This window comes from Cygnus olor, chromosome 17 (genome assembly GCF_009769625.2).
Source record: "Cygnus olor isolate bCygOlo1 chromosome 17, bCygOlo1.pri.v2, whole genome shotgun sequence".
NCBI classification, from domain to species: domain Eukaryota; kingdom Metazoa; phylum Chordata; class Aves; order Anseriformes; family Anatidae; genus Cygnus; species Cygnus olor.
The window spans coordinates 13,604,326-13,738,985 of record NC_049185.1 but is presented as its reverse complement, the minus strand read 5'-3'; the positions used below and the strand labels follow the sequence as shown (position 1 = coordinate 13,738,985).

Below are 134,660 nucleotides of genomic sequence, written 5' to 3'. Positions count from 1 at the left end.
GTGCGTGTGGTGGGTGTTTATACTGTTTAGAGATCAAAACTGAAGCTATTTTGTATAAATCTCCAATTTTGAACAATCAGATCGGTTCCCCCTGCAGTGTGGCCGAGGCTGCTGCTGAGCTCCCTCAGAGGTTCCGTACGAGCTGACTTTCCTGCCTTCCTGATGTGTTCTGATGACCGCTGTCTAACGGTTTTAAAAAATATATATATATAGTGCTGAATGAAGTGATTCATGCCACAGACTGCCTCTTCTCCTTCTTACTCCCTGCAGAACTTTTAAATGAGCATCACCTCCCCCTCTTAAAATAACGCCGTGTTTTGGATTACTCCAGCCCTGTCCGAGTGGGCACGTTTCAGTTGCTGGTTTTGGTTTTAAGGCAGAAGTTATTCCCTGCAGGAACTGAGTTACATTTATCCCTGGAGCGTAAAGTTCAAGGTGTGCAAAAGGCACGCACGAGGCTGCGAGCAGGGGGCTGCTCCCCTCTGACCAGGTGCTCCCTCGTGTCCGTTGCGGCTGTATGCATCGCTGTACATACTTGGGGCTGCACCACAGCCGCCATCAGCCTCTGGGGCTTATTTGCTTTCAGAAGCTTTTAAAATCCTTTGAGCTTGCACTTCTTTGGCCTTTGACTTTAGAACTGATGTTAGAAATTTCGACTCTGCTTCCAAAGCACCCTTAGAAGTAGCTAGGGGACTAGCATCAGGGATCTCCAGAAACAAAATGTTTCCGATTTTTTTTTTTTTTTTTTTTTACCTCCCTGCCTCATCACCCCACCTTGCCTTAAAACTTCGCAGGAAAGGGTTTGTTCCCAGGTGAGCTCGGTGACCCTCGCCCCCTGCAGTCCCAGCCCTTGGGAGGGGAAGGGGCTGGGGCAGGTTCTGCCCCCAGCTTGGGGAGGTGCTGCTCTCCCCTGGTCCTTCAAGGTCCTCACCCCAGAGCCCCTGGGGGTGTGTGGGACTCACAGAGCTCATCTCGGGATCTCTTCCTCTCCACCTCTGCTCGTGTGGGGTCTGCGCTGCCAAAGGGGGTGCTGGGGCTGGGGCAGGAGCATTCCCTGCTGGCCCTACGTGTGAACATAGGTGCGATGGGACCTGGGCTGCAAAGCAAGCTCGGGCTTTACTCATTTGCTGCGTGCACCAGGACAGCCCCGCCAGCAGCGCCCGGGAGGTGCCGGCACCCCTTGTTAAATCCAGATGTGGATAAAACTATCGGGGGGGGGGGGGTCCGAACGATGTCCAGGAGTTAGCTGGCAGCTGCTGAGCCCCAAATACCCTTCCCAGCTGGGCTCTGGTCCTTGGCCCAGCTCCCTGCAACCGTGGTGTGCGTGCACGTGTGTGTGCTTGGAGCCGACACGCAGGGCAGGGTGCGTCCCTTCGTCCCGCCCGAAGCCATCGTTTCTCCGTTAGGCTGGCTACAAGTCCGCAAATTCCCCGTTTTTTTGGTTTTTTTTTTCTTTATTCTTCAGTGTTTGCATGTTCACAACTTACAGGTCGAGGATCGTCTGCCCTGGAGGGCTGTCGGTGCTGCTGGGCGTGCGGCCGCGCAGCTGGGCGAAGTAGCTGGAGAGGCACGAGGAGGGGGTGCGAAGGACAGAGAAGGTGTTACAGTTCATAGCATGAAAGCTTCCTAAAAGTGGGTTTTCTTCGTTTTAAGTGGTGAGCATCGCAGACGGGGCACGTTTTCCCCGCCTGGGTGCTGGTGGGGGGGGAGATGAGCACTGGTGCTGGGTTCCCAGCCCAGCCGCGGGTTGTTTGAATGTTTGGTGCTGGTTTTGTATTGCAGTAAATGGCTGAGATTATCTGTAATAATTTTTATTTTTTATTTTTGGAAAACAAAACCAAGCGTACTGCTCCCCCGAAACGGTGATCTCTGTGTTGATTTTGTACGTGTGACTTCAGGGTTGTGTGCCTGGGGACCTTGCGGGTTTTTTTTTTTTATTTTCTAATTGGAGGGAACAAAGTTTCTGAACTGCTGGATCGAGATGCCCAGATGAGATTGGTGTGGTGGACGGTTTGAGGAGGGCGGAGGAAGCGCCGCCGTGGTTTGGAGTTTATAGCTTGTATTTTATTTAAATGAACTGATGATGCCTAGCCAGGCTCAGCCCGAGTCAGTGCCTGAAGCTTTTTGTAGCCGTGATATCCCAGAAGAGAACCAGCGACGTCCTGAAAGATGCGCTCTTATAGAGCGGCCATAGTATCTGTCCAAATATTTGCTTCCATTTTCAAGAGATAAAAGTCATTGATTACAAACTTCCTCTGTTTGCTTGTTCTTTGGCTCCGGTCGGCGCTGCCTGGGGCGGCTGGCGGGGGGCACGGCTGCTGCTCGCCCCTTCTCGGGGCCGGGAGCTGCGGCAGCAGCTGCTCAGGAAGGCGTAGGAGTGGGGACACGTCACGGCCTGAACGTGCGCCCAGGTCCCCTCCTGGAGCCCGGCCCGGGCAGATGGAGGGGCCACGGGGGTTGATGCTGCTCCGCTCCACTGCGAGCCCTGCGGCCGGGCACGGGGACAGGGACGGGGACAGGGACGGGGACAAGCTGTGCCCTGGCTGCCCAGGACACCCGTCATTGCTCTGGGCTCTGTGTGGGGTAGGTGAGCCTCGTTAGCGCCCGCAATTTAGGTTTCATGGCCAGCCAGTGTCATAAATGACACCAGCAAGCGCGGCGATGGGAACCCGAGCGTGTCAGACTGTGGCCGAGCAGCACAGCCCCCGCGGCAACTCCCTTCTGCTCCTCCGGCCCAGCAGGTTGGAGGTTTCCTAGCGAGTGAACCCCGGGCTTGTCCAGGTGTGGTGGGGGTCCCTGAGGAAGCCAAGGTAGGGACAGGACGGGGATGCTCTTGAGGAGCTGCTCCCTTGCTGCTCGTGCACGCCCTGGACCTGTCCCAGCGAGGCTCATCCGCAGCCCAACGGGATTTTTCCGTGCGTGATTTTTTCCCCCGAGTGATCTGCAGGGGACCAGGACCATCCTCCAGTCCCCAGTCCCCTGGGCTCTGGGGGGATTCCGGAGGGGCTGAACGCAGCCGAACATCCCCGCGGTGCTCAGGGCTGTGCCGGGGGCAGAGGGATGCGGTGGGGTTGTTTACGGCCCCGGGCGGCAGCCGCAGAGCGCTCGCTGCGGATGTGATCTTGCAGCACCCTTCCTGCGGCTGCAGCTCCTGCCTGCTGCTGCGCCGGTGCCTGCGGTCAGGGCGGGTTCCTTCCGAGCTGCTGCACCCCTGGGTGCCCAGGGAACGCCCGTGGCCCCGTGCCCCAGCTGCCGCGGTGCCCCACAGCTGCTCCATGGGGGGCCAGGAGACGCGCCTGGGCACAAGGGCCCTGCAAACGCCTCGAGCCAAGCCCTCGCGCTCCCACTCTTCTTCCTCACCACATGCGAAGGCTGCTTCCCATGTTGGGGTCCTCCTACGGGGTCACCTCTTTTGGGGGGGGCTGTGTCTTGCCCCCGTTCGGCCATGCCCATGCTGTGCCAAGGTTGCTGCCACCCCCGGGGCCGCCTTTGCCTCCACTTCTGCTTTCGGGGCAGCGTCAGCCCCGGCACACAGACCTGGAGGAGCAGGACAGGGGCACCCAGGGGACCCCCCCCCCCACCGTCACCTCAGGGGGGATAGGAGTTAGGGGTGCACCCCGACGGGTGCATGAAGCCCCCAGCCCTCAGCTGCCCCCGCTGGCAGCGTGACATCCTTCCCCCGCAGGGCTCTCTGAAACCGCAGCCGTGTTTCCTGCCCGCCCCGGCGGGGAGGTGCAGGCGGGGCGCAGCCCGCGACGCCCCTTCGGTTTCGCCCGGTACCGGGGCTGCCGGGCCCTCGGCGGTGACGGCCACCGGTGCTGCAGCTCGGGGTCCCACAGCGTGCCCTGGCAGAGGTGAGCACCCGGGGGGGGGGGGGGTGCCAGATCTGGTCCCGGCACCCCTGGGGCTCGGCCCCGGGGATGGAGTGGGTGCCGAGGGGATGCTCGGGGGTGCGTTGGGTGCACACGGGTCCCCAGGGGGTGCCACTCTCTGCTCTGTGCTGGTCCCCAGGGGGGGGGGGTTAGGATGGTGGGTGTGGGAGCCCCCGTGCTGGGTGGCATCGGTCGGTTTTTGGGGCTGGGTGCGGGGCCCTCCCTGGCCTCCAACTGCCGGGGCTGTGTACGAGCGACAGGCAGCCCGTGGGGAGGTTTGGGGCGGCTTCGCCTCTGCTCTGAGCGAATGGCCCAGCTTTTGGGGCATCCACTGGCAGCATGGTGGCCCGCTGCCACCCGCAGAGGGGAGGACGGGCACCCCGGGGTGGGGTCGAGCCGAAGCGTGCGCGACATCCCCGCGCTTTCATTTCCACGCGGGGCGTCATCCTGCAACCGCCCGTCTTGCAGCAGCCGTCTCCACCACGGCTCGTTTCCCATTTCCAGGCTCTAAACTTCCTTTTGCAAATTTGCTTTTCAAAGCGGAACCGCGCGGGCAGAGCCTCCCGCAGGTGGAGGGGCCCCCATTTCACCTACCCTCTGTCTTTCCCCCCCGCCCAGGTCCCATGGCGCCGGGCTGGGCCGTGCTGGTGGTGCTGGTGCTGAGCACCCTGCGGGCATGCGGGGCCCGGCCCCCGGAGCAGAAGGGTCTGCAGTGGGTCTGGGGGGCGGTAGAGCAGGCTCCAGCCGAGCCCCTGCTGCCCTCCCGCAGGCGAAGGGCCGACAACGGGCAGCCCCCCCCCGGCACCGCCGCAATGCTGGGGCACGGCCACGCCACCACCGCGATGCCCGACAGCAACGAGACCGAATCCCTCGAGCCCGACTTGCTGCTGGGCTCCACGCTGCCACCGGGGCTCAGCACCAACAGCAGCCTGCCCCAGGAGCTCACCACACTGCACACGGACCTGGGTGAGACCGATTCCCCCAAGCCCGACTCGCTGCTGCCGGGCACGGAGCCGCCGCTGGAAGCGGGCACCAACGCCAGCCTGCACCGGGAGATGGTGCTGACCACCGCGGATCCGCAGGATGAGACCGACTCCCCCGAGCCCGACTTGCTGCTGAGCTCTGCGCCCAGCACAGAGGCAGCACCCCAAAATAACAGCACCGCCATCCCCGGCTGGCCCATGTCATCCGCGGGGCCTGGCACGGAGGGGACCGTGGCTGGTGGCACTGATGACATCTCCTCCACGGGGACCACGGCCAGCAGCATGGATGACATCCCTACAGGGAGCATGGCTGGTGGCATGGATGACATCTCCTCCACGGAGCCACACTCAGCTCTCCCCACCACCACTGCTCCCACCAACATCATTTACAAAAAGGCCGGGGACCCCCCGGTGCTGAATCACCCGGGAGAGGCGACCACGGCTCCTTCGGACTCAAAACCCGGAGGGAACACGGTGGAGGAGGCCCCCGCCATCCCCTGGGACGACAGCGCGCTGATGAACAAGTGCCTGCTGGCCATCCTGCTGCTGGCGCTGGTGGCCGCCGCCTTCATGGTGTGCACGGGGGTGCTGGCCGCCCTGCTCTGCCGGCGGGCGCGCACGGCTCGCCACCAGCTCACCCCCACCGAAATGGTTTGCATCTCCTCCCTGCTGCCCGACGGTGAGCCCGCTGCCGCCAACGGCCCCCGGCTGGGCCCCCACCGGCACCGCAAGCTGCTGGCCGATGGCAGTTCCGAAGCCGATGGCGACAACCTGACGCTCAGCAGCTTCCTGCCGGAGCACTCCTGAGCCGTGGGCTTCGTGACCCCACACAGCAGAACCACCTGGAACGGACTCAGCCACCCCATTAAAGTGCCTCTCCTACCCGGATGTGGTGGTCTCTTGGCTCCTGCCCACATCCCCCTCCCGAAATTTCAGTTCTCCATCCTCTTCTGGCGGCAGCAGAAACGAAACCCCCCTTCCCTGGGTGCTGAGCAGCTGGGGGCGGTGGCTTTGGGTCCCCAGCCTCACGGCAGGAGTGGAAAGGGTGGTGGGGCCGTGGCAGAAACACCGGTGGGGCTGGGGTGGGCACGTTCGTGGTGTAATTGGCCCGATTGCGATCTCACACAGAGGGCTGAGGGGATGCCACCAGGACCTGCCCCGGGGAGCAGGAACGGCCCAGGGCTGTCCCTGCCCTGCCAGCTCTGCATCCCCATGTCCCCATCCCTGTCCCCCCAGGCTCGCTGTCCCTGTGTCCCCACCCCATCCCAGCTGTCCCCATGTCCCCACGTCCCCACCCCGCCCCACCATCCTGCTTACACCACCCTTGTGGTTCACAACCCACACTCGGGCACCGAAGCGTTTCGGCACGTGCTGGTGGCCCCACGGTGCTGTCCCCGAGCTGCACCGTGGCGCATCACAGCGCCCGTGCCTCGAGAGCAGCCCTGGCCGTGTCCCCGGCCCCGCGTGTTTACATTTACGCTCCGCTTCAAATATTTTCCATCCGGGCCCGGGCCCCCGGTGAATGTAAATGTTTACGGCGAACCCGTGCGGCCGGCCCCGCAGCCGCTCAGAGGGACCCCGCCATGCTGGGGGGACGCTGCTCGTGTCCTGTGCTAGTGACACCCCGCAGGACTCGGTGTCGCATTTTGATCCACGCTTGGGGACTGGTGACCGTCACCTGTGCGGTCCTTTACACCAGGGTGGCACCGCAGGGTGGGCATCGCCCCTGCCACCCCCGACACCTCCACAGAGCCGAAATCCCCCCCCGTGCCAAAACCCATCACAGGAGGTCACGTCCCGGCTGGGACAGCTCTCCTGCTTGCACAGAGGTTTGTGTGTCCCCGAGACAGCAAGGACACATGTGGGGACCGTGAGGACCTGTCACCCCAGCCCTCTCCCAGAAGAGGAGGGCGGTGCGGGGGTCCTGCGGGGCCCTGATGCCCCCCCAGTGAGCTCCTCTGCGTGCCTCGCTCTGGGCGAGGAGCCTTTCCTCCCGAGTGGGATTAGGATTGGGATTGGGATCGGGACCGGCTGCCAGCAGCCGGGGATCGCCCTATTTGGCGTCGGCAGCAGGGCCTGTCGGGCTGCCACGGCCCAGCTCACGGCCCAGGAATCTGCAGGAAGCCGGCACGCGCGGCCCTGCTCGCTCTGGGCTGCCCCAAGAGGGTGGCAGGTGGGGAACGGAGCCCTGTGGGGTACGGGGCCGTGCGTGGGGACGGGGCCCCGCAGGGTACGGGGCCGTGTGGGGAATGGGGCCGTGCTGTGCCACACACGACGCTGAGCACGCTGAGGTGCAGCCCTGCAGGATAAGGCCCTCCTCCCCCCAAACCCCGGCATTTTGCTGCCCCAGCAAAGCAAATTACAGGCAGAGTGAGGCCGAAATTTCCCAAATTGCCGGTTTGGGTTGGAGGCTGGCTGTGCCACGCGCCCCGCAGAGCCGAGCCCTGTGGGCCCCCCCCGCCCCTTTCATCTGCCCTAAATTACAAAGCGGGGCCCGGGCGGCGCGGCCCTGCCCAGCGCCGAGGGGCTGAGGCGTCCCTCCCCGGTGGCAAAAACGGCTCCGTAATGGCTGGTGGGCGCTGGCACCCGCTGCTGGGCAGGGACAGGGACAGGGACAGGGACAGGGACAGGGACAGGGACAGGGACAGGGACAGGGACCCGGACCCGGACCCGGACCCGGACCCAGACCTAGACACAGACCCGGACCCAGACAAGGAGCTGAGGGGACCAGGACCATAAGGGCCACGTATCCCCAGCATCAAGACATCACACGAGGGGCAGTGGCCCTGCCACCCGTTCCTGGAGGGTCTCCCACAGCTGGGGAAGGTGTTTTGGTGCTCCATGGGTGCCATTACCCCCCAAAAAGTTGTTACTCCCCCCCTGGGCACCGTTACCCCCCCTGTCATGGTGGCGAGGCCGGGCTGGATGCCGCTGGCGCTCCTCCAAGCTGCTCGGAGGGGCCCCGGCTCCGTTCCCCCCGCTCCTCTCCCCGCTTTCCTCTAAGCTTTTAAGATAATTTAAGGCCAGGAAAAGCCATCCCGGCAGCTGCAAGCAGCTGGCCGGCTGCAGACAGACGGACGGACGCGTTATTTCTGGGAGCGAGGGGTCTGGCTGCGCTGGGTGACGCCGGGTGAAACACGAAACGGGGACGGGGATGGGGATGGGGACAGGGACGCCCGCCCTCACCCCCAGCCCGCTCTCCCCAAGCCCTGGCTTTTTAGGGGGGATTCTGGCAGGGTCCCCGGGGAGGCGCGGAGCCGAATAGCAAGGGGATGAGGTCACTGCGGCCGCCAGCGTCTTGAGCAATTTCAGCCCAGACAGCGCGGGCGGCGGGGGGAGAGCAGCCAGGGCTGGGGGACGGGGTGATGCCCCCCCCCCCCCCTCCCTGAGCCCGTGCCCCCATATGGGGATCCACATGGGTGATTTTCCCCACCGCTGCCTGCACCCCAAGAATGAGTTCCTTGTGCAGGAGCTTTTCCAGCCCATGGGTTTAGGAAACGGGCTCCTAAAACCAAGGGGGTTGGTCCCAAGCCCTGTTTGCCCCCATGCCACATCGTGAGCCCTTAAAGTGCTGGGGAACCAAGCCCCAAACCTTCCCCATCCCTGACCTCATCCCTGTCCCTGTCCCCATCCTCATCCCTGTCCCTACCTCTAGGGCTCTGGGGTGGGTGGGTGGATGGGGAAATGGATGGATGGATGATGGATGGATGGATGGATGGATGGATGGATGGATGGATGGATGGATCGATCGATCGATCTATCAATCGATGGATCAATGGATCAATAATGGATCGATGGGGCATATGGGCAGAGCCCCCACGTGGGTTTTGGGTCCCTTTTGCTCCCGGGGCAGATGCGTGACCCTGCCTTGCAGGACGGGGTGGCTGTGCCCCACCAGCCCGCACTGCGGCAGGGTTTGGGTTTGCAGAGCTGGGCACAGGGACAGGATCTGGCCCCAGGCTGGGGTGCTGGGGCCCAGGAGCTGGGGCTGGGCCTTGCATTGTGGGGCTACACACGGCTCTGCAGGAGCCACGCTTTTACCTCCAGCCCTCGCAACAAAGCCCTCCCCTTGCCCCCTCTATCTGCTCCTGCACCCCAAAAAGGGGTGTGGGGATGCAGGGATGCAGAGGGGCACCCCATAATGCTGAGAGGCCCCCAGCTGTGGGCTGTCCCCCCTTGGAGGGGGCCGTGATGGGTCTGGGGGCCGCCTGCCCCTCGCCGGCCTCCCCTGCTCCCTCCCCAAAGCGGCCCTAATGAGAACAAGCTGGTCCGCGGCGCTCGCAGCCAGTGAGCTCCGGGCTGCGGCGCAGGAGGAGGAGGAGGAGGAGGAGGAGGAGGAGGAGGAGGAGAGAAAGAAGGAGGAGGAGGAGGAGGGAGAGGGACGAGGGCTCCATCCAGGCAGGCAGCAGAAAGGGGCGAGAGGCGAGGCGCGTGGGACAGACCCGTCCTGCTGTCACCCTCCCGGCGAGGTGAGCTCCCCAAGCCCCACTCTTCGCTCCGGGCACGTGGCGTGGGGCCCGCTCTCCCCAAAACTCCCGCTTTCCTGCACTCCATGGCTCTTTTTCCCCCCCTTTTTCTGCTCAAACCCTGACTTTTTGGGGTGGCTCGGGTGCCGCGGTGAGGGCTTGGCGGGACGGGGATGCAGCCACACGCGTGCGTGCACGCTTCGGAGGATGCCGCGCCTGCACAACATCAAACCTGGAATTTCCTGCGTGGAGGAAAGCGGAGCTGGGTTTGCTTGGCCAGGCTAAGCCAGGAATGGGGCCGCATGGCAGGGATGGGGACGGGGGGGACGGGGGGCTGGGGATGGCCGTGGGGATGGCCGTGGGGATGGCCTCGGCATCCATTTGGGCTTTGCTCGTTGCCACCACGGCCGGGGCAGCGGCTGCGCATCGGCTCCGCTCGCTAACGGCGCCTCAACGCCGCCGCCTTCCCCCAGGGGCCCCTCCACGGGGCGAAGGCGGCAGAGGGACGAAGGAGCAAGCCCCAGACCCCAAACCACGTCCCCCAAATCCCCACCGGGGGCCGGGGGGGGGGGGGGGGGGGGCGGCCACGCTGCTCAGCCGGGGCCGGGGGCCGCCTCGCGCCCCGTGCACGCTCTGCCCTAATGCAAACCAGATTTCTGCAGCGGGAGCGCGTCCGCCAGCCAAGTCCTGCGGCTGCGGCACCGCTGGCTTTTTTGGGGGGGGAAAACTGGGGGCTGGTTGGGATTCGGGGGTGTAAGGAGAGGGGGGAAGGTCCAGGGGTCCCCGTGGGGATGCTCCGTGTCCCGGCACTCGTGGTGGCCCCGTGGCGGGCTCCAGCCGCCAGCCTATTTATAGCCAGCTCCAGCTGGGAACGGTTTGCAGCCGGGGCGAGCGTTGGGAAACGCCGCTCGCGCCGGGGGCCGGCCCCTCTGCAGCTCCGTCTTGTGTCAGAGTTTCCACTGGAAACCTCAATTTTCAGGAATTTTCGGATCGGCCAAGCGACCGTTGCTGGAAGCCTGCTCTTGGCTCTTGCCCCGGTCACCTCGCCACGCTCGCAGCGTCCCCAGGACTTGAGCAATCCCAGCCAGCCGGTTTCCAGCTATTTTTACAGCGCGGCGTTGCAAAACAAACACAAACCCCTGCTCGGCCTCGCCGTCAGCGGGGCGAGGAAACCAACGCTGATTTTTGCTTTTCTTAAAGAATTTAACCCGGGTGAATAACCGTGTGTGGGAGCAGCAAGGCACACGCTTGGCCCTCTGCGCTGTGGACGGTGCCGGGTGCCCAGCTCAGGGTGGGCGCATCGGGGGCTTTGCTCGGGGCAGAATTTGGGATTTTTTATTTTTTTTTATTCCTCCGTCAGGCTCTAATTTTTGCCGTTCTCCCCCTGCTTTCTGCAGCACGAGTCCCGGGGCGATGGCGGCGTGGCAGCTCCTGCTGCTGCTGGCGGTGGCCCCGGCGCACGCAGCGGCGCCCCGGCACGCCGCGGTGCTGCCCGACGCCGGCGGCAGCGGGGACGGCGACGAGGTCACGGCCGCGCCGCCCGCCCGCCCCGTGACGCCAGGGCCCGGCCCCACGGTGGGGGACGCGGCGGGGACAGCCGTCACCAACAGCTCGGCGCCGGGCAACGTCCTGGACGGGCTGGTGGACTTCTTCAAGGAGTACATGCTGCTGGTGGTGGTGGTGGGCTCGCTGGCCTTCGTCCTGCTCTTCATCATCTGCGCCGCCATCATCGTGAGGCAGAAGCACAAGGCCTCCGCCTACTACCCCTCGTCCTTCCCCAAAAAGAAGTACGTGGACCAGCGGGACAAGGCGGGGGGGACCCGGGCTTTCAGCGAGGTGCCCGAGAAGGCTCCGGACCCCGGCGCCGAGGAGCCCCTGGACTGCAGCCGGCAGCTGCAGGCTGACATCCTCGCCGCCGCCCAGAGCCTCAAATCCCCCCCCAAAACGCCCCTGGCCAACGGGGCCAGCGCCCGTGGGGAGCACGAGGAGGAGGAGGAGGAAGAGAAGGAGGAGGAAGGAAGCGAGCCGGCAGGCGGCGAGCATCCCGCCGAGCCCCCTCCCCAAAATCAAGATGCCGCAGGAGCGGCCCCGGGTGCGGGGGGCACGGAGGAGGCCCCCGGGGTGCCCCAGGACGGCCCCCCCAGCATCTAATGGGGCCAACGCAGGGAGCTGGCGCCGGAGGAGCCGTGCCCGCGCCGCCGGCTCGCTCGCCATGGACTCAGAGCCGGGCTCCTGCCCGGTCCCGCTCGCCACCCGTACGTGGAGGCTCGCCGAAGCCCCGATGAAGCCCCGCTCCCTCCTCTCCCTCGGGGCCCGCCGGCCCGTGCCTGCACCCGCCAGGATGAGCCACGACCCCAGGCACCCGGTGAAGGGTTTGCTGGTCGCTGGGACCTTCTGCAGGGGTTTGGGGCTGTCCCAGCCCTCGGGACGGGGGACACACACCGCTCCCAGCCGGCTTCGCCCACCGCCTGCGGTGCCTGGTGGTAATTGGAGGGGTGCCGTGCCCCCCGGAGGCGTTTTGGTGAGGTCTCCACCAAGAAAAAGGAGAAGGAAAGCCTAAGCCAACAGTGCCTGGCCAGCAGGAGGGAGGAGGATTTGGTGACAATGACCCCGTCCTTGTTTTTATGCCCTGAATGTCACGGCCCCCTTGCAAAGCACAGGGAACGGAGCTCGGAGCGGAGCTGGAGTTTTGCCTTACTTTCTTAACCCCCTCGGCTATTAATAAAGACATTTCCTACGCACGTTTCCTCTCCTGTGTGTTTCTGAGGCTGGTGGAGCGGGCGAGCCGCGGGCTCGGTGCCATCCTTCCCCGCTCGGGGACTGGCTGGGACGGCAGGACCCGGTCCCCGGGCTGGGACGGGCGGGGAGGCGCCTGCTCCACGGGGAGCCCCCCGCGCCGGAGCGGACGGCGAAGCGTTTTGTTCAGCACCCTACAGAGGAACCCTTCCCGGAGCCTCAGGCCCTGAAGGCGCCTGCGCCCCGTTGGTGACACCCCAGCGGCCAGGGGACGCGGTTATCGCCGGCGAAATCTGCTCGTCGGCGCGCGGCCTTCTCGGAACCCGTTATCTCGCGGCCCGCAGCAGCTCCTGCCCGCGGGGAGGACGCACGCGGGCTCGTGTCCTGGCGTCGCAGCGCCTTGCTCTGAGGCACGCTCGCGTGCCGCAGCCGTGCCGCGCGTCCTGACCCGCGGCGGGACAGGCAGAGCGCGGTGATGCCGCCCCCGCCGCAGCTGGGGCGCCTCTGTCCCTCGCGGCGCCCCGCAAGGTGGAGGCAGACACGAGGGCGAGAGGAAGACGACGCGTCCCCGTTACCCCCCGCGTCCCCGTATCCCTGTAACCCCCAGCTGTGCGCCCCCACATCTGCAGCCCCCCAATCCCTGCACCTCGGTGTCCCTGCAACCGCTCAGTTGCGGGGAACCCGGGGGCTCCCCGAAACAGGGACGCTGGCGGCAGTTTGCTGCGCCTCCCGACCCGCTCCCCGGCTGCTTTCTCCCGGCAGCAACGCAGCGAGGCCGGGGAAGGAAGCCCCGCACGCAGCCCCGCGGCGCGTGGAAGAGCGGGCGGTGCTGAGCCGAGGTGCCACGGAAGCTGCGGCTTTCGCCAGCAGCAGCCCACGGCGGCAAGAACTCACGCCCTGCTCTGCATTTAGGGCGCTAATTAAGTTGCGGACAGAGACCAGAACGAGGCGCTCACTTCCAAAGGCGCTGCTTTTAATGCAGCTGCGCAACTTTCCACGTCCAGACACAGGAAAGCCAGGTGGGGTGCAGGGAGAGGGTGACGAGAATCTACCAGAGCAGGCAAAGCTTTCAGACGCGTTTTCTTTTGGTTTTGGAAAATCCACAGCGACGCTCCCGTGAAAAAATAGCAATCAGCAGAAGGCACGGCGGAGCATGGCGGCCTGGAGGGCAGGGTAACCCACGCCGCGCCACCACAAAACATTTCATTTTCGCATGCTGGCGCGCCCCAAGCTTCCAGGGAGCCAGCTCGGGTGCTTGGTGTGCAAATCCCTGAGGTGAGCATCACCCACGCTCTCCCTGCAACCTCCAGCAAAGCCACCTGAGCAGCGTGGCTGAATGCACAGCGAGGTGCTCGGGAGATGTCTGGCAGGCTGTGGGTTTGAGTTTCCTTCCACGACTGAAGGGCAGCGAGCCCTGCCACCTCAGCAGGCAATTAGCTGCCAAGAAATCACCCCCCAAACCACCTCTTGTAGCGCTTCCGAAGGATCCCCTTCCTCCCTCGACTTGGTGCCAAGAACACCGCTGCCGGCTGCGAAGTGTGGGGCAGAGGGGGAGACGCGGGGGGCACAGACCGAGCCCCAGTCCTCTGGGGAGCTCCCCCTTGGGGCTTCGGCGAACAGCTCCGCTGTTCGCGTCCTGTGTTCAGACCCTCGGGGCGCATTTAATCTCCCTTAAGGGAGCATTTGGCAAATCCGAGGGCTGAACGCTTTTAACAGATGCTCCCAAAATTAACCCCGCTCCTCTGCCGGGAGGGCGCGAGCAGGAAGAAGCCCTGCGAGGGCCGGGTCGGCGCTTCCTGGAGCTCTGCACTCCCCTCCCGCGCCCTCGCAGTCAGTGCCCTCTAGCGCCCGCTGGGGCACCCCAGCGCCGCCCAGAGAGCAGCCCGAAGCAGGGGACAGCGTGCGAGAGGTCACGGCTTGCGAAAGAAAACTCCCGACACAGCTGCAGTCCGCAGACAAACCACCCAAAATTTGTATTCTGCACCGACACGCAAACTGAGCTGCGGTTCTTACAGAAACATTAAGACCGAGGCAACGTTTCCCACTAAACTCCGAAAAACATTAGGCAAAACTATCCATCTTCCCCCAAAGTGCAGCCCTTCCAGTCCTCAACAGCAGGATTTGCTCTTCTCGGAGAAGCCAGAGGAGCTCCCCGCAGCTGAAGAGTCCTTCCCTCTTAACACTTCAGACCAGTCAGGACAGGACACAGGCTGCTGAAATACCCAACTCCAGTCCTTCCAGCACTACGACAGGCTGTACACACAAGAACAGTGACAGGCTGTGCGTAGAGTTGTGCGTATCTTACAGCTTCGTTAGTAGTGCGCGGGATTCTACTAATAGCTAGAGTAATTGCACTGCAAGTTTAACTGGAACGAGGACAACCTCCGCAGTCCCTGCAGGAATCAGTTGGCTTTCTGCTCTGACTCTTCTTTCTTTGGGTGCTGCTTCAACTTGTAGTCGGCCAAGGCAGCCTTGATTGCATCCTCAGCCAGCACTAGAAAAAAAAAACACCACAGATTATTTTTTTATTTTTTACAAATACTTCAAGAAGAACATGCCCTTTACAACAGAAGTGACGTTAAAAGCAGGAGCAGCCAGCAGTAACCACCACTGCAGTTAGCAGCAGAGTTTGGGAGCGTGGTGTCTTACGATGTCAGAATACAAACCTTCTCATTCCTAATTTTCTGACCTAAGTAGACACCAAAAGATGGAATTGATGTGAAAATTCTTAACCAAAGTCTGAACGTAAGCAAGGTTCTCTTGCAGGCCAATCTTAGCTGCTCCAGATGCAGAAACTTTATTCGGAGAACACGCAGAAGCCTCTGCACTACTTCCAGGAGCCTCGCTCTCAAGTATAAATGTTTGAACTTTCCCAGGTCAGCCCTTTACTTACTCGAGCAGTGCAGTTTGACCGGAGGAAGGCAAAGTTCTTTCGCAATATCCGTGTTCTTGATTTTTAATGCTTCGTCAACCTGAAACGTAGTTAACGTGTGGTCAGCAGTCACCTCACGCACGCACACACGCCACAAAGGCGCTCACCACAAGCGTGCTTTAAAGCTCCAGAGCCAACTGAATTGACACGGAAAAATACCTCAAACTGCCAGGGGCAGTAAAAGATGCTGACAGCACGCTAACCTGAGAAAAACCTCTCAACGTCACCTGTTTTCTTCTGTGCCTAACAAGTAACGAATTTAACGACTGTCTCAGACAGAGCAGTGGTGGTAACGAACCAAAGCGTGCCAGTGTCACTGCACGGACTGTTTCCTCCACGGTCCCAACAGTCAGCTTAAATATTTAAATACTTTCCACTGCGCCACTTCCAACCCCGGCCGAGACCCTTACCGTCTTCCCTTTAACCCACTCCGTTGCCAGTGAACTGGAAGCAATCGCTGATCCACAGCCGAAAGTCTTGAAGCGGGCTTCGACAATCCTGCCGTTCTCGTCCACTTCGACCTGGAAGAATATGGGAGGTGCTGCAGGGGAGGGCTCAGCTCCACGAGGCAGAGCCCAGGACAGCAGGGACAAGCCCTGCCCAGGCTCCAGGGGACATTTTAAGATCTGAACGTGCTGACAGGGGGCAAGCCGCGTCACTGCCCCAGATGAGGGGAGGGAGACGGCAGCAGGCGTGGGCCTCGCAGCGTCCCCACGCTCCCCCCGTGCCAGCAGGAGCCCCGAGGTCCCCTCACCTGCAGCTTCATGACGTCGCCGCAGGCCGGGGCGCCCACCAGGCCGGTGCCCACGTTCTTGGCGTTGCGGTCGAGGGAGCCGACGTTGCGGGGGTTCTCATAGTGGTCCACCACCTGGCGGGGCAGAGCAGAGCAGCGCGTCACCAACAGCCACCACGGGCACAGAATCACAAAGGTTGGAAGAAACCTCCAGGACCACCTACCTGGTCCAACTGTCCACCTACCCCCAATGTCACCCACTGAACCGTGTCCCCAAGCACCACGTCCAACCTTTCCTTGAACACCCCCAGGGACGGTGACTCCACCACCTCCCTGGGCAACCCGTCCCAATGCCTGACTGCTCTTTCTGAGAAAAAATGTCTCCTCGTTTCCAACCTGAACCTCCCCTGGCACAACTTGAGGCCGTTCCCTCCAGTCCCATTGCTGGTTACCTGTGAGAAAAGGCTGACCCCCAGCTCCCCACGCCTTCCTTTCAGGTAGCTGTAAAGGGCAATAAGGTCTGCCCTGAGCCTCCTTTTCCCCAGACTAAACACCCCCAGCTCCCTCAGCCGCTCCTCACAGGACTTGTGCTCCAGGCCCTGCACCAGCCCTACTCTGGACACGCTCCAGGGCCTCGACGTCCTTCCGGTAGTAACGGGCCCACAACTAAACGCAGCCCTCGAGGTACAAAACCCTCCCCCCGACCCTCCCCGGCCCCTCACGTTTTTGTGGTAGCCCAGCGCCGGCCCCGCCGTCCCGCGCCCAGTCCGCAGCAGCGCCGCCCCCGCCCTCCCCAGCGCCGCCATCTTGCGTCTGGCGGCGCCGGGCCCAGCCCGCCTCGCAGGACCCCTTTGCTGCGAGGCCCCGAGCTGCCCGCGGCGCCGCCTGCTCCCCGGTCGAGCCGCCGAGGGGCAGAACCCGGCGCCGCTCAACGGACGGCGGCCGCGGAGCGGTGAGAAGCCGGGAGCGGTGCGGGAGGCTGCAAGGCTTTCTCCTCGCGGCGGCTGAGCGGCGGCTGTGCTGTGCTCTGAGGCAGGCGCGGCGCGGCCAGCCCCGGCGGGTGGCGGAGCGCGGCGGGCGGCGAGGGAGCTGCATAAGATGGCGGCGGCGGGAGCCGAGGCGGCGGCAGCAGCGGCTGAGGAGGAGGAGGCGGCGGCGGCGAAACGGCGGCTGCCGCCGCCGCTGCCGGGGACGGACCCGGAGTCGGGCGGCGACTCGGAGGATGAGGGCGACTCGGACTCGTCGGGGGACGGCGAGGATGAGGAGAAGGAGAACGAGGCCGAGATCCAGCGGCTGGAGGAGCAGGTGAGGCGGGGGCGGCCCGGGGCCGGCCGTGAGGTGAGGGGACCTCGGCCGCAGGGACCCGAGAGACCCCCGCCTGGTTGCTGTGGGCTCCTTCGGGGCGTCCCTGGCCTCAGCCGCGCTCTCCCGGCGGGTCCCGGGGGGGTTTCGGGGGTCCCCGGTGTGGTGCGGGGCTGGGGGGGGACGCGGAGCGCTTTTTCCTCAGAGAGCCGCGGGGAGAGCCCCAGCGGGCGGGCGGCGCTCGCTGAGGAGGCTTTGGGACCGGTCTGTTTGTTTTTCGTTGATTTTGGGACGCCCGAAGCACCTCAGGTTCATGACGGGGGGTGATCCTTACTAACTTACAACGCCCGAGTAATTTTCTGCCTTTCTTCCGCGCTCCAGCTTTCAGCACCCGCGCTGCTGAGCAGGCTTTAGAGCTCTAAGTCAGCTTTCCATCAGAGCTTTAAAGCTCAGTTAAGTTTGAAGCGTTTTTTATAAACGTCCGTGGCCTGAAAGCATCCTGTGGGCAGCACCGGAGCCTAGGGTAACTGTGTGCGGGGAGGAGGGTGTTGCACTGGTTGAATGAATTGATGTCCTCATCAGATTCACGTGCCGCAAAAGAGCCTTTGGTGTTCTGCCAAATGTTCTCTGATTTTTGTATGTCTGTTGCTTTATCATGCCTTAAAAAAATCCCTTTTTATTTTCTTTAAAGTTGTCTATCAATGCGTTTGACTATAACTGCCACTTGGACCTGATAAAGCTGCTCCGGCAGGAGGGAGAGCTGGTGAAGCTGCGAAGAGCTCGTCAGAAGATGAGTGAGCTCTTTCCACTGACTGAAGGTATGGAGCATCTTCTCAGCTTGCAGCTGGTGCTGGTCAGGGATCACCGGTGTGAAATGCCCTTGTTTCAGTAGTAAAACATGTTTGTGCTAGCTTTCAAACTCCAGTCTGAGGTCTAGAAGAACAGATCTAAGCTCTGCACACAGCTGGTGTTAATAGCCAGCATTGAACTTTGTCTCTGGGAGGTGTGGAGCAGTAAGTCGCGCAGAAACTCGAGTTTTTGGTGCTTGCAGCTGTCGTGCCCTCTGCCAGAGGCTGCTGCTGTAGGGTGAAACTGGTGGGAGGGGATGTTTTATGTGCCCTGGTGCTCCAGTCCAGAACGGGACTTGCCGTAGCTCGGGGCAGACAGGTTTGCCTGTGCAGCCCTCTGGTGTAGGGCTGGTAACGTGCAGCTGGGGGGTGGCAGCGCAGAAATGGCTCCAGTCGTTTAGTCAGTGAGCGTGACTCAGAGCCCAGGCAAACTGCTGCCAAAAATTAAATTTTACAGGCAAGCAGCAAAAAATACTGTGTTGGCAGAAGTTGTGGGTAGCCCTTAAAGCATGTATTCCTCTTTATTCATAATAAACCCAGAGGCAATGTAAATACCACAGAGGCTGTTCCGCCAGGGTACTTTTAGCCTTGGCAAGGGAAAGTTTCCTTTTATGCGTGTGGAAACTTGCAGCCTCTAGAGCCGTTTACTGTTCCCTGTAAAATGGGAGGGAAGGTGTGCCACTTGATGGCTCTTTGGTTACTGGTGCACACCGGTCCTCCGTGCAAGCTACCAACAAATTGCTGCTTGCAACTTCAGCTTTCTTTAAATAGAAATGTGCTTGTTTAGTACCCAATTGGAGAGGTCTGTGCCAAACTTTTCATTCAAATTAATTGTGGTGGCTAAAGTTGCTTTCTTTTCCCCCATCGTCCCTCTCTGTGTTTTTAAGTCTGCTACTAGAAACTCCAAAAACTTGGCCAAACATTTTAAATCATTTTTTGAGCTCGTGGTGATGGGTTCTAAACTCGTTGGTTTCAGAAATTTGGCTGGACTGGTTGAAGGATGAGATAAAAATGGCTTCTGAAAACTCGGAGCGAGAGAAAGTTTATGAGCTGTTTGAGAGAGCCGTGAAAGACTACATCTGTAAGTTCTTAATACGTGCTATAAAATGTATTGTTCGGATTATGGCTTTCTTTTTCTGGGAAAATATCTGTCGTTCTAATGCCGGAATTGCATCAAAAATGTTAGTGTGGAGTGATCCTTACTTTGTTCTGAGTGTTAGAGTTGTAGGCTGCTTAAAGGCAATGCTTTAAGTACCACTGCGGTCTGAGATAGTCTAAGTTAACATTATAAAAAAATTTAAATGCGTTTTTTGCGCTTTTCTAATATCTATAAGCAGCAAGTATTGTGCTTGGTTAAGGAATGCTTTCTGTGTTACCCACGATACGTTCTTCAGCTCTTCTTTGAGGAGAAAGAACGCTGTTGAGATGCTCGCTTCTGCTCTTACCTCCTGTGTTGGTTAGCGCTGTCTTTGTTGTCATTTCCGTTACGTGACAGCTCTTAAAACAGCTCGTAGTTGCTGTCTTGGAGGTAGCATTCCTGAAATGCTTTGACGTGGCAGAACCTCGCCGTGCTGCAGTAGCAAGCTCCGATCGCCCTTGTTAAAGCGAGGGAAGCCCGTGGTGGCTTGTCTCTGTTTGTCAGGAGCTGCCTGCAGCCGTAGGGCAACTCAGAGCACTGGGTCACCGCGTGCTCCTTGGGTGTTGTGGCAAGGTGCTGAAAACATGACGTTGGAAAGAACAGAGAAGGACTGGTATCCTCAGAGGGGAATCTATTCCAGAAAATTCATGTAAAATGTCCCAGCCCTAGCATAGCTGGCACTGCCGGGTGTTGGTTCAGGAAGGAGGAGTAGGAAGGTGAAGAACTGAGAGGAGGTGCCCTCTGGATCTGCTGTCAGTAAGGACCACGGGAGTGACTTCTTTCAGAAGACAAACTGTAGCTGTTGGTATCGAACCAAGAGCATAGAATAAAATAATTTTTTCTTTAATGTATCGAGTGGTAAAGAAAACTGTTTTGTTCTACTTAATGCTGCGAATGTTAGGTGTTTGGGAAGCAGAGAGACTCCTTTTTGTTTTTAAAGGTCATTAGCTCATCTGTTTCTCCTAACTTTGTTTAGGTCCTGAAATTTGGCTAGAGTATGCTCAGTACTCAATCGGCGGCATCGGGCAGGAAGGAGGAATCGAGAAGGTTCGCTCAATATTTGAGAGAGCGTTAACCGCGGTTGGGCTGCACGTGACAAAAGGAACGGCTCTGTGGGAAGCGTACCGCGAGTTTGAGAATGCCATCCTGGAAACAGCACAGGTAAGGCCAGTCCCCTGGGCTACTGCAAGTAAAAAGCTGTGGTGTAGCTTCTGAAGTCATCTCGTGCTGCCCCTTTATCAGCCGCTGAAGGAAGAGGCTGTGGTGTCACTCAGCTGTTACTTCTCACCTGTAGAAACTGGCCCTGTGGTCTGGGAAAGACGTTCTCTGCATGTGTTATTGTAATAATGAGTCTGGGCTTAAATAAGATCATAAAATCTCATATCTGGAAGCAAAATTTCTATGCTTTAGCTTGAACTGACAAGGATAATGTTAAACCAACTAGCTTTATTATTAAGCAGCTTCATTATTAGCATTATTATTCTTTCCAGTGAATACTTTTGCCCATAATCGATCGTGTTTACATATCTAGGCTGTCTTCCACTTCAGCATTGAGCTCATTCATTGTTTCACCCTTTCTGCAACTTATGGATTCTATTGTATTACCCCTGGAACATGCAGGCTTGATGTATGCGAAAGATACCTTTACAAGATGTCCGGAACGTGAACGTTTCCATTTCCTCCCAGCTTACTACATAGGACATGGAAGTTAATCAGTAGTGAAGTGCCTTAACACGGGAGAACACCCTTCCAGTAATAAACAGAAAGGAATCTGGAAGTTTTAAATCATCTGTGGGAGCAGCAGGGATTTATTGAAAACCTCTCTGGCAGCCCAGTGGGCTTGTGAAATGGCATGGGCACACGCTGTTTGTTTCTCTCCAGGTTTTGATTTCCCAATGTTTGTGTCAGCTTTCACTGAGGAACGTTTTTTCCATTCAACCGACTTCAAAGCCCAGCAGTTTCCAAGTTTTAGCTTTCACAGCAGCCACCTGAAATGCAAGTTGGCTACGTCTGTTCTTCAAGGCTCGTGTAGTCATTTGGAGCCCAGATCCCCAGCCCATAAACAATACCCCCTCGTGTTCCTCAGCTCAGGCTTGAGGGAACTGATTAAATTTCAATCCTTTTGTTTGTAGCCAGCTCCTGGCAGCGTTCCGTCGCCCGAGCAGCAGCAGATGCTCTGCAGCCAGCTTGAGAGGATCCACACGCTGTTCAGGCGCCAGCTGGGGATCCCGCTGTTAGGTGAGAGCCTTTGCACTTGGGGAGATGGCATGAATAAACTGTGTTACAGCATGGCCTTAGTTGTGGTTATTCCTCTGGTAGAGCCCCACAAATTGCAGCTGGGATATTTGAACATTCCTTACTCGGTTACATTTGCCTGTCTTTGGGGTCCCTTGGATGATGAGCGTTTCCCTTTTATTCAGAAATATGAATTGAAACTTGGTTTATCTGTTTCCTCAGTGCATAATTTGAGATCGTTTAGGCCATTTAAAGTACAGATAATTAGCATGAAACATGACCATCAGGAGCTAGGAGTTCAGCTGTGAAGCTCCCTGTACAAGAGGCTTGGTTGGTAGGTAAATAATACATGCTGACAGCTGGGTTGCTAGTCCTGCCATATCAGGTTCATGCTTTAAACTCCTTGAGTCCCTTTTCTTGCTTCATTGTCTCCTTATAGGAGAAAGCTAGGCACGGTTCTTTGACTTCCTCGTTTACGTATTGAAAGAATCTGGGTTGGTTTCTGCTTCAAAGACTTGGGAAGATCTTGGGACTCTTGTTTTTCTAAAGCAAAATCATTAGCTTTAAAATAACTTGTCCTGAGTTCGTGTTCAGATTACACTATATAAGATAAAGCATCCGAACGCTTTAAAGGTGTAGTAGTGTAACAGTTAAGATACAAACACAAACAGAAATGCCTGTATTAAAATCAAACATAAGCTGCATACTTATTATTTAGTCCGTTACTGATGGGCTTTTGTGTCTGTTTTAATAGATATGGAGGCCTCATATGCTGAATACGAGGAATGGTCAGAAGAGCCTATACCAGAAACAATAATTAAGAACTACAAAAAAGCTCTACAGCAATTGGAGAAGTGTAAACCATATGAAGAGGCACTGGTAATGCTGTTACTTTCATCTTACCGTAAAAATAAGAATTATTTGGTTCGTGGTGATTTTTTTTCCTCTAGCCTCTGAGATAAGGGAGCTCCCTTGAGCATGGTTAGCTGACCGGCAGCTATGAGCAATACGCAAGGCACTTCATAATCAGATGTACTGGAAACTTTTGAAGCTGTTGATACTTAGAGGCCAAGCTCGTGTTTGAAATTTTGCCTGAGACCTACCCGGAGTGACAGTTGGGCTGTCTGAATCATGCTTTGTTGAGCAGATTTTTATTTTTCCTGTTCCTATTTGTTTTATAGCTGGGTGCTGAGACTCCAAAGCTAGCAGAGTACCAAGCTTACATCGATTTTGAAATGAAAGCAGGTGATCCAGCTCGCATTCAGTTGATCTATGAGAGGGCTTTGGCTGAGAACTGCCTTGTACCAGATCTTTGGGCACGCTACAATCAATATTTGGTAAGGCAAACAGAAAAGCTTTTGGGGTTCTATTTTCCGTTTTTGTTGTTGCTTGTCTTTTTGTTTTAATATCTTAGTGGTTGATAAATAACCGGTAAGTGTTCTCTCAATCCTGTCACCCTGTCTTTAAATTCTCCGGAAGCTGATTTCTGCTTCACCTTTTGTTTTGTCCTGTTTTCAGTGGTGTATTTATTGATCAAGCGAGCGTTCGCTCAGTTTTTCCCCCAGCTGTGTATTTTCTCTGCAGAATTTGTCTTGGGCTCTCTGGCTCCAAGGTACTTAAAACTTGGTATGATTATTTCAGGACCGGCAGCTGAGAGTGAAAGAACTGGTCTTGTCTGCTCACGACCGCGCTGTTAGGAACTGCCCCTGGACGGTTGGGCTCTGGATTCGCTATCTTCTGGCAATGGAGAGGCACGGAGTTGACCACTGCATTATTTCTGGTAGAGAAATACTATCTCAGCAAAACTTCTTTACAGTACAGAACCGCTTCTTGTGGCGCTATGGATGATGTGTGACAAGCGGTGACCTGCAGGATTTGGTGTAACCCTTCTACAACACTCTTAAAGCCGATGAAATTTACAGTAGCGTGCTTCTAGGGCACAGCTGTTAGGGTTGAGCAGCTTCACTTTTGAGCAAGCTCTTTATTTCAACTTTGCTTGAATGTTGCTGAATTAAACGGGCTTTTACACTGAATTCCTTAACCAATTTACTATATTTAGGGCTTCTTGTGTCTTCTTTGTCCTGTATGCTGTAACTTGCTAATTTTGTCAGTAATTGAAAAGCAAATACATATTTCTATGGGTTTTTACCCACTCCTGTTTCTTTCAGAAATGTTTGAAAAGGCTCTGAATGCAGGCTTTATTCAGGCAACAGACTACGTAGAAATCTGGCAGGCATATCTTGATTACCTAAGAAGAAGAGTGGATTTTACACAAGGTACATATGACATGTTTGAATAAATATGTAAATTTTATGTGTATGTCTGAAACAGCAGTATTACTTTAATTAAAAGATAAAATACAATCAACACTAGTTTCATATTCTTCACAACTCTTCTTTACTTTTTATTCTTCTTTGCTTTCTTGCCTGTCGGTGTGTATAAAATAAAAGAACGTACTTGTCTTAGAGTAGCTCTTTGCTGAAAAAAATAGATTGTGCTGTCAAAAACAACCTGTTTTTTATTTTAGGTACTTGGTGGTGGTGGTTGTTTTTGTTTTTGGTATGCATGTAGTGAGTTTTACTGAAGTAGCAAGCTTTATTTCCCCCCAACGTAAAAACATTGGGGGTGTGAGTAAAGAAGCTTTAGTAGATAGAACCACCTTGAAATAATAATTTTTCATTTCCTTTCTCTTTTTTAAAGACTCAAGTAAAGAATTAGAAGAGCTGCGATCTGCATTCGCACGTGCTGTGGAGTATTTGAAACAAGAAGTCGAAGAGCGTAAGTTAAATCGTCCTGTGCATTGCTTTGTCTTGTTCAGAGTGACTTTTTCACAAGAGTAGTTTTCCATATAAAGTTTAACTTCAGGAGTCTCAGACATTTTAGAAAAAGATGAATGCTTCACCTGTGATCTGAAACTTGTTTAATAAACGCCCTATTTCCAAGAGCCATTCACAAATAGTACTTATTTTTATTCCCAGGCTTTAGTGAAAGTGGAGATCCGTCCTGCACCATCATGCAGAACTGGGCAAGAGTTGAGGTGATGTTTCTGTCTGTTGTATTTTAATTGCTAGAGTAGAGGAAATGCCTCTTTAGACATTCCAACCGCACAGGAGGCAGTGCTCTTGTACTTTGGCATTTTGTCTGTAACTTCAAGGAGTAAATCTTTCTTCTTCTGTGTCTGGGCTGGTCAAGCACATGGCATAGCTTCAGGCTTGAAGCAAAACATCTTAGAGACGGCATTCTCTTAGGGAAAGTTGTGGGGACTGTTAGCATGTCTATACTGCTGTGACTGCAGTGTGGTACAGACGTGGGAGTAACTTGGTCAGCTGGCTGGCCACAGTGACATGGAACTGAGTGCTTATGCCTCTAAATTGCTTTGAATTCTACCTAATTTAGTGCTGCCTATACCGACTAGTTTTAAACTAGTACAGGTATCAGCGCGCTGGTGCCGTGATGTTTTCTCAACCCTCCTTTGCCCCAGGCTCGTACGAACCTGGATAAGATTACTTTTGTGCTATAACTTCTCTGGGTATGATGCATGGGATGGCTTGCCAAAGTCTCAAATCGTGTAATTACTCTGACCAAAGTTGGCCCTGAATTTGAATTAATTATTTTTCACTTTCTGTGTGCTCCTGGAGGGAGAAGTAGGCGCTTCAGGTGTGATTCAGCTTATGCTAGAGCAGTTTTAGTAAGTCAGCTGTCTCGTGTACCCACAGACCTCTCTACAGTGAGATCAGGTGAACTTCCCTCAGGTTCTTAATCCACTTTCCCCCTTCTCCACCCTCTACCATTTAGTAACAGAAATGAAGTAATTGTTTTAGGTTGAGAACTGTGTGTTGAACTGCCACGTTAGGTACAATAATGAATAATGACAGAAGGAAAAGTTCAAAAGCAATTGTCTCAAATGCCTTATGACCAAAATGAAGCGTCTGTGGGAGCTAGAAACCAAGATTGATGCAACAGGTGGGCATGGGAGGTGTTACTCAGTGGTAGGAGTACATTAGGTGTTCGCTTCTATCCTCTGGGTTTGCATGCATAAGCTTTGGAGTTGTGTGGGGGAGGGAAGAAGCGGCGGGGATGCCCGGGGATTGTGGTGCTGGAACAAATAATCCTGAACTATACTGAGTGTGCCGAGTGCTGCTCTGCAGGCCCGCTTATGTAACAACATGCAGAAGGCCAGAGAGCTCTGGGACAACATTATGACTAAAGGGAATGCCAAATACGCGAACATGTGGCTGGAGTATTACAACCTGGAAAGGTAAGAGCTTGGCTGGGTGAGAGAGTTAATTTAAGTGTCCTCATCTGTGTGACACAAGGCTGATATGCTCGGTGCTGGTATGCTCCTTAGGAGTTCATAATCTGCTTTTGATGTTCTTAGCGCAGGTCTGTGTAATATTTCAGAAATCTTACAGCAACCAAGCATGGTGGGAGCCAGCTAGGGAGAGAGGAAAATGTTTGCGTAGATTAGTGTTAATCGTACTGCTTTGTAATCATGATGTGGAGGATTGGCTCCTTACTGCTGTGTTTTCCCTGCTGTAGAGCCCATGGTGATACTCAGCACTGCAGGAAGGCCTTGCATCGAGCCGTGCAGTGCACAAGTGACTATCCGGAGCATGTCTGCGAGGTGCTGCTCACGCTGGAGAGGATAGAAGGTAGCAACCTGCAAGTCGTTTCGTTTTACAGTCTAGTTTCATTTCACTGTCGATAATACAGAGTGAGCTTTGATCCAGTATTTTGTCTTCTGGTGAAGGCTCACTTTCTTTTGACTACCGTAGCATATGCAAGCGGATCTTTATTTTCTTTTCTTCACCTTTTCAGGCCTGGTTTAGAGCCTGCTGAAATTTGTTTTTTCCATGCCTTTTGGGGGCATTGTATGGTAAAGAGAGGTTTTTGTTCTGCTTGGATTTTGTTTTCTTTGAAGGCCATTCATTTAATTTATATTAAATGTTCGTGTATAATGGCTAATACTAAGAGTAAGGTCTATGACTTCACTGAGTCTTTTTTTTCCTAGAATTGTATTTCCAAACTATGGGAAGGCTAAATACAAGGCTTTTATTTCTTAATCCTCTAGGAACGTTAGAAGACTGGGATGCAGCTGTGCAAAAAACAGAAAACAGATTAGCACGAGTTAATGAACAAAGAGCAAAGGTCAGAACTTTGTGAACTATAAGCAGTTTATAGGAAATACCTATTTTAAGATCAACCTCGAATGTCAAATTTCTAATGCTGGTTTGTACAGATAAGCCTAAATTGTCTTAAAGCTTCGGAACTATTGATTTTAGTTTAAAAGTATAATTTAATTTCTTTAATGCTTTTTTATGTTTCACCTTTTGACACTTGGATGATACAAGAGTAACAGGAGTGCTCTAGGAAAGCTATAAGAGCAAATAATTGACATGCGCTTTAAATGGTGATTCCATTAGCTTTGTGTTTATATAGCTTAGGAGAAAACCCTCCAGGTTCAGTACTGTAGAAACAGTGCGTGAGAATGCTCTGCAGCATGCAGTCACTTAAATAAGAATCTCGTATTCTTAGGTTGCTGAGAAAGAAGCTGCTCTGGCAAAGCAGGAGGAGGAGAAAGCTGAGCAACGAAAGCAGGCTCGGGCAGAAAAGAAAGCTTCCAAAAAGGCTAAAAAAAATAGAATTGGAGACAAACGCAAAGCAGATGATGATGATGAAGGTGAATGGGGACGAGAAGAAGAAGGTAAAAAAAAAAAAAAGCGTCAGTCCTCTGGCACCAGGGGTTACCGGGTGCTTGCCTGCAGTTAGAGGCAGATGAAGAAGTGCCCTCACTGTCTTCAGAGCTGCTGTTTTTTTCAGGGTCTTTTTCTCCCAAGAGGCCTTCATTGTATTTGCAAAATGAAAGCAAGATGAAGTGGTTTTTTTTTGCTAGCGGAAGTATATGCCTAAAAGAACTTCTAGAGGTTTTTTTGTAGATTTCTCTTATTTCAGAGAAATATTGTGATTTTTTTTCTTTTCAATTAATTTTCCTGACTCATCAAATGATGCTGAAGCATGAGGAATCTAAATTTGGTTATTCAGTATTATAGTAGTCTCTTGGAAGGTGGTGCCAGAAGATTTTAAGATTGTTGCCACTGGGAGTATGGGGAGCTTTTAGTTTTTTTTTATTTTTTAATAAAGATCCTATTAGACAAAGAGAGCATGAGTCAGTAGTTGTAACTGACAAAACCAAATATTGTCAGTGCTTCCATTTTAATCCTTGCTGTCTTGATCAAGTAATCTGTTTCTCGTTATTAAGAACCTGGGGGAAGTTTTTATTGCCTTTAAGCTGTCATTGTGTTTTTCTTTTCATTCGTATTTGCTATTTCATGATTCCATGGTGGTAACGAAGAGCAGTCTAATTTGAGTCGTGAATGAAATGAAATGGTGTAACTCTTCTAGTAAGGCTTTCAATTTCATCACTCAGCAGAGCATCCCAGCAAGAGACATAAGGGAGACGGTGATGGTTTACTTCTAGAAGAAGACATGGAGTTAGAAACTGGGCTCTTTGGAAGAAGTGGACCTGAAAAGCCAGATCGTCCGGCAAACCAAAAGCAAAAGGCATCTACCAGTCGAAAAGACATCCCCAAAGTTTTGCACGACAGCAGTAAAGATAACGTTACCGTCTTTGTCAGCAACCTTTCCTATAACATGGCAGAACCCGAAGTGAAACTGAAAGAGCTTTTTGAGAGCTGCGGGGAGGTAGAGCAGATCCGTCCGGTATTCAGTAACAAGGGGACATTCCGGGGCTACTGCTACGTAGAATTCAAGGATGAGAAATCTGCTCTCCAAGCTCTTGGGTTGGATCGTAAAGTTGTGGAGGGAAGACCGATGTTTGTTTCTCCTTGTGTTGACAAGAACAAGAATCCAGACTTTAAGGTAAACTTTTATTCACTCACGAAGCGGGTTGAAAGTGGGACTGCATTGGAAAGCTAGCAGGACGTGTTGCTTCCTGAGTTCCTGCATCTAACAAATTCATGTTGTATTAGTTTGGCGTAGTTAATGGCCTGTACCTGACACAAGTTCTGTAATCTGTGCTTTTCTACTGTATTGGGTTATATGCAGAAAAACTCCGTATTCAAATAGTGATGCTTGAGCAAGAAGACGGATATATCAATGGTTCTTTTCATTGTAAAACAGAGATAATGTTTAAAAACTTCAGTTCTAAGAATTCCTCGCACATCCTTGGTGGATGACTGTTTATATGCAAATATCTTTCAAGGTATTACTAATGGCTTTTTTATGGTGTGGCTGTTTTTTTGTTAATCTCACCTTCTCACTCAGAAGGTTGAGTACTTTATAATAGGTTGAAATCCTCTTTGTTTCTGACTGGCTTGAGAACTAACAGCCTTTTTTATTTGTTCAGGTGTTCAGGTATAGCACCACACTGGAGAAACACAAACTGTTTATATCTGGCTTGCCGTTTTCCTGCACTAAGGAAGAGCTGGAAGATGTGTGTAAAGCACATGGGAACGTGAAAGACATACGGCTGGTCACCAACCGAGCAGGAAAACCCAAGGTAGGTGTCCTTAATGCACTGTTAATTTCAATGAAATCCTTCAGAAGGAAACTCTTCGTGAGATTTGGATATAAAAAGTAGGTTTTGTAACTTAAAGCAAATGACTTGATTATTGTTGCCAAACTGGCTTTGCATTAAAACTTGTAGAAACGCATGGATTTATGTAACCTGGTGTGTCTTTGTGCCAACAAGTAAGAAATAGGAGGGGAAAGAATTTTTTTCTGAAATACTTATTAAATTACATAAGAAAAACGTGATATAAAAAGGATGGAGGAAAAGATATCTGCAGCATTTTCAGTATAGTAAAGAGAGGCATCAGTAAGTCTGCAAAGAACGCTTGTTTCTAAAATAGCTGACTGGCTGGGGTTCACCTGGTATAACTGATCCCCATCCTCCTTTATCTTCAGTTTCTTCGTGCTATTGTGCTGCAGTAATGGATTTGCCAGTGAGAAATGAGACACCTCTCTGACAGGGTTTGTTACTTCCATTTTGCAATAAATGGGTGCTTCTTAAATAAGAGACTGTCACGCAGAGAAAGAATGACTAAAACTAGGTTACCTCTTCCCTTATTTAGGGCCTGGCCTATGTGGAATATGAAAACGAAGCTCAGGCCTCGCAGGCTGTGCTGAAAATGGATGGCCTGACAATTAAGGATCACGTCATCAAGGTGGCGATCAGTAACCCGCCCCTCCGAAAGCTGCCAGACAAGCCTGAGGCAGGCAGAGCCTCCCAGTTTGCAGCACCACGACAGGTTTATGGAGCGTAAGTATTAGCAAGAGTTTCCCGCTGCTTAAAAAGCAAACACTGGCATTGTTTGTAGGCTACAATGTAGGGAGCATCCTCCAGAAGATGAGGGAAGATCTGAAAGGTACTGAATCAAAAAAATTTGAACTGATGGATTGCTGAGGAAAAGCAGATTTCTCCGTACATTACCGATAGGAACAGGTTGGTAGCGACTGAGTATATACAGTGGTGTTGGACTGAAGCTGTTCTTTTTTCCTTCCAAGTGCTCCTGCTGCTTACAGTTGGCGTTGCATCGTACGTGCTCTGTAGATAAAAACAGAGCTTCAGTTTCTGGGGACTGTTGGGCGGTTGTTTTCTGTCGGGACTCAGGTATGCTGTTTCAAAGGTCGTCTGTCGAAAGCTTCGCACTACTTACTACTGACACAAATGACAAGAATAATATTTAAAGGGGTGTTCCTTTTAGTGAACAAAGCCCTTTTTCTTTTCCAAAGCTAGAACAGTGTGTTCAAAGAGCATTGGGATATTCATAAATGTCACTCTGCCCTCTCCAGGCGAGGGAAGGGAAGGACGCAGCTGTCAATGATGCCTCGTGCGTTGCAGCGCCAGAGTAATCCTGTGGCTAAGGCTGAGAACGGGATGGTCCAGAATTCACCAGCAACTTCATCTGAACCTGCTGAGGAGCCGAAAAAGATGTCCAATGCTGATTTTGCCAAGATGCTACTGAACAAGTGAGCGAGAAGTCTGCAATCAGCTGGTCTGGTAAAATGTGAAATGCCTTTATGGAAGCCATGTTGTGTCCTTATGCTAGCAAGGAGAGAACGCCAGTCACAATCACGTGTAAATACTGTTCTGGACTACTGCATTCATTAAGATCAGTGTAGGATGGTACAAATCCGTTTTCCTCTCTTTTTAAGAGCAAAGAGTTATACTATGTTCTGGTAAAATGGCATTATGTGATTCCTCATATTGAGGGTAATGAGGGGAGAAATAATTCCTGTACAGGTTGGATGCCACGTCATTTTTTTCCCGAATACTTTACAAATATTTCTCTTTCATTAACGAACGAGATGCAATGTGAAAGCCTAGCGATAACCTGGTCGAGCTCCACTGGTCAGAAGTTCAGATTGTGATTGCAGTCATTCTCTCTGACGACAAACCCATGTTCCACCAAAACACTCACACACGCACGGACATCCATCTCCTTCCATTAAGAGTTAAATGGCAAATGCTAGTAACTTCACCACAATGGCCTATTTTAGTATTGGGAGAGTTTCTATACATCTGTGTGTATATGTATATACACAAATATACATATATATGTATTCAGTTGATGTTCTGTTCGAGTTGACCTGTTTTTTATATTGTGTATTTGTAAAAGACGTTGGAATTATTTTTAAGTGTCATGGATAATACTAGCTCTGTTTGTTTTTTCCCCATGAAAGCTGTACATGCTCTTGCTGAGGACCATTTTTGTTTGTTTTTTTGCTAGCTAGCTCATACGTCTTTGGCAGGTGGTTTCTGTATGGTTTTGTACAAATGTGAAGTGCAAGCTGAAGTTCCCTGGTTTATTAAACTCAAGTTCTCAAAGGTTTTCTATAAATACTGTTGCTTTTGTTGAAACGTGGGTGTTGGAATTGCACTTACCCTATGGCAGCTAGGTAATACTGATGTACCTCAGCTCTCAGGTGCACTGAGATAGTGTCGTCATCATCATGTACCTGTAAGTAGTTCATTCCATTTAGGGTCAGTATCTTGAACCACTTCAGTAATCACCTCAGACTGGAGAATAATCTGGTAACGATCGTGGATAGAAATATTACTGCTTACCTAAAACTGCTCCTACCTGGAAGTCAGCACCTGGGGTTGGGATGGGGGGGGGGCAGCAGGACTGAGTTCACTTGTACAACACAAGCACTGCTGCAAATAAACACTATTTTCAGTGCTTACCTTCTGTGCTCCTTTGACTTGGCTCTACTTCAGCTTTACTTTGTCTGCTTCATAGCTTTGAAATCAGGGGCTTTGGGGGTAATATAGCAAGGGCCCAAATTCCCGTTGTGGAGCCTGTGCACAATACAGCTTGCATCCGCTCTGCAACAAGTGTGGGCTAACCCTTCAGCACTGTAATGATGCAACAACAGCGTAGCTCCATCTGCTTAGTCACTCTAATGCCATTTTAAGATGAAGAAGCTTTAATTAGGGGGTGGGGAGGGATGTTTACCTCGCCCTGACATCAGGCAGGCACAATGTATGAGTGATGAATTAAGGTTTTTTTTTTTGGCTGTTAGGGCTGGACTTGCTGCTTCGGAGTCCTCCAGTCCCGCAGTGCATCCGCATGCTGCTGAGGGAGCCAGGATGGGCGCTGCCTAACAGCTCCTGTAACTAACAGCTCCTGTAACTTGCCACTCCAGGAACTGAGCTGTGAGCGCTGCTTATTTTGCTGCCAGCAGCGGAGCGTTGTGACAACAGCCTAGTCCAACCAGACTTTAATATTAAAATACTTTATTAATCTGTTACTAAAATAACATTTTTTTTTCCAGAGCTCTAAAGTGCAGAATATCTTTATACTCACCTTGCGCTACAAAAATAAGCGTGTTTTGTATAAACAGAACAACCTTCCTCCCTTACTGTTTGCTTTTCCTGGCAGCAGTAATCAGTACATAAGCACAGGCAGGTGCTACACCACATAGGTACCTCCCAATCTTGTTCTATTGTCTGTTTTTCGTATAAAACATCGTAACTACGTTGCAGGTAAGAGAGAGTTAGAGGGATGAAATATAAATGGGCCTGGGACAGTACAACAACCCATACTGTTTTGCAAAGGGATTAAGCTTTACAGTACTCATCGGGATTGCTTCCACGTTTTCTGATCCACGTTTTCTGAACTTGGAGGTGTTGGGATCTAAGACACAGGGAATTTGGCTGCTGTGCAACTGGCAGCAGGGTGTAGGCAGCTCCTCCTGTCTGTTAAGCTGCAGAAGATAAGGTACACTTTGAACTGGATGGCAATTCCGGGTACAAAATACTGCCACCGCAGTATGAAGAGGCTTTGTGATTCTTTACACATTTATCACAGCAATAACACGACCTGGTAATTAATAAAGCTATAGTGAGAAGCCCTTCGTGTAGATTAAGGAAACTCAAGCTCTTGGCAAAGGTGCTAAATGAATTCTTACCAAAATGGCACAACTGATAAAGGCAGCCTTCTGGTTCTGCGTAACAACCTTTTCTGCCCGCAGCTTTGCAGGAGCAAGCTCTTCCCAAACCCTGAACGGAAACACACGAAGACAGCTGCAGTTTCCCAGGGAACCTGCTTGGTGACGTGGGATCTGAGGCAGGGCCTCCGGGCACGAACTAGTACTTCTCTTGAAAGCACAGCAAAAGCACCTCGCAGCTCAGTGAAGTAAGTCGGCGTTTCTTGTCTCTTTCCACTCACCTGCTCTGTAATCACAGACGAAACACTTGCCGCTTGTCGCACGCATCTCACCCTAGGAAAGGCAACTGAAATTAATATGCCAAGTGCTGCTGGGAACGGAAAGAGGAGGGCAGAAACGCCGTCGCTGAACTGCAGCAAGCCTCCTTCCTCAGCTGTTCTGGCTGAAGCAAGAGGAGGACAAAACTGTAGGAGTGAAGGGGAGAATCTGACTGGCATTGCTGGGAGTGTGCTATTACTGCAAGGGTTTGGCGGTGGTTTTTTGAACAACGGGGAAGGGGTAACGTGAGAGCAGCAACTCAGTTAAGGCTTTGGCTGGCCTAGCAGCTCCTCGCCCAGGTAAGGCAGGGCTGTTGAGTGATTAGGTGAAGGGCTGTGATGGAAGCAGCTCCTCAAAGCTTAATTTTAAGGAGAAATAAATTATTTCTACTTCAGTTTGTTGAGCCCGTGATACCTCTCCCCACCTTCTTACTGTAGCACACAGGTTATAGCATACGGTCAACATCAACAGTTCACATTTCAGCTTGGCATAACGTACATAAATAAATTATATTAATTTAATCAAACAGAAGAGACTTTAAATAAATGAAATGCTAAAGAGCGACACCTCCTGTCAAGTTCCTTCCCAGCAAGAATACTGGGCGGCACGGCTTTCTGTTCTCCCCCACGTTCCCTGGCTCCTGTGTGCCCACAGCACTCAAGTCTTGACAGGGATGGTTTGTTTGCATCCCGCAGTGCTGCCGTCCGCTTCGGGTAAGCCCACGGAGTATTCCGTGGTGGCGATGATCAGCATGTCCAGCGTGGTCTCGGTACACTGAGCGATGAAGCGTATGAAAGGCCTCACGTCGCCCTCGTTGGCGACTTCCAGGACGTGGTAATACTCCGCCCGCTGCTCCTTGCGGATGGTGATGGGGGGGTAGCCCGCCTGCATCAGGATGAGGTTCATCAGCAGCCGGGAGGTCCTCCCGTTGCCATCCACAAAGGGATGGATGTAAACCAGCTTGTAGTGGGCTAAGGCGGCAAATTCCACGGGGTGCAGACCCATGGCGTCCTCGGAGTTCATCCACTGCACGAACTCCTGCATCTGCTTCCCCACGTCCTGGGGATGGGGCGGTATGTGGTGCCCTACGAACACCTGCGTAGTCCTGAACCGCCCTGCCTCCACGGGGTCGGCGTAGCCCAGCACCCTGCGGTGGATCTCCAGGATGTCGCTGATGGTCACGGAGCCTATCCGCGACACCAGCGTGGTGTTCACGTATTTCAAAGCCGCGTGCATGCCGATCACCTCGTTCTGCTCCACCAAGCTTTTCCCAGGAACGGCGTACCTGGTCTCGATGATGTGTCGTATCTCCGACAGCGTCAGAGTGTTCCCTTCGATAGCAACGGTGTGGTAGATGTGGTGGTAGTAGGACTCCTCCATCACCCGGCGCAGGGCGGAGTTGCCTTTCGGGATCGCCATCACTTTTTTAACCTTGCTGTCAATAATGCTGAAATACCTCTGGTCTATTTCTTCTACTAAAGGCAGCGTCCGGTCCCTGTTGATCAAAGCCTTCTCGTCGCAGGGGGAAATGGTGAGTGCTTTGGAGTACAGGTAGTCGGCTCGAAGAATGTCTTTTTCCTCTTCAGAAAAGATACCAAATTCATTCAGGGCGTCCACGTAATCGGGGTCCATTTTGAGGGCGTATACAAAGAGTTTGTGAGCTTTCTCTCGCTTTCCTTGGCGCTTCATTTCCAGGGCTTGCTTCAAAGCCGCTTTGGCTTCCAACTTCACTTCTGAAACACAACAGGGGGAGCGGTTAGATAACAGGGCAGGGAGTTAAGCCGAAAGCCTGGAGACTACCAGTGTTTGCTGATACAAAAATTAAATAAAGCCGGTCTGCAGGAAGCGCAGCAGAGAACGTGCGTTCCGGCCACAGACACGAGAGCTTTAGGCCACGTTTAGAGGCCGAGCGCGGCCGCGGAGCCGTTCCTGGCAGGACGGGTGGCGAGGCAGGGCCTGTGACCAGGCTGCCCACACAGACCGGGCCGTCGTCCTGGCAGAGCTCGCTGTGGTGACCGGGCTGTGCCGTGTGGGAGGGCACAGAGCTGCGGATACGTTCTGCTGGTGATCGTGCCACTTCCCTCGCTGTAAGCAGAGCCCACGTTACAGCTGCTAATGGCACGGGCGTTTCAGTGCAACACCCAACGTCTTCCCCGAAATCCCAAGCTGCTGATAGCACCGGTGTTTCAGTGGCACACCCAATATTTTCCCCCAAATCCCGAGCTGCTGATGGCACGGGTGTCTCAGTGAAATACCCAACCTCTTCCCCCCAGATCCCAAGGCGCTGACAGCACAGGCGTTTCAGTGAAATACCAAACGCGTTCCCCAAAAATCCCTGAGCTGCTGATAGCACCAGTGTCTCAGTGAAATACCCAACCTCTCCCCCAAATCCCAAGCTCCCAGCGGCAGAGGCGTTTCAGTGGAACACCCAGCCTCTTCCCCACAATCCCAAACTGTTGATAGTACCGGTGTTTCCGCGGAACACCCAACATCTTCCCCCAAATCCCAACCTGCTGATAGCGGAGGTGTCTCAGTGAAATACCCAACATCTTCCCCCAAATCCCAACCTGCTGATAGCGGAGGTGTCTCAGTGAAATACCCAACATCTTCCCCCAAATCCCAACCTGCTGATAGCGGAGGTGTCTCAGTGAAATACCCAACATCTTCCCCCAAATCCCAACCTGCTGATAGTGGAGGTGTCTCAGTGAAATACCCAACATCTTCCCCCAAATCCCAACCTGCTGATAGCGGAGGTGTCTCAGTGAAATACCCAACATCTTCCCCCAAATCCCAACCTGCTGATAGCGGAGGTGTCTCAGTGAAATACCCAACATCTTCCCCCAAATCCCAACCTGCTGATAGCGGAGGTGTCTCAGTAAAATACCCAAAATCTTCCCCCAAATCCCAACCTGCTGATAGTGGAGGTGTCTCAGTGAAATACCCAACATCTTCCCCCAAATCCCCAGCTGCTGATAGCGGAGGTGTCTCACTGAAATACCCAACGCTTTCCCCCAAATCCCCAGCTGCTGACAGCCCAGGTACCTCAGTGTACCCCCAGCCCCCCCCCCCCTCCCCGCGGCTGCACCCCGCCCGTACCGGCCCCCAGCGGGCCGCGCTTACCGGGGGACGCCTCGGCCCTGAGCGGCAGCAGCCTCAGCCCCCGGGGGGCCACGCTGAGGCCGGAGCAGCCCCGCCGCACGAAGGGCAGCGCGGCCAGCACGGCCAGGCCGCCCAGCAGCGCCGCCAGCAGCGCCGCCCGCCCCGCCGGGCCCAACGGGGCCGCCCGCCGCCGGGCCGCGGCCCGGCACATCCCGGGGCGGGGGGGGGGGGGAGGAGGCGGGCGCTAGGACCCTGCGGCGTCCGCGCGTACCCGGCGGCAGCCCGCCCCCCAAGCCCCGCCCCCCCTCGGTTTCAGCTCTGTCATTGGTTGAGCAGCGCCGGTTCTCCCTCCCTATTGGTGCTCGCTGGGGTGTGTCCCGCCCCTTCTCCGCGCTCCGCTTCCTGCGGTGGGTTCCGGGTAGCGCCGCGCCCGCCGGCACGGGAGAGGCTCGTGGAGGGCGGCAATTGGTCAGGGGGAACGTCAATCTTGGGAGGAGTACCCAATGAGAAGGGAGGTTTGGGAGGGGGCGGGCCTGACGAGGCCGCTCTCTGTTGCTAGGCGACGGCTGCGGCCTGGGCCTAGGCCTGGGCCTGTGGAGGCTGCGCCGCGCCTGGGGCCCTGGGGGGGGGGTCCCGGGGGTGTCCTGGGGGGTCCTGGGAAGATCCTGGGAAGATCCTGGGGGGATCCTGGGGAGATTCTGGAGGAGTCCTGGGGGGTCCTGGGGGTCCTGGGGGGCTCCTGGGGAGATCCTGGGGGAGTCCTGGGGGGTCCTGGGGGGGGTCCTGGGGGGGTCTTGGGGGTCCTGTAGGGAACACAGGGCTGCACGGCTCCTCTGCACAAATGGGCAGAAGCGGAGGGAGGTTGGCCAAAAGCTGAAGGAAAAGGGGACGTCCCAGGGGGCTGCAGGGAACTCACCCTGATTTCAGTCCCTAGCAGGACAACAGATGGTGTTTTTTTCCCCAGATACTCACACGACATGTCATCATAAATAAACTGTGGCAATTTAAGCTGTTTTTTCTCTGTGTGGTTGATTTTAGAAAAAAAAAAAAAAAAAAAAAAAGGTTACAGTAAATACAGCTTTCAGGAGTCGGGAGGTTTTGGCGCTCCCCTGCGTGACGTGCACAGAAGAAGATGATACTGGGCCTAAAATAAATATAAAGGAATTGCGGGAGGGTGACAAATCGTGCAGGGTGGTATCTGGGGCTATAAGCACTCGGGAACTGAGCATGTGTTAATGCTGCAGTGCCAGGAGCAAACCTTGCTCGGGGCTGTGGGTGAGTGCGGCGTAAGGTCGGTGTGGTGCTTGGTGCTGCAGGAGAGCTGGGTCCAGCCGTGGGCACGGAGCTGGGCAGGAGGAAGTGTAGGAAATAGCCACAGGGCCAGGAGAGCCACAAAACACAGTTTGGGAGGAGAGCTTGAAGCAAGTCCTGTTTTTTTATGGAAAAGAAGAGAGCAGGGGTGGCTGTAACTGGTACAAAGGGAGAATAATTGTAAGAGTGGCTGAGGGATATTAAACACTGGAACAGTAGGAACTGGACATTTTTCACAACACTAATTAACAAACCCTACTGGGGACAGTACAACTACGCTGTCCCTGATGCCTCTGTCTGTGGCTTCTGTTTGCTCGGTGACTTCCAGGGGTGAAGGCATGCCGCCTTAGTTCCCAGCAGCCAAGGAACATGCTGCTGGTGCTGAAGTAAGAGCACAGGATGGGGCACAGCAGCCTGGTCCACGTTAGCTTCGTGCTGCTCCTGTGCCGAGCAAACAACTCGGAACAGAAGCTGCTGCTGTGTTACACGAAGGTGGCCAGAGAGTCTTCCTTTTCTTGCTTATTTTCAGCGGTGGGGAAGGTAGAAACCACTCTCTCAGTGCCAGAGCTCTTTCAGACATTTATTGATGTTACCAGGATTGACAAAAGCAGCTTGATGAACTTGGTTCAACCAGCATCCCTAAAAAGACACTGACAGCACCTCGGCTCTGAGACCACTCAGCAGCAAATAGAGCCCAAGGCGATTCCTGCAGCACAGTTACCATGTCCTCCAGCCATTTGGAGCCTGACAAAGCCCATTAACGCTGGAGGATAAGTTTGGGGGATAATTAGCATTTGAAGGATGAGCAAATACACCTGCCCTCCGAGAGGAAGCTGCAACAGAAGTGTGTGTTTTCTTCAGTGCCAATGAAGCCTAACTTCAGAATTACAGAGTGATGAGGTACTTTCCTTCTCAAAATGGTGCAAAGCCCGTTTAGAATCTGACAACCGATTAAACCTGATATATCAGGGGAGAACGACCCTGATAGACAAAAAATGCCTGGCACCTCGTCCCGGCTTTCGGCAGCTGGGAGCGCTCCTTCTTTGTGGCTGCTGGGCATCTCCGCCGCACCAATCTGGGCCAGCTTGAGGGCTGCTGTTCCAGCACATCGTGCATTGCAATTATGTATGATTTTGTCAGGGAGAGCAAAGGGAGATCCCAAAGTAGATTGTAGGAAAGAGTAAGGGCTTTGAAAGGATGGAGCTGGGGCCCTGGGGCAGGCTGGCAGCTGCCAGGTGGGTTTGGCTGGCACCCTGGGCCTCTTCCGAAGGTGCCATGGGTTATGCATTGCAGAGGGGCGCTGGGATGTCCTTGTGTCACAGGAGAAGCCACATAAGTGGCCGGTTGTTACTAAAACTTTGAGGCCGAATTGGGTGAACATGGAAGCAGAGGGATCCCTGGAGCCGGTAGGTGGCAGCGACTCATTTCGCTGCTCAGCAGAAGCCTCCCAGCATTGCAGCCTCTCTCCTGGATTGCGATACCTTCAGCTTTTAGAGGCAGTGATCACGCAAAAGATATTTTTAAGGCTGAGTAAGGCTCTGGCTTCCTTTTGGCACTGCTCACCCTGGGGTAAAATTGCCGTGCTGTGCTTTGGGGAGGTTTGGGGGATCTGTCGCTGGTGGCACTGCTGCTGACGGCACGGATCTCATGTCCCTGAAGCGCTCAGCACTGTGTCTGTGGGGACCATGCTGCTGATCCCTGCTGTCCCTGCGCCTCCCCAGTGCCTTCAGGTGACAGGCAGCAGTACTGGTGTGGGCAACACATTAAAAGGAGAAAGCTTGTGTGATGGAGGCCTTCTTTTCCAGCCGGGAGCATGCGGCTGTGGCGTGCCCAAGGGCCATGGCTGCCGGGGTCTCGTTCCCCCTCGGCCTGCCCTTCTCCCTCCTTGGTTCCCCTGCTCCTGGGCAGTGTGGCAGAGCCTGGCCAGCAGCCGGTTCCCCCAGGTTGTGGGGTTAAACCAAGGCACTGAGGACATCATGATCTGCTCCGAGAGCATCCCCGGGACAGGCGCGTTGTCTGCTCGAGGGCTGTGCTGTGGGGAGAAGCCGCTGGCTGCGGAGGCAGAGCTGCATATCGGAGTGTGGGATTTTAATCAATGAACAGATGGGCAAGTAAGAGATCAAATGCCTGGTGGTAAAGCTGTCACCCGGGTCAAAGCAAGGTTGTTTGTGAAAAACGGTTTTGACATTCTCAGCTGCAGCGCTTGCAAGGCAAATGGAAACCATATCCCGGATCCAAGTGCTAGCGAGCAGTGCAAAGACCAAAGGGATTTTTAATTAAAGAGAAGATGGAAGGGTAAGCAAAAAGCAAGAGCAAGATTGCATTGTCTGATTACTTCTAGCTGCAACTAAAGACACTGAGCGAGGGGGTTCAAAGCTAAGTGAACAATTTAAAGCTCTTAGCGTGAGCACTGAGGGAACACAAACACAGCACTGAATAGGCAGCCGAAAACAAAGCTCCGAGAGGGTGCAGAAACAGAGGGCTTTGTTGGCTCTCTTGACAAATAACGAGGAACGAGGTTCTCAGACAGATTGGTTTGCAGCACTGGGAATAAATGGACAAAAGGGAAACTTTCAAAGCGATACTGCAGCTGAGCTGGGTTATTTCGGCTAGGCCGGGCCGGAGCCTTGTGGAGCTGTGTTACCATCAGAGCAGCGTGCTTGGTTCCACCGGCCGGTCCCAAGCAAGCCCACGCAGAACGTCTGGTTCTAATGAGAAACGAAATTTTAGGGGGAGGAGGGGAATAAGGAGTCCCAGCTGCGTGGAGGAAGAGCTTTATGTTATTGCACTTGTGGTCAGCACAGTTCTCCGAGCAGCTGAGCACTGCTGGGCCGAGCGCCTGGCACACCTCCCTCAGTGTCCTACCCACGGAGAACCTCTGGTCCTGGGAGCCATGGAGCGCTGGGAGCAGAGCTGAGCAATCTCGGAAAAAAACCCTACATGTTTTGTGGGAGAGAAGAGTGCTGTTTCTCACGGCGGTGCCTGATCACGGTAGCCACCCCGCCTTTGAGTGAGAAACATCAGGTTTGCAGGAGTCAGTGGGCGTGGAAAGCCGCAGTCGTACGTGTTCCCAAGGCTGAGGATGTCCCTTGGGCCCCCCACTCCGTTTCTGCCACCACCCCTCACCAGGGGCTCCTGCAGCCCCCAAAATCCGTGGGAGCCCTGCCCCGGGGGGGCTGAGCAGAGGCACAGGCGAGTGGCTGCACGCTCGTCTCCAGCCTGTCCTTGAAGCTGATGTGGAAGTGCTGACTCCATAATAAGAGTCACTTTGGACTGACTGCCACATATACTTGACTAATGTGACTCCACGCCAGGCAATCTGGAAATATATTAAACCCGTGAGCTACTGCGGGGATGATTTGCATGTCAATAACAGAGGGGAAATTGCCTCCCACAGTCTCCCCTCTGGGCTTTTATCCTGCCAAGTGCCAGGTATCCCCAGCTCCATCCGTTTAGTTGTCCCAGGAGCCAGCCGAGCCCTCCTGGGATAACGAGGCCTTCTGGGGTGAGATCTCAGCTAATCTCGCCTTTACTTCCCCACTTCTCTGAGCGATGGGGGTGTTTGGCTAAAAACGCGCAGAGGTGATGCTTCTTGAGAGGCATTTAGCTTCAAAACCCTTGCAGGCTCCTGCTCCCACTCCCTCCATCAGCCTCAAAGTGCCAGGGGGTGAAGGAACCCACATAGGACATGGCGCACTGACATGTGGCTGCCCGATATCCAGACGGGGTGAAACCAGCCTCCTGCTCCTCTCCAGGCGCCGTGGTGGAGCAGGGGGGAGAGCCGTGCTATGGAGCCCTCTGCTCCTGGGGGACTCGCCTCAGTCAGCAGCCACGGCTCCGGCATGCTCGCTGCCTCCCGGGCTCGCAATCTAGGACAAGGAGGTCTAAAACAGGCAAGAGGTAGGTGTTTCGTGGGAGCTGATCACAAAAGGAACTGTTTTCCCGTGCGAGGCTCTCAGCTCGCCCCCCTGCGAAGGTGCTGACAGCTGTCAGAGCTCAGCAGGAGGCCCCGCAGAGGCTGGGAGGGCAAGGCAGCGGCTTGCTAGGCTCAGAGGTGGCACTTCTCCTTGCTATCGTGACAGCAGGGAGGACAAGGTGGGTGGCAGCCCCGCGTGTGCCCAGGGAGAGGCTTTCACCATCGGCCGTAGCTGGAGGCAGCGGAAGCCGCCGGCAGCCTCTTCTCGGGGGTGCTCCTCCAGGTTTGGATGCCCCCCGGCTCTTGGACTTGACTTCAAAATAAATAAATAAAATGAAATAAGGTCTCTCATTTGTTTTGCATTTATTTATTTATTTATTTATTTATTTATTTCAGTTGGAGGAGGCTTTTGGCAGCCGGAGGAGGAGGCCAGCAGCATCGTCTGGCTGGAGGCTCTCCCTCGGAGGTAGCTGTCCCCATCCTTCAGCCTGGGGGATCAGGACCTCCTGCTGCCTGCCAGAGCCCTGGGGGCAGGATGAGGCCCACCCTGGGAAGCCTTGGCCGGGGGAGAGGCAGAAGCCACGAGCAGCAGGCCTGGGGGTGGCTGTGTGCTACGAGGTGGTGGCTGCAAGCAGGGGACGTTTTTCCTTAGAGATGCCTGCAGAGATGCTCGGTCTCCGTGGCAACTGCAGCGGGGCGCAGGGATGCCGAGGAGGGATCCTTGACTATTACACAGCCTCCTGTGTGTTCGAGGAGGCTCCTGCCTCCCCTGGCGGAGGCTGGATAAGGGCTGGAGCCTCCTTTGTGCCACCGGCATGTGGGGCACAGCTCAGAGCATGTGTAGTTCATGGCCTTTGGCAGCTTTCGTAAAATGTGTCCTTTGAAATTCTTCCAAATTAAAACCCCAGCTTTCCTCTCCCCCTGCCAGTGATGGTGCAGAGAGCAGCTCCGGTTTATTACCAGCAGCATAACTCCGTCTTTATCAGGTTCCTCCAGCACTCTACAAAAGTCGGGAGTTGTTAAACATTTCGCTTTATGTGGCTGGATTTAATTACTCGGGAGATGGGATGTTAAATCTCCACTGCCTGCCTTTTGCCTCCTCCAGGCTCCGCAGCGCTCACCCGAGCTCCTTGCAGCTAGGAGCTTTGCTCAGAGGTCTGCCCATTCTGGAAGCACTTCTAAGCTTGCCATTTCTCCTGGGTACAACAAATGGTTTCAGGCAAGAGCTAGGAGCTCTGTGGGAGCGCTCCAGTCGAGCTGATGCTGGCCGAGCGTCGCAGTAAACGTCCGGGGCTGGGCCATGACTCAGTGCGGCTCCTCCGGGCTCGGCGCCGGGAGGAAGGCAGGATGATGCTCTCTGCTTGGGTGGGGATCAGCGCTCCGGGCTTTTCTATCCAGAGGGAAACGGGAACATTTCTCCTTGTTCTGCCTTCGTGGGCTCTTGGCTGATGGCATGTCCGTGTCCTACATCCAAGCGACGGATGTGGGCCAGGGAGGTGCCTGCTGACAGCCTGGCCTCTCCTCCGGAGGTCTGGGTCACTCGTTCAGCCCAGCCACCGGATTAGTAAGAGTCGGATCACGCAGAAAGCTGTAATTGTAGCTCGTCTGGGAACCCGTGAATGTCAGGAGTAAGTAGTAGCCTCATCTTTTTCAGTTACTTTCCTTGCAGACATTTATTGAGGCTCCTGCTGACATTTGGGTTACGTGACCGCCAGCCGCGGGCCAGGCAAGCTCCTGGCTTCCCAGAGCACGAGCTGCTAATAAAGGGGCTTCTGCAGGACCCAGTCTTTGCATTTTTGTTCTTGCTTAGTTATTACATCTAGTCTCCAGTGATTACAGAGCTGACAGCTGGCAAAGATTTGCATATGGCATGAAATTAAGCGAGTTCATTTTAATGTCTAATCTGTGCAAAGCACAAATTTGGTTTCTAAAGGCACTGCTTCGCCTTATCGTTGCTGGCACATCTGCTCCATGCGTTAGCCTTTGATTCCTAAAAGTTTATTTTCCCCGTATTTCACCACGATGAGCAATTAGAGCAGATCTTTGCAATCTTTTGCAAGCTCTTTGACACCAGAGCCCGGGATCCCTGGGGCCCTGCAGCGCACCATGGTGCCAGGCCCTGAGCAGCAGCATGGCACCAGCGGCATGGGTTGCTTCTGAGCCTTCTGTCCTCAGGCCACAAAGCCAGCTCCAGAACTGTGCTGCATTGTTCATACTCATTTTTTTATTTCGGTCCTCTCTTCACCTCCCGTGCAAGGCGTTGAGATGGAAGCCGCCCGTGCCCAGAGCGGGTGGTAGCAGGGGAACGCACAGGTGGTTTGGATAATCCCCGACGCAGACGTAGCGCTGGAAAGGAAGTGCTCCGATGTCTGCAGCAGGGAGAGACATGAGAAATGCTTCACATCTCGAGAAGCAAGGAAGGCGTCTGACAGGGCAGAGAACTGCTGGCCCTGCATGCCCGGCTGCCATGGCCCCGTCCCTCCACGTGCGTGGCCTCCGCTTGGAGAGCGGCAGGAGCCAGCAGCCAGGAGTGGATCCAACAAGCGTGGCAGCCTTGGCTCCGTGCAACGCGCTGGAATCTCAGACCTTGTGAGCCTAGCGATGAGAAAAGCGTAGAGCGCGCTGCAGTTGCCTCCATGGGAGGTCTGACCTTTCCGAGCTTGAAATTCAGGACTGAGAAAGCAAAATCCTAGCTTTCTGGCTGCTGGCAGATGATGTGAGTTTTCCTCCAGACCATCTGGGACAGAGATTGGGGTTGGCTTTTTAAATTTTTTTTTTTTTCTTTAAAGTGGCAAGCCATGCAGAGACTGGATAAGGAATCAGGCGGGGGCATGAAGAGCAGCGGGCCTGCAGCTCACACAGCGCTGCTGCGGCTCCCAGAGGCTCTCCTGCCACCGACCGTAGCCAAGAGAGGATCTGAAGGCCCCGTAGTGCTGGGCAGGCTCATCCTTGGACCTGGGGTGCTGGAAGGTGCTGTTGGCAAGGGCCTGGGGGGGCACAGAGGGTGCTAAGTCGTGTCTGGGGAAGAAGAGCGAGTTGTAGCAGCGGTGGGCTGTGCCTTCATCCCTGCAAGGCTCCGGTGGGATCCCACACTCCTCCTCCTCGCTGGCCTTTACTAGAGCTGCCACCTGCAAGACCCAGCCATAAATACGTCTCCTGGCTTGGGCAGCTGCTCGTCTCAAGAAATCAATTCAATTAAAAAGGCTTGGGCAGAGACGCGGTACGGGTGCGGAAGGCTTCAGCAGCAGGCTGTAAATCCTGCTTTCTTGGAGCCAGCCCTGCACTTGCTGCCTTCCCCTTCTCCGAAATCAAACCCCTTTCCCAGCCCCTTCTGCTGTCTTCGCATCTGGTCTCCTCCAGGAGGGGAGGAGGATGTCAGAGCAGCCGTCTTCTGCGGGAGAGCCCCTCGGATCTCATTTTGTTCTGCGTGGGGCCACTGTGAGCTCCAGCCCGGCACCACAAGCCCCAGCCACCCCCCTAGCCCAGGCTGTGCAGATCCCTTTTTGGGACAGCACCGAGCATCGCCTGCCCCAGGACCTGGCACTCCTGAGAGCTCCTCGCGTCGTTACAAAGAAACACTAATTTGCTAAGGGTAATTTATTTTGCAGCATTTTTGCTGCTCGGGGGGAGGTAAAAGCAGACAGGTTGATCTCAGCTGTGCCTGAATGCAGCTTCCCCGCTGGCTCCTGCCTCTGACTGCTCCTGGGTGTGGGTTCCCCGCTCTGCGATGATTGAACAGCAGCACACAAACAGCTCCTGGGTTAATGAGATTAAACGTATCCAGCGGAACATCTCCATTTGTCTGGAGTGTGCTTCTCGTCCAGGCGCTATTTAAATCCAGGTTTGAAGCCGTGAGGCTTTGCAAATCTGCATCTCCGTGGGCAGCATCGCTCGCTTTTGGTCCGCAGTGGGGCTGAAATTTCCCCCTTGGGCTCATCAAAGCCCTCCTGGTGTGGAGCCCCTGGCCGAGGGCTGCCCGCTGCAACACTGCTCGCAGCTGCCAAACGGGAGGCGTGGGGACGTGGAAATCAGCACAGCAAGGAAGAAAAACCCCGTGTTCTAAAGCAAGCAAGCAAAATCTCATTTTCCTCCTTGGATTTCTGAGGGCCGAGCAGCAAACAAACAATTATTTCCCCGCGACTTGGCTGGGTAGCTCTATAACTCCGGAGTGACAGGGGAGCAGCGAGCTGCTGGCTGATGGATAACCAGGGTGATGGCGGGGCCAGCGATCTGCTGGCATGGAGCGCTCCCTCCGCCCGGCACACCATAAATCAGCCCAGCGGGGAGGGAAAGACCTCCCCACGCTGTGGACGGAGGGACACATCCTGCCGAGCCCCAGCACCCCTCGTGGCACCCAAGGCGTGGTGCTTGGAGCAGCGCGGGCAAGGAGCAGGTTCCTTGCCGCGTTTCCACCCGCCGTGGCGCACGGCGTTATGTACTGTAAAATTGGTTGTGTTGTTGTAAATTGCATTTTGGCTGGGGTTTGTACAAGGAGTGCTGCTAAATATAAATAAAAGGCAATTGTGCTTCCTTTCTTTCAAGCATAGCTTTAATTTTTCCCTAATCCCTTGGCACAGAAATTCAAATCCCTTTCTTTTGTGGGGAAAGAAGATGCTGCTCGCCCTGCCTCTCCCAGCAGTCATTTTATAGAATTAGAGATAAGCTGAGCGGTTCCAGTGAGCTTGCTAATGGCGGGCAGGGACTCGGGCTCGGGGCCTGGGGAATTAGATTGTGCTCCCTAAATTCCCTCTGCAGCAGCTGCCTTTATTTGCAGTCCCTCCTGGCACAGCGGTGCCAACCTCCCCAAGCCCGGAGGGCGCTCGCCGGCATCGTTAATGGGCATAGAACCAGTACTGGCAGCTTGGATGCGAGAGGTTGGGGTGGGGGCTCATGGTGGGAGATAGATCGGGGTGGGAGATCGGGTGGGGGCTCAGGGTGGGCACAAGCAGGGCTCTGAGAGCCCCAGGGACGGCCCCAGCCCCCCTGCGTGCCCAGCAGCAGCCTGTTGCAATTGTAATTTCCATGAAAAATCAGGAAAAGCCCTCCCAGCCCAACTGGCTTTTTTCCGCTATTCCAGCAAAGTTCAAGTCAGTCCTGTGCCTGATCACCTTGTAAATATTACTGCAGGTTTGTTGTTTTTTTTTTTCCTTTTGTAGACCGAGCACGCCGCGTTAGCAAGCAGAAGGCGAGGCGCATCGCGGGCATCAGCTCCAGCGAGGAGGCAGGATGGCACCGATTCTGCTTCAGCTCCCTCAGCTCTTAGCTGAGCGCCCTCCTGGTGTTTGCATGGCCAGAGCTGGCGCAGGGCAGAGGTGCTGAGCTCACACGGCCACCAGCACGGTGCAGGGGGCTCGAGGGGGGCTCAGGAGTCCTCCCGTGGCCGTGGGGCTGGCTGGCCGGGAGGGATTTAGCTCCTCACCCAGCAGAAGCTCCCTTCCCATTCCAGTTTTGATTTTCCCAACGAGGCCCTGAGGTTGGGCAGCTCTTGGCTCCTGGAGACCTCGGAGAAGCTGTGCTATTTCTTGTTTTTCAGCTTAAAATAGCCTGGAATCGGCCCTTCGTGTTTCCTGCAGTCTGCTTGGCTTTCCAAACCTAAGCGAGAGCCACAACAATGCGAGCAGGAATTAGAAGCCTTCGCAAGCCCTAGATTGAAGCCGGCGTGTGCTTTATGGTCCTGCGACAGCTAATGCAGGAGTTGTTCCCCCGATAAGTATTATCCTGGCTCACAATAAAAGCCGCATCAGATCGGGGCTTTTGGCAGGACTCGTTTTATAGCGGTTATTAAAGGCTGAAGTGAGCTGCTTGGGGACGGGCCCCCGGGCGCATCAGTAAATGGAGAAGGCAGAGGATCAAATAAAATGAAGCATGTTTGGGGGCTCTGAAAACCATCTTTAGCAAGAGCTCAGCATTATTATTATTTTCAGCCTGATGTTGTTTTCTGCCTAAGTAATGCCGGGGAAGCGTCTTGAATGGCTTCCTAATTTGTGAGGGTCCCAAAGGCACAACGTTCGGAAGGAATTGGATTAACACTTATGAAAAATAAATTACAGGCTGAGTGCTCGTTAGATGATTTTGAATTAATTTATTGATCTGAGGCTGGAATGTTAGAAAATAGAGGGGAAAAACAACCGGCGGCGCTCCGTGCCCAAACACGCGACCCTATTAGAGGCGGTCGAGCGGTGACTTGCGTGGATTCGAGGTGCTCACCGTGCTGCGTGGGATGGCACCGGGGGGGAATAAGCACCACGGGGGCTTCACGGAGCCCAGAGAGCCCCCAGGGGGCTTCCCTGCCCCGGCCCCACCAGGAGCCAACGTTCCCTGGGGTTGAGCTTCTGGGGGGGGCTTGCAGGGCAGATCCGGCACGCTTTGGCCCTGCGTTGAGCTGGGGCGAGTAGGTCCCCAAGGTCCCTTCCAACCACAATTAGCGTGTGGCTGAGAAGAGCTCTGGGAACGTGCTTCTGCCCAGCTCGAGCTCCAGCTTTCCCTTCCTTGTTGACCACAGGAGCTAGCCAGCACGCAGAAGCAAGCGTTGGCTGAGTAACAGAGAGCAAACCACCAAAAGGCATGCGAGCAGGGTTGGCTTGAACTTGGACGTTATTTTTTTTTGCCAAATATTAGTGGAAACTGTAACAGGCGGTTGCCATTTAATGTGATTTTTTGATTTTTTATCCTTGCTTTCTCCGCCCGAACAGGCTGTGCCCTCCCTCGAGGTGCTCTCTGGTTACCGCGGGCCTGATACAGCAAAAGAAGTTTGTGAAAGCTGGAAACTTGGCAAACTTGTGCAGCATAAAGAGAAGCTAGTGTTCCTCTGAAAGGCTGAAAGCAAATACATCCCAGAACTGACAGCCCATTAAAACCAAAGATAACAGCGGCTCTGGGTGCCTCTCTGCTGGCAGCCGCCTGGCTTCCCATACTTACTTGATAACGTGATGGCTGGTGCAGCAGGCACCGACATCTAAAAATAAAAAAGGGAGCTGCTCCTTCGGGCTCTCTGTTAATCAGGTTTGGGGGAAAATGGTACATCCTGCAGTCTCGCTAAATCAGGCTCCTTTTTTGTTAATGTAAAGTGCAATTTGCAGGGCCGTGCTGTATAAAGAGCAGCCGTAGCGAGGTACCTAGCTGGCGGCACACCATGGGTTTCCCCACGTGTCCTGCCGGGGCTCTTACTGGTGTTGCTGGTCCTGCTGGCGGTGAGGTTTTGGTCCCACCACGTTGGTTTGGGTCGCGGCTCGGTGCTTCCCTTGCCGTGGCTGTGCTTGGAGCACCCTTTCCAGGCCAGTGATGTTCACCCAGCAGCACACCGTCTTACTGGTCCAAACTGGGAGCAGGACACAGGCACTGGCACCACGAGGACGCCCCCAGGGTCACCTCTTCCCATGGTGGGCAGCACCTCGGACATGTCACGTTCTGCCCTGACAGCAGCCTTAAATCCTCCTGGAAGAGGGGGAAGGAGAAATAAACTGGTGCTGAGCAGCTGGGGGTAAATCGGGGTGTGAGGAAGGCGAGCGGTGGTGCTGGGACTGTTTTGGGCACAGTTTGAGCCCAGTGGGGTCCAGACACAGCCAGGGACAGGCAGGAGGCACCCCCTGGGCATGCAGGAGAGGGGGGTCCTGAGCAGCTCCGCACATTAAAGGCTGCGCCAACGTCTAATGAAACAAGAGCCTCAAGGCTGCCATTAATTAACAAATTAGCTCATCAAGAGTGTCCCTAATTTGTCAAATACAAAGCTGCCCTATTAATTAAACAAGAGCACGGGTTTTAATTTGCCCGGCAAAATCGGACGTTTAATTGACAAGCGACTCATTTAAAGGGCTGCTTCTGAAACTTCCCCAAACGAGCGCGCTGGGCGCGAGCCCTCCACGTCCCCGAGGGGGGGATTCCCGGGGTGCCCTGCTCTGCCCCGGCCCCTCAGCACCACTCCTGCTGGGGGGGCAAGCCTCCAATTTCCCCCTGCATCTGCGCCCGGGGAGCTCGGGGCTGGATTAATTAAGGTTTGGAGACCGCAGTGAGCTGAGAGTTGCCAGCCTGATGGTAGCTGGGGTGAGGTGTTGTGGCAAAGCCTCCACCGGGACAGGTCTGGGTGGCACCAGCCCTGGCTCTGAGCGTTACCTGCCCGCCCCAACTATTTCCATACACCCCCAAAAGCTGTGCACACATTTTTTTAAATCAGCAAACAATCAGAAAGCCCAACGTGAAACCCTCAAAGGGCCAAAAGGAGAAAAATCCAGCTCTAAATGCACCTCTTCGTAGGCCAGAGCTCACTGATAATTAGCGAGAATTAAAAGGGTTGGGGCAAATTCAGTGCAGGGGTGCGGTAGGACGAGGTCTCCCCGCGCAGCTGGGGCCAGCAGCTGGCAGCCCCACTCTCTCCAGCTTCACCAGCTTTTTTTTATTATTATTATTTTTTTCTCAAAGCGCTGGAGGAGAATAGGAAGCGCGGGGGTTCTCAGGAGCGTAATATATGGAGCAATTTGAATTCGGGAGCAGGCAATTTGAAATCTTATTAAATTTCCTTCTCTTCTTTTATTGCGCGAGCGTGGTCGGGCGGTTTCCGAGGGAGCTGGAGATTAAGGAACGACGTGAGAAAGGCTGAGGCCAGGGCTGCCCCCACCGCTGGATCCCAGCCCCCGGGGGCTGCCCCTGTCCCCCCGTCCCCCTCGTCCCACTCCTGCAGCTCACAGGGTGGAAACCTCTTCCATGCCAGCAGCTCCAGGAGCCCATAAATCTCTGAAATCCACCCAAATGAGAGGCAGCTCCCGCCTGATCATTTTGTTTTCTGTTGCTAGCGAGTGCCGGAATATTAATAATCTTTTGGTGTAAAATTATCACAATTTATAATTTCATTGTGTCTCCGTGTCACGGGACATAAAGCAGAGGCGAGCCTAATTAAATTAGCACCAATTAAACTGCCGGCCCCTCCAGCACAGCCTGGTGGGGATGGGGATGATCTGAATTGCTCAGCTCTGACCTCCTTCCATCAGAAACACAGCTCAGGCGCAGCTCACCTGAGATCCACTCGCCCAGAGGAAATGTTTGAAATGGGCTCGACGCAGGGGTACGGCAGCAGGATTTTGGCAAAGCGGGTGGCGCTGGGTGCCGGGGGAGCTGGGGCTGGGCACTAAAAGCCGGTGATACAGCAATGGGGTGGCGTGCTTGTTGTTTTGCTACGAAATTGCCTGGACAGAAGAATGGGGATGAATTCACTCACGCCAGTCGTTTTTAAGGTCCATAATTAATAGGGAAGACGTCAGCGTGGAGGCAAGCGGTGCCTCCATGAGGCCGGGAGGGTTTCGGTGCTATTTAAAGCGAGGTCCCCAAAGGCACCCGGCTGCAGATATTTCTGTTCGTGCAGGCTTAGCAGAGCTGGTCTCCCCAGTCCCCCGGGAGCACGAGGGACGGTCCCGGCAGCGGTGGCCCCAGCGCTGTCCCCGCCCCGGCTCCTGCCCTGCGGCACCGCTGCTGCCTGCGTCCCTGCACGGGGCCGCTTATTTCGAGACACCTTTGATGCGATCCATTTCTAAAATGCAATTTGCCGTGAGTTTCCTGCAGGATTTGGAGAGGCTGGGAGGGAAAACTTCCCTGTGCTGAGCCGTCGTCACCCACGAGCATGGAAACTCCAGCGGCAAGCAGAGCACCGACGGCAGAAGGAGATGAAGAGCCGCAGCGTGGCCGTGGCACGGAGCTGCTCACTGCTGGCTACAGCCCCAAAACCGCTGCCCGTTAGCTGGTCCTGGGTGCTCGGTGGCTGCTGTGCATGGGGAAAGCCCCACAGGGGGACGTGGAGGTGCTGAGCACTGTGGGCTGGGGGGGGGGGGGGGGCCTTTCCGCCACGCTTCCAGGCAGCCGTGAGCCCCAGCCGTAAATTTATACAGGGGGCTTCCCTTTTCTGCCCCAGCCGACGATGGGAACAGTGCCTGCGGCTCATGTATTTATTATTCACCAGCAGGATTTGACACCTATTATCCCGAGGGCTGAGGTTAGGGCCCTTTCTTCCAAGGTTAAAAAAAAAGAAAAAGAGCAAATGGAAGTAATGTAAATAGGCAGTTTGTGCTCCCAGTGCTCCGGCAGCTATCACCAGCTCGGTTTGGCGGGGTATGCGTTATTTATGAGATCCCATTAATATGCAAATCCGCACCACTTGATTGGCCCCCCCCCGGCACGCTGCCAAGGCCGGCAGGCCTCATCTGGGTGCCCAGCACCCTCATCCTGCCTCGTCCCACCCCTCCCCGGGCGATGGGCCGAGCGTCTCCACTTCTCTCCCCCCTCCTCCATCTCCCCCCCCCATTTCCCTCCCGCGCTCCCCTGATGCTTTTTCGCCCTCTGGTCCCTGGAGACCTCCAAAGGGCCTGACAGCCGGGCCGTGCACCGAGATGTTTCTGTCCTGCAGGCCACGAGAGCAGACCTTGATTCCTCCTGCAGCTGGGACCCGCGCTGCTCGCTCTCCTGAGCTGCATTTTGCAACAGGGGCTGCGATGCACAAACCTCGTTTGTTCCCTAGCAGGAGGAGCTCAGGGCCTGATTAACACCGTGCTCCATCAGCGTGGTCCCTCTTGCCCCCGATTAACGGGGTGGCACTGCCGGCAGGTCCCAGCTGCCATCACAAGAAGAGGCAGGGAGGTTTTCTGTGCTGCTGGGAGTGCATTTCCCAGGAATTCGTCGCCATCGAGTGGACGCCGTGGTTTCCCACCTGGCAGAGGACACCTGAGCTGCAAGGCTCGTAGCGGGGAACCAAGAACAGAAAATAGGAGCAAAAAGCTGTTGGATGTTAGAGCAGGCTCAGAGCAGTCCAGACAGGTGATCCTAGAGCCTCAGGCCAAGCTGGCACCGGGATGCTCCACTCCAGCCACCTCCATTTGCCACTGGTACCCATGCAAAAAGCCAAGGTGGGCGCACATCTCCTCTCCTCGCTCTCCTCGGCGGCACAGGCGTTGTGCTTTGTGCCGGAGCCGCACTGTGCACCTGGGTGCTGCCTGTCCTACACCCTGCTCGCCCCGCAGCAAACAGCTCGCCCTGAAGCCTGTCCTACACCCTGCTCGCCCCGCAGCAAACATCTCGCCCCGCTCCGCGGCTCGGTGCCGCAATCAGGCGGAGATTTACGGCTGCCATCAAGGAAGGCGAGGGGCTGCGCTCCCTCCAAAGTCCCCCATGGGTTAGATTAGGCTGTCTGCGAGAAAACTTAATTGATTCTTTAGGTTAAAGCCTTTTCATCTGCGCAGACAAACCGAGGCATTAATTCTGTATAATGTGACACGGAACATTTGCATGCGGCTCTCCGGCGCAGCTTTTGCTCCCTGTGCTCCCTTTTGGGCTCTGATTTGTTTTCTTTCCAAGGCAAATTCTAGATCTGGCTTCCATCAACAGCACTAATTAATCCCCTTCTAGATACTCCAACATTTATTATTGTTTTTTAAATAATTTTCAGATAATGCATGGATCTAGGAAGCCGGGGCAGCTGTCCAGGGCAGTATTGCACCCCGTGTTCCCACCATGGCCAAGGAGTGGATTTGGGTGGCCAGGACCGCGCTTGGACCTAGCAGAGGAATAATTCCCGGCGCCTGCACTGTATGGGTGGAATTCAGGCTGTCGGCCCTCTTGTCCCTTGCTGTGATCCTGGTGGACAGGATGACGGATGGAGCTGGTGAAATGCCCACAGGAGACCAGGAAAAGCTGCCCATGGTGGCTCGGCAGGGCTGGGAGGTGCTGCGGGATCCCCTGGGGCCCTGCAGGACACAGCAGGAGCAGGGAGCCCCACGGGCACCGGGGAGCAGAGCAGTGGGAAGCCCGGCGATGGGTGCGGGCACCCCGGGCACGGCACTCCAGAAATAGCCCCGTGGCTGGCACAGCCCCAGCAGGAACATTTTTATTATTTTTTTATTTTTATTTTTATCACCCAGGCTGGGGCCAACCCGTGCCCAGGGCTCGGGAAGAAATGAGCCCGAAAATGGCACCGCCGCTGGGAGCTGGCAGCGGGGCCGAGGCTTCCCGAAGCCAAACAGCATCCGTGCCTCTTCCCGGCAGCTGGAGATGGGGAATGTGATGGGGACCTGCTGGTGCTGGACGAGCTCCGAAATGCCCCTGTCTGCAGAGCCCTGCTTGGGGGGGCCCTCGGTGGCGCTCCCCCCTTCGCCTTGCAGCGAGCCCACAACAGAAAGCGGTTGCCCAGAAATTATTGCAAGGAAAACTGGATTTAAAAAAATAAAATTCCTAAAGGAGAAGGTATTATTAACATTATTTGTAAAGTTCAGAGCCCTTTGGTGTTATTCAGATAAATCCAGCTGGCGGCTTAATAATTGGGTTCTTCCCGAGGGTCTTAGGGTATCAGCTGCGTCACATCACTGCTCCTCGCTTTGCTGTGAGATGACCAAAACACATCTATACCTGCCTGAATCCCCTCATTCTATAAACCCAGGTCTTGCATGTTTTTTGTTATTTATTGGTTTGTTTGTTTGTTTTCTGGGATGCACATGGGAAAACTGCCTGGGGAAAACTGTTTGGGGACCGTACAGCCCCTCAGTGAGGGGCCTGGTAACACCTTCGGTCCCCGTGTATGGGAAACAGCCAGGTGGGTTTTATCCCAGATTTGTAGTGATGTTCCGAGGAGAAAAAGTAATTTTATCGTCCCCATTCATCTTGTACAAAGAAACATGTGGGGAGGGTCCCAGGGGAAATTCGGGTGAATTGGTTGAGGCATTGGGAGCTCACCAGTAACCCTCGGAGGGACGCCGCAGTCGGCAGCGGCCTGGATGTGGCATCAGCAACGGTGGCTAAAGGTGGAATTCAGTCCCCAAAAAACCATTCAAACCATTTCCCAAGCCTTGCTTTCCCAGTGCTTCCCAGTCCTCCCCCAGTGCCCGTGTCCATGGCTGGTGCTTCCCGAAACGTCCCGCTGCGACGGCCGCCCCAGCTCGCAGGGAGCTGCCAGCGTCTGCCCGTCCTCCTCCAACCCCTTGGTGCAAAAAGAACCAAGCCTATTTTCCCTTTAATTAACAAAAATCCAACCAGAACTGACCTCGACCCCTGGCACAGGCGCTCGCTTTCTGCTGCAAGCAGTTTTAATCATGCATTCTTTTAATTTTGCTCAGGCTGTAAAATAAATGGGGACTTTGAAGAGTGCGGGCTCGCAGCGCCTGTGCTGGAGGCAGCCCGGGGATGCTGAAACCCCAACCTGGAGGAGAGACCCCCTGAACGTTCCCCTGGGAAGCTGAAACAGAGCGGGGAAGGGGCAAAAGCAGAGCAGGGTGGGTAGAAGACTTCATTAAATGTCAGCTAACGGAGGGCTGGGGCAGTGTACATCTGGAACAGAGGCACGGAGCTGAGTACCGGGGCTCGGGGTGCTTTATCTGCTTCGTGTCTTGGTTGAACTACCCTGTAATTCCCACGGGGGCTTAATGAGCACCCCGAGCCTCTAACGAGGGGCTGATGCAGAGAGCTGCCTCTGTCCATAAATCCCCAGTGGGTGATGTCCTGTCCGTCACCTGCCAGAGGGGCTCCGGGGTGAGGAACGAGGATAATGCAGAAATGGATGTCCTGTGCTGGGGCTTGAAGCCAGAACAAAGTCCCCGTGCCCGGCAATCCCTCATCCCCGTGCCAGGAGCTGTAAATGGCACCTGACAGCCCCCGCACAAAGCACGACCGCCGATAAATCACCCAGCACGGGCACATCCATCACCACCATGCCATCCAGGGGAGCTGCCATCCCACGGCACCCCCAGATAATTGAGCCGTGGGTAAATCCACGGGGATTTGGCCTCCCAGGGGCTCTGCTTGTGCCTGTGATCCTCCTCGCCCTCAGCACGACTCCAGCGCCGGGCAGGGTCCGCCTGGAGCCCTGCTGGGCTTCCCTGCTGCCTTGCTATTTATAAGCCGCGCGTTGCACAAGCCTGGGACTGGTTTTTTTTTCCATGGTTGTAGCAAATCAGCGAAACGGGGAAAGCGAGCAGTCTCTCCGGCATCCTGTATGCGGGCTTTTTTATCTTTGCAACAAGTTTTCGCTTCCACGTGGACGCGGCGGGGATGGGAAGCGTGGCGCGTCACTGCCGCGGGTCCCGGGGCGAGCTCCTCGCAGTTACGCGTGGGAAGTGTGGGGAGAGGTTTTGGGGATCCCCGCAGGGATGTCGGGGGGCTGCCGAGCTGCTGGGGGTCGGCGTGCAGTTGCAGAGGCACCGGCTGAGCCTTGCTGGCTCCGAAGAAGGCTGCAGGAGGGATAAGAGGCTGATTGCTCACGGCGCTTGGAGCAGCTCAGCCCTGGGTGCGTGCTGTGGCTGTTTCCCACCTCTCCTGGTCCAGGCACCCACCACAAGCAGGGATGAGGGGGCTGAGGGCAAAGTTTGGCCCCGGCTTGGAGCTGAGAGCATCGTCAGGGCCAAATGGGAAAAAAACGGGAAATCAGAGGGGGAGCTCTGCGTGGTGCCCCCCCACCTAAAACCAGCCCTGGTGTGGGGGGCTCTGTGCTGCTTTTCTGCCCAGGGCGAGGGACAGTGCTGCTGGATCATGCAGAAAGCCCCCCAGGGGCAGGGGAAGCCTCCTGCTGCTCTCCCACGTCGGTGACAGCAGCTCGGAGGTGACTCAGGCCGGTTCCCACCGTCCGGGCAGCCGGGAGGGTTCCGCGAGGCTGTAAGTCGTGGCAGCTCCCGTAACACCGCGGCGTTTCCGCAGGGTTGCCTGTCCTTCCCCAGCCCCTCGCCGGCTGCGTTTCGCTGAGCAAGCGGCGCTCAGCAGCGCTGCGGTGCTGCGCGCAGGGAAGCCCCAAACCGCAGAGCAAGCACTGGGGGCCTCTACTTTACCCCGTGTCAGCGTGACTTTGCCCCGTGTCAGCGTGGTTTTTACCTTCGCGGTTCTGCTAAGCACGGGGATAACTGCGTGTGAGTGGGATCCCATCCTGCCTCCGCCCTGCCCGTGGGAATTGCAGATGCCTGGGAAAGGACCCGGAGGCAGGGGGATGTGCTGGTCCTGGCGGGGGGGGGGGGGGGGGGGCGCATCGCTGGGGTCCTATCCCAGGGGGAAGGTGTGCACCCCGGGGTGCTGCCCATCACCTTCTGTGCACCCACAGAAGCAGCCTTCATCCTGCCTGCTCCCAGGACACCCCTCAAGTTCAATCTGATGATAAATCCCATTTTTTTTGGGGGGGGGGGGCGTATGGCTGCTTGATGAAGGAACCCACCAGTGGCTAATTCGGAGACGTGAGAGCTGCCGGGGGGCACGAGGAGAGCATCCGCAGGCGTGTCCCTGCCCGGAGGGCTCAGGGCAGGAGGTGACACCACTGATTTGTCCCGGAGTGGCCATTTTTGTAAGCATGGGGCCATCCCTGGCACGCGAAGCGCGGGGCGCCGAGCCCTCCGGAGCGGTGCGGGGGCCGCGGGGAGGAAGGGGGGATCTGCTCGGTGCCACATCAAGAGCGGGGTTATTGGAACCTCCTGTGCCGCGGGGGCGTGCTGCGAGGCTCAGCCTCGCCGAGGCAGGGACAGCCCCGGAAAACCGCGCAGCCTCCGCCCGGCTGGCAGCGGGGCCAGGCTCGCAGGTGAACCCCCCACACCCCCTTCGCCTTGCTATGCAGTGTGCCCCCCCAGGAAAGGCACCAAAGGCCGCCACCGAGGGGCTGCTTGGAAGCGGCTGCTGAGCCCCGGGGGTAATAAAAGCCCTGGGATGAACCAGCCCCAGCAGCAGCGGCGGCGTTTGGGAGCCAGATTTCGCCAGGGGAAGTGACTCAACGTCTTGGAAGGAGTTGGGGGCGGCGGGGAGGGTGGGGGGACCTGGGGTGGGGAGGGGGCAGCTGGCAGCCTCCTGGCCCCGCCGGGGCCCCCCCGGTCCCACCCAGCATCTCCCCGCAGCCCCCGAGCTTCGTTAGGACCACGAGGGCTCGGCCGGGGGGGGGGGGGGGCAGGAAAGGGGTCCCCACGGGAAGCAGCGCGTTGCTTCCGAGCGCTGGCTTACCGCAGGATCCCCGCCAGCTTTCCCACCCTCTCCCAGCTGTTGCTCGCGGAGCAAAGTGCTGCCAGAAACACCCCGAGGATGCTGCTGCGGCTGCTTCCCCCTCCCCTTCCTCTTAAAACCGGGCTGGGAGCGGTACCGTGCCCCGCGACACCCGTGGCCCAGCACCGCCAGCATCCTCTGACCTCCTCTTCCTCGCTCTCACCCGCTGCCTTCATCCTCCCCGGCCCGCAGCAGAGGGAGAGCGCGGCGCCGCTCCAGGTATTGGGAAGAGGGGGAAGAGAGGAGCAGCCCACGCTGAGCCCCCCCTGCCCCGTCCCCTGCGGACCCCTCGGGGCCGGGGGGCTCCTTCCCAACCAAGCCTCCTGGTGCTGTCCCCACGGGCAGGCGGTGGCCGAGCTGGTGTCCCCCTGCGGCGCGAGTGCCGGCACCGTGGGGTGGTGGAGGGGTCGCTGGAGGGGGGCTGCGGTGGGGAATTGGGGTCTTTGGCCATGGGAGAGGTTAGGACAGGTCCTGCTGGCATGGAAATGGGGCTGCGGTGGGGACCGGGACAGCACCAGCCCGTGCGCCCCCCCCCCTGCACCAGGACCAAGTTTCACTTTAGTTATTTATTTTCACTACTTCTGGGTGCGAATTGTGCTTGCTGCTGCTCTGGGCACTGTGCTGCCCAAGCACCTTGGGGTGGCCAAGGGGCTGTGCTCCACTGGGCTCTGCCTCGCCACTGTCACCCCAAGGGTCCTGCCAGCCCCCGGCCGGGGACGGTTCCAGTGCAGCACCAGCGTGATGGCCACAAGCCGCCCACGTTGCCGGATCCCCCCCTGCCCAGGCACTTTGCAGGGGCCTCGCCTCTCTTCTCCTTTCTCCGGCCGGGCGCCGCCGATCCGGGCGCATCAGCAATTTTCCTCCTGATTCAGCCGCGGGGCGGTTTTGTAACCCGGCGTTGTGCAAAGCCGGGATCGCAGCAGGGCCCCAATTCCTCTTTTTAGCCCCTGCCGTGCGACCCCGTCCCGGGCCACTTGGGGTATGGGGCGGGGGGTGGGGGGGGAGTAAATCGCCACCTGCGTGGGACGTCGCGGGGCCCTGACTGCCCCCAGAGGTGTCACTTCTCGTTGGGCACCGCCTGCTGTCCCAGATCACACACTTGCGGTGGCTTTGCAGTTCTGCACCCGTTTCGGGATGGTTTCACGAGCCCCAGTGACCCCCCCCAAAGCCGTGGAGCTGCCGGGGGGGCTGGCAATGGGGAAGCCCCATTTTTCCCAGGCACGGCACCCCCCACACACACACACCTCCTCGCACCTCCGCTCATCCCGGAGCAATTCGGGACGGGCTGATCCGCTCCCGGGAGCGCGCCGCCGGATCCGGCCTCCCCCCTCGGTGCGTGGGTCACAGCTGGACGAGCAGCTGGGGACAGCCAGGACCTGGCCAGCGCGGCGCTGGGGGCGGCGCGGAGCAGCGGGGGGGACGAGTTCCCCTTCCGCCACGCACCCCGGGGGAGTCGGGGGCCAACACGTGCCTGGCTCGGGCTGGCCCCGTGGCTGCAACGCCCTGGGGTGCGCGCGCTCACGTGCCGCGCCGCGGCTCTGCTGCGTGTCCTCGGGGCAGTGCTGGCCTCGGATGTTGCTCTGCGCGGAGCCCAGGGGGTTCTGCTGCTGCAGCGGGAGCCCTTCGGCTTCCTTGCTGGCGGCGTGTCCCCCGTCCACCCTGAGTAACATTTTTGGGCTGTCCCTCTCCTCCATGCCCACTGCTCTGGCGGCGAAGGGGAGCGGCTCAGCAGACAGCCCGGGTGCGGATGCCCCAGCCCAGCCCAGGGGGACCCTTTGGTGCTGCTTGCCGTGAGCACCAAGCCCGCGGCTGTGAGCCACCAAGGGATGCCCAAATCCTGCCCGAGGGGTCCCACGAGGGGCAGCAGCACCCGGGGGTGGGCACGGCACGGGGGGAGCTGGGCTGCGCACGAGAGCCTCTAAATAAGGGTCTGCGTCCCCACATCCTGCCGCGGAGCATCGCTTCCTCCTTCCCAGGCACGGGCCAGCTCCGTGCCAAGGCAACGTCTGTTCTGTTGTGCCACAGGCTGAGGTTTTGCTCATTCTCCCGTCGGCAAGACGTGCGTGTCCTCCTCGGGATGAGAAAGCTCAGCAATATCCACGGCCCCGACCGCTCGCGGTGAAGTGACAAAAGCCCAGGGCTGCTGGCAGGATCCTAACGGGGCTGTAGCAGGGAGATGTAATCCAGCCTCTGCGTGCGCAAAACCCCGGGGACTTAGCGAGCTGGGAGCTTCAGGTAAATACCTCCGGGTTTTTATATTCATCAGGTGGTGCCCATGCTGGGAGCGGAGCAATATTCGGGGTGCGGGGAGGGTTTTGCTGGAGCCAGCAGAAAATCTTTCCTTTCTCAAGGGCAACACAGCCAGCCGAGGCTTTTCTCCTCCCTGTTATTATCAAGTGGGTTTGGGGTTTGGCTTGGCAGAGGGTGGCGGTGACCTCCGGGGTCCCAATGCGTGCCGTGTGTTGGGGTCCTGGAGGTCACTGCCACCCTCATTTTTTGTGCTTTTCCATTAAAAACAAAAACATTAAAAAAAAAAAAAGTTTTTTAGAAAAGAAATCTGCACCCTGCGCATCAGCAAGGAGCGTAGCATGTGGGAAAGCTGCGTGGAGGGGCTCAAGCAAGGGGCTGATGGATGTAATTTGGGGGAGGGGGGATCTTAAAGCGTCCCCTTGGGGGGGACAAGGAGAACGGGGTGCTTCGCTTTGCTGCTGTGCATTGAGGAGGTGCTCCTGTGCGTCGGGGGCTTTCGGGGTGCCCCCCTCCTGCTCCGGGGAGCAAGCAGGGTAAGGGAGCTGCGCTCTGCCTGACCCTGAAAGCCCCCCCAGCCCAGCATGGCCACGTCTGTCTGTCTGGCAGCAGGAGGGACAGACCGTTTCCTTTTCTTGGTTTCCTTCCTCTGTGCGCCCTTGAAATCCCGAGCGGCTGGAAGCAGGGGCGCGAGCAGCTGGGGCAGCTCCGCAGGTGCCGTGCGAGCCTCGGCAGGGTGTCCCCAAGTACATGCTGGCTTTGTCCCCAAACAGCCCTGGTGATGCACGGGGCACCCTGGGCAAGCCCTGCAGCCCTCATGTGGGATGCAAATCCCCCGCCTTTACACCATTTCACGCCCTATTGCCCCCGCGTGGGCTGATGCTGGGACCCTGGGGACGCGGAACCGCGGCCACCGCCACGGCTGTGCCGTGCAGCTGGGCTGCTGGCACCGTGCCGGGGAGCCGGGGAGCTGCGACGTGCGGGGAATGGGGAGATGTGCCCCGAGGGATGGGAGCTGCAGGGAATGGGGAGATGTGCCCCGAGGGATGGGTGCCTCTCACATCGCCCAGCTTGCAGCCCTCGCCCTCTGTCCCACACCCAAGGCCGGGTGCTGCTGCGTCCCGCGGGGCTGGAGGGAGCCGGGGTCCCCGCGGTGCTCTGCCTGCAGAAAAAGGGATTTTTATTGGCCTTTTTACTGCCTGCTAAATGCCAGGAGGGCCTAGAATTAATAGCAGCCTGCATATATAAAAATATATAGATAAAAGAATGAATGGGAGAGGAGAGATCTTTTATTATCTCGGAGGCAGGAGCATAAACTGCCCTTTTTAAAGCAAATCTTTGCCCGTGCCATTGCAAGCTTTCTGGTTTCTCTCTGTAACACTGAGCCCTTCATGAGAACAGCGGGAGGGGGGAGCGATGGGCCAGGGCCGTGCCCCCCCCGGGGCACCTCGCAGCATCCGCAGCGCTTTGTGCAGGGCAGGCTGCCTCTCCTCGCCCGGCTCCTGCAGCACCTTCACCCCGGGGTGAGCATCGTGTTGGGCGGCCAGGCACCCATTTCTGGCCGGAGCGGGGTGCCCTTGCTGTCGGGGTGACCCCGCACGCTGCCCGGGTCCCCGTGCCACAGCCGGGGGCAGCTCACAGAGACCTGACCCGTCCTGTCCCGACCCAGCCCGCGCAGCTCTGCCCAGATAAACACTGACTCATGCTGTTATTCTGTCCCACCCTGGGCACAGCCGGCTTTTTAAGGCTGCCTTTTCCAGTTATTCCTTTTTTTTTTTTTCCCCTGCTCGCACGGCCGGGGAGGGAGCCTCGGCACGGGGCCCTGTGCGGGCAGGGGCCGGGGGTCCCGGTGGAGCGGGGCAAGGGTGCTCGAAGCAGGGATGCACCCGAGCACCGTGGATGCAGGTAGGGCTCGGGCAGGGCTCGGTGCCTCAGTTTCCCCTCTGGGAACTCCCTGTGTCCCCTTCCTTGGCCTCAGGGGCTGCTGCTCCTGCTGATGCCCAGCAGCCGGGGATGGCTGTGCCGTGCTGGGGCTGGGGTGCTCGGGGGGGCGCTGCAGCACGGGGGTCTCCCCCAAGGACCCATGGTGATGCTATGGGGACGGGAGATGATGCTGCGGGGATTTTGTGGGGCTGAGGGTGCCCCGCTGAGACGCCAGGAAGCTTTTCTGCATGCACCTAATCTAAAAATAGGGTTTGAGCTTGTGGTTCCTGGCCGGCTCCTGTGTCACCTCCCTCTGGGGGTTTAGCAGTGGCATGGTCTGAGCTCTCTATTTCTGAGCATTTTGTCGGTGTCCAACTTGCACCCAGGATGAGGAATCCTTCCCGGGGCATCCTCTGGGAGTATTGCACTGGGATGTCATACAATCCCTCTCTGTGCCAGAGCTGTTGCCATGGCAATTGCCAGCTAAAAGAAGCGTGAATTGGAGCTGGGCACCCAGAGATGCTTTCCCTTTCCTTCCCTCGTTCCTCGCTCCCCTGGGCACTGGCAGTGCCCTGCACGGGTCTGGGAGCTGCCGGGAGGAAATGCAGGGCTTCGGGGGGACCGCTGTGGGGCAGGTGCAGGGTGATGTTGGAGCTGCTTCTTCACCACCGACCCACGTTGGGTCCGGCTCCCAGGGGACGCGGGGACGCCCCTTGCAGCTCAGCACCGGTCACCGCGCGGCTGCCTTGGGATGGGGAGCGAGGGCAGCGGGGGGAAAGGCTGATTCCAGGCTGGTTTTCAGCCTGCATCCAGCAGCTGAAAATCATTTGTGAGGATCCCGCGGCGAGAGGCAGCCCCGCGGCGGGATCCGGCCGCGCTCCCCCTTCCCCAGTCACATCCGTCCTCCGCGCGCCCGAGCCGGCCGCGGAAACGCTTTCGCCCAGAAAAACTGGATTTGAACATTTCTGCTGTTCCCTCCGCTTCCTGTTGCCGTCCCAAGAACAACAGCCCTGACCTCATCCTCGCCGTGCGCCCGGGGACGCCGGCGGCCCCTGGGGATCCCAGCCCGGTGCTGAGCTCAGCCCCCGGGGTCCCCGGAGCAGCACAGCTGTGTGGATCACGGGGAGGGCGGCTGCGTGCTGGTGGGCTATTTCGGGTAGATCCTGTGCTGGTTTCTGGTGAGGTAGGAGGACAGAGATGAATAGGGAACAGGGAGTTACATGGTTTTGGCTCAAGCGAGGTATTTGCAGCCCAGAAGGAACATTGAAACGCTCTCATGGTTGCGTGGGGGTTTTTGCTCAGACAGAGTCAGTGGGTTTTCTTGCAGTGAGGCACGAAGACAGTTCACACGGCCACCCCTCGGGCTCTGCCTTTTCGGGGCGGGAGGGCAGGTAGGAATTCGCTGGCCGACTTTTCCGGCTGTGTTGGTCTCCAGCTCCCACCCCCGGCGCACGGAGCCAGCAGCCAGGCTCCCGCTGGCAGAGCGCATTTCTGCGTCGGGGTAACGCTGACGTCGAGAGGGCAGGGGATGACGAGTGTGGGAGGAAGCAGGATTTGTGCAAAATGGAGAAGAAAATGAGCTTTGATGCCTCGGAGGCCAGGCTGGCAGGAGTGGGACTGGGTGACCCTCGCTGACCTGGCACGGGCAGGATGCTCGCCATGCACCCGCTGCCACGGGGACTGTATTCAGGGCACGTTTCCATGCCAGGGCTCTCACTGCTGCACCTGGGGGGGGCTGGGGGGCTTCCTTCCCATCATCGGCCTCGTACCTCTGCCTTAGAAATGTTAAAACCCGGTAAAAGGGAAAGAGGGCGGGGAGGGTCAAAATAAACAGACAATTCAAATAAATAATCCATTAAACACAGCTCTGAAATGTCAAGCTGAATGTCATTGCACTCGCTGGGCTCAGGGACTATAAAATAACAGCGAAGACCAGCTTTTACATTAAAAATGGATGAGTGGGCACAACCGGGGGGCCTGCACTGCCCGGGTCCCCCCAGGGGGAGGAGCGGGGTCATGGCTGGGAGCAGCAGGGGAATTGGGGTCCAGCGGATCCCTGCTGCCGAGGGCAGAGCTGTGCCACCAGCCGGGGACACGTGCCACCCGCCTTTGGGACAGCGCTGCTGTGGGAGCCGCTGGGCCGTGAAGGTGGCGGCTGGCACGGCTCATTACCCGGGAGCGCTACCAGTCAGCGGCACGGCCGCCGGTTCTGCTGATCCTGTTACTTCCCCTGGGTCATCAGCTTTAATTCCTCCTTTCGACCATCAAGGGTTTGCTGGGGCGAGGCTTTTCCAGCTCAAGCTCGAGGGCGAGTTTTGCACTAGAACTGCATTAATTGTTGCTGGGAGCAGCCCCAGCAGCAGCTCCAGCCCAGGCACGGCCCCAGAGCCACTTCCCTGGTCACTGAACCCGCGTTGGATGCAGGACAAGTGATGCCCTTCGGGGTGTGCACCCATGGGCTCTGCACCACTCAGGGAATTGTCCCCTGGCCACCTCTCCGGTGAGCTGGGCACAGGGCGAAGCAAAGGGGTTGAACTGCATCACTCCTGGAAGGGTTTTAGCATCCTCCTGGCCTCAAAATCCATGGCGGGGGGGGGGTGGATGGGACCTCCGAAAACTGCTCCTGCCCTCGGCTCACCCAGGGCTCCTGGGCTCGAGGCCCTGCTCCCCAAACCACCGTGTCCCCAATGGGAGTGGCAGCGAGGGAAGGAAGGGGCAGAGAGCAGCGGGGCCGCACGGGAAGGAACCTCAGGAAAAGCCCAGGGAGAAACAATAGCTTATCGTACAAACACACCGCGGGCTTCAGAGCCGTGCCGTCAGGGAGGATGATGCTCAGTGCGGTGGGGACTTTGAGCTGAAACTCCCTGAAAGCAGCAGCATGCAGCCGGTTTCGACACAGAGCCCTCTTCTGCCCAAAAGGACGAGCTCAGGTATGATGTCTGGGGCTGGGACTTGCCCTGCGCTCGCCCCCCTCGCCAGCTTGGCTTTAACCCACTGCAGGAGCCCAGCTTTTGATTATGGCAAAAGGCACTCTGTGCGCTCACAATCAGTGTTTTAAAACACCCAGGGCACTGGTTTAATCAGAGAAATAACTCTATTTGAGTCCAGCCACCTCATGCATGTTCATGGATTTAATTCTTTAATTCTGCTTCCTCCCCAGCCTCATCCGCCCAAGGGCGAACAGATTTTGTCTGGTCCAAGCCGTGATATTGAAGCTCCGAACAGAAGCAGGTGCAGGTGAGGAGGGAGCTGCTGGTCCTGGCTCCCCGAGCACCCCGCTGTTCCTGGCAGGAGAGGTCTGCGCAGGGACAGCAGCAGGGCCACCTCGGGGCTCCCCTGGCCATGCCATTTGATCTAACCCCATGTGTTTGCTCAGCAGGAACCACCCCAAGAGGCTGGCACTGACCTGGCAGCGATCTGTGCACCGATAATGGCGCTCTCCAATCTGTCCGATTACTCCGACGACCTTGATAACTACAACGACTACCTGGATTACACCTACGATGAGTCGAGCAGCGTGTGGACCAGCCCATCCCACGACCCAAAGGACATCGCCAGGATCCTCTCCGTTGTCATCTACAGCGTGTCCTGCGTGCTGGGCATCCTGGGGAACGGCCTCGTCATTGCCATCATAACCCTGAAGATGAAGAGGTCGGTCAACGCCATCTGGTTCCTCAACCTGGCCGTCGCCGACTTCCTCTTCAACATCTTCCTGCCCATAAACATCGCCTACACGGCCATGCGGTACAACTGGATCTTTGGGACAGTCATGTGCAAGCTGAACTCTTTCCTCCTCATCCTCAACATGTACACCAGCGTCCTCCTGCTCACCACCATCAGCTTCGATCGCTACGTGTCAGTGGTTTTTCCCGTCTGGTCCCAAAACCATCGATCAACCAACCTGGCCTATTTGGTCTGCCTCGTCATCTGGACCGTCGGCATCATTATGAGCTGCCCGTCTCTTGTCTTCCGAGACACGGCACAAGCCCGCAACTCTGTGATTTGTTTTAGCAACTTTTCCCTGTCCAGGAACAAGTCTTACCAAGCCCTGGCACTAATGAGGCACCGGACGGTGAACATCACCAGGTTCCTTGCAGGGTACATCCTTCCCATCACCATCATCACCTTCTGCTACGTCGCCATCGTCTTCAACCTGCGGCGAAACCGCCTTGCCAAGTCCAAAAAGCCCTTCAAGATCATCGTCACCATTATAGTCACCTTCTTCCTCTGCTGGAGTCCCTACCACCTGCTGAACCTCCTGGAGACAGAGCCTGACATGGTCTCACGCTCCGTGTTCGAGATCGGCATCCCCATAACCACGGCGCTGGCGGCCTCCAACAGCTGCATGAACCCCGTCCTCTACGTCTTCATGGGCCAGGACTTCAAGAAGTTTAAGGTGACCATCCTTTCCAGACTGGTGAATGCCCTCAGCGAGGAGACGGGCCACTCCAGCATCGTCCACAGGAGCTTCTCCAAGATGTCTTCGATGACGGAGAAGGAGACGACAGTCCTCTAGGGTGCTTGGGGGAGCGCCGCAGTCCTCCAGCCTTGCCCATGCCCACCACGAGGATGGTGACCACCCTTGCAGCGGCCACTGGTGTGGGATGGGCACGGTCTGGTGTTGTCCTACAACATATTCTTTGACTGGTCCTGCTGCCGGGTGGATGCCAGGCACTGGGGACCCCTGCTTTGCGCTGCCCGATTGCCCCGAACTGTACCAGCTATTTAAAAAAACACTGCAGGACATTTTTATCTATCGTGTCACCGTGTGGCCTGTGACCCCCGGAACAGGGCACCGCTCCATTTTCAGAGGCATTTTCAGCTCAGAGGAGACGTCAGCACTGGGCTGTGCTGGTGCCCATGCGTGGCCAGACCAGAGGCCACGCTTGATGCTTGGGCCCGAGATGCTGAGGGCTGAGTTATGGGTGCTCTTCGAGGAGCCCACGTGCTGGTCAGGCTCGTGACAAAGGGGAAAAAAAAAAGCAAAAAGGGGAAAAATAGCTGGATTCCTTGGTGGGGGACGTGTCTGAGGACTGCCTGGCTGCCCGGAGGGGTGGCTGGGTGGGCACACTGCAGACAACCGGTGGCACTCTTCCCATGCCCCGTGTATGCATATAGCTCCTTATTTTAACGTTTTACGGTGTATTGGTACTAGCACAACTTGTTTTTAACTGTGATGTGAGCACTCTGTACCCGGCAGAGGCACCAGAATAAACACAGTGCCCACTGAGTGTTGTGGGACACCCGCACAGCCCTGGTGAGGAAGGTCTGTCCGTGCCCCAGTCTGCCCAACACAGCGGTGCCACTGGGTTAATGGGATGGGGCTGGAAGTGGTGCAGGGTCCAGGAGGGCGTACATCCCACAGGGCCCTGGGATGTGCCTCCCTAAGAGGGTTTGGCTCTCCCTAACCAGAGGAGCCAGGCAACCAGCATGGCTTTTTGGCCAGGGGCCACCTACCAGGGTGGGGGATTGGCTCGTGCACAGGGTCACCAAATGGGAGAAAATCAGGGGAAAAAAAATCATTTGAAGTTTTCTTTGAAAAAAAGACCCTTTGCCTCAGAGTCCTGTGCCTTTTGCACACTTGGATGCTGGGTCTGTGAGTCCTGGTGGGTCCTTGCAGAGTGCCCCGGTAAAGGATGGCCGAGCAGCACCTCAATCCAATTTCATGCACAGTTAATTTGGGAGATAATTCATGGTCTGGGCTTCTTGACGGTGACAAACGGGTGACACCAGTGTCACTCTTATTTATGGGTTGATTTCTCCATGTCACCCCCATTGCCTGTAACTCCTGGGAGGACGAGGAAGGACCATGTCCCCACTGTGTAGGTGATGGGGGGGGGGGGGGGGGGGGGGGGGGCCGGCTTTGGGCACTCCCCCGTGGCACCGGGGACATTTTGGGTGCCCCTGGGGGTCCCAACCCTCGCGGTGCCCCCAGGAGCTTCCCCACGCATCACCCACTGTGGCCATTGCAAGTCTGCTCACAGGGGCACACAAAGGCTGGGGGATTAATTTTTTTTTTCTTTAAAAATCTAAAGGAAAAAGACCAAACCAGGAGCAGACAAAAAACAATTCGTGAAGCCCAAGCACGGAGCTGCAGCACAGAGCCGTGGGGATGCTCTGAGTGCTCACAGAGGCAGCCAGGTTTTGGGTTATGGGATGGGGTGAAAACCTCACGTATCGAGGGCAGGAGGTGTTTGTAGCAGAGGATTTGTCCTTCAGCTAGCACAGCACACGGCAGCCAGACAGGACAGACAGCGTGCTCAGTGCGTGCAGGACAGGGGGACGCAGCCTGTCCCCGTCCCCGTCCCCACGGGCACAGCTCCTGCCCCAAACAGGGATGCTCCTCGCGGATCTTTGCGGCTGGATTTTGTGAGCCCATCCCATCTGTTATTACAGCAAATAGCTTCCCAAAAAGTGGTGACTCGGTACATAACCTTGGGTTAAACCACCGTTATAATGACAGCTTTGGAAACCTAATATTTGAGCTCGCCTTCCTGGTTGTTTGCCTACTTAATACAAAGCCTGTTTTACATACAAATACCCCCAACACACGCTGAAGCTTGGAGCACGAAGGAGAAGGATCCCAGAGCTTTTCAGGTGCTTCCTAGCATGTATTCCTGCCTGGCTTCAGAACCACTTCAGCAGCAGAACCACTCTGTGCAGGCACTTCCAAACCCCATTTTTTTTCTCCCCTTTTGTCAGAGTTACAAAGAAATGCAGCTAAATATTGCCCTGATATTGCCTAAATATTGCAGTTGAATAGTGCCCCGATATTTTCTGAATATTGCAGGAGCCTCTGTTGAAATGCAGCTGGGTCAATGTGCAAAAGCCAGCCGGGGGCTGCAACCCCTTTTTGGGTAGGACCTGGTGGAATTGGTGACATGGGACTGGGGTGCCCTGGGTATAGCACCTGGGAATGGTGGTGGGATTGGGACCCAGAGCCACCAACACCCCCACACTGTCCTGCAGTTTAGGTTGTGTTTGGGGTCAAGGTTTTAGGGTAATGCAGGGCTGGCTGGGAGAGAAGAGCGGCGGGTCTAGGAGCTGGGACCCCCAGCTCCATTCCCAGACCCCCTCACCCCTCCCCAGGACCCCCATCCCCACCCCAGGACCCCGTTCTCCACCCGCAGCCATCCCAGCTCTCCCCACCCATGGGTGTCCCATGCTCTGTGGGGCTCAGCACCCCCAGCCCGGTGCCGCTGCACCGAGCACCCTCCCAGCGTGCCAAACCCGCCACCCCCCCCCCCCCCCCCCCCCCAAATTCCTGCCTTTTGCCAGTGCCCCGTAACTGCGGGGCTGGGGCTCATTTTGCACAAGTGTTTGGGAAATTACTCCAGAATACACTGAAATCATTTCTGCGGAACACATTACCGTCCTTAATGACTGTTCTTTTTCAATTAGCTGTCACAGCCCTGAAATAAAGCTGTGCTTTACTCCTCCGATAAATCACACCCTTTATTTGGGATTGGATTTAAGGAAAAAAAAGAATAAACATGCTATCATTTCCCTTCCCTCAGTGCCAGGCGGGCTGGAGCCATGTTTAAATTATCTCTGCTGCATTCAGGCAGATTGTCAACCGTAAATTTTACAGAAAATAGTAAAAACGATAAATAAACATGCTTCTTTTGTAGCGGATGAATATTACTGCTGCTCAGATTTATAAGGCTCATCTCCCATACATTTTATAGCTTTTGTAAAAGTGCTGTCGCAGCTTCTGTATTATGCTGCTAAGGTGTGTGGTTGTTCTTTTTTCCGCCCCCTTTCATTTAAACACCAGCATGAGCTTCATGTGCAATTTCGCTTGGGAGGAAGAGGAGCCTGGCTTGGGACCCCCAGTTCATCACCAGGAGATGTCACTGGTGTGGCTGGGAATTGAGCTGCTCCCCATCCCCATCCTCATCCCCATCCCCATCCTCATCCTCATCCTCATCCTCATCCTCATCACATCCTCATCCCCATCTCATCCCTATCTCATCACATCCCCATCCCCTCCCACCGCCCACGAGCAGCCTGCTGAGTGCCAAACCCACGCAGAATTGGGGGAAATGCGGGAGGTTTTGGTGCAGACGCCGTTGCCAGGGCAACTGCTGAGTAACCCATCCAGCCCAGCTGGCGCGGCGCAGGGGATGCAGAGCATCGGGGGTGATGGAGCCTGAAGATACCATTAAAAAAGGGGCTTTTAATGCAGGATGGATGCAAGGGGGCCAGGGACACCCCTCGGCAGCCTCCAGTCCTGCAGCAGGATGCTCGCCGAGGCTGGGATGATTTATTTGCTGCTTTTAAAAACCATCCTGGGAACGCAGGCACGGCTGAGCAGGGTGGTTAGAAAATGTCAAGAGCTTTGTGTGTGCAGATGCTGCAGGAAGGAGCTGGCTCCTCTTTCCAGCAGCAATGCAAACTTTGCTATCGCATGCCAGTCCCAGGGAGCAGGAGCAGTGAGCGCTTGCTGCATGAGATGGAGCCTCTGAATGGTTCTGCCTCATAGATTAATTGCTTGGGGGGGGGGGTTAATTATTTCCGTGGGGTTATGGGAGAGTTGTCCTCTTTGCACACGATGCCCATCAGAGCAAGTGAGGTCCCACACACGCTTTCGTCGCTGCCACTAAAACTAAAGGTATTTCAGAAACTCCAGCCACAAGGGCGGCTGGCCAAGAGAAAAGGAATAAATCCCACCAAGCCCGTTCTTGTTATAAAGCCCCAGGAATGATAAGAAGCGATGGAAATAAAGTTTGCAGTAAATCTATCAGCTCTCACTACGCTGCTGAATAAACCTTCCTTTAAGGATGCTGTAGGGGCAATAAAACTGCCAGGAAGGGGCCGCCCCGGGCGCCTGTCAGTGGTTCGGATGAGGGAACGTCATTAACGCAATTAATGCTGACGAGAGTGGGGCTGGGACCAGGCATCACCCCCGGGGGGGCCCACAAAGACACGGGGAGGCGGGATAGCAACAAAACTCCTTTAATAGCCGGGTTGACCTGAGGATTTGTTCGGACAGAGGTAGGCAGCCCCGCGGCCGCCGCGGACCAAGGAGCGCGAGGTCCGGATGGTGCCCGCTGCCGGGACGGGCGCGCCCGGGCTCCTGGAGACCTCCAGCAAAGGACGAGGTAAAACCAGCACGCTCCTTACAAAATACATTCGTGGGCGAGCGGCTCCCTTTGCCCAGAGACCCAAAAATGTGGAGCCGGGGTGGGGGGGGTCCCCGCAGCCCTGGCACCCCGTCCTGCCCCCTTAGGCGGCGTCAGCTCCGCACGCGCGTTAGAAAAATATAATTTATTGAAATTCTCCTTTTGCCAGCGGAGTTTTCTTCTCTCTCTTTGAATATAGATTGATAGGTGTCTATAGATTTCGGCCTGTGCATGTGTTTCTATCAAGATCAAGAGTTCCAAGCCAATCCTTAAGGACCTAACTGTACAAAAGGCTGCGCACAAGATATGGCTTTTGCACCTACTCCCGGAGGGACTCGGGGCTGGGAGGAGGGCGCCTGTGTGGGGCGAAGCCTGGGCAGGGGCAGGGTCCAGGGCCACATGCAGCCCTGCATGGAGCCAGACTTGCAAATGGCATCTTCCGGGTGTGCACGGAGCTCCTTTGGTTTCCTCCCTTCCCAAGGACAGGAGGGCTCACACCGTGCCCAGCTGGGGCAGGAGCAGAGGCTGCGCTTGCCCCGCGCCCAGCTCCGTGCCACCCGCTCACCTTGGTCTCCATCGTGCCCATGGTCACAGCTTGGACCTGCTCCAGGTCCCACCCAGACCCCCCAGCTCAACATGTTCCCCCCCTGCACCCATCCGCTCACCATCCCCCAGACACCTTCCTGGGGGCTCTTCTGCCTTGGGAGCTTCTGGAATGAGGAAAAGGTGCATGTGTAGGGCCTCACAAGCTCCTCTGTCCTGGGTCAGCGTCCCCATCTCCAGCACCACAGACGTGTGCCCGCAGTCAGGGGGCACCAGGAGGGTCCCTGCAGAGCCCAGGGATGGTGCCCAGCAGGGGACACGGGCACCTCGCCCTGCTGCACCCCACGGTGCCAAGTCCCCTGCCATCAGGACGTTCCTCCTCATTTGGGATCGGCTCCATCCCCACCAGCAGGAGCCTTCCAGGGGTGGCCAGGGAACATGGGGACAGCCCCCAGAGCCAGCACAAACCGCAGGGACACTTTGGGCACTTTGGGTATGGCGCAAGCAGTGCAGGATCCACGTGGTGACCCCCTTCCCCCGGGACATGCGCGAAGAACCGGTTGCATTGCTAAGGGTGCTGCAGCAGCTGATGTGGGAGCAGGACGGATCTGCTCAGCCCCACACTGGCCACGTTTCCCCACTCCTCAGTGTCCTGACCGATGTCTGGCACGGCAGGGGACAAGTGCAGGATGCCTGCATGGCGGGGACGGGGACAAGTTGTGGTGGGGAGGGCACCGTGCAGCCCCTTGGTGCCCAGCTCCGTGGAGGCGTCGGCCAAGCAAGCTCAGCGATGGCTGGGGAGCGTTCGTTTCTCATGCAGGGGGTTGATTAACAGCTAATAGCAGCAGATGGAGAATTAAAAGAAAGCCACCCACTGGGTGGAAGCAGGCAGAGGAAAAGGAGCCTTTCCTCTCCAGGCAGGGACAGGTCCCCCCCCGGTCGGTGCCATCACCTCGGGTAGTAGTCCTCCGGGACCCCCGACAGGTTCCGGAGCTTCAGAGCCGCGTCCACCGTTTTGATGTAGCCGCTGATCATCTTCCTCATCTCGGGCGTGTAGGGGTCGTACTCCAGCTTCCTCAGGCCCGAGCGCTTGAAGTTGCCGTCCTTCTGGCCCTCGACGCAGAGCAGCCGGTCCTCGCAGGCGGCGATGCCCAGCAGCCCCACCATGCGCTTCAGCTGGGCGAAGAGGTCGCGCTTGAGGTCCTCGAAGTGCACCACCAGCACCTTCCTGCCGTAGCGCAGCCAGTCCAGGGTGTGGGTGGCCCACCACGGCGCGTAGTTGGCCACGAACTCCGGCCACTCTGCAAAAGGAGCACGGGGACAGTCAGGGGGTGTCCCCCGTGCCCCCCGTCACAGCAGCCACCTCCTTGCACGGCCGCTGGAGGGGCTTTGCAGAGCCCCTCTCCGATGGCTCAGCCTCTGGGGACATCACAAGCTGTTGTCACCCCCGGGGACGGGGGAGGCAGGTGTGGGCATCGACGGCTGTGAAATCACCGTTACCCCCGGGTCCCTGGCTAATTGATCCTCGCGCAAAAATCGGGGGATAAAAAGGAAAATGAAACAGAGGCAGCGACTCTCCTGGCAGCGTGCTTACGATGCGTAAAAGCTCCGGGTACCTGCCTCTCCGTCTTGTCCTCCCCAAGAAACTGATGCCTGATTAATAGCTTAACTGTATTTAATTCCCTGGAGAATCATTAAACACGGTATCTGTTTCATTAAACAGATACAGGACAATTCACCTTGTGTAATCATATCACATAAAACTTTGCTTTGGAACGGCTCCAGGGACGCCGTAAAATTAATGGCACGGAACAAAACGCGGGGTTCGCCGAGCCTCCAGCCTCTGCCTGCTCGCGGCAGAGCCGCAGCCGGGGGGAGGCAAAACCTGCCCGCGCCCTGCACCCGGCGAGGCAGGAGGGAGGCGCAGCATTTTCCATCATTGAATCGCTCCAAAATTAGGGAGGGAAACGAGCTGGGATCCCGCGGGGCTGAGGCTGGATGCTCCTGCAGGGGCTTTAGGCTCGTGGACCGGTGATGGGAGCAATCGTGGCCATGGAGCTGGCACCCCGCATGTTGTGACAGACCCCACCTTTAATCACCCAGGCTTTTTTTGTTGTTCTTTCGTCCTTGGGATGATTTATTTAACAAAATAACCAAGCACTAACTTCAAACCTGGCACAAGTGGAATGTCCACATGCAGGCTTTTTTTCCGTGCTGGGGGCAGCGAGGTCTCCGGCCCCGCGCTGGTGGCACGCACGTTTCCCAGCGAACCCCAACCCCATAAAGGACCCCAACCGATGGCAAATCTCCATCTTTCCAGGCAAATCGTTCCGATGGTTAATTAACCTGGCAATTAACCCGGTGGCTAATTGCACATTAAAACGTGCATCCCCTTTGGTTTGGGTAAGAGCCAGCAGCAATCCCTGAACCCCACTGCGGCGGGGGCGAAGCCGGCCCCGATGGGAGAGGTGACAGCGGGAGGCAGGAGCGGGTGACAGCTCCTGGGTGGGGATGGGTGCAGGGTCTTTGGGTGCTGAGCTGCTGAGGGGGCTCAGCCCGCAGCCGAAAACGCCTTTGCCAGCAGCGAGCACATGGCAATAACGAAATCCAGGCACATAACCGCAACAACGGAAAAAAAGATCCCCTTAAATAAACTCTGAATTAAGGGTAGCAGATGTTCAATCAAGCTAAATATTTTAACTCTTTCCAATGAAGTCAATTCCACAACAGCAATTTGTAAATTGCTATAATTAACAAGCCTCCACAAGCTGTCTGTGCATGGGGAAGGTGTCTTCCCCCGAGCAGCCGGGCTCGGCCGAAGGGAAGGCGCCGGGGGACGGCGGCAGGTGAGCGCCGCGCAGCACCCGGTGCCCCCATAATTTTGCCTTAATGAGTTACGGGTTTAATTTCGCCCTGCAGATGCCCAGACCTGGACCCCAGGCGGTGGCACCGCTCGGGTTTTCCATGCCAGGACCCGCTGTGGTCCTGCTGGTGCTCATCCCCTACCTTTGCCCTTCCAGTGGGCGTGAGCGGCGAAGCCGATGTGCCCCCCGTACTTGCGGTTGAACTCGGCCATCAGCGCCTTGTAGGGGTTGCGGATGAGCAGGATGGCCGAGTCGAAGGACTCGATCTCCTTCTGGCCGCTCTCGTGGGTTTTGATGCAGATGGTCCTCCCGCTGCGCCAGTGGTCCCGCTCGCCCTTGAACCCTGCCGGGATGGAGGAGACACGCAAGAAGGAATAGCGTGGTGTTATATCCTCGCCCTGGCCACAGCCTTTGAGCTCTCCCAGTAAATTAAGAAGGGAATTAAGGGAATTAAGAAGCCACCCCACAAGGCAGCAGAGGCTCTTCATGTGTGCGCTCACGCTGGCAAATATATGGATAAAACTATAAAATGAGGGAACTGGTGTTTCTCCCTCCTCCCCCCCATTGTAACAGTGTGGGTTATCAGGAGGAGCTGGCTTCTGCCTGAAACAGCTTCGTGCCTGCCTTGGGATTTTTTTTCTTTTGAAATTTATCCTCGGGGCTGGGCCCCATCGTGGGTGCAGCGATGGGAGCAGAAGCGTCCCTAGGAGATGCCACAGGGGCAGAGGACGAATCCCACCCAACCCTCGTGCCCAAGGAGGGAGCTCAGGGTGCTGGTGCCCGACCGAGCACCTCCTGCTCGCTGCGCCCACCCCGAGCCGCAGCACTCGCGTGGGATTAGGGGAACCAAGACCATTTGTTTTCAGACCGACTCCGTCCCTGGCCTTTTCCCGGGCCAGATGCAGATCTAAGGGGTACGTGCATCAACTCGCCACGTGTGAACAATGCTGCAGCTGAGACCAGCTCCCTCCTCCGTCCACCCCTGAGCTCCTCAGCACTTTCTGCACCGCTGACACCCGTGAATATGGATGTCGGTGTTCCTGAGCACCCTGGCACATCACTATTTTTGGCTGCCAGCCGGGATGGCCGGAGCCACGCAGAGCCACCCCCAGGCAGCTACAGGGAAGTGCTTGGGGACAGCCGTGGCATTGCTTTGGATCCCAGCTCGTGCTCCCAGGCGTTTCGGGGTGGCTCCGCTGGGCAGCGGCAGCAGGGCAGCTCCCGGGGTTTTCCTCCCTGCCCGGGGCCCAGCAGGGACGGACGGATGCCACGGCTCCTTCCTCCTCAGGCTGCCTCTGCGTGCTGGTTTATTCCTGGGTTTTCTCTAAGGTGGGAATGGGTCAGGGGGGTTGGAAGAAGGGGACTTTGTAGCTAAGACCAGAACAGTTTTCCCTAGCATTTCCCAGGAAAAACTGCTCAGAACCCAGCCTTTTTCGTGGTAAAAAAGGCCTTGCCTCTTTTGCCACTTTGATTCCTCCTCTAAAAAATTTCAGCACCCACCACGGGTTGAAAAACACTGACACAAGGCAGAAATATCAGTTCTGCCCCAGACTGCTCTCTTTGCAAAGGCTAAAACACAGCACAGGAGGCTATGTCTGCCCAAACCACCGCTCCCCAGGACAGGCACGGGGCAGCACCAGAGGTACCCGGCCCCTTGCTCAGCTCACCCTTGTTGTAGAGCGACCCGTCGAAGTAGTAGCTGCCGGTGTAGAAGCCGGTGGCGAGCTCGATCAGGTGCCGTGCCCACGTGTTGCCGGCCCCGGGGAAGCTGGCCAGGGCCACGAGCTGCTTGGAGCGGGTGGGCAGGAACCTCCTGTCCATGCAGCGGTTGTCTGCAAGGAGAAAACGGGGCGGGGGAGAGTGATGCTGGGGGGGCAGGGCTTGTTTTGGCAGGGCTAATGGGTCACAGCACCGGGCCGCTTGAGGATTTCGGGCAGGGGCTGCTTGCTTGTGCCATGGGGATGTCTCGGATCATTGCAGGTATCCCCAGGAAATGCTAGGGCAGGGTGTGAGGCGGTGATGACGGGGAAAAGTACCCTTGTACCCTGCCCAGGGCACACAGGAGCAGCCCAAAGAGACCTCAGACGAGGAAAGGGGGTGCCGTGCCATCACCAGCTGCGTGCCTATTAATTAGGAGAGTGGGTAATGAGGGCGCGTTATCCACGCAGCGCTGCTGCTTTTGATGTCAGTGACCGCAAAAGTGTTTCCAGCATGGCCACAAAAACAGTAACCATGTCAGGAATGAGAACAAGCCATCCTGAGACAAAACGAGCCGAGTTTTGGACCTTCTTAATTTTATCTCTGATAAAGAAGCCCTCTGGGCAGCCAGAGAAAAGCCCCACGAGAGCCCTCCCCAAGCATCTCCCCCCCCCGTGCCAGCCAACATCACGCTTCCATTTCCATCCCGTGCCCCACCAGCTGTGAGATGCACGGGACAGGAGCCCTCCCGGGGGGTTCTCTGCCTGCTTGTGGCTTTTTTCCCCTTTTTTTCCCCACCCCTTGTGGCTGTGAAGTCCCGGCGGGTTCACCTGCCGGCCGCACGCCGCAGCTCGCGGGCTGCCGCCGGTGCCAAGGAGAAAAAAGCGCGAGCAAGGAGGGATCCTGCTGGAGGCAGATGGCAAACTGCTGTCTCCTGCGTCGGAGTTAAGCAGTAATTAAAGCTGTTTGTTCAGGGGAGGATTTATTTCCCGGGAAATCAAAATAAACGGTGGTTTCTAATGGAAGAAGAGCGACGCAGGCTGCCCGCGGGGCGGCAGGAGCCGGGCGCCCGCGCGGAGGGGCCGGGAAGCAGGGGCTGCCCCGAGCCCCCCGAAACCACCCGAACCCTCACCTTGCACCTGGGTCTGGTAGACCAGCAGGAACTCGGCGGTGCCGCAGCTCTCAAACTCCTCGCCAGGGCACCTCTGGGCGCAGAGCTGCTCGTCCTCGCGCTCGTGCAGGGTGAAGAGCGTGGTGGGGAAGCCGCAGAGGCAGGCGGTGCCGGCCAGCGCCGACAGCGGGTACTCCTGCGGGGATGGACACACGGGCAGAGCCGCCCCTGCCACCTTCCTCCCCCCCGCCCCGTGCACAGCACCGGGGTGCTTTGGGTGCTCCCTGGGTGTTGGCACCCACAGCTGGTTGCATGCACCCAAAGTATCCGGATTTGTCCCCATTCCACGGTGCCGCTCGCGGCGATTTAAGCAGGGACAGTTTATTTCCCTGCTGCAAAGGGAGGTCCTCACCTGTGGGGCTTTCTCATCCTCTGCCTGGATAATTCACCTAATTTTTAATGGATAAATTAAATTCAGCCATGCCCACTCCCAGCCTGGCAGGGCCGGACATCCCACTGCGTGCCTCGGCAGTGCGGTGCCCACGCTGGATGAGCTGCTCCGCGCTGAGACTGTCACTTTGAGCAGATTTGGTGCAAAACGGGGACCAGCCTTCCCCTCCCGCATCCCTGCTGGTCTCAGGCGAAGCATTAGGGTGGGAGGGAAACCTCCTTCCCGCTGCCTTTGGTGAGCCCCGGGAGCGGGGCAGTAAATCCAATCCGTACGCATCCCAATTATACTAAATCAGCCCCAAATGTGCTGGACGCGGGCGCAGCCCCCCCCCCCCCACCCTCCCCCCCAACCCGGTACCTTCTCGGTGCAGAAGTCCACGCACTTGTCCACGGACATGTTGGGCATGGGCTGGCTGGCGGGCAGGGCGATGGAGACGTTGTCCGGCCGGCGGAAGCAGCCCCGAAACACCGCGCTGCCGTCTGCCGGGGGGGGGTGGTGTGTGAGATGGTTTGGGTACAGTTCGTTAGCGTTTTTCTAATTGTTTTTTTTAATAGCTTGCCTCTGGGAGATGTTTGGAGAGGAAAAACAACCAGAACGGCCTGGCCCTACATGGATCTTCCCTGAGGTCGCAATGTGGGCAGCCGCTGCAGCCCTTTGACAATTAAACACCTGCTAATGAGCCCCCCCCCCCCCATCCACCCAACAGCAGGCTGAGAGGCGAAGGGGAGAGGAATGTAGATTTGGGGGGAGATCCACAAACGCCAGAGATCAACCCCTCATCTATTAATATCTAACTGTGCTCCCAAATCCTTACGACCCCCAACGGCATCACTGCTCCAGCGGTGCCACGACCCTGCTGGTGGGGTCGGCGAGGTCCCGAGGGGCCGTGTCCCCATTTTCGGGGACCGCGGACTCACAGCGGCGGGCGGACTCCTGGGCCAGCTCCAGGCGGTAGATGGAGAGGCGGTTGGCCCCGCCGCAGGTGCTGCTGCGCTCGCCCTTGCACGGCATGTTGCACTCGGGCTCGCTGGCGTTGGGCGCCTGCACCTTGTGGCCGCAGTAGCACTCGGCGCCGAACTCCAGCCCCGCGTAGAGGTAGCCCCTGGGTGGGTGGGGGGGGGGAAGAGAGGGGCTCAGCACCACGCGGGGACACGGGGCAGGAGATGGCACCGGGGGGGGGTGAGCCCGGGGATGGGGACACGGCCACCGGTGGTGGCCCTTTGTAGCCTGGGGGGGGGGGGGGGTGTCCTCACGGGAGGCAGATCCCACCGGGACATCCCCTCTGTGACGCTGGGGAATGGGGGAAGCTGCAGGAAATTCCCTTGGGGGGGTGGGGGGGGGGAAATCAGCGTGGGTCTGCTGCCCACGGATGTGCTTGGAGAGCTCTGGGGCTGGTGTTTGGTGAGGATGGAGTTTGGCTCCCCCCCCCCCCCCCCCCCCCCCGGCACGGCCACAGGTGCCAAATCCGAGCCCTGCACCCCCTACCCCGTGGGAGAATGGCACGGAGGGGAGCCCCCTGCCCCTTTTTCCTGGGGAGATAAGTGGGGTTTCTCAAATAAAAATAGAATAGAATAGAGTAGAGTAGAGTAGAATAAATAAAAAAATAGAATAAATTAGAATGAAATGAAATAAAATAAAATAAAAATAAATAAAAATAAAATAAAAATAAAATAAAAATAAAATACAATAAAAATAAAATAAAAATAAAATAAAATAAAAATAAAAATAAAAATAAAGCAAAATTACACACATCAGCAGAAAAGAAAGGGGGGAGGAAGAGGAGAGGGGCAGGGAGCCGCGGGAGCAGAACAACCCCGATGTGTGGGGCTGCTGGAGGAGGCGCGGTGCTCGCCCACCACCCTACCGCTCGGCGCAGTTGTCCTGGCAACGGAAGACTGTCATCTTCTTGTAGTCCAAGAAGGACACGCCGCGCAGCGTCCGCCGCCGCGTGCTGTCCACGTAGCAGCCGATGTATTTCGCTGGGGGGTGAGAAATGGGGGTCAGAGCCCACCGGGGCCGAGCCCGGAGCCTGTGGCTAATTATTTTTATCTTCATTTTTTATTTTTATTTTTTAATTTCATTTTTTATTTTTATCTATTATCTATTATTATTATCTTTATCATTACCATTATCATTATCGTTATTATTATTATCCATGCTTCTGATGAGGACGGGCTGCAGCGCCCCAGCATCTCGGGGCAGGAGGGGGACAGGGAGGAACCAGGGGAGTCCCCAGGGTGATGTGGACGTGGACAGGCCAACAGGATGTCGGAGAGGCACCGAGCACTGGGAGCAGGCCGCCCTCCCACCCTGCACCTGCCTAATTTTGTCCTAAATCGGGCTGCTGAGCTGAGCCCCCTGCTTTTTTGCATGAGACCCTCCCTTGTGGTGGGCACAGTGCCCCCTGCAAACACCGCGAGCCGTCCAGTACAGGTGCTGAAAGCCGAGACACAACTGATATGGGTAGAAAAGGTGCTGTGGCTGTGCACCGAGGATTTTCTCTCTTTTCCCTGCAGAAACCCCAAAACCGAAGCCTTTTCACCACCAGCAGCCCTGGCCTCGGTCCTCTCCTCTGTGGTCTTCCTCCCGTCCTCCTGCTTCAAACTCAGCAAAGCGGCTCCAAAATGAGACAAGAATCACGGGGTGAGAAGTGGTAAAATAAAAGATGCCCTTAACTCTGCCCCACCAGGCACACGGCGGGAGCTGGGATGGAAAAATAAACCGAATTTTCTCCGGCCAGGAGCTCATTCCCTGCCCCAGACCCCGCTGCAGACGGTGTTTGCCCAGTGCCAACGCTCGGCAAAGCAAAGGCTGATGGACGCCTGCGCTGGGAGCAAACGGAGATGCCGGTGGACAGGGAACAGAGCTGAACAAATAGTTCCAAGGAAATCCTGTATTTGACAAATGCACCCTTTGCCAATAACCTGAGAGCGCACAGCCACGTCCTCGGCTGCAGTCCTTCCCCCTGCCGCTCCTCTTTGCCTTGGTGGGCTCATATTAGGGACGGGACGGCACCGCCAGTGCGTCCCCATCCCCATGAGGCTCCTTCATCAGGTGCCTCCGTTAGCACCCTGCTCTGATTTTCCGTGGGACAGATGCATCGCTACGAGGCGATGGTTGTGTGGGTGTTGAAAGGAGAAGCCACCAGACCCCAACGCAGAGCACCCATCCAGCTGTGCCGCCCCACCAAGCACCTCTTCTTCCACCTCTGCACCTCCACACCGGGCACCTCACTACCGAAACACCCCGTGGGATAACACTTCCCACCTCCTGCTCGCGTTCTGCACCTGCTGGGGGGCTCTGCACCAAACCCACTGCCCTGTACCCCCCCCGCGGCTCCCCACCAGCCTGCCCTTCGGGTGGAGGAGGACGGAGAGCGCCGTGCCCGATAACTGCCGCCACCAGGCAGCCATCCCTCACTGCTCTCAATTACCCTCGGCGTAACTTGGCATTTCCGCGGCGCTGAGCAGGTTTCGGCAGGTCAGCTACTTTTGCCCGTGACAGATCTAACCGGTGCGGGATTACTCCAGCAATTTCCGCCGAGCCGCCGACTGATGTGCATTACGTCCAAGCCATCGCTCTTGACATATGCGTGCTGCAACTTATTAGGAAGGCAACTGGAATAATTAGGGAGAGGCGAGGACACTACGGGGACGAGGAGGCAGCTGTGAGGCCGACCTGCTCCAGCACGCAGCTCCCCTGGGACCCCGCGGAGCCTTGGAGCCCGCTGGGTGCACGCAGACCCCGGTGGTCCCGGACACGTTCCCGGGGACGCACGAGGCCAAATCCAGCCTGCAGCACACGGAGCACACAGCCAGGGACACAGTTTGGCAGGCACCGTGTGTCTGTCTGGAGGCAGCACCTCTGTCTGTCTGTCTGTCTTCTCTCCTCCCCTGCCCGTTTAGCCCCCCGTGCCGTTTAGCCCGTTAAAGGCAGAACCGAGGCGTTTTCTCGGGGCCGTGCTGCAGGGCGACGCTCGAAACAAATACCTGCCCTTGATTTTCCAGCTGGCTGATCAAAGCGCTGAGCCGTTCCCCAGCGCCGCGAAGCTCGTTTGCAGATGTTTTCCCCCAAACCACTCGCACGGCACCAGTACAGACGGTGCCTGCCGTCGGGAAAGCTCGGGCGATGGGTGAGGACCCACCCAGGTACACCGAGACGAGCCCAGAGCTCCTCGTCCTGCAGCCTGGCAGACGTGAGCATGGCAAAAGGCGGGCAGCGATGGCAGTGGTTGCAGGAAGGGTGCCTCGGGGCAGGACAAGGAGGTGAGGTGGGGGTTTGGGGACGTCTGGAGCTGCCCAATTCCTCTGCTCCTTCCTGCTCCGCAGCTGCCCCGACCCCCGTGGCCAGCATGGGATTGCTTGGACAGAGGCTGGTGGTGGAGGACAGGGCGTGTATGGCCAGGGACAGGAGCACTGCCTTTTTTTTTTTTTTTTAGGGTCGCTGACGGCTCCTTTCTGCTCCTTTCACCAGCTGGTGAAGCCTCGCCAAGTGTCACTTCACATCAATGGGGCAGAGCGGCCACACATGTCACGGAGACGGGCTCCCACGGCCCCTCCGTGCACGACGGGATGGGAGCACCAGGGTGGAAATGTCATCCACGGGGAACCCCTCCTTGTCTCATTTTAGCACCAGAAAGTGCCTGAAGTGAATATTCCTCCCCGTTAAAAGCCCCAAGACCCGGACACTCACGACAGCCTTGCCTGGCTCCCATGTGGGCAGCCAGAAACATGAAAGTGCTCGAGCAAACAGGACAAGCAGGATGGCAGGGACATGGGGACACCGTGGGCAGCAGGAACACATGGAGCACCAGGGCATCCCGGGCACGTGCATCACAGCCACCAGCACTCTCATGCTCTGCAGCACCCACAGCACCTCCCGTGGGGCTCAGGGCAGGACGCCAGCACCAGCAGGGCAGAGGAGAGCCCGGTGGCACGTGGGCACCTCGCCGGTAGTCACCGCTCCATTCCTGCCTTCGCTCGGTGCTCCCCGCCATGGATAATCGCCCTAAATACCGAGGCAATCCATTACGCCGCTGTCACGGGTGCACCGTGCTGGAGCAGGCTGTGTTGCTGCTTCTCCCCAGCCCACATTATTACCGACAGCACATCGCAGCAGCTCTCGCGCTCGGCTGAGGAGGCGAGCTACTGCTTCGCCGTGGGGGCACGGAGCTGCCGGAGAGGGGGCTCGGGGGCTGTGAGCACGCTGGGGGCTGCTGCCTGCCAAACCCCTAGCACAGAGGCATGGTGAAGGCTTTACCCTGCGTTTTGGTGGGGTTTGCAGGGTGCTCGCTCTGCCACCCGTGGGTGCCAGCTGCAGGAGCATTGGGACAGCGGCTGGGACAGCAGCGGGTGCCTGGTGCACGAGCCGGGCTGCCTTGGAAAAGCCCCCGCAGACAGCTTAGGGCCATGCAGATTCTCGGTGAGCTCTGCACAGAGCTGCCTTCAGGATAAATAGATGATATTTTAAAAATCAATGCGAACTACTGCATTCGCTTATCCGTGTTCATTAATAACGCTCCCACTCCCACTGCGGGCAGGGAGCTCCTGGCCCAAGAGGCCGAGCCCTGCCCGCACGCAGAGCAGGGCGCACGCAGCCCGCACACCTCCGGGCTCGGACGTCCCCTGGGGCCGAGGGGACTGCTGCTGAGCTTCCAAAGGACGCCGGCTGCTGGGGGCCGAGCGGCCAGAGCCGTCCTCGCCGGCAGCATCTCCCCGTCTGGCAGCCCCGAAAGTGCATGTCACCGTCACAGCGAGGCACGGCCCCGGAGGGTGACGGTGTGCAGGTGGGAGGAAATGGAAAAATGGAGGTGGACAACTGGTATTTGGGGAGGGGGGAGAGAGGGAGAGCATCATCCTCTGCACCGGGGGTCTCCAAAACAGTGTGCGCGCACCCTGGGGTGCGCAAGACCCCAGGATGTGGGCAGAAAACATTTCATCATGCCATGCACACAGCTTATAAGCACATACCGACACGTCTATTGGCAGCGTGCACTCAGAATCATCTCACCAAGGGGATGCACGCCCGAAACACCTCGGGGACCAAGGCTCTGGAGCTCCAGGCTTGCCCCACGCCCGCCGCCAGCCCTTACCTCTGTCCTCGTCCTTCTCGCGGCCGCTCCTGCCCTTGAGCACGCGGCTCCGCGCCGCGCCGTAGTCGCCCGCTTTGCTCCTCTCGGCCGGCTCCTTGGCGGTGCTTTTGAACCAGGGCCCTCGCCGCCGGCCCCCCACTGCCCCCGGGAAGCCGCGGCTCAGCTGCATCACCCCCAGGTAGGGCAGCTCCTGCCCCTCGCCCGCCGCGGGGCCGCGTGGGCTGCCCGCCACCCGGGGCTCCCCCGTGAAGCCGGCGTGCAGGAAAACCAGGCTGCCGGCCGCCAGGTAGAGGGCCAGCAGCGTGAAGAAGCGCACGGGTCTCCGCCGAAAATACCGCTGGAATTTCACCAGGAATTTGGCCATGGCGTCTTCATCCCTCCCCGGGGCGGGAGCCAGGGAGCTGCTCTCCTCCGCTGCGGGATCCCAAAGGGGCGCGCTGGGGGCGGCTCCGCTTTATTCCCCTCCCGGCCGAGCCCCCCAGGCCGTGGCAGCGGGGGGGATCATGGGGTGTCGGGGCTGGTTTGGGACCGATCAGTGGGTGCAGCCCTGCTCGGCGGCTGGGGGCAGCATCTCTAGGGGCAGCGGCGCTGTCGGCTCTCCGGGCGAGGAGTGAGAAGCCCCCGGGCGCGTCTCCGGCCCCGCGATGCCGGCTGGGGCCCTTTGCCTAGCGCAGCCCCGTTCATTTCGGTCCCAGGGCAAGAAAACTCCACCTGCAAGCCAAAGAGAAAGGCACTTGTTAGAGGACCCTGTGGAAACCCACCTCCCCATCGCCGGGGCCGGATCCTGATACCGGAGTTGCCCAGCGGAGAGGCGCAGCTCCAGCCACCCTCTCCTGCAGGGACGCCGGGGGCACGAGGGAGCTGGCAGCGCGGTGACATCGGTGACAGCCACCAGCATCCAGGGCTGGGGACAGCAGTGCTGGGGTTAGTCACAGAGTGGGTGCTAGGGGAGAGCTGCAGGAAGGCTCAGGGCACGTGGGGTTGTGATTTTGCCCCCTTCCCAGGGCTACACCAGCGATGCTGCAGCTTCCCTGGGGACAGGGGCACCCGCAGCATCCTCCTGCTGTGCCCACCCCAAGCCACCGTGCCATGGAGAGGCCAGGGGAGAGCCAAGCCTGGTGTCACCATGGGGAATGTCACCACGGGAAATGTCACCGCCAGCGTTCCCGCGACCTGTGGCCGCCATCCCACAGCCCTGCTGCCTGTCACTTGCTCGTCTTATTTTCGGAAAGGAGACAAAAATAAATGGGAAGACAAAGTGCCATTAGTTTAATGGCCTCTATGTTCCTGCCATCTGTCTTCAGTTGATTAAATAAAAAATATTGGCGGAACATATGGCATGAATTATACATAAATATTTTAATTTGGGCTCCCGGAGCAGTTATTCAATCACCTCTTGGGTGAATTTTGTGCAGCCCCCAAACAACCCGCTTTCTGGGGGGTGCCCCCTGGGGGTCCCCACAGACCAACCCCTCCCCAGCCCCAGTAAGTAAAGGCTGAGTAAACTCGGAGTAGCAGCTGAGCAAGGAGACTACTTGTTATCAGGCTTCTGCATCAGCAGGCACCTCCGTCCCCGTCCCTGTCCTGGTCCCTATGTCCCCATCCCTGTCCCCGCTGCCGCCTGCCTCCCCCAGCCCTGTCTCGGCTGTGCCGGGCGATGGCGAGGCAGCACCACGCAGAGAGAAGGGGCTTCAGTCGCTCTCATTAAGCCATCTGGAGCTCATCCTTCTCCATCATGAACTGCGGAGTCGCAGGTCAATTACTGCACATTTGCATATATTCCATTAATGCCTCCGCTAATTGTCTGGAGGAGATAATGCGCTCCTCTCACTGCTCCCTTGCTGGCCGGGCTTTACAAACAGCGAGCGCGGCCAACGGAGCCAGCAACGGGGCCGCATCCTGCCTCGGCGGGGGCTTGGGACACGGCTGGGGGCCAGCAGCCCGTAACAAGCCCGTTCTTACACCCACCCTGGGCTGGGGACAGGCAGCAGCACCACCACAGGCTATTTATCCCCCAGCCCTCACCAATTTGTTTTCCGCAGCGCCCAGCAGCCCCCAGCCCCTGCTGCTCCGGGGTGCCAGGGGACGGATCCAGCCTGGGGAGCAGCAGCAGAGTGGGGGGCTGGATCCTCACCTACCTCCACCCTCGTGCTCCTGCCAGAGCTGAAACCTTCGGGAAGTCTTGGGAGCGTGGATCCTGGCTTGGCAGCACCCCGTGCCCTGCTCCCGTCCCGCTGCAGGGATCCCCCCGGTCCCACAGCTCCTTCCCCACGCGCAGCCGGTGCCTTGGGGGGGAGGCACGGGGCCCCGCAGTGCTCCGCGGCTGCTCGTGACCGGGGTGGACGGAGCGCCGATAAATTATACATCTGGGCCTTATCTCCAAATTGCTCTGCAATTATTGAGCACCAAGGTTCAGTTGCCTTCAAGCACCACCTCACATCTGACCACTGCAAAACGCGCTCGAGTGCTCACGTGGCTCCCCCAGCACCGGAGAACAATCAGCCCATTAAAAACAGCAAATTAACGAACACAAGAGTTCCATTAGGAGGAGCAGGCGATTGAACTATCCAATTTCATCACGTCATTAGCATTTCTTATCAGCGGGACGGGGAAAGAATAGGGCTTTAAAATAGCGAGGGACGAGGCTGGCAGGTAGGGCAGGGCGACGTGCCCGGTGACGCAGGCACCAACTCACCCACGCGGCACGGTCCCACATGGGGAGCAGGACCCAGAGCAGGTCCCTGGAGCTGGTGTCCCCCAGAAGCCCCCAGCCGGGTGGGGGGACCTCGTGGCTTCTCAGCACGGGGACGTCGTGCCCCTCGGTGCCCCGGCAGGAGTGGGGCAACGCGAGCTCCCCGGGGAATCCGCCACCGCCCGCGCTCCCCGTGCGGCGTACGCTCGTCCTGCTCTGCAAACCAGGAGCAGAAAATGAGATGTGTTCGGCTGAATTTAAATAACGTTGCTGCTGGGAAGGAAGCTGAGCGGAACGGGGCTGGTAACAGCCGAGGTTCCTGCAGCCCTGCTGCTGCCACGCCGATGGGTCGCAGCACCCGTGGGTGCTTCTTCCTGCGGCACCCAGCACCCAAAACTGCCTCTGCCGGGGGCAAGCTGGGCGCACCGAGCAGGCGGCTGCCTTCAGACCGAAGCAAACCTGATGAATTCAGCTGCTCCCTGCCTTAATCCTGCTGATAAATGTGCCTGCACAGGCCCCTGCCAGGAGGGGGGCACAGGGAAGGTTTCTGTGTGTGCACGGCGCAGCCACGGAGCGCTGCCGTGGTCGGTGGCTCTGCCCCATGAGCACAACATGGGGCTTGGGGTCAGCCTGAGTGGGCTCTGCAGCCCCTTCTGTGGGCCAAGACCCCGAAATATGCAAAGGGAAAAGCTATCTGGGATGTATCGCCCTGATTTGTAAATCCAGAGCAGGATTTGGCCGTCTGCTGATAGATTTATTTTATTATTTTTTTTTGCAGGATTTCCAAACACGTTTGAAGGTTTGCAAATCTTCCTCCTGGCTGGGAATCGATGGAGGTTTAGAGCTGAAATTGGGCAGCTGACTGTATTGCTCACGGGCAGGAATCAGTTTCTAACTGCTCCGGAGGAGATTTACCGACCACCTCAGCACTTGACCGAGGCGAGGGGAAATTGTGCCACAAGCCCGGCTGGGCACGAAGCTCCGAGCTTGGGAGGCAACCCATATTGCAGCTCCTCTCCTCCGCAGGCACACCGTGCCCAGAACGGCTTGATTAACATTTGCAAAAGGCCTCGAGATCCCCGAAACAGTGCCGTGCTAATTGCACAGCCTCCTACCCTGCGCTGAAACCCCGCCGTGCGCCAGCCTCGTTTCCAGCTGGGGTTGCAAATTCCCCCGAACGCCCCGAGCCCCATGCAGGGGATGCTGGTCCCCAGGGGCTGGCAGGGTTTTCTGTGGGGCAGGGCACAGGCAGGGACTCAAAACAGCCCCACACCGAGCGGCTCGGAGGTTCCTTTGCTTCCCTGCTTGTTTGCTTTGCCATGGCCTGAGCGGAGCAGCCAAGGTTGGGTTTTTGCCTGGCTCCGTTCCTCTGCACGCAATTACATCAAAGCCCGTTGCGTCCTCCTGTACGATGAATTCCCCTTGCAAGTGGGAAAGCACCTCGTAAAGACAAATGTTTTAAGCCGTGAATCATTTAAAAAGCACACGCCACGATGCCGAAGGCGGAGTGGGAGAACAGCCGTGCGTGCCAGAGCTCCGGGCAGGGTGAGGATGTGGGGACTGGGATGTGGGACTGTGGGGTGGGATGCTCCAAATGAGCTCTTGGGTTTCCTTTCACAACACCCGAGTGGGTTCGGGGAAGGAGCATCCCTCCCTGAGCACCCTGGGCCCAGCATCAGCATCACCCCCGTGCAAAGCTGCCAAACCTCAATTTTGCCATTATTGCCATGTTTTTCCCTTGCGAGGCCAGAACGGGATCTCCGTGCCTCAGTCGCCTGCAACCACCTCGCTGATCTGCACATTTTTCTTACAGTTTTCCTGGATGCAGACAGGGCCGGGCTGGTGCTGCCCACAGCACCCACCAGCGTTTTGGAGAGGTCGCCTCCATCTCGGCCACGTGAATCGCTGCTCTCGGTCTGTGCTCCCTCCCTCCCCCTTCTTTCAGTCCCCAAAACCACAAAAAAAAAAAAAAAAAAAAAAAAAAAAAGCAGCAGCCATCCTCGCCCCTGGCACCCTTTCGACACTCAAGCCCTGTGAAAAAAAGGTGATTTAACTTCATTCAAATGGCACTGCATTTGGAAATTGGCTTAACCTAATGAGTTTTAATACGCATTATGTGCTAGGTCTTTTATGCCCAGCCTGCAAAATCCAGTTACGGTTTTCAATGTGCCTTGGTGAGCCAAGACACGCACCGGAGGGGACGAGCGCTCGGCAGTGGCCGCCTTTGCTGGTGCCTCTGCCCTCGTGAGACCGGCTGCATCCCGGGCAGCGAAGCATCCCCAGGGCCACCTCCACCCCTAGCCACGCTGCTCGCCCCGGGGGACGGGATTTGGGGTACAGGGGCCGGCCTCGATGCAGTGCTGCAGCAGCAGAGCGGCCCCAAGGTGCCGCCACAGGTGCCCACAGACCCCGGGCCCATCACCCCCCAGGGAGCCGCAGTGCTGGGGGTTTTCTCGCTTGTGCTTGGTGATCAGGAAGGGATCCTGCAGCCAGACCTTTGTGCTGAGGTTTAGGGACGATGATGAGATGACGACACCAGGTGACAAAGCCAGACCCCCCAGGAAAAACCTCAGACGGTGACCCAGGTGCCCCCTGCTAGCAGCACCACCAGGACCACCCCTCGTGGTGCATAGATCAGCCTAAATCCCACCAAGCTCACGGCCAGGTCCATGGGGTCACCGTGCAGGGCTGGCAGGTGTGTGTCCCCCCCAGAGGTGCCTCAGCCCCAAAACACCGCCCGTGGGTGCTGCCGGAGGGCCCCGCGTAGCTGGTCCCTGGTTAATCCCCGCCAGCATCCCCTGCGGGGGGCAGACAGTCCCAATTTGCCCGTGAAGCCCACGCTCTGCTCCTCCAGGTCTCTGCTGCGGGGCCTTTGCTCAGCCCTCGGTAATCTGGGATTATTCACATCGCTGGGGCAATTAAAAAAACCAGCTCCTCAAGCAGCAGACAATGCCTTCTGCAGCCTGCTCGAATTAATACAGCGAGAAAGATTAGCTCTTGCAGCCCTCGTTTCAAAGCCTCCACTCCCGAGGGGCTGAGTTATTTCTTTTTCTGCACACCCATCACTCTCACATCCCGCTGCATGGGGGCTGGAGGCACAGTTTGGGAAGAAATCTGCATTTTCCCTGAACGCTGCAGGCTCCGGGAGCCCGGCAGAGGGGACGGGGCTGGGAGCGGGTGGCAGGTCAGGGGACAGTGACTTGTCCCCGCGGGGTGGAGGCGTTGCACGGCTGCTGGCTCCCCCCAGCTCCCACCGCCGCTGCAGACCCCACATATTTCAGCTCGCCTTAGAAACCCCCTCATGGCAGAGCCACCATCTCTGCAGCCCACAGCGCTGGGGAGAACATCAAGGACAGAAACGGGAGGAAAAATCCCTCCTGCTGCTCTGCAACGCACCAGCAGCACAGCCCAGAACGGCAAAGCAGCAAGGCAGGAGGGAATATATTTAAAAATTAAGCGAACGCCAGCGTGCGGTGCCAAAATGTTGCACTGCATCTGGGGCTGCCTTCGTTCGGCTGCACTTGGCCAAATTATGCCGCGCTCTCTGCTCCTGTGCATATATCCAGCAGCTCCCGCTACACCGAGTTACTCCGTGGCTTCAATTCCTAGCCCCCTAGGTCCCCCCAAAATGCCCGGGACCATGATGGAGAGGGTCAGCCCCTGCTCCCCATGCTGCCTGGGCTGGGGTTAGAGTCTCTGCCTAGGGGGGGCTCTGCTAAGGACGAGGTTTTTGTTTCTGGGACAAGAAAAATGCTTTTTGGTGCTGGACACAAAAGGGCCAGCCCCGTGCCCACCACCTCTCCAGCAGCAGGGGTAACCCAGCACACCCTGCCCCAGGAGGTCACGGCATGGCAGGGTGCGAATGGGGGGGTCCAGGGGGGCACCCCAGGGCCGGACCCCATTACCGGAGCGTGCTCCCCAGCTCCAAATTGCTGAGAAACTTTATTTAATTCTGCTTTTCTGGGAGGCAGGGACGGGCGCCTGTAACCCTCAGCTCAAGGTAACCTTCACGCGCTTTCCAATCGCCTCCTGCTTTTCCATGCACGCACGTTTTTGGTTTCTTTTTTTTGTTGTTGTTATTTTTTTTTTCTAACTTTATATTAAAATATTCCAATAAGTTGCCAGCGCGGATGCCGGAGGAAGAAAACGAACAGGGGAGGCTGGTTGGAAAGGATCACCATCTGCCAGCTTCCCCTGCCGAGGACGCTTCTGCACAAAGTCTGGGGAGGAGGAGAGCATCTCCCCGCCTGCCCCCCGCGTCTTGGGGGGCCAGGAGCCCCTCGCCCCAGCAGCAGGACGCCCCCTGCGCAGGCGAGAAGCGCCCCCAGCTCCTGCAGAGCGCCTGGGGCCCGCGGGGACCCCCCCGAGCCCCCCACAACTTCCACGCACCCGCAGAGCGCATCTCCCCGGGGACCCCAGGAGGTCGCTGCGGGGGGGGGGGGGGGGGGGGTTCCCACCAGCACTGGGGGGGGGGGGGAGAGCACAGCGCCCCCCCCTCCCCGAGTTCATTTGTTGCGCTTTATGCTTTTTTGACGATTTTTTTTTTTTTTTTAAATTGGGGGGGGGGGGGGTTAACCCCTTCCTCCCAGCCCCGCAGCGCAAAATCCCGACCCCAAACCCCCGACCCCCCCAAACCCCGGACCCCCCAAACCTTCCCCCCCACACACACCTTTTCCTTCTCACCCCCCCCCAGCCCGCCCCTACCTGCTCGCAGCAGCCTCCCCGTCCGCTGCCGCCCCCCCTCCATGCGCTCGCCGCCCGCGGGGCCGGGGCGGGGGGGGGGGGGGGGGACGCCGGGCACCGGCTGCGGCTCGGCCCCCCGGGGCCACGCCATGCCCAGCGCCGGGCAGAGCTCGGGGCCGGGATGGAGGATGCGGGAGGGATGCGGGAGGGATGCGGGAGGGATGCGGCCCGGCGGCAGCCGCCGCGCTCTGCCCGCAGCCGCTCCCCGCCGCCGGGATTTTAACGGCGCTGCCCGGTTCCGCCGGGGCCCTGCCGCTTAACCCCTTCCCCTCCGCGCCCGGCCCCCCCCCCCCCCCCCCCCCCCCCCCGCGGCTCCCGGAGGAGCGGGGGGGGAGTGGCGAGAGGGGGGGGGTCCCCGTGGCTACGGGAGGCCCCGGCCGGGGGCGCCCCCCCCCCCCCCGGGTGGTGCCGAGGCTCCGAGCGCAGCGCTGCGCCCCCCAGGTTCCCCCCCACCCCCCCCCCTGCCGGGGTCAGCCACAGCTCTGGGGGTGGGGGGGGTGGGGGGGTGGAGGTATTTACTCTTTTACTGGGGGCCAGAGCAATAAAAAAATTAAAAATTAAAAAGAAAATAAAACAAAAATAAAAACAAAAGGATAAAATGATAAAATGGGAAAGTTCCCTTGAGCAGGAAGAATTCCGGGCGTCAGATACAAGAGGGGATTTTTGCCCCCGCTTCTCTCAGCAACTTCCAGCCCTGCCGGTGCAGGGGAGTTTTTGGGGGGCAGGGGAGTTTTTGGGGTGCAGGCAGCTGGAAGCCCCGGGGGCTGCCTCCAGCCCCCGCTGCTCCAACCCCCCCCCCCCCCCCCCCCCCCCCCAGGCACCCCTCGGAGCCAGGACGAGACGAAAGAAGGATCCGGAGCACGTACCTGTGCCTCAGCGCCGCTCGGGCAGGGACCCTCGGCGACACGGCCCCTTCTTCTGCAAAGTGCCTTTGTCTCGCGCAGGGGTACGGGGGCCGAGGAGGGGATTCGTCCCGCTGGTGGACCCCACGCGAGGGGCTCGGGGCGCGCAGGGCACCCCACGAGGTCTCCGAGCCGGCGGCGTGGAGGCCTCGAGCTCCAGGCGAGCGGCAGCGGGGAGAGGGCCGGATCCTGGCAACGTCCCCGCGGAGGGAAACTGCGGCCTCAGCTCCCTCCTTGCTGCCTGCGGGAGCATCCATGTGCGAGGGAGCATCCGAAGCTGCCCCAGGCAGGCGCAGGCAGGGACGGCGGCGGCGTTTCCATAGGAAACCAGCCTGGCGAGCGCTGCCTCGGCTCCACGCAGCGGGCTGCGGAGCTGCGCTCGCTATTTTTATCTCCCCAGCACCCGGGCTGCGCGCTCTGCCCTTGCAAACACCCCGCCAGCGCTGCCTCCCTCCCTGCAGCCAAGGCTGGGGGCTCAGGGGGGAGCCGCGCCCCCCGTCCCGTGGGGCCAGCACCCCGCTCTGGCGTGGTGTAAAGCCCGGGGCGCCATCCCACAGCTCCTGTCTTCAATTCCAGCTCTCCCGCTGGGATGCACGGTGCGTGCCCTGCATGGCTCGGTCCCGCGTGGGGCTGCGGTGAGGGAAGTGGCTGGAGAAGTGCAACCCTGTGGGGTTCTGCAGCATGCGCAGGGCGGCCAAACGAGAATTTGGTCGGGCCCGGCAGGCGAGCCGAGCGCAGCCGTGTCGGCGGGCGTGTGGGAAAGCTCAGAGGCCGCGGTTTAAAATAGCACTCGCAAAAAAATAGCTCTCAAAGGCTTTCGTTTTTCTTTTTATTTTATTTTATTTTTTTTTCTGGGCCTGCACCGAGAGCCACCGGGGATGCTGGGCTGGGGAGGCCAGGCTGAAACACGGAGTTTCCCCAAGGATATAAACCAAGCGACTCCAGATATAAATGAAGTGACTCCAGATATAAACGAAGTGACTCCAGATCACGCTCTGGGTCTCCGAGCTGCTCCTGGTGAGGCTTGGCCCCATTCCGCAGGTGTTTAAGGGCTTTTTCCACCCCTAGGCTATTGCCAGGGGATGTCTGACCTTGCCCTGAAGTGTCCCCAAGTACCGATGTCACCAAATATCCCCTGACGTAGGGTTTGCAGCCAAAAGGGACCGCTGAGGTATCTACAAACAGCCTTATCAAGGGGAGCAGAGCTCACAGCTTCCATTGCGTGAACACAGGGACGGGGGGGCACCTGAGCAGGGCCACCAGGGTCCCCGCCCAGCGGGGGACACCGCAGCAGGGTGTCCCCTCCCCGCCACGGCCACGGGCTGCAGCGCTGACCGGTGGCCCTGCTCAGAAGCTCTTGGGGGGGGGGGGAGGGCCCCTCAGTGGGGAAAAAAAAGAGGATGTGGTGCATTATAATAGTGAAAAAGGCTGCGTAAAATCTCATTTTGAGGATTATGAAGTGCCAGCACACAAAAAAAAATAAAAATAAAAAGCTGTAAACAGGATGTCTGAAAAGATCTTAAGCGTAAAGGTCAGAATCTACAATTTAAATGGCTCGCTCGTTGCCTTCTTGCTCTGTGCCTCTAATGAGCCGGGATATAGAAAAACAAGTTTGGTTTTGAAGCCGCCACCACGTTCAGGCCTTTTGTGTTTCGAAATGTCAGTGTTTTGAGCGGCAAATGCTTCCCCCTTGGCACAGCAGAAGCACAGAGGGGCCGGGGATGCCCAAACCCAAGGCTGCTGGGGCTGGAGCAGGGCAGGGGGGGCTCTGTCTTCCTCCTGAGGATGAGTCCGGAGCCTCCAGCGATGCCTTAACGGGGTCACAGAGGTGGTGGCGACCCGTATGAGTCACCCGCTCCTTACATCCTTGCTAAGGACGAGTGCACCAGGGAGTAGGAAATGTCCCCAAAATCACCGCTGTCCCCGAGGTGTCCCTGCCAGACGCCGGGGGGAGCGGAGCCACGTTATCGGGGAGCAGCTGATGAAAAGTCAACATCCAGCAGATCTCGAGCTCCCGGTGCCTGTCCCCGCTCCGGCCAACCTGAGCGATGGGGGCCAGAAAAAAAACAGAGCCTGGAAAAACCAGGCGCCGCGAACTAATGAGCTTCTGCTGGCTGTGCAGATGCCCGTCCTCCTCTTCTTCTTCTCCATTCCCATTTTGCATCATTACGACTTTGGCAGGAGCAAGCCGAAGGAGCTGAACTTGGGGGGGGGGGGTGGGCATGCCAAAATTTGGGGGAAATTTGGGGGTTCTGCTAGAGGTGGGCACGAGCTGAGCACCCCAAGCCCTGCATCCTGCAGCTGAGGCTCCCCAGGGACCGTCCCCAGCACCAGCATCTCCCGGCCCCCTGGGAAGCAGCCCCCCCCGGGACCCATGAGCATCTCTCCCGGAGACTGCATCTTCCGGGAGCTGTCCCCACGGGCTCGCACCTCTCGTGCCCTGCTTTTTCTTAATTAACTCATCAGGATGCCAGTGATGGGGATGTGAGTCTCCCGGGAGTGATGGGATCTCCTGTCCTTCGCAGTGCGGCAGCATGGGCTGCCCACGAGCACAAGAAGTGCCCCCTGGCCATGAACTGGGGGGAAATTTGGGGAAGAAGAAGGAAAAAAAAAGGAAGAGGGATGTTGTAAGGGCGAGACAGCCTTCCACACAGGCACGCGGCGTGGCCAGGGCGAACGCGGCCTCCCATATGTTGGCCTTTTTTTGTGATTATTTGGAGTGGGGGGAATAAAAAAAATAATTAAGTAAGAGGCAACGATGTGGATTAGAGCTGGAAGCAAGACGATTAAGAGATTGAAGGGAAAAGGAGTGCAGAGAAGGCAGAGCGAGGGGCTGGCTCCCCTTTCAGCCATCCTGCCTTAGGGAAAAGGGAAGAAGAAAAGATTTTGATAAGCTCCTTAAAAAATTCATGAGGTTTCCGTTTCTCTGTTTATTTATTTGCTCCCCAGGATAAACTCCTGAAACACAACATCTCATTTGTCGGTGGGTCCTGGGGGAGCAGGGCATAAATCAGCCTGCCCTACAAACGCATCACAAGGAGCCGCCGCTCCACCGGGGTGGGCCAGCAGGAGGGGACAGCTGGGGATGAGGGGACAGGGGAGAGCTCGGGACACCAGGGGACGGACGGGGTCAAGGGGACGGATGGGGTCATGCCAGAGGGTGGGCAGCAGCTCCACATCTGCAACCGTTTCATATCTGCCTGGAGCCGGCCGTGCCCTGGGACCTGGGGTGTGTCAGGATCGGTGGGGCTGCCCCCAGCCCTGCGGTGATTTTGGGCCCAGAGTTTAAAGGTTTGGGGCCGGTGCAGGCGAAAATCCTTCTGGGGTGTCCTGAGGCTCTGTGAGCATCGCGGGGACCTCGAGAGCAGCCTCTGCCCTTCTCCTTGCTGCAACCCACCGCAGCAGGTCCACCCGATAAACTTCAAAACAAGATTAATTCCGTATTTCTTCCACTAATTGCTGGGTCTGGATTTGTATTTAATGCCCTGAGCACCGCGGGCACGAGTGGTGCATGAAGGCTCCCAGCGAGCAGTTTCTCCACGGTGAGGCAATAAATCAGGGCGCTGCATGTCCCGGGCACAGGCTACGTGTGATCAAACCCCCGTGGGACAGTGATGGATGGGGGAAGGTCCCCGCGGGGGGGACAGCCGAGGTGCTGCCCCCTGCCCCACGGCAGCACCCAGCCCGGCTTGGGCACAGGGCAACTCCGCGAGCAGTAACTCATGGATGGGGCGGGTGTACAGCAGGGCTGGGAGGCTGCTCGCACTGCTGGTGACCCTTTTGTTCTTCCCAAAGCAGTGGGGCTCAGCTGGAGGCCGTGGGTGCTCCCGGGCATCACCGTGGGCACAACTTGGTCCTGCCCCGCTGGACAAGACCCGCACGGGGTCCCACGTCCTTTCCCCATCCCTTCCTCGGTGGTTAGGAAGAACGGAGAAAACATCTGCACGTGCACACATCCCGGTGCTTGAGTGGAGGAGCAGATCTGGAGGCTAAATTGCTGAACGTGGCTTTGCTGCGGGATTTCAGCACCTTCATTCAGTGCTCGATGCTGCGCGAGCTGCCTGCTGCCAGGCGCTGCGGCACCAAAGCTCCTTGCCCTCCCTGAGCCCCGTTTGCACCAAAGATGCACAAAGCCTCCATGAAAGCCTCCAGAAATCCCCATCTTCACCCTGTTTCACCATCCTCTGCAGCGGGCAGAGGGTGGCTTAGAGCATGAGGGCCAAACGCCCTCTGTGAGGGGAAATGGGTCCGTGCAGGAGCAATCCCAGCCCTGTCCAGAGCACGGGATGAAGCCTTGGAGAAAAGGGGCTGTGGGGTACAGCTCGTGGGTGATGTGACCATCCCAGACCTTGTCCTTGTGTGTGTCGGGCCATGGCTTCCCTGCAGGGCAAAATTTCCTCTTCTGGCTCCTTGCAAAAGAAACAAGCCTGGCCCGTGCTGTCCTGGGCCATTCCCCTTACCTCAAAGGCAGGCACATCATCATTATTATTAATTATTATTATTTTTATATTATTATTATTATTATTAGGCACTTGGCTGGGAGCTGTGGCCCTGAAGCAGCGCTCGACAACGGTTGTCCTCCTCCAAATGACGCCAGGGAGACTTCTGCAGCTAATTCCTGTTAATGTTAATGCATTGCAGGGAGAATAAAGTCCATAAAGTCTGGGTCTGCTTGTTCCTGTATTAAAGGAATGACTGTTTCAGCCATTCCCTGGTGTGAGAAAGGCCGGCAGTACATTGCAAATTAACTGCCAGGAAAATTCCACTTGGTAAAAACATGAAGGAGCTGCTTTTCGGCAGGAATTGCAAAAGCAGCTCCTGGATGACGGCAGCTTCAGCCCCGAGCTTCCCTCCTTCTGACGGAGCCACGAGCCGCCTTGCTGGTGCCGTCCTGTTCCCAAAGCAGTGATGCCCCGGGGCGCTCTGCTGCAAACTACTTGGATCTGCATGAGTCCTGGTCCTGGTCCTGGTCCTGGTCCTGGTCCTGGTCCTGGTCCTGGTCCTGATTCTGGTTCTGGTCCCGTTCCTAGTCCTGGTTCTGGTCCCATTCCTGGTCCTGGTTCTGGTCCTGGTCCGAGTTCTGTTCTGGTCCTGATCCTCGTCCAGGTTCTGTTCTGGTCCTGGTCCTGGTTCTGGTCTTGGTCCTAGTCCTGGTCCTGGTCCTGGTCCCAGTACCGTTCCTAGTCCTGGTTCTGGTCCTGGTCCTGGACCTGGTGCTGGTCCTGATCCTGGCACAGCACCACGGCCCCACGAGGCTCACCGGCGGAGCTGGGCAGCACCTGCAGGCGCACTCAGGACAGCGAGTGCCTCACCCGCGGGTTTTCTCTAGGTGCTGACAGCCGTATTTCTGTGTCCTGGACAAGCTGGAGCTTCCCCCCGCCGCATAATCTGCTGGTGTTATTTCTCTCCGCCGTTCACGTTTCCTCGTTTGTGCGTTACAGATGAGCCGCGAGCACGCTGTCATCTGGACCGGTTTCTCCCCTCCAGTAAGAGGGAATTAATCAGCAGTTTAATAAAAAAAAAAAAAAAAAGGGGGGGGGGGGGCGGGGAGAGGAAGGGAGGGGGTGTTTTGTATCCCTGGCTTCCCACGGGTGGAAAGAGAGCTCGTGGGGAAGGAAGGAGAGACCTGGATGGAAACGCGTTCGCGGGGAGCCCTCGTCCAGGTGGTCCCCGGGGAGTCCCCAGCCCCTGGGATGAGCTGGCCCCGGCGAAGCTGCTGCCAGCCCCCAGCCGCCTGGCCCCAGAGATTATTGCGGCTCTCGAGCAGACACGTGTGTGGCTGTGTCCTACTTTTTGTGAGCAGAACCCAGCACAAAGGAGCCACGATCCGGGTGAGCGCAGACCCAGCAGCTCAGCGCTCCCGGTGGTACGGGCTGGGAAGCAGTGCCAGGGGCACAGCCTGGGGGCTGGCACGTCACCAGGAGGAATGGGAGAGGACGTCTCTGTCAGCCCCACTCTGCCCCAGTAGAAAAGCTTCTCCAGCCCCGTTTGTAGCCGTCTGGCGCAGCCATTTCGTCTCCTTCGGGGCCAGCAGCTGATCTGCCTACCAGCCCTCGGGAGGAGGCACCTGGCAGAGTCCCTGTCCCCTCCCTGTCCTCAGCCCTGCTCCTCTGCCTGACCTTGTCCCCATTCCCATTCTCAATACTTTTGCTGTCCTTGTCCCATCCCCATCCCATTCCCATCTCGTCCCCATCCCTATTCGTCATCCCATCCCCACCCCTATCCCATCCCCATCCCTATCCCATCCCCATCCCTATCCCATTCCCATTCCCACCCCTATCCCATCCCCATCCCCACCCCTGTCCCATCCCCACCCCTGTCCCATCCCCATCCCTACCCCATTCCCATTCCCATTCCCACCCCCACCCCTATCCCCTCCCCATCCCTATCCCATTCCGTCCCCACCCCTGTCCCATCCCCACCCCTATCCCCTCCCCATCCCTATCCCATTCCATCCCCACCCCTGTCCCATCCCCACCCCTATCCCCTCCCCATCCCTATCCCATTCCCGTCTCCATCCCATCCCCATCCCACAGAGCGATGGGAGCCCCCACAGCAGAAGTCACCTTGCTGCCTCGGGCAGCTCATTCCTGTCAAAAGGAAGGCGTTAATCTCACCCTCATTACTAATTGCTAATTAAAAGCCCCAAATCTCTGGGAGCAGAGGCAGGTCCCAGCCCTCCCCGGGGAAGGCACGGCGCTCTCCTTTTGGCACGTCTCACCGCGATCGCCCGCCCTGGCTGGAAACATCTCCCGGTCTCACCGCAAGCTCACCGCAGCGGCCAAACGCGGGGGCCCAAATTGAAAGAATCAATTAAAGCCATTTAATCACTGCTCGGAGCCAAAAGGGAGCCGGAGGAGCAGTGGGGCTCTCCCCCGTGCCCCCGCTCAGCCCAGAGGTGGATTTCCTGCCCGCGCTCCATTATCACCCATCAATATCGCCGTGATTGCCTAATGGGCTAAAACTGTAGCTCTGATGTCCCAGATCTGCGTGGTGCGGTGCAGCTAATTGGTACAGGACCCATCCGGGGGCTTAATGAAAACGTGAGTCCCGGCACATTAATCAAACAATTATTTCCTAGCCACAAGACAGGCGGTGTTAAATCTAATTAAGAAATAAACAAAGTAAGTCAGTGAACAGAAAACATTTGCTAATCGTATAGATAGGCTGCACCAAAGAAATATCAGGCAATAATTTATTAAAGAGCCCCAAACCTGCTCCTCGCACTGCAGTTCTTAATAACCCGGCGCTCCGGCTTCCAGGAAGCACCAGCTCGGTTTTATTAAAGCATTTGTTCTGCTTTAAGGTCTGCTGGGCACCGGAGAACAAAAAATATATTACTCTGCACGATGAATAACTGCATCAATTTAAAATAATAGGGCTGGGGACCGAACACGTGTGTGTGGGTGACACCTAACGTTGGGACCGACGCATTTGGGGCTTCATTATCAGAGGTTAGCGCCTTTCCGGCTCAAAAGTTAATTCCGATTCAGACATAAAAGTTGCAAAAAGACATAAACACGGCTGCCGCCGGCATTTCTCTTCCCTCAGCATTTTCAGAGCTCCTTGTCCAAACCTGCTGGGCTGGCACAATTCCTGTACGTGCGCGGCCGTCCTTCTCCCCAGCCTCATTTCTGCTTCACCCGGCGAAGGAAGCTCTCCGAATTCCTCGCGGCACCGCCGAGCCTCCGGCAGCCTCGCGAGCCCGCAGGGAGGCTGCAGCACTGGCGGGGAGGTGAGAAGCGAGCTGAGGGCGTTTGCATCCTGCTGGAACAGCCCTGGTGGTAATTAGAGCGAGACATCGTTAGGGATGGGGAGCAGGCAGCGGGGTCACCCTGGGGATGCGGGAATATGATGGCCAAGAGGATTCCAAGATGATGCCAGGATGATGCCAAGGTGCTGCCTCTGCCCGGGTCCCCGTTAGGGGAGCAGGGGCTCTGGGAGGTGGAAAACACACCCCAGGGACACCCCAAAATGCCCAGGGGGGTCCCCTTGAGCAGAGCATCCTTTGTGCTTGGGTTCCACTCGTGGGTCCCGACCTCCCTTTTCTCATGTGTTTTCCATTAAGCCCGTGTTCCCCGCAGCCCGGCTAAGCAGTTTATCAAAAGCCTCCACCGTTAGGTTAATGAGTCTCCGTAAATTATTTCCTACGCAGGCCGGTTAATCCAGGAAAGGGAGCGCAACCCGCCAGCTGCTGCAGGGGCTCGGTGGCGGGGCGGCGGGCAGCGTGCGGTGCCCATCGGGGACACAGGGACACGGGGACCCGGGACCCCGCGGAAAGAAACCCTCAAGGACCAGGAAGGATTTCTGTCTCCTCCCATCCCAGCCTGTTATTCATGAGTCTGCCACCCCTGGAGCTTCGGTGCTGAATGGGGGAGCACCGTGAAATGGGGGGGCACGAAGCAGCTCCAGAAGCAGACCTGCGATGCCACGAGCGTCCCCCCTGCGGGGATGTCCCCAGCTGCCCCTTGTCCCAGCAAAAAGGGACACAAAGCCACCGCCCAGCAGGCAGCACAGGTACACGGGGATGCTGCAGGGAGCACCCAGCCTGTCCCCAGTCCTCCTCCAGCCTCGCGGGGACATCTTGGACTGCGGTGACAGGCGCCTGGGGACCTGCCAGCCCTCGGGGTACTCCCAAAAACCTCCTCGTGTCCCCCCACCACCTCCTGGCGGGCAGCGAGGAGCGGATTTGCTGTGCCAGCACTGCATCCCGGACCAGGCGAGTTGCAGGCATAGGTTGGGGAGGGGGGGGGGGGAATAATTCAATTTTTGGCTTTCTGGGTGCAAACTGCGGCTGGCTGCTGCTGCTCTGCAGCTCCCGCCTCGTTGGCATTCTCCAACGGTGCCGCGTGCTCGGCGGGCCCGGAGCCGCTGCAGAGAGCTGAATTATTCAGCTGCAGCACGGCCCCTTCGCTGATGGAGCCAGAGAGCGTGGCCGGACGCAGCCGAGGTTTTTTTGGAGCTCCCAGAGCCATGCCCTGAGCCCAGCTGTAACAGATCCAGGGCAGCAGCTGCACCTCACCCCGATAAGCATCTGCCTAGCAAATAATAATTAAAAGCTGGGGAAAAAAAAAAAAAAAAAAGACAAGAGCTACAGTAAAAATGCCCTTTTCCGCGCTGATGCACTCCCCTGGTGCTGACGCGCGCCTTCCCACTCTAGCTGGTGTCACAAACTCCCTGGCGTTTGGTTTTTAGGTCACTGCGTTCCCAGGCGGGCGAGGACTGACCTCTCCACGGGCTGCAGCAGAGCTCTGGGTTTGCACCGCGCCGCTGGTCTCCTCCCTTGTGTCCAGAACTGCCCTGGAGCAGCAAGCGGCCAGCAACCAAACCCACACGGAAAGAGCCCGACCTCCCCCCGGCAGCGAGGGCCTGCAGAGAAGGACAGAGCTGGGACATCGCCAGTGGCAGCCCGGAGGTCAAGGTGGCCTTGGTGGCATCTCAGCATGTACCGCATCACCACCCCGGTGCTGCTAGCAGCTGTGCCAGCCATCCACCGGGATTTATTGGGATGCTGCCGTGATGGATGGCACAGAAGGCTTGGAAATCAATCGAGACGAGTGTCTGCCAGGGCCCAGCAGTGGGGACTGTCAGCCAAGGCTGCTCCAAACCCACCGGTGACACCAGGGAAACTCCTCACTGCCACCGTGTCACCCCCCAGCCCCTCCAAACTGCAACAGCCTAAAAAAAAGCTCAGTGGGGAGCAGCAAGCGGAGGGCCGGCCGGCTTCTGATTTATGCTGCGATGTTTTCTGAGCAAGCAAAATAAAACCACCGTGAATTGGAGATCTCGGGGGCAAAAAAAAAAAAAAAAAAAAAGATGGGGTGGACGGAGGGAGCTGCACTGCCAGTGTCACCGGCAGTGAGGTGCAAGGGCTGTCAGGGCACAGGGGCTGCTCTGCCGGGTGCCTGGGGGCACAGGGGATGCTTTAGGGACCATTTTGCTTCGGGCATGCTGGGTACACAGGATGGGCATGTGGCTGGTGGCCGTGGTGACCTGCTGGCCTTCTCCCTGCAACCTGACGACTAACAGAGCCCCGTGCCGGCAGTGCTCGAGCCGTGTCCTTCTTGCTCCTTTTGCCCCGTGCAGGATGCTGCCAGCCCCATCTAACGAGGGCACAGGATCTCACAGCACTGGCTCACCCTGAGGCTGCAGGACAGGGGCACAGGGGGACACGGGGTGGCCGATGCCGTCCCCTGCGGCGTCCCCTCGAGCACCTCCCCGCGCTGCCGGCAGCGCCGCCAGCCAATTATGCAGATCGCCAGGGCAAAAGCGCCTTCCCCGGGTCATTTTTCAAACGATTAAATATAAAAAGGCCCAGGCGCAGCTCGTATTTCAGTGTTAATGTTGCTGCCAAATATTATCACGTCGACACCGGCTGTAAAACGGAAGCAATCAATAACCCCGGGGACCGTGCAGCGGCCAGCCGGGGCAGCCTGCTCCCCATCCAGCCACCTTCCTCTGGGTTTGGGACCTCCTCGTAGGCTGCTCTTGTCCCTTTTGCTTTGCTTTTCCTTTGGCACGGGGTTCCTGCACTTTTCTTCGTTCGTCTCCTTCCCACCGGGAGCGACACCCAGCGTGCCTGCGGGCCAGCAAATTCCAAATTCATGGCAGCCAAATGAAGAGAAGACACCACCGCGTTTTTTGGGGCCAGGCTGTGCTGCCGTGGCCGGCAGGGAAGGAATTTCCCAAATCAGCGATCCGGGCGAGCTGGGCGCTCAGGACCGTGCCACCCCCCCGCTGCCAGCTCTCCCTGCCCTGAACAAACTCCAACTCTTTGTCCGCCCGTTGCATAAGAAAACTGAGCTCATGTCTCCCTTTGAATGAATTATTCACACTTGGCTCCGTACGCACTAATATTTAAAAGCCGCTGCTGTGGGAAAAGTTGTTCCTTTTTTTTCCAGACGTTGTTCCAGACGGTTCGGCTCGGACCATTCACCGAGGAACAATCTGGCACGCTCGTATTGTTGTTCCCTTTCTCCTAGCAGCACGGACAGATGGGCAGAAGCGGAGAGGGGCGAGGAAGGGACCAGACCTCCTTGTCCCCAGCGCGCACCCGAGCGAGCGGCCCCGTGCAAGGAGCACGTCCCGCACACCGCCACCTCCAGCAGCACACGAGCGTCACTTGGCTTTGTCCTGAGGGTCTTGTCTCTTGTCCTGGTGGGTGGTAAGGACGTGCCCTGTGGGGATAACAGATACAGATCCGCAGGTCAGGTGGGAAGAGCTTCCTCAGCCTCCAGGACAGCCCTAAACCAGCGTGGGTCCCAGCCTTGTCACGCAGCACGGGGCAGGAGCAAAGCCCCCAGGCCCTGGAAACGATTCATGTCCATCTGCTGGCCAAGCCTGGAGCAAAATCCTGGCCTTTGGGAGTGCAGCAAGGCCGAGGCTCTGCCTGTGCCAACGCCTCCTTGAAGGGGTCCCTCTGGTCCCCGTCCCAGATGGAGGTGACCCCTCCTGGGCCGTGTCCCCGTGCCCAGCGGGCGGCTTTGCTGCAGCACCACAGCACAACGCCCCCCCGACCCGATCTATTGGGGTGGCAGAGCTCCACAGCAGGGTGCTGGGGTGGTGGACGGCACCTTTTTAAATGAGCACGAGCCCTGGGGGGGCAGGTGGCAGCACCAGTGTCCCCCATGCCCCCGGCACTGCGTGCTCCAGGTGGGATCCTGCCCCAGGGGTCCCGGCTGCCCCCCAGGGCAAGCAGCATTCGTGTGGCACCTCTGAACCTTCTGGATTTAACAGGGACACGCTCCTTGTTAGCCTGCTGGACAAACCACCCCGAAGCGATTCACGGAGGCTGTGGAGAGCTTTTCTGCAGCAATCAGGGTTTCCATGGCAGGGCTCTTATCAGGTAGATAACAATCGGCTATTCAGCCCTGCCTGGCTAGCCTTTAATTAATCATGCTGACCCTGGTCCCAGGGACAAAGCCAAGCGACAGAGACACCCCTGAATTTCTTAGGCTCTCAACTCCAGCCCACCCTGCCTATAAACCCCAGAGCTTCACCTCCGTGGCAGTTCCCTTTGACCCAGCAACAATCCCTTCTTTCAGCTTTTCATCAGCCGGAGCTTTTCTTCTTCTCCGGGTTTGGTGTCATCTAGACGACGAGCCTTGTTTTTTTTTTTTTTTTTTTTTTTGCTTTGACAGTTTCTGGAAGGATTTATCACAGCACTGCCAGCAGTAAGGAGACTCTAGTTATCTCCACATCCCTGACGGAGCCAGAGAACCCGCTCAGCTCCAGTTTCCAACCTGCCCCAGGTGCCACATCCTGCTCCGTGCATCGCCGCGCTCCCTCCAGAGACGTCTGACCGACCCCAGTTGCTCTCATTCATCTCCCAATATCCCCAAAAAGCATCTGAAAGGCCCCCCCTGTGCGCTGCCGGCCCCTTGGGCTGAGCACACACAGCAGCTCTGCGTGTGCCCCCATAGCAGTGGTGTCCCAACACAGCCCCCATGAAGTCCCGCTGATGCTCAGCTCCCGTCACCCCTCCTGCGAGGCCCACCATCCATAAAAAGCTGCTCTCAGCTAACATTAACTCCACCGGGACCACACAAAGGTGCAATTTTCCACCTCTGACTCAGCACAGCCACAAGTTCCTCTTGTGGCCTCAGTTTTAGCCTTACAAAGGTTTCCCTGTCAGAATTTTCCCTTATCCGCTCGCTTGGCTCCTGCCAAGCCTGCCCCACCTGCAGCTGGCTGCTGCCCCCCGAACCTGGCTCGAGCTTGGAGAGCCTTTTAGTCTGGGCTGGAATCGAACCCAAACCCGAACCCAGATGGCTGTGGTGCAGGTGGCACCGCGGCGAGGACCAGCTCGCCCAAGCCCTTGTCCTGCGAGCAGGCAGAGCTGCTGAGCCCAGGGCTGATGCTGTCCAGGACCCACGTAGCGAGGAAGACCAGACCTGCACGCATGTTCCTAATTAAATGCCACTTTTGCCCAGCAATCTGGTGACGTGGGCATCACCAGCCCACCCTGGGGGAGGACCAGCCCCCCAAATCCCCACCCCACCCCCGGCTGGCAGAAACACAGCGGGGCTTAGCACATTTGTTAGCTGTAAGCCGCAGACAGGTACACGTTGTGGGGCCTCTGTCTGTACAAGAAAATCAGCATTACGCCCAGTTAATATTCAAACTGTGATTAATCAAAGGACTCCTCTCCCTGCTCCCATTGTGCTTGCTGCTCGCCTGTACATCCTTTACTTTTGTTTAAGTGCAAGCAGAGTCAATTGGAACTGGGGATTTATGGTGGCTGCCAAACACTCCGCTCTCCGATGGCAATAAGTTATATTCCCATTACGCAGTATGCAATAAAAAGGGGATGATATTTATTCTCGGGATTTTTGTTTTCCCAAGAAAGTCCCCAGAACTCACACAGCTGCTAAATTGTGTCCCCGTATTTTGCAGGTGCTGCCACTTCCCACCCAGCACCTTCCCCAGCCTCTCCTGCTCGGGGCCAGCACCACCCCAGGGAACAAGAGCAGAAGAAACCATCAGCACTGAGCCATATGCAAGGACCCGCAGGGCTCAACCCATCATTGAGCACATGGGTAATGGAGTTAGATTTAAGAGAATAAAATGCTGATGGGCTGTGGAGGTGCAGAGTTCCTCCTTCAGGCTTTCTGCTCTCTCCGAGCCCCTGGCAGATTTCTCCAACCCCAAAGCCACTCATCAATGGCCCTGCATTGGGCCAGCAGCCCAGGGGAGGTGCTAGCCACAGCTCTGTGTATCCGAGTGAAAGAGCAGCGGTTTATTTTTAGGCTCAGCACCGATGGCATGAAAGCCATTGATCCTAGCTCATAATTACATCGTTATCTCTGCCCTACGAGATAAAGAGATTTCTAGCTGCGGGATTTTGAAAAGCTGGGCTTGAAAGTGGGTAGAAAAGGGATTTATTTATTGTAGCTTCTCTATTTTTAAGTGGAGTATTACATAGTAAAAGTTTGCTTTTATTTCTTTTCTTTTTTTTTTTTCTTGTTCCTGGGAAGAAGGAAATCCTGTCCACGGGAAGGCTGGGGACGGGGGTGAGACACGACCGGCCCTGGGAGGATCACAGCCCCGTGTGCTGAAGGGAGGGAGCTGGGATGCCCAGGAATCACCCTGCAGCAAGCAGGGACCCTCAGGACCTCTCTGCACAAATCCCAGGGGAGCCGTGGGGGTGCCCTTAGCTCTGCGTGGCTCCCACCACCTCGTCCTTGCTTGCTGCTCGTGACCCCCCCGAGAAAATAATGCAGGGCACACACCGTTGCTCCAGCAGAAGGGCAAGAGCCCGGTTTGGTCTCCAAGACCAGCCAGGGATCCTCTTCCACGCCAAGTGCTTAGTGCGCCTGCTGTCACCCCTGCTTTACTGCCCTCTCAATGAGGAGCAAATCGGTATTGATTTCGGAACAACTAGAGCTGTAAATTACTGGTCATGACTGGCTCGGCCAGTACGGAGATGAGAATCTATCGATCGCACCGAGTGTCTGAATCTAATTAGCACGCAAGGAAGGTCGTTGGAGCAGCAGAACCATTCAGACGTCCTGCGATGTAATTAAAACGGCCAAGCTACCTACAAAAGCAGGACATGCAAATAATGGTCCCGAGCGAGCACGATTTGCAATCCAAGGGCTTCCTTTTCAGAGAGGCTGAGAAGAAAATGGGAGCAGAAATACCAACTGGGGGGACAAAGAACCCTCTTTTACCCCCTAGATGTGTCTCCCTCTGTTTTGAAGCCCTTCCCGTTCAGGACTTCACAGCTGGTGGGGGATCACAGGCAGGATCCCAGTGCCAGGGCGCGGGGACCCTCGCTGGGTGCCCACCAGGGGGGACATGGGGTGGCCAAGGCACGGCTGCGATGCACAGAGTGCGAGCACGGGGAGGAGAAAGCACAAAGTTCTCGAGCTGGAAAACCGAAGATAGAAAAAGGAAGCTACGAGCTACGGCCCCCAAAAGGGGCTGGTAGACATCTCCAGGAACTGGTTTTCGGACGACAAAGGGCTGCCTGTTTCCTGCCGCTGGAGGTTTGGAAGAGAACAAGCAAGAGAAAAAGGGGAACTCTGCGGGCCCCGCTGCACAGTGGTCACGGGGATGGAGCTTTGCTCTTTGTCCTGCCACAGCCACACGCTGACAGCCTCGGGGTTGCTGGAAAATAACCCGCTTCCAGCTTTTTGGGCAGCTGGACGGCTCCGTGCTCCCCGTCTCACAAAGACAGGGCAGCACCTTCTGCAGCTCACCGGGAGCTAATGCCATTTTTCCCCTTTTCCTCAGAGTTTGCCCCCAAAGAGGGGAGAACCTCAGACAGTTTTCCTGCCAGCGTGCATGAGACCACGAAGACCCCCAGGGCAGTGGGAGAGCTCGGGGTCCTCATTAGGAGCTGCTCATGCAGCCAGCTCCACAAGGCAATGTTAAATAAAAAACACATAATATAAATATAAATGTAAACGTAAATGTAAATGTAAATATAAATATAAATATAAATAATAGAAATATTTGCCTTTCTGCTCCCTGCTGCTGGCTTTTAGACAGAAACTAAAAGGGGAAGGGGGCACTACCAGGGCAAGCATCCCCGTGCCGTGCCGTGCCGTGCATGGAGCAGCAGTGACACCTGCTGCTGGCTCTGGGCATCGCCACCAGCGCCCGGTTCCGTCCCCCCGAGCCCTTTTTGGGTGCACGGAGGAGCTGGGTGCCCCCCATGGGGACCACCCCACGTCCCCCTGCCAAGGGCTGGGGCATGGCCCCCGCAGAGGGCCCCGGCGCGCCGCCACCCCACAGGCTGCCACCGCACCGGTGTGCCCACCCCTGGGCCCTGCGTGGTTTGGGCTGCTGGAAACTGAGCCTAAAAAAGCCAAAAAAATAGAAAAAAAAAAAAAAAGAAAAATTGCTGGGGTAGCACAGCAGGCAGAGGGTGGGTGCCGCTCACGGGCAGCACCCATGGCACCAGCACCCACCGAGGCACGGGGAGAGCCCACGGGTGTCTCAACCTCACGCCATGGAGCAATGCCCACCGGTCACCCCGGCTTTTAACCCACTCTCACCAAACCCCACAGCAGCCCCACTGCACTCTTGGGGTACCAGAAGGCAAAGCCAAGCTGTGAAATGCTGTGAGCCCCCCGCCCTGCTGTACTGCTCCTCACCCAGCATAACCCAACGCCACCTCCTGACCCCCCCCGACCACCCCAGCCAGGTCCCGAACCATGGTTCGTATTCCCACGGGGAGCTAAAAGAAGCCAAGAAACTTTGCTTTTTTTCTTTTCCAATAGTCTCACTTTATTAGATACCACATCAAGAGAGGATGTTGTGCTGCATGCAGCGGAAGACTGGAGTATTTCTAGTTCCTGTGTAACATTTTTCTCTTTTTGTTAATATTTGTAAACTGATATTTTGCTGTAAAATCACTGCATGCGAGTTGGAATGCAAACAGCAGTAGAAGAGGCTTTTTTTTTTTTTTCTTTAAACATACCATTCCCAATCCATATGTGCATGCTCTATTTACAACGAAAAGAAGTCATTCAGGGCAGAAATCACGGTCAGAAAAACTCAGAGGAAGGTGGCAGTGGAGACAAGGAGGGCGGTTTGCACAATACTGCGAAGGGGAGCAGCAAGTTGCACTTCATGTCATGGGTGCTGACGGATGACTTGAGCAGCGGTTGTCTGAAGGCAAAGCAGAGCACGTCGCTACGGGACACGGGAGGAAGCTACCCCAGTAAAAGCACCTCTAATTTAATAGTTCTGCACACAGGGAGGGGGCTTGGCTGTGCACAGCTGGGATAGATGAAGTGCTTAGAGTTTTGTTTTATTTTTTCAAGATGCTTTTGTCCCCAGGCAGACGTCTCCCCATCACGACTCGGGAGGGAGCTGTGCCCACCAGAAGGGATCACGGAGCATCCTGCAGCCAAACCCCTGCTGCAGGGCACCGTGAGCACCTTGCATTGCTCCCAGCACAGGGAAACGACCCCAAAAAAAGGGGTTGCTTCACCCGGATCCCCTGCAGAGCCTGCTCGGAGGGCGACACAGCTCGGGGCCTCCAGGATGTGGCACTTACCCATGAAGAGCCTAATGCACGAAGGGAAGGCAGAGTCCCTTTTCAAAGCGTCCTCTCCCTTCATGAGGTGTGAGCAGAGGGCAGCCCCCCACTAGCCCCCCATGGTTAAGGGCATTGAGGAGTCAGTGCTCTCGGTTACACCCCACACTTGCATCCTAAAAGCAGAAAGGAAGCACGCTGCACAGGAGGACAAGGATGCCCCATAAAGAGCTCAACGATGCTGTGAACATGGAATGCCCGTGGAGAGGCTTTTTCAGGGGAGCGATGCAATTCCTGCTGTTTGGGAACTGCCCCACGGTCATAGGGATCCTAAAATAAATTAAATACCTGAGGAGGAAAGGCAAGGAAGGGGGTGGTTAGTGCCGGAGAGGTGGTTGCAGAGAGCACTTTGGGGTATGCCATGTGGGGAAGCCCCAGGAAGATGCTCACTGCAAGTACCTACAGGGGGTTAAATTCCCTGGGGGAAAGATGTAAAAACAAATCAGTCAATAAATAAAATCGAGCATAGGAAAACGAGCCAACCAAGGGAAACGAAAGCTCCACAGCACAGCTGGACTCAGACCACGGCACAGGACAGCAGCAAGTTGCGAGGGGTTTGGGGTCGGGCGCTGTGCAGCACGCACGGCTTGGGGCTGACCACCAGTGTCCCGGCGGTGCTCACGGAGACATTGCCGCGCTCGAGGCTGGCCAGAAAGAGCAGCTGAAGCAGAATGGGACCCAAAATGATCAACGTCAGCCCGGGAGGCTTGGCCCTCCTGCTGGCGCTAGCAACTGAAGCACCTCCAGACAACGGTTACGGCACGGCTTGAAGACGACGGCTCTTGTGCAGACTTGCAATAAATAAATACATAAATAATACATAAGTTGGAAGACCTCTAACTGTCCCAGCTAATTCCAGTGTTTGTGGTATTGTAAAACAATAATCCTTGGACATATCAGCTAGTTGGTGGGAAATACCTTCTCCCTCGACTTCCCTCCTGCACGTGGTGCAGCGAACTGACCGTGGTTGGAAAGGAAGCGTTGAGCACGGGGCTGCAGCTCCTGAGCTCGTGGGGTGACCCAGACCAAAGCCAGCTTCTTCGTTACTGCAGCCAGGGCACCGCAGCCACACAAGCAGTGCTGCCTGTCCCCTGCTGCCACCTCCGTGCTGCAGCCCTGGGGCTTGTAGGGCCGCGTGTCCCGCGGGGAGGAGCGGGGAGGTGGTGGGGACAGGGTGTGACGGGGCAGGGAGCGGAGCAGGAGGAGCACGGGTCATCACACACACAGACAGGAACGCTGCCACGGTGTGCGTGAGGCTGCTGAGAAAGGCCGAGGGATGCTCGCGGGGAACTATTGCTCGACAACGTCGCACGCCAGCATAATTCAATGACCCAAAAGAGAGAGGGGAAAAAAAAAAAAAAAAAAAAAAAAAAAGAAGTGAATACAAAAAAAATCTGGGCTACGTTTCAGGCGGAGGCGAGAAGAGGGCAGGGGATGCTCGGAGGAGGCAGAGCAGTGCTGCTGCCCAGGGGCACGGCCGCGTAGCGAGGTGTGACTGCGCTGGAAGACGGACAGACGGACGTTGGTCAGGCCTGCAGGGACATGGCGGAGGCGGGGGGGGCCTTGGCTCCCCTTAATCGCTGGCAACGTGGTTCTCGTTCTGGAGGGTGTGCCAGCGCTCGATCTTCTTGTCCTTGTTCTTCAGGCACTCGTACCAGTGTTTCAAGCGCTCCCCCTTCGCCGTAATGCCGAGCTGACATCCGCCTGGAGGGGGGAAGCCACGATCAGAGCTGATGCTGACATTCCTGCACACCGTTTCCACCAGGATGGCCCCGTGTTTTTATTTCTCTCCACCTCCCGGACTTAAAACCTCCTGGAAATCCCCAGAGCCAGCACAGGAGGCCCCACAGGGTGCTGGGGATGGGGCAGGGTGGGGGAGGTCCTGCACAGCTCAGCCCAGGGCCCCACGCACCCCCCCAAACCCAGAGCATGGAGGCCTGCAGCTCACCGATGTAGTCGTTGGATTTGCCGATGTCGTAATCCCAGACGGAAATGTCCAGCGACTTCTTGGCCAGGTCGCTGTGCTTGATGTCGTAGAAGAACTCCTGCAAAGGGAGAACACCAGGGTTGCCCCAAGGAAAAGGAAAATCTACCCCAAAACCCAAAAAATGCAGGTAAGGACTGGCAAACATCCCCTCTGTACAACCAGTATTCATAATCAAGTGAGAGGACATTTATACACTAACGAGCTTCTCATCAAGCTTGCAGATGAGGCTCCAAGTTCGGGGTGCCCCCTCCGCCCACACCCCACAATTCGAGGTCACCCACGGCCTGCAACACATGGTTAAGCTTGGTTTAATAATACAAAAATTAAATCTATCCTTACCTCGTTAAACTCAGGATTCAATGTTTTCTTTTTTATCTGGGTCTTATGCTTGGCCTTTTTTCCCATGTCAGGTTTCAGCCAACTGGGGGCAACAGAAAACAGCTCAAAATTCAAGTGAGAGAACAACACGAGCTTATAAGCTAGGGAAAAAAATGTGAGTTTTTGGACTCAGAGAAAAAAACACAAATGGAAATATTTAAGGCAAAGAAATGGGTTAGCCAGTCTTCCTTCCCACCTTCTCAAATGATCTAAAACAAATGTAAAATGAGTCGAATCCTGAATACCCTTTTTTTTTTTTTTCCCCCTCGTATTGGCAGACTACACAGGGAAACCACCGAGCTGCTCTGCAGGGAGCTGAGCGGCACGGAGCTGCCGGGAAATGGGGAAGGAGCAGCCGGGTCCATCAGCATCTGCAGTGGCAATTGCCCAGCCAGGAATGTGGGAGATGGACAGATTTGTATATATATAAAAAAAAAAAGCTAAATATAGCCCAGCAGTGTTGAACAAAGCGCAGGCCAGCACGCTCAGCCAGGGCGGCTTCACCCTGAGAATTTGGGATCCATCAGGGGCTCACGCTCCGGGTCTGGCCACAGACCCAAAGCTGAACCGCACAGTTGGTGTTCATCAGTTCCGCGTGGAAGTCGGTTTAAAAACGGAAAGCTTCTGTTTGTGGGAACGGAAAATGAAAAAGAAGAGAGAGACTGCGAAGGAAAAGCACTCGGTTCCAGTCAGCTACAAGAAAAGATGTGCAAGGTGCTCAACACGAGAGTTATTGAATTATGTTCAGGGAGAACAGAGGGTTGTGTTTTGTTTTGTTGTGTTTTTTTTGTTTGTTTGTTTGTTTTTCCCCTGAAGCAGTGAACAGCACTGAACAGCAACGAACACCCATCTGCAGCCACAACTGCAGCCGGGGACAGGTTGTGGTGTACGAGCACAAAACTAACGGGATCTTCCCCCGCACGCCCTCAGCACCCCGTGGTGCCCAGCCGGAGAACACCCTGGTTGAATTTCATCCAGGCAGGAGCACTGCCACCTTGCTCCAGCATCACCAACAGTGCTTGGGGAGTGCTCTGCTCGCTCCAGGGGCTGTGGACGGAGCCCTGCAAGCATCAGCAGGGACAGCGGGTGGCTGCACGACCACGGCACGGAGAGGCTCCCGGCTTTCACTTACAGCTTAACGAAGGGGTCCGAGTACCCGTTGGCGTCCATGGCAGCCAGGTGCACGCAGCGCACGATGCCCACGATCAGCCCGCCCTGCTGGGTGCTGTACATGAGGGACACCAGGATCTTGCCGCGCTCCTCAATGTCCCCGCCGCGATCCACCTGCAAGAGGAAGGGACCCGAGATGTGGACGCGGGGCTGGGCATGGGTCCAGGCAGAGCAGACACACAAGTGACACGAGGAAGACGTGGTGCAGGACCCCATGAGGGTGCAAGGAGTGGCTGCCACGTGAGAGATGAGGGTGCAGCACGCCAAGATCACCCATGCTCCAAGGGCTCCTACCTCCTCCTCGTACAGCGCCATGCCGCGAGACGAGCCGGTCGTCCCAGCACGCTTCATCTGGGGTGGGGAAGGGAAAAGGAGAGACTGCCATGAGCGACTGGGAGAGGCAAAAGGACTCCGTCCTGTGAGCCAGTTTTAGTGATCTCCAAAGTAAAGGCGACAAAGAAATGTCATGGGAACTCACTGGTATTACTCTCTCCAAGCAGATGTTGAAGTTCTTTTTCTGGTTGGCTTTGAGTTTTTTCAAGGAAACTCGAGTTTCTCCAATAAACTCGTTGTGGCCAAATTTGTCCTCGTCGCACACGGAAATCCTGGAGGAATGGGGGACAGTGGAGAGCACATCAGGCAGGTTGCAGCAATGCCTGGCATGTGAACCCGGCCCCAAAAGCCCCCGTGGGGGAGGCAGAGCTCAGCCCCGCTGCAGCCTCCAGACACCCGCTTCTGCCCTGACCAAAAGCGTCCAGAAAGCAGAACTGCTCTTCTGCCAGAAACATCAACATTTTTTACGTGCTGCGAGTCGGGGCAAGGAACAAAAGGTGGAAGCTTCCTGCAGGTAGGAAGCAACAGCCATTTTCAGAAACCCCTTAGTGCTTTGCTGGGACACTGTCATGGAAAATACAAACCTATATACTGTAAGATTAAGAGCAATGCTGGTAATATATATTTTTCTTTTTAAATGGCCACTAAAATCAACACATCCATGTGAAGCCCAGCGATTTGAACCACAACCTCTGCATGTCAGGTGCCCCGCCGAGCCCTGCGCTCGGTGCTGGAGCCCTGCCCAGGCCCTGCCGTGCCGCGATGACGCTGCCCGCCCCACCAACCCCCCCCGGACGCCCCCGCTCCCGCGCTTGCCTGAGCGTTTTGCGCTGCATGTCCTCGTCCGTGATGCCGTGGTACACCAGGGTCTCGTTCCACACCGGGTTGCGGGTGTTGCGCAGGGTCTTCGTCCTCAGCTTGTTTGACTACGGCAGCGACACGAGACGGAGGAGTTACGCACCTGGACCACGCTCAGGAGCGCAGCCGAGCCGCTCCTCTGAGCTGAGCTGACTTGTCCAAGAACAAGTTCAATTTATTTCTAACACATAAATTTTGTTCAGACTAAAATGTCACCAAAGGTTTAAGCTCTTTCCTGATCTAATGGTGTTTTTCCATGCTTCTACGGAGACGCAACCCCCAGCACCGGGTGACAGCCCCTGTGGCCCAAAGGAGGGACGGCAAGGGAAATGGGGAGCTGTCACCTGGGCACGGCTCTGTCACCAACACCCTTGCAACAGAAGAAGTAAAACTCAGCAAACAAAGGAGCAACAGAATTCAGTTCCCAAGACGACGACACTTAGATTGGCTCCGCATGCAAGCAGGCAGCCCGCACGTCTCCGCACCCAAGGTAAACCTGGAAATGTCACATCAAGGGTTTTGTTCCCGGCTTCTCCCTTGCTTTCCCCGTGGCTCCCCCGAGCAGAGTTGAGCTGCAGGAGTGAGCTCTGCACCCCAAGCACAGAGCCAGCACCCTTGGGCCCCAGACCAGCCATGCTCCCGTCCTCCTGAACCATTTCCCCACCGCGCTGTGATACAGCGGGGTGGGGGGGGGGGGGGGGGTGAGAAAAGAGACGTCAGATTTTACCCACTTAATGATTATTTCTCCACGGCTCTAATTAGAATGAGCCGTGAGCTCAAAGCAAGCCAGTCTTTGGGTCTCTGGCACTAACAAGATTTCCGTTGGGTGCTGTGCTCACTGATGTCCCCTCTGCCAAGGTCAGGGACCCCGGGGGCCCCAGGAAGCCTCCGCTCCCTCCCCGAGCCCAGGACACCCACCTTGCTGGCTCCGGGCAGGAGGTGCAGCTTTACGTAGGGATCCGCCAGGCCATTTGAGTCCATCGGTTTTAAGCCCTGAAGGATAACGAAGGAGACACGGGGCGTGCATCCTCAGCGAGAGAGCCAGGAAAGAGCAAGCAGGGCCACCGAAGCGTCCCCGCCAGCCAGGAGGTCCCAGCCCACGTCCCCAGTCCTCCTTCCAGCCCCATCACACCCCGGGAGGTGGGCACCACGTCGACATCCACAAAATAAAGGGGATAAGGGACCCGTGTGGCTGTGTGACACACGCACAGGGTGACGAGATGTTCCCCTGGGGGTGGCCGGGCGGGGGGTCTGTGCCTGCCGCGCGCTCACCTTGGCCCGGAGGAGCGTGCAGTGCAGGGCGCTGTTCTCCTGGTCGTACAGCAGGCTGAACTCCAGGGCGCCCAGCGTGGCTGGCAGCAGGGGGAAAACGGCACCTCGTTAAAACCCCAGCCAGCGCCTCTGCTTAGCCGGCCCCAATTAGCAATAATTAGAAAGATTTGCTGCTGGGATGTAGAGGCTGCTCAAAGCACGGAAGGCGGCGCTGGCGTCAGCCAAGCTGCCGCGTGCGCGTCCAGCCAAATTCGCGATCATCGGGCCACTGCCTCATGTTCAAAGGGGGACACAAGCCTGCGAGCCTCCTGGGGACCTCCCCTGGGGACACCATGGCACCCAGCACCAGCCCGAGGACGTCTGGCAGAGCAGATGGACAGCTGGAAGCCCGCAAGATCCTGCCCCGGCTCCGAGCCCTGTTCTCCATCCCTCACCCAACCCCAGGTTTCAGGGCCTGAAACCGAACCATGAAGACACCCCTCGGGCTCTGAGGTCCTTCCCAAAGGCAGAGCTATCCAAAGCACCTGAGGCTGAAGTTTTGGTGAGGGTTTTGCTATTTTCAACTGGAGAAAAAGAGCCACAGGACAGCCCAGCTGTGACATTTCTTTGCCAGGCGTCACAGCCCCGTTGGCAGGGGGACAGCGACACCCGGGAGGTGGACAGAGCACAGCACAGTCCTGCAGCAGCCACCTCACCAAAACCCAGGGTTTCCCCTCAAAACTACAGATCCCACCCGGCACCAACCCCCCCAGGTACGCACTGCCTTCATCAGAGTCGTAGCTGTTGGCGTCCTCCTCCTCCTCCTCCGGGGGCGGCTGCCGCAGCGGGGCTGGGGGCCGGGCTGGCCTCTCCTCCCAGGCTGGGGGCACGGCATAGCCCCCGCCACGCTCCTCCCTGGGGGCTGCACGGGCTGGCTCCGGGGGTCCCAGCAGTGGGCTCGCTGTAGGAGAGACCCTATTAGTCCCTGGCATGTGTCACCCCCCCATGAGCCCTTGCAGGGTCCCCAACTTTTACCTTGTGCCTCCAGGATCCGTCCGGCTGCCCCAGGACCCGGCCTTCCTGCTGGGGAGAGATGGGTGGTTAGAGGGGGAACCGAGGGAGCCAGCATCGGGGTGTCCCCATCCCCAGGGACCGTCCCCACAGCATCCTTACCTGCGGGTGCTGCAGGGCCGGGGGCGGCGGCAGGCGGTGGGGGAGGCCGTGGGGCTTGCAGGGAGTCGGCTCGCTTCACGCCTGCAGGGGAGGCAGGATCAGCACCGGCGTTTCGGGTGCACCCAGACGGCTCCAGCGGGGAGCATCGCAGCAGGGGGAGCACCGCAGCACCGACCCGCTGCCAGCCCCCACGTCCCTGCTGCTCCCAGCCTTGCAGAGCATCCCCGCTCTCTTTTTTCGCCCGAAATCACCATTTTTCCTCTGCTGTTTTTGAATCCAAAGAACGCTCAGCACCGCTCCCTCCTTATGCCAGGCAGGAACACCAAGCCACGCTGGTGTTGTGTCTCGTCCCCAAGTGGCTGCACGGGACAGGAAAGCGCCCACCCTTGGACATACGCTTGAGCCTGTTCCTTTCCCATGAATTACAGAGGATTTGGACATTTCCGAGCCATTTTCAGCTTTACCAAATACACCCACAAGCTCAGCCCCTCGGTGACAAGTGGGCACCGCGCTCCCACGGCCGCTCATGTCTGCGCCCAGCCCTTGCACAGCTCTCACCAGGGCTCCTGGTGGCCCCGCTCTCGGTGGCATAGTCACGGCCGTCGGCGTCCTCGCTGCCGCACGGCCCCGTCCTGGCCTCGGCCGGCTTGCGGACCCGGGCGGCCGCCGTCGCCTCGCTGCCTGCAGGAGCCAGAAGCACAGCGGTGAGGCTCGTCCCCTCGCATGGCCACCAGCCGTGCCCAAGGGGGCAGGACGAGGCACCGAGGGGGTGGCAGGCACTGGTGGGAGGAGGAGGAGGAGGAGGAGGAGGATGGGTACAGCCACTGGGGCATCACCCCCAGTGCTTTGCAGCATCTGCACCCAGCAGGGCACAGCGTGCTCTGCCCCACAGAGCCTGCACAGGGTGGTCAGGAAGGTCCAAAGGACGACGCACACCACGGGGACACCGGGAGGCACGAGAGAAAAAACAAGGATAGAGGCATCCATCAGCGCCTGTCAACCCCTAATGGCATTACAGCTCTGCGGACCGGAGGATCATCTTTTCCTTTTGCTGATCATCTTCCATTTATTAGCGAGACACCAGCGACAGCTGTCTGTGTCTCATTTACCTCCGCCGTCCGGGCGGATAAATCGCAGCCACGCGCACCGGGGTGCCCAGAGCGCCACTCCTTGATAAATTGCAGCCCGCAGATGGGACGCAAAAAGGTCTCGGCACTCACCTGGCTCGCGCGGCAGGCGCGGGGCATAAATCTCTGCGGTGACACAAATGGGATGTTTATCCTTGGCTGCGCTCTCTGGGGCGCCGGGTGCAAGGAGAAAGCCAAACGCAACAGATTGCGGGGGGTGGGGAGGGGTGCTGAGCACTGGGGGAGCGGCGCTGAGCACAGGGGAGGAGGGGGGAACGAGCGGCTGAAAGCAGGAGCCCTGCCGCTCGGAGACAGCGGTGCACGGGGTTATTTTCCGAAGGAGCTTTAGGAAAATCACGGGCAGGTTGTGGGCGTGCTGGTGGCCAGGAGCGGCTGTGACAAACCCTCCCTGCCTGGAGGAGGGCCAGCGGCTTAAAGCAGCCCGCTGGGGGAGCTTAATGGCACCAGTTCCCACCACGTTTAAATAGGGTCTGAATTAAAGGGGTTCCCCAGCTGCTGCTGGCTGATGGAGGTCACTGCCCTGCCCACCCACCAGTGCTGCGAGCCGCGGCGTGGGTTGGGGCCAAGCCGGGCACCCCTGCACCAACAGCACCCCCAGGATCCGTCCCTGCCTCCGGGAAGGAGCACAGCTCAGCACGAGGCTGAGGAAGAGGAGGGTTTGCAGCCACCAGCGTCCACCTGGGATTCAAAATTAACTCGTGGTGCCAAGCCCCTGGCCAGGCTGCCCCCACCGCATCCCCACCTCGCTCTGTCCGCTCGCAGCACGGCGCGAGCTGGAAACCCGACGCAGAGACCCGAGCAGCTCAGCTGCTCCGTCCCTGGAGCCCACGAGCCTCCTGAGGCTTCAAAGGGAGGTTTTCTAAGGACTGAAAATCCCGCTGGACAGCATCCAACCACGGGGAGCACGGGGAGAAAACACCGGGAAAGGCATCGGGAGGAGGGCACGGGCAGGGGGGGCGCACGGCGGCGCTTACCGCAGCGGTCCTGCTCGTCCTCCTGGCCTTGGGAGCACAAACAGAGCGAGAAGCGGTGAAGCTGCTGCACACCCACCTGCACCAACCCGAGCTGTGCTGCCACTGGTTGCCCCTATTGCCTATTTTTGCTATTATTATTTATCCCCAGCACCTGCAGCACCATGTTCCCATGTGAACCCAACACACGGCCAGGCGCCTTGGCTGCTTGCATGGGGCTGCTCACTCAGGGGGCCCCCCAAACGGCACAGCACAGTAAAAACCCTCCACACATGGGGACGATTAGAAATGGGCCCTTTAGAAAGGGCTCAGCCTGCGTGACTGCTCTGGCCACTCTGCTAGGGCTTGCCCTTGCAAGTGATGGTGAGGAGAGCCGGGACCCTCGGGTAGTGCCACCTACCTCGGCTGGGCGCACAGGCGGGGAGCTTGGGGTCGGGGCCGGGGGGCTCCGCCGGGCTGGGCTCGCTGGGGGCCGAGGGCACCTTGCTCTTGCTGACGGGCATCGGCTGGGGCAGCACTTGCTTGGGCAAACCCTTGAAAAACCAGGCACCGGAGCGCTTCCACACCTGGGGGGGGGACAAGGCAGGGGGTGGGCACACGGGGCTGAAGATGTGCAGCCCCGTATCCCCACCCCACAGCCCCTTCTTTCTATTTAATCAACAATTTGGCTTTTGTGTCCAGGGATGGGTCTTGCCATGACCGCCAGGAGCCCATCTTCAATCCTGAGATTATTTGCAAGGAAAAAAAAAAAAAGGCATTTTATCCATAAAACAAGAGCATCCTACAGCAACCACACTGACGAGGCTGGATGGGGTTGAAGGGGGCTGTGGGGCAGAGGCAAAGCATCCCCTGGCCTGCTGCTGCTCCTGTCCAGGGGCTCGGGATGGGACAGGACACAAACAGAGGCAGGGGCCGTGTCCGTCCCGGGCAGGGGGCCACGTCCACGCTCACCTCACGCTGCTCGCTGCAAATCTTGCACAGCCAGATGGGGTGCGGGCGGCTGTTGGTCGTCTCCACGCCGCACTTGGTGCAGACGTTCTGCAGAGAAAGCACAGCACCGTGTGGCAGCGGGACACCCCAAGGGGACCGTCGGCTCCGGGTTAACGAGATGGGGGTGGAGGAGAGCCTCACCTTCTTGCAGTCCTCGCAGACGACGCAGGCGGAGCCGCGCGGCCCCAGCTGCTCCCCGCAGAGGATGCAGCGGTTCACGCCGTCCCCCAGCACGCTGCGGCGCATGTCCTCCAGGCGGGTCATCAGGCGCCTGGCGGGAGGGGACAGGGGACAACCAGGCTGTCACCGCGAGCACCGGCCCCACCGCTGCCTCGGGTCAGGCACTGCTTCCCGGCAGCAGGGCGTGAACGCACCTGGGGGAGGAACACATCCCGGGGACCCGCTGGGATATCACATTCCCCTGTAGCTTTACCACACTGGGCGCTCCTATTGACTTTTACCACTGGCACGGACCCCTACACGTGCACAAAAATGCCCAGTCAGCACCTTTTTGCCCAGCAGATCGACATCGACCAAGTGGCTTTTGCCCAAATGGAAAAAAAAAAAAAAATCCACTCAGCCGCAGAGATCTTGGAAGGGCTTTAGTGAGAGGGCTGAGTGAATTAATTGGTTTTCTCGTTTCCTATGGAAAAATATTGAGCAGAGATTACTGAAAATCTTGGCCCTTGGAGTAAATTACAAAGAGCCCAGGGGTGAGGCTGTAAGAGCACATCTGGTTACCGCAGAGGTAAAACCCTCCACCACGAGTCCCACAAACCCCGCAGCACAAAGGGGGCTTGCCAAGCCCACCCCACAGCAGCAGGCTGTCGTCAGCTAACCCCGAGTCCTGGCCCTAAAAATAGCACTGGAAGGGGAAAACCCATTATTTATGCCACTCAGGGAAGCATGAGAAAGAAAGGAAGAAAGCAAGGAGGAGAAACAAGCCCACCAGAGCAAACAGCAGCGAACCTCACCCGCGGGGGCTTTCCTCACTCCCACCGCAACGTGACCCAAATCTGACAAAGCTGCTAGGGCAGCACGCAGTGAAAAAGACAGGCACTTAAAAGACACTTTCCCACATGTCCGATGACAGCTGCAGATTTACGACGGCCCTGCCGCTGCCGGCACCTCCGAGTCGCTCCCAGCCCCACCAGAGGAGCCGCGGGCTCCCCGTGCCTCGCGCCGACGTGCGCCGCTGTCATTTCGCGTGGGTCCTTGGAAAGGGCTGGCAGCTCGAGGGGAAAAAGCCGGTTGTGGGTTCCACGGTGTTTTCTGACAGTCCATAAAATGCCCGATGGGACCGACAGGAGCCCCTGGGAGCCCTTCGGCAGCCACAAAACAGAGCCCGCAGCGGGGATGCGGCGCTCCGCGAGGAAGCCGAGGCTGCCAGCCTCCCCAGGGTCCTGCTCCTCGGTGCTTCCCAGCCCACGTCCCACCACATGCAGCACAAGTTCATTGTCCCCTCCTGTGACAAAACCCTTTATTTTCTTAGCAGCAAAGCACATTTTGCTCCCCCCCCCCCCCCCCCCATGCTGCGAGAGCTCAGCTCCAAAGAGAGGCAGCTTCCCGTTGGAAATCTGCAAGCCCAAACAAACTTATTATAGAAACTAGAACAAATGGCACAATCAAAGCATTAAAAAAAATTAAAAAAAAAAAAAAAAAAAAGCTTTGGCATTTCAAGAGATTCATTATTTAGCTGCAAAATCATTCCCAGTCTCTCATTTAGCAGAAGCAGCTCCTTAAGAGGATTTTTAACCGGTGGAAGAGCTCCAGCAGGCAGCGAGCACACCTGTGGCACTCATTTAAAACGGAGCCCATTTGGCTAATTAAAACATCCATTCAAGCCAGAGAAATTGGGCTTGCTTTTTTCCTGATCCAAACGCTGTCACGAGAGAAGCGTATAAAACATTAAAATACAAGTCCTGGGATGAACCTGCCAGAAAAGGCTGAGGCTGGGACCTGATGAAGATGGTGACAGGGTGCAGGAAGCCCAGGTTTTCTTGGGGTGAATTCGGGCTGTTCTGCTCTAACAGCTGCAGGGCTTAGGGCATTTTTAACAAACCCATCTTGTCTCCTTCGCTGTGCCCTGCTGGTGCTCCTGTCCCAGCCGTGCTCTCACCGTCCCCTCTATGCCCATGGCCAGGAGCAAGCCCTCTGCCTTCCTACGGGCCTTCCCTCCCTCTCCAGCCCTGGAAAGTCGTTATTTTTCTCGCTTTTACAGCACACACGAAATAACCATCCAGTTCATCACTTTCCACCGCACGTCTCTGGCGTTACAGCGCCGTTTTCTCACCACCACGCGCACCTCCAAGCGCCCATCCCTCCGGCCTTGGCCTCAAGGAGCAGGAGATAACGTTTGAGATTGTTAAAATAAGAGAGCAAAAAATAAAACAAGCAGGGGGAATTGAAGCTGGCGGGAGCAGCTGGGAGCATCACTGCTCCTGGAATCAGCCTGGGAGCAGAGCATCCGTCATCTGCCCGGGAAATACGCGGGAGCGGCTGATGGCAGCACGATAGCAGGGCCGGGCAACACGGAGCATCTGCAACGCTTAATGTGCGCCTGAGATAACAGCGGTAAAACACTTCCCTGGTAGTATAACATCCGCCTGGCCCATAAATATAGTTTGGGAGAGCAAGCAGAGTGCCCGCAGTGAGCAGCAGCCCGGGGAGGACAGAGCCACCGGCACCGCGTGCTGATGGTGTTGGGAGCTGGCACACCGTGTTTAAACCTTCATTGCTACCATGCTGCAAGGAGTGGTGGAAAATGTTTATCTGGGTTTGAAATTGCCCAAAACAAGCCCAGTACGGTGCTGGAGGTGGCTGCAGGGAGAAGGGCCAGGCACCGCTGCGGGACAGGATGGGACCCATGCGGCAAAGAGGAGGGGAAGTGAAAGGCGAGGGAGGTCACAGCCCGGCTGCACAGTTACGCACTGACCTGTCTCCATGGGGAAATAACGTGCCTTCAAGGTCTGAATATTAAAATCAAAGCTAATTTTAACAGCATTAAAAAAGATGAGAAGAAAGGCTGAGCTACAACCTAAAGAACTGAAATCAAAATGAAAAATTAGAAGCAGTTTTCTGGCCTTACAAGAGCACAGGTAGCGAAAGGTAGAGCATCGCCTGAGCATTGCAGCCCTGCTTTCAAAGCCAACCCCGTTCCTGTAATCCCCTACCAGAGGTTTGTTATTTCGCAGGTTCATCCCCATCTCAGAAATAACGGATGAGGTTTGGGGAAAAAAAAAAATCCCACAAAATCAAGCAGCACGTGAGCTGTCCCCTGGCTACGCATTAACCTCATCTCTTCTAGGAGCTGCTATCTCCTGCGACATTTCTGCCTGCCTCCAGCAGCCACCCTGCCCTCATCAGCCCCTGTTTTTGTTTTTGGGCTGTCTGAGCACAAGGAAGGAGATGCGAGACCAGGGTTCCCGGTGGAGCCTCCCTCCTGCTGCCCACCGAGGCTAATGACTTAATTCCCGGGGACTTTGGCCATCTGCCGCGGCACCGCGCGCATCGTCCCGGCAATGAGCAGCCCAACTACAACACAACCCTGCCCCACAGCAGGTCCTCACCCAGGAGGTCTCCAGGAATGGCTGGAGACATGAAATTCTACCTTCGAGTGGTTAAAGAGCACCCATGGGTGCTCCTGCATCCGCCAAGGCTGGGCCCCCTTTGGGGATGCTGCAGCCTCACGGCTCTGCTCCACCCCACTCAGCTGCCAGCCCGAAGGCTCACCCTGACGCCCCGGCTGCTCTCAAGTCCTTCATCAGCCCGAGCCTGACGTGCCCGCGGTGCTGCTTAGGATGATTCAGCTCCCGTTATCCTTCCAGTCTCCCTGCTACGAGACAACAGAGCCGGAAAAAAAAAAAAAAAGTGTCCCTGTCCCCCTGTCCTACAACCCTCATCAGCATCCAGCCCACGTATCCCGCCGGCCGCCATCCACCCCGCTGCTAAAAATAGGCCTTCAACAGATTAATTTGGGCTGGCTTTGACAGGAGTCTGCTTCCACAGACACCTCCCAGCAACTAAAATCGATCCGCTCCTGTCCTGCCGCGGGCGGTGGAGGTGGAGGGCACAGGGCTGGGGGGTTTGGGGAGCTAGGACCCCACACCTGCAGTGTTATCGCTGCTCCAGTGCTCCCAGTACAGCCCAAACACAGCCCTCAGATGCGATTTGTGAAGATGACTCCAAGTATTTCCCCCCTCTGGAAGGGACACTCACTTCACACACGCTATTCTTTATATTAACCAAACCTTATATTTTTCTTTATAAACCAGGCTCCCATTTTTTCCCCGCACAGGAATAGAAAATCCATTGGGGTCCCCTAAAGCCAGGCCTTCTGCGGCACCTCCCAAGCACACCCTGGCAGACCGAGGGACGTGGCCAGCACCGCCGCAGCAGCTCAGGACCATCCTGCAACACGCGGAGCTCTCCTGGAGAACCTCTACGCGGCTCCCCAGCGGGCGGTGCCGCACAAGCCCGACGCGGACGCCGTCCCATATTTCTGCCGCTGCACATCCTACAGCTCGCGCTGTGCGAGCCAAACACGAGGGAGCTGGCAGGGCTCCCCCTGCGCCCACACGCAGGGGGGGAATCAGCCCGCCACCCATGAATGGGGACGAGGAACCTCCCCTGGCTCCGGCACGAAGGGGAGAGGCAGCGCTTCCTGCGCGCCACGGGTCTGCAGGCAGCTGCAGGAACGCACGACGTGGGGGAAAAAAAATAAAAAATAAAGATCTCCCTCGCTGCTCAAATTCACGTGAATGTAATCCAAGGAAGCGCCGCTGCTGAGCGTAATCCTCAGCAGGCTGGGAATGTGCAAAGCTGGGGGAAATGCTGCTCGTAAGCGCTTTTTGAGAATGAATCACCGCCACCCAGCTCTCCGTGCCGCTCGGAGGTACCTTGAGCTGCTTTCTGCAGCAGCGTCCGGGCCTGATGTGCGGCCAGGAGCTGGTTGCAAAATGTGTCCTGCCTCAGTGGGGGAAGGCTCCGGGACCAGGTCAGCCTGGCAAAGGGCTCGCTGCTGGGCTGCAGGAGCAGGTCTCTGCCCCAAAAAGCAGCCGGGGGTTGCGATGGACCCAGCCATGCTCCCAGAGCAAGGCAGATGCCTCGTGGGGAGCTGCAGCTCTGCTCGGAGGTGCCTGGGGGCTCAGGACACAGGCACTGGGCAAAGAGCGGCAGCTCCGCTCTGCCAAACGAGCCATCACTAACGATCCCTGCTGGGCTGAAAAATCCACGAGAATATAAGTTCTGAGCCCAGGACGCAACGTGCCATCCCCACACCGGTGAGGTGCCCTCCACCGCATGGCCCAGGCACCATCGCCCCCCAAAACGAGCCCCCCCATGCCGCCGCCACTCACCCGATGCGCTCCTGCTCCATCTCCTCCATCTTCTCGGCGCGGGCGATGACTCGGTTGATGATCTCCTTCTCCTCATCCGTCAGCTCCTCGCCTTTCCGCGGCCGCTCGGGCTGCCCGCCCCGCGCTGCCCAGCCCGCGGGGAGCCTGCAGGGAGAGGACGGGGAGCAGCCGCCAGGGCCGGGCTCGCTTTTTTCTCCTTTTCAGGGACAGCCGGGCAGCAAATTCCCACAAATAGGGGAAAATCAGTACAATACCTCACCGTCCTTCAAGCTCTCTTCCAGGAGGGAGCCTCCAGACGCCCCCTGCCCACACTGGCAGCCCAGGAGCCAGCGTTCCCATTCCTGGGGACTGTGCTGTCTGCTTTTCCCCCTAATTCCCTAACGTGGGGGCTCAGCAAACACCCATGGCCACGTCCCACGGGCCATGCATGTGGCACAGCCTGTCCTTGATGTCCCCTCCGGTGACACCTCCATCCCGGCCCCATGCTCAGAGCAGGTGGAGAAGCCAAGGTCTGATGACCTGTCTCTGAGCATCTTTGCAGTTCCCATGTCCCAGAGCTGCTTTGAAGGCACCTAAAACTGCAGCCTGAGGTGCTGGGGCTGCTCAGCACCTTGCCCCTACACCCCTTGCCCGGGCTGCGGAGCTCTGGGGGAAAGCAAGCTGCCCCAAATTCCTTAAATCCCTTGGCAATGCCTCCAAAACTATTGCTTTTCTTACACCCAGGGCGAGATCCTTCCTGTTCTCTCGGGACCATCAATAGCAGGTGAAGTGCAAGAGGAGAAAAATAATTAAAGGAAATGAGATACTTACTGCTCCTTCTCGCCGCTGGAGGCACAGGGAAAGAGAGGAGACAGGGATTAAGGGAAAAATGGGATGGGACCAGCTCCACCCGCGCTCTGCCCACCCTACATGCACCCCCTGGTGCCTGGGGACCCCAAACCAGCCCAGTCCCACCACGATGGGGGCTGTGGGGAGGGGGCAGTGCCCTGCCTGTGGTGCCCAGCGCGGAGCCCCCGCTCTTACCCGGCTCGGAGGGACATGGTCCTGTCGCCGGGGCACATCCAGCGGTCGGAGCCGCTGCCCACCACCGCGTCGGTCATCGCCGGGGGTCCTGGGGACACACGGAGCGAGTTGGGGAGTGAGTTTGGGAGCGTGCCGGGCGGTATTTAGCGGCTGTCGGGCACTGACTCATCCCACCGGGGAGCCAGCCGCCTCGCCTGATCTTTGCGGGAGGGGAGGAATCCATCATTTGCCCACCGGGGTACGGCAGAGCTCTTCGTCATCCCAGCCCTTCCCGCTGGCATCCCAGCACGCTGACAGCGAGGAGGGGACGGAGCAGGGACGGAGCAGCCCAGGCCCTTCCAAAGAAAAAGAACCCTACCAAACTAGGAAAGCTTCCCCCCCCAAACCCAGCACACACACCCCCCACACCCCCCCCCCCGCTGGAACAAAACTCCTGCTTTTGCGTTTTTCTTTCCTCGAGTCCTTGGGAAACGCAACACGGAGCCTTCTCCCAGCAGCAAAACCGCAGCAAAACCAGCAGATTTCAGGAAAAAGCCACCTGATGTGAAACCCAGCCCGGCTCTGGTTTCTGCAGCTCGGTCCTTACAGCCGGAGCACCCATTCTCCCCATTTATTCACCCATTTTTCGCCACTTCCAGGGCAATGCAGCACGTGGGGGCTGCTCTGGGTGGCAAACCCGAGCTGATGCCAGCCCCACGGGTGGGTGCTAAGGGTCTGTCTGTCTGTCCGTCCGTCCACCCGTCCATCTGTGGGTCCCTGCACCCCCGCAGAGCGCAGAAGCGGTGCTCAGCAGCAGCCCCGCCTGCATTGCTCGCAGCACCTGCATTTGAATTGCTTCCTCCTGCCTGCAGCACAACTGGGGGAAAAAAAAAAAAAAAGTGAAAACGGATCCCGGACCCCTCTGCAGAGCCCGGCCCGTGGTGAAGGCTGCAAACCTTCCCCTGGTACGGGGAAACATCGGTGAAACCCATCCCGGTTGGTCCCACACGGGAACGCCGGTGCCAGGCACCGATGCAGGTGTCCCAGGGCTGCAAAAGGGTCCCAGAAAACGGGAGAACAGCCCCCAAACGATAGATTTCAGCAATTTCAGACCTCTTTGCTGACTTCAGCAGCCACAGGCCCCGGACTGCGATGTGTTTCTCGGGAGGTCAGGACCCTGGCTTCACCTCCCAGCACGAGGAGCCCAGGACAGGCTCCATCCATACCCACACAGGTGCTGTTCCTGGGGCTGTGTCCGCATCCCAGCCCATCAGGGAAAGGAATTAGGAGATTTTTTCCCCCTGGGGAGCTGAGTGCAGGTAGGGCTGAACCCATCGGGGACAGGACAGCCCCAGCAAGAGAAGAACAAAGCCAAACTGTGCTGGGACGAGGAGGAGGATGGAGGCACCAAGGAGCGAAGGCTGGTCAGAGCTGGGGATCCAGCAGGACCAGAGGACGACCCCACCACAGCAGAAGGACCTTTGTAGGGTAAAAGGCACCTCCAGCTCCCAGCAAAACTCAAAGAGGGGCACTGGGAGTGTTGGGAGCTGCAACCCCAAACTCCGAGCCACGAGAAGCGTGCAGCTTTCCCAGCAGGGAGGGGAGGGGAAAAACCCCATCCTCCACTTCCCCTCTGCAACGCTGCAGGGGTTTTTCCGTCCTTCCCCGAAGACTTAGCAGAGATCTGAGGATCTCCTTTGTTTCACGACTTCAGAAACGAACGTACGAGGAGCAGAGGATGCAGGGTAATTAGTGCTCCGCTGGCTTCGCGCGGCGACCGCGCGTTTGCCAGAACAGAGGGCTGGGACGGACAAGGTCGCCTCAATAAGCACACCGCTCCTCTCCAGCCCCGCAGCCGCCACCTCCAGCACCTGCACTGCAGCAGCGAGCTCCTACCAGTGATTTACGGCCCTGCCGGGCACATACACCGACCCCAAACCCGGGGCTCCATGACCCCAAATCCACGCTGCCCCTCTCCAGGGCGCCGTGGCCACGAGCTTTGGGCGCTCGGGGCTGAGGGGTGGCCAAGGGCAGGCGGGAGGCCCATAGTGGAGCGGCGCAGCTGAGGAGAGGGGAAAAGCCCTGGGATTTCCTAGCAAAAGGGCCTGGGGAGGAGCGGTGCTTCAGCTGGGGGGACAACTCCTTTCCCCCCACCCATGGCACCTTCCTCTAAGAGCAGGGAGGCCGCGGGTTCCTCGCTGCGCTGCGGGCGGACGAGAGCCCGCAGCTGGAGGAGGACCCGAGCCTCTCCCTTCGCCTATAAATAATAGATCTTGGAGATCTACTTTGCATTACTTCCAGCAAGTACTCTCGCTCGTCCTAGTGCTCGGGTACGCACTTTTAGCACACGGCAAAGAATAAAAACCACGGCTCAGAGCAGCTTTCCCCACCCCGATCCCTGCGAGCAAGCAGGAGGCTGCAGCAGCCTGAGCCACGGGGCAGCGGGGCTGGCAAATGCTCACTGAAATGGCAATATTCCGCCCAAGGTTGCCCAAATCCCCCGTGGCAGCAGGGGAGGGGGGCTGTCTTCCAAAACGACACGGCCCCTGCTCGCTGCAGACCCAGACGTGCATGCTGTGGAAATCACTGGCACGACCCTGCCAGCTGTCCAAACCGCAGCCAAAACCCAGCCTGGGAGCATCTCTCGCGTGGTTCAGGGCTCTGCTCTGCCTCCAGCACAGACACCACAGCCGGTGGCGAGAGCTGCCAGCCCCAGCACAACCCCAAATGTCCCCGAGCAGGTGGGGACGAGCCAAGTTCCCCGACCACAAGCAGAAAAAGCCGGGGAAGAGTGAGGTGCATCCCGGGCACGGCCAGGAATAGCAGCGAGGGCTGAATTCCCGGCCTTGAGGAAGAGCCACGTGACGCTCATCACGCCGCTCCATTGCCTCCGTGCGACGGAGCCCATGAATTTGGTCCTGCCTCGATAAAAAGGGATCGAACATCCCTGAATCACCCCGCACGGTGCCAGGGCGAGAGGGGAGAATTCGCAGGTCCACGGCCAGTGCCTGAAACGCAGCAGCGGCACCCAGGGAAGGGCCGTGGGAGCCCCTTGGTGTGAGCCCATCCTGCCCCACCTCAGGGCACCGGGGGACGAGGGGGTGCTGACACCCCCCGGCTGGACCCGAAGCCGCTGCCCCCATCGAGTGGGCATCTGCAGAGAGGGGCCAGCCAAAAACCACGGGGTTAGCGCTCCGGATATCTGCCGTACCGGGGTAGAAAACAGAAAATTCAGTGTTTTAAAGGCTCCCGGTGCAATAATCAGGCTTTTGTGGCGAGCTCAACGTTTCGCACTTCACGGTGCCTGCAGAGATCGTCTCCGCCGGCAAAGACACTGACACAGGCAACCTATTTCCCCAGCCTTCCCAGCTCTGCAATGCAGCTTTCTTAAATATTGAATAAGTCTGCTGCTCTACACCACCTGCCAGTGCCAATGATGAGGTAATTTTTGCATTGACAAAGCCTGATGCGATTAATCTGCTTCGGAGGAGCAGGATTGCCAGGCTGCCCGCACGCCCGGCGCAAGGCGCTCGCAGGCAGCGCGCCGGCGGCAGCTCGCCATCCGGCACCGGACCCCCGGCGGACACCCCAAAGCGCCGCTCGGGGGCCGAGGCAGATGTCACTCGGCGTGTCACCACCAGCCGGGCGCTTTTAGGATCCAGTCGTCATCCTGGCCCTGCCGGGGTTTGGGGATTTGCACTGCCTGGCTGGGGATGGGAAGGGAAAAGCGAGGCGCAGGCACGCGGCGGCACAAGGGGGCTCCCCGGCTCCAGTCCCACACCCAGGGGATTTGGGGTGCAGATTTTGGGGACAGTGACCTGCTTGCCATCATCCAAGCAGCGAGAAGAGCGAGTGCAGAAGCCGTGCATACACCAGCCACTTCAGGCTTTGCTGCAGGGCCGGGAGCCCCCCGTTTCCCAGCACACACACACACATCCCCAAAGCGCACACCGTTTTTTGGCTGCGTCTCTCCCAGACGGCAGCTACAGTCACCAGATCCTTTCAACCCCGTGCCCCTGGGTGCCCAGGGGAGCTGCACGAGCCACCGTGCACCCCAAACCTGTCCCAAATGACCCCGAGGCAGCACGCACCCCACCTCAGCTCGGGTGCAAACCATTTCAGAGAGTTGGGGTAAACGAAGCCAGCTGCTTCATGGCTCACACTTCAGGAAACAGCCTACGTTACTTTCCTTCAATAAAAAGGAAAATGAGAGGCAGATCCCTGCTGGCAGAAAGGTGTGGAACCGGTAACCGGAGCCGGCTGGCCCTGAGCCACCCGGGGACATCGGGGCATGGGACAGGGCAGAGCCACCCGGGACATGCAGAGCCCAGCCGAGGATACGTCCCCACCTGTGGGTGTTTGCTTCCCGGCCCCAGGGGAGACGCGTTTGGGGGATGGATGGCATGGGGAGATGCGTTTGGGGGATGGATGGCATGGGGAGATGCGTTTGGGGGATGGATGGCACGGGCAGACGCTGGGGGCAAAGTGCTCCAGCCACACTGCAGCAAAAGCAAGGGCCCAAGAGGCCTGGAAATTCAGCTTTCGGGAAAGAGCCAGCGCGTGCTAACCCCGGGTTATTTCATCCTTTGGCCCCATGAGAGTCCCCTGCAGGTAAAAGGGAAGCGCGGCCCCACAGCCTGGTGCTCCTCAATTCATTAGGGCCAAATGCAGCAGGTAGGGGACGGTGACGCGTGCAGGTGCAGTGATGCACAGACGATGGGCACACAAGAAAATGAAAGTGCTGTGAGTTCTGGCACCCTTGGGTGCCCCGATCCCATGACACCCCCCGAGCTGCACGGTACCCACCCCCCAGCTGCTCCTGCCCCCAGCTAAACGCACACCACAGCCCAGCCTGGAGCAGCAGCACCACGAGCCCCACAAAAGGCTTCGGTTTGGCCAACGCCTCTGCTCCCCTCGAGCTCCATCCCCTGCCACAAGCTGCCTTTTCTCCCTCCCCAGTTCCCGCCGTCCTGCCCTCCAAAGACCCATCCCAAGGCGGCCGAGCAGCAGCGAGCAGCCAATTCTGTTTGAGAAGCACGGTGACATTTCCTCAAACGGCTCCTTTGCAAACCCAGCACCGTTACGATGCTGTCACCGGCATTTACTCCCATTGATTAATGGCTAGAAGGAAAGACAAGGGAAAAAATTAAATAAATCACGTTGGGGTTTGTGGGACTTGTGCCGGGCTCCCCGGCCAGGCAGTGCCCGCGCGGTACCACCGAGAGCACCAGTGGTGCTGCCATCGCTCCTCCTGCAGCAGCAGGGCTGGTCTGTGGGATGCTCAGCAGCAGCTCACGGGACACAGTGCAAGAGCCACGGGGATGAACCGGCCCCATCCCATGGAAGGACAACACAGGGACCCCCCACAACACCGGCTCGAGGAAGTTTAGGGATGTAAAACTCCAAGAAGCACCCACGAGCCCAGCGGGCGAGGGCTGGTGATGCAAAGCGTGCTCAGAGGTGGTGTAGCCTGCTTGCTGCTGGGGAGCTGGAGAGGGACCCCAAAAGCTGCCCCGCAGAGGCCAAGGACCAGGTCTGCACCACGACTCTGCACAGCATCAACGACCGGGGTGGGCTCACACCGTGTCGCCGGACAGAGGATGCTCACAGCTGCAAAGCCACGAGCTGCAACGCCACGCACACAGGTGGCGGTCACTGACCACGGCTCCTTTCTGCCCCCACACCCTCAATAAGCTGCGGGTTTCACCCATCACCGAGCCATCAGTCCCGAAGAGGAGAGCCCGTACCCTCCATGAGTGCAGGATGGGAGCGATGCTGCTCCAACACGGGTGGGTACAGCAGGGACAGGAACCCTACAAACCCCCCTGGTCCTTGGCCCCAGCCACACCCTGCTTAACGAGGACAGGGGATTAATCAACCTGGCCTTAAGGCAGTGCCTGGGGGGAGCAGAGCCTCCTACCTGCCCAGCCCTCAAGCGACTCATTAACTACTGCCACTAATTGGCAGCAGCTGCAGTGACACGGCCTCCCAGGGGGACACCTGTGTGCAGGCGGGACAGCTGGGACCAGGGCGCCCAGCACCAGGATGGGCATCGCCGCCCGCTCTCGGGTCCCTGGCGAAGTGTCCCCAAACTTCAGCACCGAACAGAGGGGGCTGCACACAAAAACCTGCTTTATCCGTGCTCAGCAAGCTCCTCTGCCCTCCTGGGGAGCTGGCACGGTGCAAAAGGAAGGCTGCGAAGGAGGAAAATGAGCCGAGCAGGCTGGAGGCAGCGAGGGATGCTGTTTGTACCCGGGGGGGTTGCTCCCAGCGGGGTCGGTGGGTCTGGAAATCCACCCTGCAGCCCACTCACTTGGTGGGGGCACAGAGATCCCACCGCATCACCAGGGGCAGCTCTGGAGCCTCCCGGCCCGGCGCTGCTCTCCTGGGGAGGCCGCAGAGGGCTGCAGGATGCTTCAACAGCCCCTGGCCTGGGGCTCAGCACCACGGCCCCCCGATCGCCCCCGGCTGCTCCCCGTGGAAGGGCTGAAGGCAGCTCTCGAGTCCACCCCTACAGCAAAAGCGAGCAGCTCAATCCCCACCAGATGAGCGATGCATCATCGAATAAACCCCGGTCTCACAACATTAACACTATTTATTTTCAGGCTAAGCTGCAGCCTGGGCTTTTGACACCAGTAATTAAAGCAAGCGGGTTCATCTGGTATCCTCTCTGCCCCCCCGGAGCCAGCTCTCCATGTTTTGAAGCCCCGTACCCCTGCTTTTCATTGCAGCCCCCCAGGAGGAGGGGACCACCTGACCCCCACACTTTTCCAGCCCCCCGGAGCGATGCCGCACGGAGCTCTCCGGCAGCGAAGCGGAGCGGCGCCGATTGCTGGGGGACGGCTCCTGCCTGGAATCCGAATTAACACAATCCCGGCACGGCTCAGCACCCCGCTCCCGGCCCCGCAGCCCCCCGGGACCCCAAGCCCGGGGACGGGGGGCGGCGGGGCTGAGCCCCCCTACCTGGGCCGGGAACGGCTCGGCTCGGCTCGGCGCAGCGCGGCTCCGGCAGCACTGCGGAGCGGGGAGGGGGCGGCGCGGGGAGGGGACACGGCCGGGGCGGCCCCGCTCTGCTGCCCGCCCTGGGAGCCGCCCCCGGCCCGGGCACAGCCAGCGGCAGCCCCCTGCTCCCCCCCATCCCATCCCATCCCATCCCATCCCATCCCTAACCCATCCCTGCGGATCTCCCACCCCACCCCATTCCATCTCACCCCATCCCCATCCCTGGGCATCTCCTATCCCATCCCTAGCGATCTCCCACCCCACCCCTTCCCCATTCCATCTCACCCCACCCCACCCCACCCCATCCCTAGGGATCTCCCATCCCATCCCTAGGGCTCTCCCACCCCACCCCTTCCCCATCCCATCTCACCCCACCCCATCCCTAGGGATCTTCCACCCCATCCCATCTCACGCCATCCCCATCCCTGAGGATCTCCCATCCCATCCCTAGGGATCTCCCACCCCACCCCATCTCCCACCCCATCCCCATCCCAAGGGATCTCCCATCCCATCCCGTCACCATCCCCATCCCCATCCCATCTCACCCCACCCCCATCCCCATCCCCATCCCCATCCCTAGAAATCTCCCATCCCATCCCCAGGGTTCTCCCATCCCATCCCTAGGGATCTCCCATCCCCACCCCTGGAGGTGTCCCAGCAGTTTTCTGACCCCCCCACCCCACCTGGATTTAGCCCCCAGCTGCCTGTGCCAGCACCCCCCCCACACCCCGTGCCCCACTCAATATGGGGCCGCATCAGCCAAAGCCCAGCTGCCAGACCCCCCGCCGCTGCCTCCCGTGGGGTTTCGGCTCCGTGCACCGGGGTTTAAGCAGCACAGGGGGTCCTGCACCAGGCTGAGCCCCCTCCCCAAGCTCTCCGGGGCTCTTAGCACTGCCAGAAGCCGAGGGGGGAGGCATCACCCGGGGCTGCCTCCGCAAGCAGCGGGCTCTGAGCAACGCTCAGCTGCAGCCACGCGATGCCCAATTCGGGGCAGGAAGGAACATTTCTCATCCCTATAGCCGGACTGCACCATTCAAGCAAGAACATTTGTACCCACTTCCAATAAAGTCCTTCAAGAAAATTCTACTTTTCTCCAACTTAAAAACAAAATCCCTGGAGAGGCAGCGGAGCGGAAGGACGGAGCGTGTTCCTGCCCTCCGCTCGGGGCTGAGTATTGATTGGCGTTGGAGTAGCTGCTTGGCGGACATCTTATCCTGTTCCAGGCACAACTAGGTATTTTTATTTAGCGAGAAAACGCGTCGCTTTATGCAAAGTAGTTGGAGAGACGAGCGCAGCACTTTCAAGCTGATATGCCCTGACACGCTCCTTGGAGGTTCAGAAAGGAGAAAGCTCGGGTAGGAATCTGAAAATCAGATCTAAAACCTGCTTTCCTGAAAGACAAAAAGGAACACCTGCAATTATCTGTTCTGAATACCTGGCACTTTCATTCCCCGGGCAGCCAAGACAGCCCGTGTGCTAAAAATAAAAGAGCCGCCTTGAATTTTGTTGAATTATAAATACATTTTGGCAGTCTGGCATCTCATGCAGCAGATCAAAGCGCGGCGGTGTTATTTATTTATTTCCTCGCAGGTTTATTTTTATGGCTGCAGGCCCCCTAATTGCCGAGGACTCGTTATATCCCACCTTGCGACCCAGCTCAGCGTGCAGCGAAGCGCTCAGCTCAGCACCCACGCTGCTTTCAGTGGCACCAAGGGGGGGGGAAAGGGGAATATGTGGCTGTGGAGACTCCCGGGCACCCGGTGGGTCCGGGCCCTGCTCCCCCTCCTCGGCTGCACCTTTCCCTGCTCCACGTGGGGAGCTTGGAGCCACGCTGGGAAATCGAAGCATCGAGAGCACTGCATGTGGCACGGGGCTGGCTCAGCTATCACCACCGAGAAAAAAGCTCTCCCCACATTTTACAGCCCAGTTAGGCACAGCTAATGGGGGTGATGGGGAGCAGATGCGGAGCCAGCACCACAGCGGGGTCGCTGCAGCGCAGGGCTGGCCATGGTGGCACAGGGGACTGGCAAAGGAATGTGAGTTTCTCAAACAATTTTTTCTTCAGTGCTTTTAATTGGGATTAGAAGCGCTGCAGAGGCTCTCGTGGAAACCTCTGGACTCTGAGCTTGGGCACGCAAAGCCCAGAGCGAGTTAACAGCCACTGCTAAACCCAGAGCCGGGGAAACCCCCTGGAGCAGGACCAGCCCCCGGTGCACAGCCCCAAACCCTGGTGGGGGTCTGCTGGCAGCCTGCTCACCCCACAGAGCAGTTGTTGCCTCGAAATCCCACAGAGCTGAGCTCTTCCCAAGCTCACCCATGCCCATGGG

General features: G+C 57.5%; 9 protein-coding genes across 22 annotated transcripts in view; 5 read left to right on the top strand and 4 right to left on the bottom strand.

Annotated features, from left to right (window-relative positions):
• Positions 1–2,249, top strand: part of CORO1C (coronin 1C) — a 51,131-nt gene extending 48,882 nt beyond the window's left edge. For all 5 annotated transcript variants that reach the window (XM_040576740.1, XM_040576744.1, XM_040576745.1 and 2 more), the window contains exon 11: positions 1–2,249. This exon is cut by the window's left edge and continues 601 nt beyond it. The gene's annotated coding sequence lies outside the window, so the exon portion shown is untranslated.
• Positions 2,250–3,058: 809 nt separating this feature from the next.
• SELPLG (selectin P ligand) lies at positions 3,059–5,743 on the top strand. Its single transcript, XM_040576748.1, has 2 exons — positions 3,059–3,854; positions 4,491–5,743. The coding sequence occupies exons 1-2, from the start codon at positions 3,629–3,631 to the stop codon at positions 5,660–5,662; spliced, it is 1,398 nt and encodes a 465-aa protein (XP_040432682.1). The 5' UTR covers positions 3,059–3,628; the 3' UTR covers positions 5,663–5,743.
• A 3,425-nt stretch (positions 5,744–9,168) lies between these two features.
• On the top strand, positions 9,169–12,062 carry TMEM119 (transmembrane protein 119). Its single transcript, XM_040577266.1, has 2 exons — positions 9,169–9,324; positions 10,719–12,062. Exon 2 carries the CDS (start codon positions 10,735–10,737, stop codon positions 11,470–11,472), a length of 738 nt encoding a protein of 245 aa, XP_040433200.1. The 5' UTR covers positions 9,169–9,324; positions 10,719–10,734; the 3' UTR covers positions 11,473–12,062.
• Positions 12,063–14,005: 1,943 nt separating this feature from the next.
• ISCU (iron-sulfur cluster assembly enzyme) lies at positions 14,006–16,592 on the bottom strand. The gene is made up of 5 exons (XM_040576898.1): positions 16,445–16,592; positions 15,744–15,857; positions 15,400–15,510; positions 14,951–15,029; positions 14,006–14,551 (listed from the first exon to the last, which is right to left on the bottom strand). Exons 1-5 carry the CDS (start codon positions 16,526–16,528, stop codon positions 14,460–14,462), a joined length of 480 nt encoding a protein of 159 aa, XP_040432832.1. The 5' UTR covers positions 16,529–16,592; the 3' UTR covers positions 14,006–14,459.
• A 196-nt stretch (positions 16,593–16,788) lies between these two features.
• SART3 (spliceosome associated factor 3, U4/U6 recycling protein) lies at positions 16,789–31,108 on the top strand. 2 transcript variants are annotated; one of them, XM_040576897.1, is made up of 19 exons: positions 16,789–17,027; positions 17,716–17,842; positions 18,849–18,953; positions 19,987–20,171; positions 21,143–21,248; positions 22,000–22,124; positions 22,427–22,582; positions 22,887–23,025; positions 23,414–23,521; positions 23,946–24,023; positions 24,224–24,282; positions 25,394–25,503; positions 25,785–25,897; positions 26,317–26,393; positions 26,781–26,949; positions 27,676–28,124; positions 28,612–28,764; positions 29,339–29,526; positions 30,060–31,108. In XM_040576897.1, exons 1-19 carry the CDS (start codon positions 16,821–16,823, stop codon positions 30,238–30,240), a joined length of 2,835 nt encoding a protein of 944 aa, XP_040432831.1. In that variant the 5' UTR covers positions 16,789–16,820; the 3' UTR covers positions 30,241–31,108. The 2 variants fall into 2 exon arrangements, with proteins under 2 accessions (XP_040432831.1, XP_040432830.1); XM_040576896.1 differs by having other exon boundaries at positions 16,791–17,027; positions 27,673–28,124.
• A 1,121-nt stretch (positions 31,109–32,229) lies between these two features.
• On the bottom strand, positions 32,230–36,288 carry FICD (FIC domain protein adenylyltransferase). Its single transcript, XM_040577582.1, has 2 exons — positions 36,099–36,288; positions 32,230–34,711 (listed from the first exon to the last, which is right to left on the bottom strand). Exons 1-2 carry the CDS (start codon positions 36,286–36,288, stop codon positions 33,636–33,638), a joined length of 1,266 nt encoding a protein of 421 aa, XP_040433516.1. The 3' UTR covers positions 32,230–33,635.
• A 20,888-nt stretch (positions 36,289–57,176) lies between these two features.
• Positions 57,177–66,688, top strand: CMKLR1 (chemerin chemokine-like receptor 1). Of its 6 annotated transcripts, none has more exons than XM_040577119.1 (3): positions 57,177–57,492; positions 64,604–64,680; positions 64,823–66,688. In XM_040577119.1, exon 3 carries the CDS (start codon positions 64,874–64,876, stop codon positions 65,957–65,959), a length of 1,086 nt encoding a protein of 361 aa, XP_040433053.1. In that variant the 5' UTR covers positions 57,177–57,492; positions 64,604–64,680; positions 64,823–64,873; the 3' UTR covers positions 65,960–66,688. The 6 variants fall into 6 exon arrangements, with proteins under 6 accessions (XP_040433053.1, XP_040433056.1, XP_040433052.1 ...); XM_040577122.1 differs by having other exon boundaries at positions 57,427–57,492; positions 64,604–64,739; XM_040577118.1 differs by lacking the exon at positions 57,177–57,492 and adding an exon at positions 58,813–59,508.
• Positions 66,689–70,391: 3,703 nt separating this feature from the next.
• WSCD2 (WSC domain containing 2) lies at positions 70,392–92,499 on the bottom strand. Of its 3 annotated transcripts, none has more exons than XM_040577113.1 (9): positions 91,628–92,499; positions 83,327–84,037; positions 79,100–79,214; positions 78,153–78,337; positions 77,593–77,714; positions 76,806–76,980; positions 75,643–75,807; positions 74,118–74,318; positions 70,392–72,412 (listed from the first exon to the last, which is right to left on the bottom strand). In XM_040577113.1, exons 2-9 carry the CDS (start codon positions 83,688–83,690, stop codon positions 72,060–72,062), a joined length of 1,680 nt encoding a protein of 559 aa, XP_040433047.1. In that variant the 5' UTR covers positions 83,691–84,037; positions 91,628–92,499; the 3' UTR covers positions 70,392–72,059. The 3 variants fall into 3 exon arrangements, with proteins under 3 accessions (XP_040433047.1, XP_040433050.1, XP_040433049.1); XM_040577116.1 differs by lacking the exon at positions 91,628–92,499 and adding an exon at positions 90,723–90,842; XM_040577115.1 differs by lacking the exon at positions 91,628–92,499 and adding an exon at positions 85,465–85,772.
• A 15,586-nt stretch (positions 92,500–108,085) lies between these two features.
• Positions 108,086–132,360, bottom strand: RPH3A (rabphilin 3A). Of its 2 annotated transcripts, XM_040577258.1 has the most exons (20): positions 132,295–132,360; positions 125,353–125,440; positions 125,140–125,154; positions 124,330–124,473; positions 119,114–119,243; positions 118,934–119,020; positions 118,383–118,548; positions 116,422–116,544; positions 115,864–115,944; positions 115,726–115,773; positions 115,472–115,651; positions 114,712–114,791; positions 114,358–114,432; positions 113,398–113,507; positions 112,727–112,853; positions 112,543–112,599; positions 112,211–112,362; positions 111,040–111,121; positions 110,662–110,758; positions 108,086–110,417 (listed from the first exon to the last, which is right to left on the bottom strand). In XM_040577258.1, exons 2-20 carry the CDS (start codon positions 125,427–125,429, stop codon positions 110,287–110,289), a joined length of 1,962 nt encoding a protein of 653 aa, XP_040433192.1. In that variant the 5' UTR covers positions 125,430–125,440; positions 132,295–132,360; the 3' UTR covers positions 108,086–110,286. The 2 variants fall into 2 exon arrangements, with proteins under 2 accessions (XP_040433192.1, XP_040433193.1); XM_040577259.1 differs by lacking the exon at positions 125,140–125,154.
• Positions 132,361–134,660: the final 2,300 nt, after the last annotated feature.

Bases quoted from the DNA above. Each gene is read 5' to 3' on its own strand.
- SART3 (XM_040576896.1), top strand. From the start codon at position 16,821: ATGGCGGCGGCGGGAGCCGAGGCGGCGGCAGCAGCGGCTGAGGAGGAG. The intron at 23,522-23,945 runs GTACATATGACA...TCTTTTTTAAAG, and splicing joins AAGAGTGGATTTTACACAAG to ACTCAAGTAAAGAATTAGAA. The intron at 29,527-30,059 runs GTAAGTATTAGC...TGCCCTCTCCAG, and splicing joins CCACGACAGGTTTATGGAGC to GCGAGGGAAGGGAAGGACGC.
- SELPLG (XM_040576748.1), top strand. From the start codon at position 3,629: ATGAAGCCCCCAGCCCTCAGCTGCCCCCGCTGGCAGCGTGACATCCTT. The intron at 3,855-4,490 runs GTGAGCACCCGG...CCCCCCGCCCAG, and splicing joins CACAGCGTGCCCTGGCAGAG to GTCCCATGGCGCCGGGCTGG.
- TMEM119 (XM_040577266.1), top strand. From the start codon at position 10,735: ATGGCGGCGTGGCAGCTCCTGCTGCTGCTGGCGGTGGCCCCGGCGCAC.
- RPH3A (XM_040577258.1), bottom strand. From the start codon at position 125,429: ATGACCGACGCGGTGGTGGGCAGCGGCTCCGACCGCTGGATGTGCCCC. The intron at 119,021-119,113 runs GTGAGGCTCTCC...CTTTCTCTGCAG, and splicing joins TCTGCGAGGACTGCAAGAAG to AACGTCTGCACCAAGTGCGG. The intron at 111,122-112,210 runs GTAAGTGAAAGC...TGTTGCCCCCAG, and splicing joins TCGGACCCCTTCGTTAAGCT to TTGGCTGAAACCTGACATGG.
- FICD (XM_040577582.1), bottom strand. From the start codon at position 36,288: ATGTGCCGGGCCGCGGCCCGGCGGCGGGCGGCCCCGTTGGGCCCGGCG. The intron at 34,712-36,098 runs GTAAGCGCGGCC...GTTGTGTTTCAG, and splicing joins CAGGGCCGAGGCGTCCCCCG to AAGTGAAGTTGGAAGCCAAA.
- CMKLR1 (XM_040577117.1), top strand. From the start codon at position 61,223: ATGCTGTTATTCTGTCCCACCCTGGGCACAGCCGGCTTTTTAAGGCTG. The intron at 61,426-64,603 runs GTAGGGCTCGGG...CTTCCTCCCCAG, and splicing joins CCCGAGCACCGTGGATGCAG to CCTCATCCGCCCAAGGGCGA. The intron at 64,740-64,822 runs GTCTGCGCAGGG...TTTGCTCAGCAG, and splicing joins CGCTGTTCCTGGCAGGAGAG to GAACCACCCCAAGAGGCTGG.
- ISCU (XM_040576898.1), bottom strand. From the start codon at position 16,528: ATGGCGGCGCTGGGGAGGGCGGGGGCGGCGCTGCTGCGGACTGGGCGC. The intron at 15,030-15,399 runs GTAAGGGTCTCG...ACTACGTTTCAG, and splicing joins AGTGGGTTAAAGGGAAGACG to GTTGACGAAGCATTAAAAAT. The intron at 14,552-14,950 runs GTAAGTAAAGGG...TTTTTTTTCTAG, and splicing joins GGTCAAACTGCACTGCTCGA to TGCTGGCTGAGGATGCAATC.
- WSCD2 (XM_040577113.1), bottom strand. From the start codon at position 83,690: ATGGCCAAATTCCTGGTGAAATTCCAGCGGTATTTTCGGCGGAGACCC. The intron at 76,981-77,592 runs GTACCGGGTTGG...CCATCCCCGCAG, and splicing joins TGGACTTCTGCACCGAGAAG to GAGTACCCGCTGTCGGCGCT. The intron at 74,319-75,642 runs GTGAGCTGAGCA...CCATCCCGGCAG, and splicing joins CGGGTCGCTCTACAACAAGG to GGTTCAAGGGCGAGCGGGAC.